General features: G+C 64.0%; 10 protein-coding genes across 15 annotated transcripts; 7 read left to right on the forward strand and 3 right to left on the reverse strand.

The window, feature by feature from the left end:
- The first annotated feature begins 9,549 nt into the window (after window positions 1-9,549).
- Window positions 9,550-12,009, forward strand: MYOG (myogenin). 2 transcript variants are annotated; one of them, XM_054576419.1, is made up of 3 exons: window positions 9,550-10,075; window positions 10,625-10,706; window positions 11,242-12,009. In XM_054576419.1, the coding sequence occupies exons 1-3, from the start codon at window positions 9,605-9,607 to the stop codon at window positions 11,361-11,363; spliced, it is 675 nt and encodes a 224-aa protein (XP_054432394.1). In that variant the 5' UTR covers window positions 9,550-9,604; the 3' UTR covers window positions 11,364-12,009. The 2 variants fall into 2 exon arrangements, with proteins under 2 accessions (XP_054432394.1, XP_054432395.1); XM_054576420.1 differs by having other exon boundaries at window positions 9,576-9,958.
- A 1,627-nt stretch (window positions 12,010-13,636) lies between these two features.
- PPFIA4 (PTPRF interacting protein alpha 4) lies at window positions 13,637-38,888 on the reverse strand. The gene is made up of 30 exons (XM_054576499.1): window positions 38,798-38,888; window positions 32,876-33,498; window positions 31,196-31,297; window positions 30,788-30,952; window positions 30,500-30,574; window positions 30,198-30,287; window positions 29,297-29,488; window positions 29,045-29,191; window positions 28,686-28,820; window positions 28,367-28,450; window positions 28,000-28,131; window positions 27,839-27,901; window positions 27,389-27,480; window positions 26,800-26,896; window positions 25,375-25,583; window positions 24,337-24,577; window positions 23,943-23,978; window positions 23,674-23,807; window positions 23,262-23,428; window positions 23,017-23,101; window positions 22,612-22,693; window positions 22,055-22,255; window positions 21,637-21,699; window positions 21,193-21,219; window positions 19,763-19,938; window positions 18,804-18,901; window positions 18,337-18,512; window positions 16,549-16,617; window positions 15,176-15,317; window positions 13,637-14,774 (listed from the first exon to the last, which is right to left on the reverse strand). The coding sequence occupies exons 2-30, from the start codon at window positions 33,107-33,109 to the stop codon at window positions 14,725-14,727; spliced, it is 3,564 nt and encodes a 1,187-aa protein (XP_054432474.1). The 5' UTR covers window positions 33,110-33,498; window positions 38,798-38,888; the 3' UTR covers window positions 13,637-14,724.
- Window positions 38,889-41,043: 2,155 nt separating this feature from the next.
- TMEM183A (transmembrane protein 183A) lies at window positions 41,044-50,804 on the reverse strand. 2 transcript variants are annotated; one of them, XM_054576502.1, is made up of 8 exons: window positions 50,600-50,804; window positions 50,386-50,475; window positions 49,467-49,634; window positions 47,925-48,084; window positions 46,893-47,073; window positions 44,321-44,401; window positions 43,459-43,614; window positions 41,044-41,797 (listed from the first exon to the last, which is right to left on the reverse strand). In XM_054576502.1, the coding sequence occupies exons 1-8, from the start codon at window positions 50,706-50,708 to the stop codon at window positions 41,612-41,614; spliced, it is 1,131 nt and encodes a 376-aa protein (XP_054432477.1). In that variant the 5' UTR covers window positions 50,709-50,804; the 3' UTR covers window positions 41,044-41,611. The 2 variants fall into 2 exon arrangements, with proteins under 2 accessions (XP_054432477.1, XP_054432476.1); XM_054576501.1 differs by having other exon boundaries at window positions 47,937-48,084; window positions 50,600-50,778.
- A 263-nt stretch (window positions 50,805-51,067) lies between these two features.
- LOC129072857 (alpha-1,6-mannosyl-glycoprotein 4-beta-N-acetylglucosaminyltransferase-like) lies at window positions 51,068-57,690 on the forward strand. Its single transcript, XM_054576421.1, has 4 exons — window positions 51,068-51,267; window positions 53,192-53,373; window positions 54,320-54,476; window positions 56,588-57,690. Exons 2-4 carry the CDS (start codon window positions 53,269-53,271, stop codon window positions 57,682-57,684), a joined length of 1,359 nt encoding a protein of 452 aa, XP_054432396.1. The 5' UTR covers window positions 51,068-51,267; window positions 53,192-53,268; the 3' UTR covers window positions 57,685-57,690.
- Window positions 57,691-63,031: 5,341 nt separating this feature from the next.
- Window positions 63,032-64,154, forward strand: LOC129072910 (alpha-1,3-mannosyl-glycoprotein 4-beta-N-acetylglucosaminyltransferase-like protein MGAT4E). The gene has a single exon (XM_054576490.1). The coding sequence runs from the start codon at window positions 63,276-63,278 to the stop codon at window positions 64,152-64,154; it is 879 nt and encodes a 292-aa protein (XP_054432465.1). The 5' UTR covers window positions 63,032-63,275.
- A 1,377-nt stretch (window positions 64,155-65,531) lies between these two features.
- Window positions 65,532-70,358, forward strand: LOC129072921 (NADH-cytochrome b5 reductase 1). 2 transcript variants are annotated; one of them, XM_054576503.1, is made up of 9 exons: window positions 65,532-65,637; window positions 65,816-65,965; window positions 66,083-66,155; window positions 66,648-66,754; window positions 66,963-67,092; window positions 67,734-67,817; window positions 68,646-68,731; window positions 69,161-69,260; window positions 69,556-70,358. In XM_054576503.1, exons 1-9 carry the CDS (start codon window positions 65,623-65,625, stop codon window positions 69,726-69,728), a joined length of 918 nt encoding a protein of 305 aa, XP_054432478.1. In that variant the 5' UTR covers window positions 65,532-65,622; the 3' UTR covers window positions 69,729-70,358. The 2 variants fall into 2 exon arrangements, with proteins under 2 accessions (XP_054432478.1, XP_054432479.1); XM_054576504.1 differs by lacking the exon at window positions 67,734-67,817.
- A 2,136-nt stretch (window positions 70,359-72,494) lies between these two features.
- ADIPOR1 (adiponectin receptor 1) lies at window positions 72,495-84,011 on the forward strand. 2 transcript variants are annotated; one of them, XM_054576505.1, is made up of 8 exons: window positions 72,495-72,614; window positions 77,753-77,984; window positions 78,726-78,842; window positions 79,867-80,038; window positions 80,470-80,656; window positions 81,455-81,642; window positions 82,696-82,889; window positions 83,170-84,011. In XM_054576505.1, exons 2-8 carry the CDS (start codon window positions 77,844-77,846, stop codon window positions 83,296-83,298), a joined length of 1,128 nt encoding a protein of 375 aa, XP_054432480.1. In that variant the 5' UTR covers window positions 72,495-72,614; window positions 77,753-77,843; the 3' UTR covers window positions 83,299-84,011. The 2 variants fall into 2 exon arrangements, with proteins under 2 accessions (XP_054432480.1, XP_054432481.1); XM_054576506.1 differs by lacking the exon at window positions 78,726-78,842.
- A 3,091-nt stretch (window positions 84,012-87,102) lies between these two features.
- On the forward strand, window positions 87,103-100,799 carry KLHL12 (kelch like family member 12). 2 transcript variants are annotated; one of them, XM_054576507.1, is made up of 12 exons: window positions 87,103-87,244; window positions 88,726-88,946; window positions 91,199-91,352; window positions 92,398-92,615; window positions 94,981-95,130; window positions 95,385-95,499; window positions 95,903-96,009; window positions 96,690-96,885; window positions 97,308-97,466; window positions 97,784-97,882; window positions 98,814-99,000; window positions 99,177-100,799. In XM_054576507.1, exons 2-12 carry the CDS (start codon window positions 88,752-88,754, stop codon window positions 99,301-99,303), a joined length of 1,707 nt encoding a protein of 568 aa, XP_054432482.1. In that variant the 5' UTR covers window positions 87,103-87,244; window positions 88,726-88,751; the 3' UTR covers window positions 99,304-100,799. The 2 variants fall into 2 exon arrangements, with proteins under 2 accessions (XP_054432482.1, XP_054432483.1); XM_054576508.1 differs by lacking the exon at window positions 87,103-87,244 and having other exon boundaries at window positions 88,613-88,946.
- A 1,797-nt stretch (window positions 100,800-102,596) lies between these two features.
- RABIF (RAB interacting factor) lies at window positions 102,597-104,254 on the forward strand. The gene is made up of 2 exons (XM_054576422.1): window positions 102,597-102,735; window positions 103,472-104,254. Exons 1-2 carry the CDS (start codon window positions 102,610-102,612, stop codon window positions 103,715-103,717), a joined length of 372 nt encoding a protein of 123 aa, XP_054432397.1. The 5' UTR covers window positions 102,597-102,609; the 3' UTR covers window positions 103,718-104,254.
- A 9,961-nt stretch (window positions 104,255-114,215) lies between these two features.
- On the reverse strand, window positions 114,216-116,273 carry LOC129072911 (alpha-1,3-mannosyl-glycoprotein 4-beta-N-acetylglucosaminyltransferase-like protein MGAT4E). Its single transcript, XM_054576491.1, has 2 exons — window positions 116,174-116,273; window positions 114,216-115,354 (listed from the first exon to the last, which is right to left on the reverse strand). The coding sequence occupies exons 1-2, from the start codon at window positions 116,271-116,273 to the stop codon at window positions 114,216-114,218; spliced, it is 1,239 nt and encodes a 412-aa protein (XP_054432466.1).
- Between the last annotated feature and the right edge of the window lie 8,587 nt (window positions 116,274-124,860).

Consider the following 124,860-nt stretch of genomic DNA (forward strand, 5'->3'; position numbering starts at 1 on the left):
TCCCTTCTCGCATCCCTGCTCAAGAAGGCCCGGCGTTCTCGCCAGGGAAGGGGATGGCGCGACTCTCGTGCGGGGCTGTGGGGGGGGAATGGGCTGAGAGAGCAGCGGCTCCCTGCGCACAGCTGGTCCCTGTCCTCCCCGTCGCTCCCCGTGAAGAAGAGCCGGCTGAGGGGCACAGGGCGTGTGTGGCATGTCCTGTCATGTGCTGAAGACGTCCTCCGCCCAGTTGCCTCTCTGTGTCCCTACGCCTGTCTGCAGGGGGAGGTGGCAGCTGCTTCTGTCCCCGGCTTGGGCCCTGACCCAGCCAGAAGCCTGGCACAGCTGTCGGAATGGCCCGAATGCCTGGGGTTTAGGGCTGGGCCCAGGACAGCCGGGCCGGGTGGGGGAGGGGCACCAGCCCGGAGCCTGCGGTCTGTGTCATGTCCGCTGTCCCCTGGCTTCCCAAGCCCTTCAGGTCAGCCTGCCCCCGGGAGGGGGGACAGGAGGAGTTCCCCCTCATCGTCCCCGCCCCCCGCTGTCCTGCCCTCTGGTGCCTCCTCCCTGTGGCTGAACGCCCCCACCCCCCACCCACGTGCTGCCAGCTGTCACAGCCCCTGAGCCGGGCACCCCGCCTGCCTGACACGCATGCATCGCCCGCATGCACACTCCGGCCCCCGAGCCTCCACCTGTTCCCCTCGGTCTGAGCAGCAGGCCCGTGTGTCCCCATCTGTCGTCCCCGATCCAGGACTCGGTGCGGAGACTCAACCTCAAAACCCCCCACTTCCACCTGCCGGGACGGGTGGGGGCGGCCGAGGGGAGGGCCTGAAGCAGCCTCCGCCCCCCCCATTGGAGAGAGCGGAGAGCCCACTCTTCCCGGAAGGACGCGGGCACCTTCCGCAGCGTTCTCTCGCCGCGTGTCCCTCGCTCACGGCCAGTGCCTGCCTGCAGGGCCGCTCCGTGCGTGGCGCAAGCTCGCACACAAAACTGCGGCCACACTGGCGACACTGGCTTTTTGTGACACAAGCAACGCGGGGGCAGAGGGGAGGAGCCCCGCCGCAGCACGCCGCCTGGGAGCAAGGGCTGTGGAGACGCTGCAGGCGCGGGCCGGTCCTCGACGCCGGTCCTGCGGGCGGCCACCGTGAAACGCCACAGGGGCGGGGGCTTCGGCAGCGGAGACTCCAGTTCTCTCGGCTCTGGAGGCCAAGCCCAAGGCCAGGGCCCCGCACCGCCGCGTGCTGGGGGGGGGGGTGCTCCTGCTGGGCTGCAGGCGGCCCCTCCCCGCTCCGCTCGCAGGCCTGTCCTCACCGGGCCCCGAGGACACGGAGGGCATGGCTCTGCGGCGTCTGTCGTTAAAAGGGCGCAGACCCCATAAGGAGGGCCCCGCCACAGCCACCTCACCTCACCCTCGTTCCCTCCCGAAGGCCCCCCTCCACATGCCGGCACGCGGGCGGGTGGGGCTGCGACGTGGGCCTCGGGGGCAGCGTGGACGTCGGTCCGCGGAAGGCAGCCGCCGGAGGGGCTCGCTGTCGTCCTGGGGGCTGAGCGCGGCGGCGGAGGCGCGGGGGACTGAGGCAGAGTGCGCGTTTTGGGGGAGTGGGGACGAGAGGGAAGACAGGTCCCAGGGATTCTCCCCGCGCCACGGCTGCCGGCTCGCTGCGCTCTGGAGACTCGGAGAAGCTCGGCCGCTGAGCCCCCTTCTGCGGCGCCAGCCCATCCCTCAGGTTCTCTGTGCATGGCCCCTCCACCTGCCTTCACCGCGGCAAGGGCCTGAGGAGGGAGCGCACTTCCTCGGTGTCATTTCCTACATGGGATGGAGAGTCGGGGGAGGAAGAGCAGAAGGGAAGAGCTTTAGGTCCCAACGCAGAGGAGACAGAATTCCTGCCAGAGCAGAGGGGGCCGGGGAAGGAGGGAGATGGGACCCAGGAAGCTGGTGCTTTGCGCTCAGCGCTGGGGCCTCGCGGGACAGATGGCACGGGGTATTTATAACCAGGAACAGGCAGGGCTGAGGCTCGTTGCGCGCCGGGGCTGGGCGGGTGTGGCGGGGTGGGGACGGGGCCTGCTCAGGGACCCCGGGCGCTGGTTGCGGGGGAGGGGCGGGGTCTGTGTCGACGGGCTGCGCCCGCGCCCCTGGCAGCCGCTGCCGTGGCTCAGCCACAGCCCCTCAGGTAGTGACAGCTGACTGGGTACCAGGCACCAGGCTCAGTGTATTGTTCTCCCATTTGCAAAACGGGAAACTGAGGCTCGGAGCCTCACAGCTGCGAGTGGGGAAGCCCTGGGCCTGGCCCCTGGCTCATGTCGATGGGAGGAGAGGCCGGGTCCCGACACCCCCCACCGGCACGTCAGCCCCGAGCCACGGACAGCGGGACCCTGAGCTTGACGGGGCGGGGAGGCGCGGAGGCAGGGCCCAGAGAGGGTGCGCACACGCGGCGTGAGCGTGCGTTGGGGCGCGTGAGGGTGAGCGGGCGCTGTGCGTGCGGGCACCCAGGCGCCCTCCCGGTGCAGGCAGGGCGAGGGCTGGCGCACAGCGGGGCTTCGAGCTTCTTCAGCGAGGGCTTCCTGGCCCCGCGGTCGGGCGGGCAGGCTGCCGCTGCCCACAGCGTGGGGAAGGGGAGGTTCGGGATGGACGTCCGAGGTCAAGTCAAGCCCTTGGTTGCAACCTCAAGGCCAGGAGCCAAGTCGCAGCCAGGACGGCCAGAGGGAGCCGGACCGTCAGGAGCGAGGCGGTGCGGGTGCCGCGGACAGTGCCAGTGCCCGCCCGCAGGCTCCAGGCCCGGCTCCAGGCCGGCTCCAGGCCGGCCGGCCTGCACACGGCGGGTCGCTCCGCACTTCACGGCTCCGGAAGCGAGCAGAGCGCCCGGCGGCTCTCCAGCTCCTCGGCAGCACCAGCCCTTGGGGAGGCCCGCGAGAGCCTCCTGCTCCCCTGGGCTGCCCCTCATTTCCTCAACGAGGGCGAAGATGTCGAAAGGACCAGGATCCCCACAGTCACACCATAAGGACCTGCAACGTCCAGGTCGCCCGGATGGGGAGGGGCCCTCGCCCTCGCCCCGGCGCCCTTGCCTGGGCGAGATGCCCCGCCTGCCCGCTCAGCTCATCAGTGAGTGTCCAGGACACGCCACCAGAGGCACTCGCTGAGCCCGACTGTATACCCGTCCTGGAGAGGGGCTGGGTCCCCTGCTCAGGAGTCCACGGCCCGAGTGCCAGGAGCAACTGTCCTGGAGAAGCTTCCCCGACCCTGAGTCGGCCCAGCTGTTCCGATCCTGCGTCCACCTTCTGTTCGTGATGTGAGCAAAGTTCTTAACCATGACTCCCAGGCTAAAAACCTGAGCGAAGACACCCACCTCGCAAACCGCTTCACGTGTGGGAGGCGCCTGTCACAGCGCCCTGTGCGCAGGCAGGTCCCACGGGACGGCTGGCGGTGGGGCCACACTGTCCCCAGGCGCAGTCCTGCCTGGGCCCAGGACCCTTCCTCGGGCCATCCCCCCCAGGGGGGCTCCGGGTGGGAGGCGCCCGCTTCTGGGTCCAGGGCTCCAAGAGCACGTTGCTGCTTGCCCGGACCGGGAGGTGCGAGGACCTCACTAGCCCACAGTCACTTTGGGAAACGTGATCACAGCCAGGGAAGATGAGGAACCGGCAGGAGACTGCAGCCAGGCCCAGCGTAGCTGAGAGGAGCCGGCGCGGGGGCCCAGCCCTGCCCCCGGCCCTGTTCCCCAGGCCACGACTCCCGCCGGCAGGCGCAGAGGGCTGAGGGCAGGCTCGCTGTGTCCGCGCTGGGGGGCGGGGGTGGGGACCCCACGCGGGAGGACGTGAGCGTGGCAGCCGGGCACGGTCCCTGGGCCGCGGGAGCTCCTGCAAGGGCGTGAGACGCCTGCAGGGCGGAGCCCCTGGGCCTGGAGCAGGTGCCCCAGCACCAGCCCTGCCACGGGGGGCCTTCGCTGACCCATCGCCCCACGGAGAAGGGAGGGCAGAACACCAGGCACCGGGGCCCTGAGGGCGGAGCGCCGTGTCCCCACAGCCCACCCTGCGGGAACGCAGCAGAGGACCTGCCCGGACTCCCAGGAACCTTTGTTTCCTTGTCTCTCCTCCACGCGCTGGAGAGGGGCAGGGGCCGGGTGGGGCCCCCGGGACCGACAGGCACCAGAGGTTGTCGGGAGGGGCCGGGAGCAAAGTCGAGAGTGACTGAGTGGAGGGCGGCATCAGTCAGTCACCAAGAGCGGGGACAGCAGGGTGGGCTCCACGTCAGCCACACGCGACCTCTGGAGCCCGCGAGATGTGGACGCGGGGCGTCTGCCGCAGCTTTGGACGCGTGACCCGCAGCCCGGGGCGGGGGTGAGCGGGAGCCGCAGGCACAGACCATTGCAGAGCGGCCGACACCTGCCAAGCGCCCGTACCCATGGCGCCTGGGCCCCAGGTGGGAGGACGGGTTGCCAGGGAGACGGCAGAGAAGAGGCCTAAGCCTGGAGGACCCTCTTCAAGGGCAGACAGAGGGACGCCCGTGAGGAGGACGAAGAGGAGAGGGCAGGAGGCATGACCAGAACGCCCCGAGAAGCGGCAGGAGACCGGGGGGACACGCCCGAGTGGCCGGCACCATCGATCGGTTCAGGCCGTCGAGAGGGATCGCGCCGAGACCGTCGACTGTCGCCGGAGCGGCCACCTGCCGAGGGCGGCTGGCGTCCCAGGGAAGGGGACAGCCAATGCGTAGATCAGGGAGTAAGTGTAGAGTCCTCGTCCCGAGACCCGGTGGCCGAGCTTGGAGAAGGGAGGGACTTGGACGCGAGAGGCTCCGCCTGTTTCCGAGCTGGGGGACGGGACGGCCTGCAGAGACGGGGAGAGGAAGGCGGGGCAGAGCCCGTCCAGTAAACTGGCGACGGCGCGCGAGTTACCATCGGCTGGGAAGACGCCAACATCATCCCCGTTTTAAAGACAGAAAAATAAAGCCCAGAGGGGAGGAGACTCGCCTCAGCCACGCAGCTGGGGCCGCGGCCGCGGTGGCACACACAGCCGCCCGGCTCTGCCCCCCCAGAAGGGCCCCTGGGTACCAGTCCAGAGCCCGGGCCCGCAGGGAGGGTCCCACGGCGCGGGGGGCGATGGCTGTGGGAGAGGCCCCGGGAAGACAAGACAGAGCCAGAGACAAGCACAGGCATCTCCACCCAGGCAGCAGCTGCTCCCAGCTATGTCACGACTTGTCAAAGAGCAGAAATAGAAGCCGTCCAGGGAGGGGAAAGGGGTGGGCGGCCTGCCCCAGCTTGTGGGCCCACAGGAGGGCGGGAGGGGCCGGAAGGGAGAGGGCGGGAGGGGCGGGGCGGGGGCGTCCAGCGGTGAGCAGGGCAGGTAGATGCCAGGCAGGTCTAGAATGGGGACAGAGAGCCCCCCGGTGGCCTTTCTGAGGGACTGGCTGTGGGGGCAGATGCAGAGACGGGAAAGGACAGGGTCCTCGCTGACCCCGGCTGACCCCCGCTGACCCCTGAGGCCCTCCGACCTGGCCCCGGCCCCACGCACAAGCTCGCCGGCAGAGTCGGACAGGAAGGCCACCGCGCAAGGGGCCGCGTGGGTCACTCAGCACAGCCGAGGTGCGAAGGGGGGCCCGCAAACCGGAGAGGAGAACGGGCTTCCGCGCCCTGACCCCTGACCCGGGGCTCCCGCCTCTGCTGCCCAAACTTCCTCCCAGCGTCCGTCTCAGCCCCCGAGGAGCCACTCCGGAGAGATCGCCACCCATGTCCCCAGAGGCCCAGGGCCGCTCTGCCCACACTCCCCGCGGAGCCCGTGGCCACCGGTCCCTCCCCAGACCCCCACCCCCTCAGGACCACGCCCCTCCTTCCTCGGAGGCCGGAGATTCCCGGTGGGTGAGCCTGGCCCTGAGGCGGATTCCAGGCAGGGGCGACTTCCCAGCGGTCATCTGGAAACAATGTGCGGCCTCCCTGCCCTCACCCGGCTGCCCGCCCGCGCCCCGGCTCCCACGGGCCTCCAGACCCTCTTCCTAGTCGGGCCTCCGGCCCCCCCAGCCCCGCCCCCCCAGCCCCAGGGCGTCTGTCTTCTCTGCGTCTCTCCGCTGCCCCTTCCCTGATGTGTCCCTGGACTCTCCACTCGATGCCCAGAGCACCTCGAACTGCGGCCGCCTCCTGCCCGGGCCGAGCCCGCCTGGGAAGTGTGTGCTCGCTGTGGACTCTGGGCCCGGCCTGCCGGCCGGCCTCGACCACAGGGCAGGAGAGGAGGCGCCTGACTCAGCCCCGAGGCCTCCGCGCAGGCGCCAGCCGCCAACACCCCGCGCCCTCCTGACCTCAGCTCTCCGTGCGCCCTCGCGAGGCCTTTCCTGTTCTGGGCCTCAGTTGCCCCATTTGTCGGAGGGAGGGTGGACCCTGACCTCAGGGAGCCTCCCAGCCCAGACCCTCTGACTGATCTGTCCCCACTGTGGTTCTGGCCTCCAGGGTCTGGGGAGGCTTTTCCTCCCACCCCGGCAGGGCCCAGGCTCAGGAACAAAAGCCCAGGCCCATTTGCAGAAGCCAGACCCCCTCCCGCTTCCCAGCGTGGGAGGCTCCTGAAGGGAACCTGCTCGGAAGCCCCGGAAGATGCCGGGAGTCGGACCGGCCGGGGGAGGAGCGGAGCGGAGCTGCACAGGGGACTTCCGAGACCATGCAAACGAGGTCGGCCCCACATGCAAAGCGGCAGCCACGCGGACACAGCCCTTCCTGGAGGGCCGGCGTGGGAGCGGAGGCCTGGGGCCGGCGCAGGGGGTGAGGGCCTGGCGCCCGCTGTCAGGCCCAGCTGACGGGTCTCCGCTGCCGGGAGCACAAAGCCCACTCTGTGGCGGCCCCAATGTGTCCCTGTCTGTCAGAGGGCCGCTCGCCGGGCGGGGGTGTGGGGGCGGCCCTGGCCTCTCGGTGGCTGCTCCCCAGCTCGCCCCTGAGAGCACCAAGGCGGGTCAAGGGGCAGGCCCCGTCAGGGCGCTGAGGTCGCGGGCACCGCGCTGCCCTGTCTCCTGAGTCCGTGAGGGCCTGTGCCCCCGAGCGGGGCCCTGACATGGTCCCCAGGCCAGACGGACCCCCGCCACGGATGGAGCCGCTGCAAGGCAGGCTCGCGAGGCCATCCCGGCCCTGGCGCCTGAGCCCAGCAGGTTGGAGGGAGGCCGCACCCCTGCCCAGCGCCAGGCCACCCTTCCTGGTGGCCAGCGGCCAGTGGCCGCGGCGGTGCCGCCGCATCCCTCTGCTGGGCGAGACGCCTGCCCTGCCGTCCTCCCTCACCGGCTCACGCCCTGGCACGGCACTCACCCGCGCCGCACCCGGCGGGCCAGGCCAGTTTCTGATGGAAAAAGTGGAGGTGTAAGGGCCTGGCCTGCACGGGGCGGGCCCCAGCCCCCCAGCCCCTCAGCCCCCCAGCCCCGCTGCCCCTTCCCTGAGGCCTCGAGCACGGCCCTGCGCAGGGTGCTTCCCCGCGCCTGCGCCCACCTGCCTCCGCAAGCGCCCACCTGCGCCCGCTCACCTGTGCCGGCTAGAGCCCCGTCCTCTCCCGCCGAATCCTTCACCTGCCTCTGAGCGGCCTCTGGGCCGGCTCCTCGCTCCCAAGGCGGCCATTCCGTCCCACGGGTGCCCCCGAGGGGTCCCGTCTCGCAGGCCTGTCCTGAGCCCCGACTGCTCCTCTCGCCCTTCGGACCCCGGGTGTGCTCCCCGGCCCCCACAGGCTTCCACAGACTCCGGGCCCCGCTGTGTGAGGTGCCGCGCTCCCTGCAGGGTTAAGACACCTCCCTCGCCCCGTGGTTCAACACTCACGCTGGTGTCCGGGGCGACGTCTAGACAGGAAGACCTGAAAACCGTCACGAAACAAGGCCATTTCTCCTGTGCCCATTTTTAGAGGATGTAGGTACACTGTTTGCAGGCCAGGGCCATTGGGTCCCACAGTTTCTGTGTTTCCATAGGAACGTCATCAGCTCCCCCATTCTCAGGGCCCATAGGGTTAGAGTGTAAACCAAGGCAGTTTTCTCTTTCTTCTTTTCTGTTTGGTGGGGGTGTTTTAGACACACAGGGTCTTCCCCAGTCCAGCGGGTTGGGCAGAGCCCCCGCGGGCACCTCCTATCTCACCGGGCGGGCAGGGGGCGGCGCCTGGAGCCAACTGCAGCCCCAACGTGCCGGCCTCCTCACTGCGGGTCCCGCCCAGGGCCGGGCGTTTCCCGGGTTCCCCGAGGCGAGGGGAGGCCGGGGACTGGGTCCTCCCAGCTCCCCACCTGGACCTCCCCTCCCGCGGACGTGTCCCCGGAGCCCCCCCGGTTTCCTGTCCCCCGTTGCCCTCTCCGCGGCCCGGACTGGCAGCAGCAGTCCCATCTGCCCCAGGGAGGGATAGGGCTCAGTCCCCTGGGTCCTGGCGACGACCCTGGGACGCAGGCACCGAGGGAATGGGCAGGCGGCAGTTCAGGGCCGAGGAGGCCGCCCTGGGGCCAGAGCCGGGCTCACGGGGCAGCGGCCGGGAAGGGCAGTCCGGCGCGGGGCCTGGGTGGCACCAGGTGACCGCCAGGGCCCGCGAGGGCAGAGCCCCTGCAGGTCTGAGTCGGGTCTTGTCCTCTCCTGGCCCTGGCGCCTGCCCGCTGCCCGGGGCTGGGCCCTCCCGGGCCCCGAGGCCTCTGCTGGGAGGGGACCACAGACTGCGGGGGCCGCCTGGTCCCTCCTGCACCCGACGCCTGAGACCACAGCCGCGCGCAGGGCTGATGGCTCGACGCGAAGATGCAGACCCACGCCAGGTGCTCAAGGAGAGCGGGGTTCACACTAGGTCAAGGGGTTCTGCCCCGCCCCCGCCGCCCCACGCAAGGAGTCCGGGGAAGCCTAGTGTCCGACTGGGGCAGAAACGGGCTTGAGGAGCCGACTCGGGAGGACCCGGAGGGAGAGAGGGAAGAGACGTAGGGGCGACCAGGCCGGACTCTCCCGGGCGTCGGCCGCTCTGCCCTGACCCGGGTGCTGGAGGCTTCCACTGACCCTGTCAGAGGAGAAATCCAGGACCCCAAATTCCTCTTGCCTCAGTTTATCCCCAGGCCCAGGAGCCCCGAGGGGCATACGGTGCCTGAGCCGTGGCAGACAGCGAGCGGAAGCCACCTGTCCCCCACGTTTCGCCCCCTCGCCCCCCACGCGGAGTCCCCCGCCTGCCCGCCGGGTAAGTCTGCTCGGAGCGCTGCCAGGGAGCCGAGGGACGGGTTACGGACGTAAGACCCCTTCCAGCCTAAACCCGCCCTTTCTGCCCCCACCCCTGCTTCTCTGGGGCCAGCGGAGACACAGCAGGCCGGCCCCCCGCCAGGAGTAATTGAAAGGAGCAGATGAGAATGTGTGCCCCCCACCTCCCTGCCTGCCCCACGGGGGCTGCTGAGAAATGAAAACTAGTCAAATTACACCCGACGGGCTCCCTCCCGGGCACAGGAGCCGCTGGCCGCGGGCGGGCAGCCTGGGTGGGTGGGTGGAGGCCGGGGCGGGGGTGGGGGCTCACGTCTAATCCACTGTGAACGTCTTGATGTGCAGCAACAGCTTAGAGGGGGCTCAGGTTTCTGTGGCGTTGGCTATATTTATCTCTGGTTCCATGCCAGCGGGGAGGGTTTAAATGGCACCCAGCAGTTGGCGTGAGGGGCTGGTGGCAGGAACAAGCCTCTTCCGACCCCATGGAGCTGTATGAGACGCCCCCCTACTTCTACCAGGAGCCCCACTTCTACGATGGGGAGAACTACCTGCCCGTCCACCTCCAGGGCTTTGAGCCAGCGGGCTACGAGCGGACCGAGCTCAGCCTGAGCCCCGAGGCCCGGGGGCCCCTCGAGGACAAGGGGCTGGGAACCCCCGAGCACTGCCCGGGCCAGTGCCTGCCGTGGGCGTGCAAGGTGTGCAAGAGGAAGTCCGTGTCCGTGGACCGGCGGCGGGCAGCCACGCTGCGGGAGAAGCGCAGGCTCAAGAAGGTGAATGAGGCCTTCGAGGCCCTGAAGAGGAGCACCTTGCTGAACCCCAGCCAGCGGCTGCCCAAGGTGGAGATCCTGCGCAGCGCCATCCAGTACATCGAGCGCCTGCAGGCCCTGCTCAGCTCCCTCAGCCAGGAGGAGCAGGGGCTGCGCTTCCGCGGCGGGGGCGGGCCCCAGGCGGGGGTAAGTGGCTGCCGGCGCCCGGCGGGCGGGGGCGGGGGCAGAGCCCGCGGCCCCCGCGGGCGGCTCCTCCGGCCGTCCCCTGTGAGAGCTGGGCTGTCCAGCAGCCCGTGTCCCCGCGTCCTTCCCGGGCAGGACAGAGGCAGAGGGAGGAGACGCAGAGACGGGTGGGGGGCAGAGGATGGAAGGAGGGGTCAGGGAGCAAGTCCAGGCTGGGCCGGCTGGCCGGGAGCCGGGAGGCGGCCCCAGAGCAGGGCCGAGCACACAGGGAGGACAGTGCTGCCCTGCCCGCGCGGCCCGGCCCCCGCCGCCGCTCAGAGAGGCCCTGGCTGAGCCGACGCCCCGCGCCAGGGGCCACCCCGGATGGGAGCCAGGAAAGGCCTGGAAGCCGGGGCGCAGGTGCCAGGCGGGGGCCGGGAAGGGGCTCGTCGTGACGATCCCGGGTGGGCTGGCGCGGGCTGGACCCCCTCGGCACAGGGGCTTCTGCCCGCGCGGCCCGGCAGAGGGCGCCGCCGGACGCTGCGCCTGACCTTGGGCCCCGGCCTCCCGCAGGTGGCCGGTGAGGGCCGCTCGCACAGCGCCTCCTGCAGCCCCGAGTGGGGCAGCGCCCTGGAGCTCGGCCCCAACCCAGGGGGTAAGTGAGGAGGGACCGGGTCGGCCGGGTTCCAACCCCTCAGCCCGTGTCCCGCCAGGTGGCTGCTCGCACCCCACTCCCTGCCCCGGGCGCCTTCCCTCGGCCCCTGCAGGGCCCCACCGCCCCCAGGGCCCCGGTCGCGGGCTGGGAAGCCCGTTGCCTCCCTGAAGCCCTGGCAGCTACAGAGGCCCGGGCCTCTACTGCTCGCGGCTGGTGCGGGCGGCTGGTAGCTGCCGTCCACATGGAGGGGCGGGCCCTGCCCCGGGGTCCCTGGGAGTCGCTGCGTCAGTGCCGCCCACTGGCCAGCAGGGACAGACACCTCTCCCGGGCCCCGCCCCCCCGCCCCCCCCCCGCCCCTGCCCCCCACAGTGGGAAGAGCTGCTTCCAGGCCCAGCCCCGGAGCCAGTGGGCAGAGTCGCCCCCGCCACTCGCATGCCCTCGGGAACCGCAGGAGGACCCTGAGCATTGCCCGCTCGACTGCCCGGGGTCTTGAGACGCTGTGTGCGCCCGGTACCACTCCGCCTTCTCCCCGCAGACCACCTGCTTGCAGCGGACCCTGCCGACGCCCACGACCTGCACGCGCTCACCTCCGTCGTGGACAGCGTCGGCATGGAGGGCGTCTCCGCGGCCTTCCCAGACGGAGCCATGCCCCGCTGAGGTCGTCCGCCGGGCCGGCGTCCGTGGCCACCGGCTGGCCACTGGCGCCCCACGGCCGCAGCGGGTCCCTGCGGAGGCCAGCTGGCCCCTCCTCACCCGCGCACCGTCTGCCCGCCCCCCCAGAGAGGGAGCGGGCGGCTCACTCCGCTGACCACTCAGGGCTCAGGCCGTCCCGGTTCCAGGGAGGTGACGCAGGGGACCAGAGTGCCCCGTGTGTGCCCTGGCTCGGGGGCACACTCAGGAGCTCCCCTCCGATCGCAGCTCAGCCTCCCACCCCGTCCCCAGCCCCCAACCACCGTTTGAGAGACAAAGACACAGCCCCAGCCCGCACGATGGCACCTCCTGCTCGGTCTCCTTCGGAGGCAGTGGCCGGGCTGGGCCTGCCCTGAGTTGGGAGAAGGGAGAGGGACAGTCCTCTGTCCCCAAGTCCCTGGGGGGCCAAGCTTCTGCAGCGAATCCTGGGAATCTTCCAGTGGTTTTATGTTTTGTTTGTTTTGTGTGTTGTTTGTGAAGCTGCCATCTGACCAAGGTGTCCTGTGCCACGTTGCCAGGGACAGGCAGGGGGAGGGGACGGGGACTTTCAGGGGTGATTTCTTTTGTTAACTAAGCAGTGTGTGGGTTTGCTATTGTTTTGTAATTTTTTTTTTTTTTTTTTTTTTTGCTAACTTATTTGGATTTCCTTTTTTAAAAAATGAATAAAGACTGGGTGCTGGAAGTCTGTGCCAGTGCCCGTGCCTCCTGCCCCGCCCTTCAGCCCAGACTGCCCCGGGGCGGGCCTGGGGCCTGGCGCCCCTGTTGCTGGGGGTCACTGGGCCCTGCTCTTCCCACGACACAGGAGGCCAGGCCGGGTCCACAGGCCAGGCGACGTCCCGTGTCCACAGAGGTGCCTGTGGGACAGGCAGGGAGCCCCGCTGAGTGTGCGCCGCCCTCTAGCTCAGGACGCTGCGGGTCCACTTAGCCTCGGCCCCCCCAGGCCTCCAACTCGTTAACTGAGCAGGCGCCAGGGCTCAGCCCACAGCCCGAGGGCAGGGGCGCGGATGAAACGGGGAGGGGGGGCCTCCCTGGGAGCCTGTAAGGGAGAGGAAGCGGGCTGCTGTTGCCCAGCCGGGGTTGGGAGGGAGAGCAAAGGCCCTAGACTGAGGTTCCACAGGCGCGTTGATGGTGGGCGGGGGGTGGGGGGCACCCGGGGCCACGGTGTCACTGGACCCTGAACATCTCCTCAGAACATCCTTACTTCCAATGGCTTCTGGCTACGTTTGTCTGATTTATTGCAAATTTTAAGTTTTGGAATCGTCACCGAAGTGCAGGGTTCAGAGTGCGGTCCGCCCCGGCCCCCAGCGCTTCGGAGCCCTGGCCGGGCGGAACCTAGAGTCACTCCGGGGACCTGGGCCTGGCGGGGCATCGCCCACAGCTGCCTCCTGACTCGCTCCCAAGGAGTGGGCTCAACATGGGGTCCCCAAGAAACTGCCTAAGGAGAAGGGGAAGTGGCCTCCAAGCGGCTCAGATCCCTGGGGAGCGTCTTGTCTCCCCTCCTGGGAAGGGTCACAGGAACAGTGGGGCTGCCCCGGACCCTCGGCCTCCCTGACGCAGGCCCTGCACCTCGCATCTCCCCGGGAGCCACGGCCCGCTGCCCCCAGCTGTCCCCGGCGGGGGCTCGCACTGCCCAAGGATGCCCCCCCCAACTAAGGAGCTGGTAGGCTCTGGGGTTGCTAGGTGTATTTTTAAGGCTCTTCCTCTTCAGTTATCAAGCCCACCGGCAACTGAGGTTCACGCTCATGTTCTGCCGAGAAGGAACCGTCCTCGGCAGCAAATGGCCCTCGGGGCGGGGGGTCCCCAGGGTCAGGCGTGGCCACCACCTGCTGGGCTGCTTCTCGGCTGCTGCGCCCTTCAGCTCCGCCAGGGGGAGAGGCTGCGAGGGATGGACGGCAAAGTCTGCCCAGCCTCGCGGCTGCTGCCCGAGCCCAGGGGCTTCCCTGAAGTGCAGGGAGCGGAGCCTTCACAGCCCGACAGACGAGGGTTAATGAACGAGTGGCAGTTCTTTAGGGAAATTAGTTTAAGTTCCTGGGGAGGCACCTGCAATAAGCCAAACGGGGTCGATCACTCCCTCTGCACCCCCGCAGCTCCAGGACCCAGCCCCCCACCCTCAGGCCCACGGTTACCAACCACCAGTGCCCACAATGCTGGCCCTTGCTCCCCGGGGTCCACCAGCCCCCGGGGCTGCGGAGGAAGCCGGACCCCGCAGGTGCGCTCGAGCTGACGAAAGCCCGGAGCCGTTTGTGAGCTGTCATAAAACCAGGGCGTTTACTGCAGCTGCACACGCACGCACACACACGCACACGCACAGCCTGCTCCTGCGGCCAGTGCACGAGGGGCAGGGACCCAAGACACAGGGCGGGGGCGGGGCCCCGCTGCTGGCGGCTCCGCAGATGCACAGACGGGGGTGATGGGGAGAAGCTGGCGGGACCCGGGAGCCTCTGGGGGAGGCGGTGCCTGTGCGTCCGCCCGGAGCCCCGAGAGGCGGCCCTGGGACGGGCCGTACAGGTCGGCCTCCGCCGGCGCCTGGGCCGGACGCACTGACGAGGGGGGGGCCTCACATCGTGCCCTCCTGCCTCTCCCCAGACCCAGGTCGTGGTCCGTGTACATTCAGCCCACGGGGAGGCCCGCTGTCCTGGGGCTGGGACACAGTGGAACGGCCCAGGGGGACGGCGGAGGGCAGGACGCAGGAGCGGGGCTGGCAGTGCCTGGGGGTGAGCTCGTCCGGCCCCACGGCTGCGGCCCACTGACCCCACGCCTGACTGCCCTCTGGGGGCGAGGCTGCCGCAGATCCTCGGCTCTCCGCTGGCCAGCCGCACCCACCGGGACCCTCGGCCCAAAGCTCAGGCCCACGCCTGGCCCACCCCTGGCCAGGCCCCTGCCGTCCCCGAACCCCTGAGGAGGCCCTGGGCGCAGAAGCCGCGGTGTCAGGCCATCGGGCTCAGCCAGGACGGGGTCAGGAACCAGGCCAGGCAGCCTGGGCTCCGCAGAGTCCGAGGGCCCTTCCCTTGGCAAGGCCGCCCCTGGCCCGCATCGCCGTCCCGCAGAGGACGAGGACCAGGACCAGGACCAGGCAGGGTCAAGGAGTCACACCAGCCAGGGGGTTGTCCTCTGCCTCTGGCAGGATCTGCCCGTCGCCAGGAGACGCAGCCACATCCACGGAGACGGACAAAGGACGCGGGCGGCGCTGTGGCGTGGGCTGCCGGGGCGTGCACGCGTCTGCTCCGAGGTCCAGGGCAGCTGGCGTCGCTTGGGGTCTGGGAGCCGTGGGAGGAGGTGTCGGGCAGGAGGGTCCGGGCGGGCGAGCCCGTGGGGCCTGGGGCCGTGGCTAGTCCCGGAAGGCGGAGAGCATGTGTCCATAGAGATAGTGGGAGTGCGCTGCGAGAGAGAGGGGCAGGCGCTGGGGGCAAGCAGCGGAGACCGGGCCGCAGGCACGGCAGGGGACGAGCGGGGAGGGCCAGGCCGGCGGAGCGGAGCCTGCCCAGGGCTGGCCGCCAGCCAGGCGGGCGCGGGAGGCCGTGCGCCAGGCCCGGCCCGCTCACCCCGCACCACAGGCACAGCGGCCAGGGCAGGGCGGGAGGGGTCAGCAGGAGCAGGTCCGCACCGTGGGCATCTCCGGTGTCTGAGCCCCGGCCATGCCGGCTGGGAGGGGTCGGCGGGCAGCCGGGGGACACACAGGGCAGCGGTCCGTGTGAGCGCTTGTGCTGGGTGGCCAGAGCCATGGCCACAGCAGGCTCAGTGCGGTGCTGGAGCGGGCCAGGCGGCCGCTCGCCACTCACCTTCGGGCGTGACCTTCCTCGGGGGGCCTGGCGGAGGCTGCAGGGGCCCCAGGGGGGGCGCGCCGAGTGCGCCGCTGGGGGGGTCCCGTGGCCGGAAGCGCTTCCTCCAGGAGGGTGCGCGGCGGAACACCCGGTCCTCCCCCTGCAGGGCCAGACATTGGAGGCGCCGCCTGCAGTGCCATCCCCGCTGGGGCGGGGCGGAGCCCCCCTGCCAGCCCTCCGGGAAGAAGGGGACACGGCTCTGGCCCCTCACTTCCACGTCCGTGACGTGAGTCAGGCTGCCGTGGACGGCGGCCTTGCGCCAGAGCGGCCCCTCTGGGGATTTGCCGCGGCCCTGCAGTGGGGCTGCCTGCCTGCAGCCCCGCCCCCGCAGCCGGGCCGGGGACCCCTGTGGCTTTTCGCGTCCTCCTCGCTGGTCACCGCAGGAAGTGGTCACCAGGCGGCCTCACGCTCACCCCTCCCTTCTCAGGCCTCTGGGGCCAGAAGACCTGGCTTCCCCGCCACCCTGACCCTCCTGTGTCCCCGTCTGTGAAAGGGGAGAAACAACCCACCCCGCCCCCGCTCGCCTGCCTGATGGGCCCCGAGAGACACGGGGGGATGGGCGGGCAGGCCCCTGAAGGGCCGGCGGGCGGGCGCTTCGTGGGCGCAGGCACCTCCCCTCCTGCTCCAGGCCCAGGAGCGTTTGTCTCACAGGCGCTTAGGAGGCTGCTTCCTCACGCCCCCGCCCCCACACCCGCTTCAACGTCCACCCCCCGCGGGACAGAGGCCGCCCTCACTGTTGTGCTGACCAGTGCAGCCCAGCCCCTGCCCGGCCCCGGACACTGCAGGCTCTCGCTGAGCACCGTGGGCGGCACTGGCTTCCTACGCAGGCGCCCCGTCCCCGGGTTTACCAGGAGTTCCCCCGATCGCATCTGTCCCCCCGGGGTCCTGCCCCGACCCGAGCCCACAGCCTCGCTTGGCCCGAGGAAGGGGCGAGCAGACCTGCCCTCAGGGACCCCAGCGTCACTCTGCCTGCCAACGGCCACCGCGGTGGGGCGGCTGGGACCCGGACGGGGCGTGCTGCCCACAGCACGGACAGGCGGGTCTATCAGGGAGGGAAGAGGCCCTGTCCCCAGGAGCCGGCCTCTGGGGGACCCGGCCCAGGGCTGGGGACTGGAAGACGCAGGGGAGGGCGCGGGGTGGCCTGTGGCCCCCTTTCCAGGGCCGAGTTCTCCCGCCCAGGCGCTGGGCCCCGCCTCCCCCAGGCCCCCCGCCAGCCTCCGCCCCAGGAAAGAACTGACCCCGGCTGTCCGACTTCTATCCAATGAACCGACAGCAACCAAACCCCAGGGCCCCTGCTTCACGGGGGGGGGGGCGGGGGGGGGGGCACTCACGTCATCCAGCTTCCGGTCTGTGCCCAAGGCCAGCAGGTTGCTGAACTCTCTCTCCATCACCTGGCGGGCCTGTGGGGCACAGGAAGGAGAGGGAGAGATGAGGGGCTACAGCCAGTGAGCTCAGTGCCTCCTGTTGGCCACCTGCTTCCCGGGGATCCAAGGACAAGTTTCAGGGTCCTCTTACAAGTCAGCTTAGGGAACTGCGACTTTTTAAAAAGGACACACGGACAGGAAAAACCCACATTTTGTCCTTAAGCGAAAACCATGCCGGGGCGTGGGGGGGGCGGGTGTGGCGTCAATGACCGTGTAGGCCACGGGTAACGGGGATCTAACTTATTCAGCTCAGGAAACATTCACAAGGCTCCTCATCTAGGACAACCCGAGAGGTGGCACGCCTGGCGGCGGGGGTGGGGGTGGCCCAGGGGCCGACTGGCACAAGACGTCTTCGCTGCGACTCCCAGGGGTTTCCCTCGGGAGAGTCTGGAAGTGCCAGCAATAAGCAAGGTTTCAAAAATGCCACTGGGTATATGCCCCACTTTCTAATGAAGGGCTCCCGGTGGCTCAGATCCCACCTCCCGAGCGCCCGGCCACCAAGGGTCAGGAGAGTCAGCAGGGCTGGGCCCGGCGGGCCCTGCCCGTCTACAGGTGAGCCCCGCCCGCAGCAGGGCGGGCGCGGGACAGGAAACCCGGGCGGGGCGCTCGCCCAGCCCGTCGAGCCCGTCGAGCGGCACCCTTCCACGCGCCGGGGGCAGGGGCGAATCCCCAGCACCAGAAGGCGCGCTCCTCCGGGCAGGGGCCGGCGAGGGCCGCACTCCGCCAGGAAACATCGCCAGAGCGGCAGGGGTGGGCAGCCGCGGAAATGATGCGCCTCAGGGACCGAGGGGCCGGAGGGCCTTCCGGACGTGCTGGCCAAGCGCCGACACCGCCCCGGAGGCCAGCCCGCCACCCAGAACTCCGCGACCACAGAGCCCTCCCCTCACACAAGCCGAACGCATCTGCTCCTGGAATAGCTCGCGCGGCTCTGGGACTGAATTTCAAGAGACCCGACAGCTGCACCCAGGCCAGCCGAGGGCGGCCGAAGTGACCAGGGCAGAAGGCGCCCCCGTGGGGGAGGCTAAGCCACCGAGAGTCCGCACAGACAAAGGGGGCTTGGGCCACAGGCAACCGCCCAGAGTTCATGGGTCCCAGAGATGAGCAGGGGTGAGCATATCGTCCCTCCGAAACCCGGAAGACTGGGACCGGGGCGTTTTAGGACGAATAAAATCAGGAAGAATTTTGACAGCAGGCGGGACCTCCAGGCTCCATGAGCCAAGGCCGAGCAGAGACCGGCCCGAGGGTTTGCCGTGCTCCTGGGCGGCGGCACCAGACCAACAAGGACGTGTAATTCACGGAGCCGCTCATGGGAGACGGAGCCCGGCTCTGGGCGGCCCCTGGCCCACTGGGCTCCTTCAGCTGGGGGCCCGGGCCCAGGGCCCCAGCGTGGGAGACGGAGGAGTCGCGGCCCCCAGACCGCTGGGCGAGGAGCCGGGTCAGGAGTCAGACAGGCAGGCTGAGAAGACGGGCAGGGAGCCCCCGCCACAGGGACGGGTGGGGTGGGGAGGGGAGGGGAGGGGAGGAGCGGAGGGCGCTGTGCGTGCGAAGCGCCTGTCCCCTGGGGCTTGGTGACAGGGACCAGCCGGAGGCGTGACCCCTGGGGACAGGCCCCGGGAGCCCCCCGAGGCCCGTGCCCGCGGGAGGACGGGCGCGCGGGGCGGGGCGGGGCGGGGCGGGCCCGGCCGCGCTGCCCACCTGGGTGTTCTGCGTGGGGATCTGCAGCAGCAGGGCCAGCGCGCTGTGGTCGAAGTTCTCGTCCAGGGCCAGCAGCGCGCCGTGCACGCCGCTCTCCTGCAGGCTCCCCGCGTAGTCCCGCAGCCCGATGGACTGCACCCAGCGAACCACCTGCTCGTTGGTCCAGACCAGCACATCTGGAAGCGGGGAGAGGAGCAGAGGAGCCGGGCTCCCGGGCCTCCAGGGCAGAGGGCAGCTCCCAGCCCAGGGCCCGCGGACCCTGCCCCAGGCTGCAGGGGCCTCTCCTTCCCACCTTTGGGGCCTCTTTCCTGTCCATCCCCCAGGGGGTGCCACTGTCTGGCGGGGGTGACAGCTGGCTGGGCAGGGCCCTTTCTTCTCCACCACCAGAGGGCAGCAACCCCCAGGCACGGCCACGTGCCCCTCAGTCCCAGAGCCCCCAGCCCCTCCCCTCTCGGCGGACAGCTCACCCTTGATCTCGTGCTGGCTCTCCTCTCGCCGCCTCTCCAGCTCCTTCCGGTCGTAATTGAGTCTCTTCAGGCACATGATGCCGTACTGCAGGCTGGTTCTGCAGGCACAGAGCCCAGCAGAGCCTCAGAGGCCCGGTTCCGCCCGTCCGGCCCAGCCCCACCCCCGCACGCGCCTCCCCTGCCCGCGACCCACCAAAGCCACTTCCTCTGCCTGCCAAGCCCGCCCTCGCAGCCAGTGTGGGCCTGCAGGGAGAGGAAGGCTCTGGAACGGAGCGAGTACGGCCCGATGGCCCACCGGTCCCAGGAAACGCACGAACAAGACACCCCTCGGGCTCCCATTCCACTCGACTCCTCACAGCAGCCTAGAGATGCCGCAGGCCTTCCCGCCCTGGGCTCCCTGTGGTCACTCCCTGCCACTTGCTGCAGGTGGGGGGCGGGGGCGCCCCTGCCCACAGGCCTCAGGCCCTGCGCGCTGAGCCTAAATACTGGCAGCTGAATTCATCACTTGAAAACCCCCACGCAAAACACATCATCAGCCAAGCTCTGCCCGCAGGCTGCCCTTCGGGGGCCTCCAGAGCAGACGCCTTTGAACAGAAGCTGTTTTCAGCAAAGAGGGCGACATCCTGCAGAAAGGATGTGAGTTGGAGGCCGGGAGGCTCAGGTCGGGGCGGTCGGCGGGCGAGGGCCCAGGGAGACCCCCTCCTCCAGCTGCGGGGGACTGGCGGCCCAACGCAGACACGGGGCGTCCGGGTCTCAGGGCAAAGCCAGGGGATCCAGCAGCCCAGTGACAAGAATGAGGTTCAGCCCTGGGGGGACCTCCAAGAGAGCGGCGCCGAAGCGAGTGGCTTTGCGTGTCTTCAGGGCGGAAGGGAACGCGCGTGGCTTTTGCAGACGGGCCGTTCCCACCCAGAACAGGCGCGGAGAGGGACGGAGCCCAGGGCGCCGGCCTGACCGCTCACCGGTGGAAGCTGTCCACCATCTTCAGGTGCACCCGCAGGTCCCTCTTGGTCAGGTGGTCCAGCATGCGCGCGTCCACCAGGCACTCCATGAAGTGGCTGCGGTACTGGGGCAGGCCCAGGCTGGGCAGCCAGTCGTTGCCGACCCACTCGTGGTTCATGTCGCCGTAGGCCAGCGTCTGCGGAGGGAGCCGGGCCGGGCTGCGGCGTGGCCACCCAGGCGCCCGGCTGCTCCCCTCCCCCCAGGGCTGGGAGTGGCGGGCGGGGGTTCAAATAAAAGCTCTTGGGTCCCGAAATGGTACTGATTATCTGCTAGTGACAGAAGCCACCACACAGCAGGGGAGGGAGGCCTCCTGTGCCCGGAGCGCGCGTGTCTGCCTGCAGGCAGCCCACCCGCAGGCTCCGCAGCCTCCGCCCGCCCAAGGCTCGGGGAGCCGCCGGGACAGTCCGGGGCGGGGTCTGCGCTGCCCCGCCGAGCCCCACTGGCAGGCGCTGTGCGGGACTTTGTGTCACTCGCTCGAAAAAGCCGTGACAGGTCACGAAATCCAGCCCTGGGGAGAAAGGACTTGAAGTTTCACAATCACCTACGTATACTCCTCTGAGCCAGGGATTTTCAACCCTCTTCATCTCAAGGCACACGGAACCTACTAGAATTCTGGGGCACACCAAAACGTGTCCTTTTGGCTGATAGGACAAAAACACTTTAATACAGCTTCGATTCGCTCACGCTGGACGGCCGCTGTTGCACTGGCTGCTGTCGCTTTTGAAATCGACACTCTACCAAAAACGAAGCCAGTGCCCTGACCAGGCAGCCAGGTATTGCACGTTTTAAACCTTCCAGGGATGTGTCAGCTGACAACCGCCGCTCTAAGGAACACGCCGTCAGCTTTTCTTGCTTTGGAGGTTCCACGCACAATTCTGACAGTGCCCCTGGGGCTCTGGCCCCTGGGCTGCCGTGGCCTGGGGGGACCTACGCGGCCAGTCTGCCCGCGAGGACACTCCCTGCTCTTCACGGCGCTCGCCTGACCCAGCACCCCAGGCTTGGCTGGCTGTTGTCTGCCTGTGTCTCCCTCGAACGTCAGCCCGTGAGGACTCAGTTGGCTCGTGTCTGTGTCCAGAGAGGCTGCAGAGGCCAGCGGCCCCGCAGCCGCCCAGCGACTACCTGCTTGCGAAGTGAGTGAACAACAGGCCTTTGCTCAGCTCGCCAGGGCTCCTGTGGCGGGCAGGGGGAGGAGGAGGAGCCCTCCTACCCACGTTGCATTATTCCTGAAGGACTCCAACTGGGGGGACGAGGTAGGCTTGAGGGGGGCGGGCCCTCCAAAGCTCTGCGCCCACCACCCCGAGAAGCTAGGATGGTAGCTGAGGGGAGACAAGGGGGAGGCTCCCAGGCAGGAGCACCGGCTGGGGACACGGCCCGGACGTGGGGGTCTTACCTGAGCCCAGCTGCCCTCCTGGCTGTCCTAGCAGGCACCGGGCAGCGTGAGGGGAAGGGGGCCGAGTCAAGGCCGGGCAGCGTGCACCGCCGGCCCATTGGGAGGGGTGGGGCCGGGGCGAGGGAGTTGGCCAGGCTGAGAGGCGAACGGAGGCTGCTGCGCGCACGTGCTTCCGGTGGCGGCACGACCCCGCCCCGCCCCTGCCCGGGTCCAGTGCGAGGCAGGGCCCTCCCGGCCGGCACAGCTGCAGGCCCGCAGCCCGGCAGGGGCGCGGCCGCGGAGTGGACCACACACCGGTCGCATCGCTCCCTCCCCACCAGCCCTCCATTCGGGAACACACGCGGCCGCGCCTCGGGCATGCCAGCCTCCCACTGGGTCACCTTCCCGCCGCCCTCCCGCCGCCCTTGGGGGTCGTGGGCCCTGCCCCGGGCCCGGCCGACTCACTGTTTTAGTGGATGTTGCCAGAGTTTCCATCTCTTCATGGGTGACCCAGACGTTCCCAGAGGACTGCGGGCAGAGAGGAAACCTAGCTGGGCCTGCACGCGGGTCCCCCCGTGTCCCTTCAGGCTGGGCTCCCCCGGGACACGGACAGAGCTCCCTTCCCGAGCCCGCCCCCAGGCCCGGCCCAGCACGCTGCTCCCTCGGCCCCGGTAACCGCCCTGAGACCCGGCCCGCGCGGTGCGGGGGACAGGGCCTGGGCCGGCAGGGACCCCAGAATCAGCGATACCCCCGGGGCCGAGCAGGTGGAGCCCTTTGAGGGGCCGGAGGGGAGGGGAGGACCCCGCTGCCGTCTCCCCCAAGACCAACGGGCGACGCTGCCGAGCTGCTGCAGGGCCCGTGACGCTGCCCGGGAGGCACTTACGGTCCTGGAGGTGGGCGGGGCCGAGGGGCTGGTCAGCGATACCATCTCCTGGATGGCCAGCCGCAGCTTGAGCCGGTGCAGGGCGTTGCTGATGCCGATCTCGCGCTGGATCTCCGTGTCCGACAGCGCTGACATGATGGCGCCGCTCTTGACGTTGGCCCGGCAGGCCGCCACGTACCAGGCCGGCATGCCCACCCAGAGCTGCGGGCACAGCACGCGCCTCTCAGCCCTCCCCGGCGGGGGCGGCACCCGGGCCGGCCGGCCCCGCCTCAGCCTCGGGAGGGCAAGCGCCCGTGCCCCGCCTCCAGTGGGACCTCGGAGGCCCGGGCGGGGGGGCCTTGCCGGCTCTGCGGCGCCTACAGGAAGCGCGACCCCCGCTCAGCGACCTGGCCACCGGTATCCAGCGTCTGGCACGGGAACCGTGGGGAGCAGCCAAATGGGGGAGCGGGGCCAGCACCAGGCCACACGCACGCTGGGCTGGGCAAAGGTCGCTGCGGAAGCCCTGCCTCAGCAGCCGCCCCCGCGCCCGGGCCCCAGCGGCCCTCCGCCAAGGTTACCTCCAGCCAGGAGACCACCGTGGGGCCGTCCCACTGAGCGAAGGGTGTCCCTCGCCTGCGGGCGTCTTCCAGCAGCTGGTGCCTGGCGGAAGGGGGACAGGCTCAGCAGCCCCTGTGTCTCTGCACCGAGCCGACCCTCAGGCGCCCCGGGCTGCACTCGGGGTGGCCTGCCCTGTGCCCCTGGGCTGCCACGGCTGCTCTGTGCCAGGAGCCGCGTCACCCAAGCCCCAGCCCCCAGTCTCCTTGCTCAGGGCCCCCGCAGGACCGGCCCCCCGCTCCGGCTGGGCCCGCATGGCCTGGGCCGTCTCGGTCCAGACAGGGCCTGGCCGGGCTCTGGCCGCTGAGCTCAGTCCCCTCGCAGCCCAGGGGACGGGCAGTGGCCCCAGCCGGGCCTGTGGCTCTTACTTCTTCTGCAGCCGCCAGTCCTTCTCCGCCTGGGCCCCCAGCTTGGCCGTCCCCGGGGGCTCGAGCTCAGAGTCAATCAGTATAACTGCAAGGGAAGTGACAGCGGGTTGGCCAGGCCCCCGGCTCGTCCCCCTCGGCCTGGGCCAGGGCCGCGGAGGGGCCGGCAGGAGGCTCCTTGGCGCACGCAGCTCGGGGCCGGCGGGACGCCCACGATCCCTGGAGCTTCCGTGAGGAGGGGCGGAGACCTTGGCCCGTGGCTCCGTCCCGGCTCGGCTGGATCAGCCGGCCCTTGTCCTTCTTCCCAAACAGGCGGCCGATGGACGACTTGATGCCCCTGCGCTTGGCGCCCTTGTGCAAGGAGTCCTGGCTGCTGCTGCTGCTGCTGGGGTTGCTGCCCGGCTCCTCCACCGCGCTGCGGGCGCCGGCGGGGCGGGGGCGAGAGACGGGCTCAAATCACAGCGGGCGGGCAGGGGTCCGCCCCGGGAAGAACTCACAGGAAGTGTCAGAGTGGGGGCGGGGGTGGGGGGGGTCCAAGCAGGTTACAAGGGAGACGTGGGACTGTCCTTCCCTGACGGTGGTTCAAGGAGAAGCGAGATGCCGAGACACCTGGGCAGGTGCGGCGGCCTTGGGGGCGGACCGGTGGGGCTGCCCCCTTACCTCTTGCCTTCCTCCTGGCTCAGGGCTGGGTGGCCTAGCTTCTCAAGCCGCAGCATCCTGGGTGAGGAAGGAGGAGAAGTCTCACATTTTATGGTGGCTTTATCCTCTCGGTTCTGTTCCCGAGACACTGGTGACTGAACAGACAGCGGACCCATCAGGGGATAGAGGGAGAGAGCTGGGGGCACAGTGGGGAGGCCCGGGGCCGGGGAAGAGCGGGGCAGGGCCGGGAGGACCGACCGCAGGGAGGGCCTGCATCAGGCCACGCTCACCTGCAGCTTCCTCCTGTGCTTCCTGAGGTCACTGGGCTGGAAGAGAGAGTGCAGCCGGGCTCAGATGCCCCTCTGGGTGCCCGAGTGCACCCCGCGGGGAGCCCCAGGTCCCCGAAGGAGAACCTAGGGTTCGGTGCCTCGTGCGGCCGAGACAACATCGCAGCAGAAAAACGCTGGCCCGGGAAAAGGAGTCAGGGCCCCCCGCCCCGAGGTGGTGTGGGCGGCGGGGGCTTCCGAGGCGCCCTGTGGTCGTCCGGGGAGGCCCCTCCCCGACCCGGCCAGGTGAGCTGGCGGCCCCTGTGCGCACTGCGGGAGGAAGGCGTGGAGCCCGCGCCCGTCCCCAGAGCGGAGCCCCGAGTGGGCCGGGCCGCTCCCCTGCTGCCCCAAGACTCACCAGAGTCATGACCCCCATCCGGTCCAGGCCCTGGGCAGCACTGCGGGAGGGGCCTGTACGAGCGGGGCGGCCGACAGCTGCGGGGGCCCCGCTGGCCAGCGACAGGGCCGTCAGGGAGGTGGGGAGGGGGCCGCGCCCGTGCAGCTGCGGCCGGTCGAGGGCCTCCATGCTGCCGCTCGTCACGCGTGTCTCCAGCTCCTCGGCGCGGAGCTCCGTGGACTCCTTCTCCTCCTGGATCATCCTGGGAGGCGGCAGAACCCGGCCATCAGCCCCGGCCGCGCCAGCGGGAGGCGAGGGTTTCTGGCATCACGCGGGACACCCCACGGCCACTTAGAAACGCTCTTCTGCCCGCCCGCCCGCCTGCCAACGCTCCCCAGGCACCGGGGCAGGAGGCAGCTCAGCGAGTGGAGCCCAGCCCCCCGGTCAGCAACCACAACCTGCGCTCTCCACGGGGCGGCCTCGAGGCTCGGCTCTCTGGCCTCAGTTTCCCAACACGGGGAGCACTCTGCACCCCAACACAAGGCCTTGCTCTGGCGCTGACCCCTGATGGCAGGTCCCCCATTCAGAGGCCAATCAGAACAGCGGCGGCGGCAGGTGAGGGGGCGCAGGCCCCTGCAGCTCCAACTCCGTCTCGCTCTGATGGGCCACCCGTCACGAACGCGGGTCGGCTCCCCACAGAGGCCGGCCAGAGCCCACCTTGGTGACTTCCTGTTTGACGCTGCACTGGGCCGGGGCCGGGGCCGGGGGCCGGGCCCGTCTGAACCCTGGCTCTGCCTCTCACTGCGCTGCTGTACGCAGACCAGGTGACCACGCAGGTCGGCCCCTTCGTCTGGGGAGTGGAGGCGATGCTGCCTCCCCAGGGCCCGTGGGGAGGCTGGCGACGGCCTCGGGGAGCCACTGCAGGAGCTCCTGGCCCCGAGGGTCCTGGCTCTTGGGCCCAGGGCGGGGCCTGCACCTGGGGGTCCCAATATGGCGGCGCTCTACGGGGCGCGCGGGAAAACCAGTGGGCCGCGCACGCGCCCAGCCCACGGGCCTCGCCTGATCTCCTCGTTGATCGCGTCCAGCTGCTCCTGCAGCATCAGGGCCAGCGTCTGTGCGTCGGAGCGGCTGCCGGGGGAGACGACGTCCACGGGGCCCCCCAGGCCCCCAGGCCCGTCCTCGCCCACGTCGGGGACCTCGGGGTCGCTGTCAAAGGCGGGGGTGGCCGTGGGGGCCAGCACGCCGGGCAGCGGGCACGGCTCCCAGTCCTTAGCAGAGAAAGAAGGGGTGGGGGGTGGCGCTCAGACACGCCACCCCGCACAGCAGGGGCGGCCCCTGGGAGCGCCGGGAGCGCGGCGTCTCGGGCGCCCCCCCTCCGGCCACGGGCGCAGAATCGGCGTTTTGACCCGAGCCCCGGGCGGCCTGTCCGCGCGTCAGCATCTAGGGCGCGGGACCTCTCTGTTTACACTCCTGGGCTGTGCCGAGGAGCTGGACGGGCGCCGGAGACAGACGCGCCCCCACACACTGGCTGTGCAGCCCCCGGGGGGCGGTCTGAGCGCCCTGTGCCTCAGCCCCCTCATCGGCACGCGGGGCAGTCACAGCACCTACAGGCGGCTGAGAGGGTCACGGCGCTTGGCACAGCGTCCGGCACAAAGTCTTACGGACAACCAGGGCTGTCTCGTGCCCACATCTGCACATGGCAGCACCCACTGGTCAATCTGAGGAGAGGCAGCTCCTCGGAAATCACCTGCGCGCCTCCCTGGTGGACAGAGGCCCGTGGAGGGGGCACGGGACGGAGCTGGGACGGCCCGCGGAGCAGGGAGAAAAGGAAGGGCCGGGCAGAGGGGTGCAGCGCGGCAGCCGCGGCTCGTGAGCAGCAGGCGGCGCCAGGGAGACAGCGAGGGGCCTCGGGCTGGGCCTCCCCTCCGGCTACAGGCTCGCCCTTCTCCACCTGCACCTCCTGGCGCCAGGGCGTGGGGGGCCCAGGCGGGGGCAGAGCAGGCCGACACCACGGGGCCGGCAGCGCCCAACCTAACCCTCGGGGCTCCCGGGCAGACCCTGCGGGAACTCACAGCAGCTTCTCAGGAGCCTCCAGGTGCCACCCTGAGGCCCAGGCACCCCGCATCTGCCTGTCCCCCCACAAACCACAGCTTTGCTCCAGGAAGCGTGCCGATGCCATCCCGCCCCCAGGCCCCGCCCCGACCACACGCCGCACACCCAGGCACACGTGCCCACGCTTCCGTGGGGCCGCAGGGCCAGGAGGCTGGGGGGACACAGCTGTGGCAGCTGCCGGGGCCCCCCCAGGGCTGCAGCTGCCGCTGACATGGGGGGTGCAGGGCGAAAATGTGCACCGCACACCAGCTGGCTGTGAAACCAGAGCCAGGCACGCGGCCGGACAGACCCCGAGTCCCCGGGAGGCCCCGCCCCCCCGCCCCTCACCTTGGCGGGCCCCTCCCCCCAGCGCCCCTCCCCCCCGCCCCTCACCTTGGCGGGCCCTTCCCGCAGTGAGCGGCGGCGTCGCAGGCCCGGGGCGGCTGTGCCCCGTGAGAACCGCAGGTCCACTGCGCTGCCTGTGTGCGACCTTGCATGGGGGCCGGGAGGGAAGGTGGGGGTTGTGGGCCCACCCAGCACAAGGAACGCTCCCTCCCCAACTCCGGGAACGTTTTCGGCAGATGGACACCCCAGACGTGTGACTGACAGGAAGGGGGCTCTTGGGGCCTCTTTGCAGCCCCTCCTGCTGCCTCTCCTCCCGTGGCCTGCCGCCTGGGCCCACACAGCAGCCTGGGGAGGGCGTCGTGGGAGAACCAGAGGGCCAGTGCCAGGGGCGGGGGTGCTGGGGGCCGGGGGGCCCAGGGCGGGCCCTCTGCTGGAAGCAGGATGCGCGGGCCGTGTCCACAGTCTCGGGAAGCGGTGCCCTGCGTGCGCTCTGAGCCGCCCGTGGACGCTCCAAGCCTACGGCCCTGCCCTCGACAGGAGGCGCCCCGTGGCCCCGGGTGGTCTTTTCTGGGAGGGAGGCTCCCCCCTTGGGGTCCATCGGGGCCCCCCCAGTGCGCCCAGTGCCCGTGCACGGTACCTGGCCTGGACGCCGTCTGCACACGGCCCCCCGCGGCCCTTCAGCTGGTCCACCTCCTGGCGCAGCTTCTCCACCTCCTCGCGCAGGCGGCCCTGGGCCCAGGCGGCGGGGGAGGGGGACAGGGAGGGCGGCAGAGTTGGGGAGAAGCAGCAGAGTGCCTCGAAAAGGGCCCGGGCCAGGCCCACAGGTCACACCCGAGACAGGCCCGACAGCCGAGAGAGCAGAGGGCACTGGGCAGGCGGGGTCCACCCGGGAGGGGCTCCGGGAGCGGGCCTGCAGCGCCTGCACCCCAGCCTCAGAGACACTGCGAGGCAGCCCGGTGGCCGACCCCCCGGGATCGCCACGTCCTCTGCGGGGCCTGGCCGGGCCCTGCGCCCCCACCGCTGCCCACTCCGCGCCCACGCGGGGCTGCAGCTGCCTCCGTGCACGAGGGGGCGAGGCACTGGGTACCTTGTGGTGCTGCTGCTCCTCGACCTGCCGCTGGGAGCTCTCCAGCTCCTGCATCAGAGAGTTCTGGGGGAGGGCGGCCGTGAGCCAGCGCCCCCTCCGGGACACCGCCCCCCCCCCGCCCCCCCAACCCTCCCACGCCACCCCGCCCTGCCCCGCAGCACCTTCTCCCCCAGGGCCGCCATGCGCTCCTCGAGGTGCAGCTGCAGGCGCTCGCTGGACTCGCTCAGCAGCCGGTGCACGGTGTCCGACAGCCGCTTGTTGTGGTCCTCATTCATCTTCTCCCGCTGGCGCACCTGCGCGGCCGGCCCGCGTCGCACCAGGGCACCCAGGCCGCCCCACTGCCCGCCCCGGCACCGGTCCGCCCGGCCCACGGCCCCACGGTCGCCCCCGGCGCCCTCGCTCCGACCGCCTGCGCGGGCCCCTCTACGGCGCGGGCCCCGGCCAGGGCCTGGCGCCCACCTGCTTCCTCCCTGCCCCGGCCACAGACCACCCCAGGAGCTGGGCTGGGCAGGGCAGGAGGGCCCTCACCCTTGCCAGCTCCTGGTTCTTCTCCTCCAGCTGGCCCTCCAGCTGCCGCAGGTGCTCCTCGATGTTGCCGTGCCGCTCCTCGGCCTGGGGGCAGGGATGGATCAGTGGCAGAGCAGACTGGGTCCTGGGTCTCCGGGGACAGCTAGGCTGCAGGTGCCACCCCCAGGGCCCGGAAGCTGCCACACAAGCAGAGGCCCTGGGGCCAGAGGCTCATGGTATGGGCTTCCTTCTCCCCATGGGTCGGGGGTCCGTGGGCGAGGCCTGCCGTCATGAGCAGGAAGCAGTGGGTTCATGCAGACCCCCGGGCCCCACTGCTCGCCTTGCTGAGGGCTGCGATCCGCTGCGCCAGCTCAGCCTCCACCTCCGGCAGCGTCTCCGCCCTCCGCAGCGTCTGCTGCAGCTTCTGCTCCGCCACCTCCAGCAGCTCCTGCAGGTGCCGCGCCTTCTCCTCGCACTGGTGGGAGCAGCAGGAACCCAGTCGGGGGGGAGCCCTGCAGCCCCCCGGCCTCGGCAGAGGCACGGGCAGGACAGGAACAAGAAACCACCCTGGTTCTTGGCTGCCCCAGGTGACCTGCAGAACCCCAGGGGCTCCTGGGCCGCCAAGGGGAGGCTCCCTGAGGACGGAGGCTCCGGGGTCAGCCGAGCGTGAGGCCTCCGCGCCCCACCAGGAGCAGGTACCTGGCGGTGCAGGGACTCCTTGTTGGCCAGCTCATTCTCCAGTTTGTCGTTGAGGTCGTGGATGGATGTGGCCTCGCGCTGAGCAGCCAAGTAGCGCCTCTCCAGCGTGGTGATGCGCTCCTCCATGTCCTCCTTCTGGGCCAGGGCCTGGGCGGGCGAGCAGGGGGCACGTGGGAAGGCCCCCAGCCTCTCGGCAGCCCCCTCGCCGCGCGCGGGCCGCACTCAGCGCGATGGGCGGGGGGCCCGGCTTACCTCCCGCAGGTCCCGCTGGTGCTTGCTGCTCCGCTCCTCCGACTTGAGGAGGTCCCGGCGGGCGGTGCCCAGGTCCCCCTCCAGCTCGGCCACCGCCGCTGTCAGAGTGGCCAGCCGCTCCCGGGCCTGGCCCAGCTCCAAGCTCTGCTTCTCCAGCAGCTCCTGCAGCTCCTCCAGCCGAACCGCGTCGTCCTTGTGGACGGCGAGCCGTCGGTCCGTCATCGGAGCCCAAGGCACCCCCCTCCCCACTCCGCTCCCGGGGGGAGGAGGGGAGGACGGCTCTGCCCCAGCTCCTGAGCACACCCCAGGCACGTCTGACTCCCGCCAGACAATGACCAGCACCCCCGCTCTCCTGTGTATCTCTTCAAAAGCAACAGTTTCCACGCCCGGCGGGCGCCCTGCGGTCCAAACGGGCGCCCGTTCGATCCCCAGTCAGGGCACCTGCCTGGGCTGCAGGCCAGGTCCCCCGTGGGGGGCGTGGGAGAGGCAACCACGCGTTCATGTTTCCCTCTCTTTCTCCCTGCCTTCCCCTCTCTCTAAAAATGAATAAATAAAATGTCTTATAAAAAAAGCAAGACTTTCTAGCGGGACCGGCTATCTCGGCGTCTTGTAGCCTGGAGAGGGGATGACAGACGAGCAAGGGCTCAGCAAGAACAGGGGTCTGGCTCGGAGCAGACACACAGGCAGACGGGCAAGCTCATCCCGTGCCCTGCGAGCGCGGGACAGCCGAACGGAGACCTGCACGTTTCTCTGGGGGGGGCGGGGGGGGCGACGAACGAGAAGGGGGATTTGGAGAAGGCCCCACATGCAATTCCAGCAGCCGCTCTACTGAACAGGGCAGGGCAGGCCCCCCCCTGTCTGGGGACGACGTGCCCCGCGCTGCGCGGCCCCCACGGCCCACCTGCCACAGGCGTCGCAGGCCCAGCTCCGCAGCCCCTTCCTCTTCGGCGGCTCCATCCCGAAGCCCCGCCCCCTGCCGCAGGGTGGACACCTGTCGGGCACAGCCCCAGCACAGCGGGTCAGAGACAGGAGGGCCTGCTGTGCGTTCCGGACCTTCCGGGTCCCCCGCCTCCCCTCAGCCGGCAGCCTCCGGCCGAGGCGGCAGGACAGGGGGGAGGCCTGGTGGGGAGCCGAGCAGGGCCAAGGGGCCAGCCGGCCTGGGCTCCCGCCTCCCGTGCAGCAGGAGGGTGGGCCGGTATTTACCTGCTGGTGGGCGCCTGCCAGCTGCTCCTCCAAGGTGGAGACTCGCTCCAGCGCCGCCCGGAGCCGCTCCCGCACCTGCCAAGGTAAGAAGGTGAAGGGCGGAGGAAGAGGCAGAGACCCCCTGGACGCAGGCGGGGCAGCCAAGGCTCGGCCCGGAGCACACTTCCTGGGGGAGCCTAAGAAGGGCACCTGGGCCCCGGGCAGCGGCAGGGGAGCCGGCAGCGGAGCCAGAAGGCGGCTGCCCTACCCTGTGGGGGCCGGCGTCGCCGCGCTGGCAGCAGCGGGTACCTTCTCATCCAGGGCCTTGTGGTGCTCAAACAGCGACTTGAGGGCCTTCAGCACCTCCACCTCGCTGGAGACGCCCGACGGCGACTGGGCCTGGCGCTTCACCACCGTCACCCGCAGGGACCGCTCGTGGCGGGAGACCAGGCACTCCAGGTGCTCCAGGAGCAGCTGCGGGGCCGGGAGGCGGGGGCCGCGTGAGCGCAGGGACACACCGGGGCAGCCGTGCGTGCTGTTACCGTGGTGAAACGCTTGCACGTGCGGAGCGGCTGCTGTCCCAAGCGGACTCCGCCCCGCGCCTGCGGCCCTGGCTCCTCCCTGCAGGCGGCAGCCTCGCGCGGAGCGCGGCGCTGTCCGTCGGCCGCCCCGGCCGCGAGGCAGGGTGTGCCCCCGCGCGCAGGCCGCCCCGCTCACCCTCGTGTTGTTCCGCTCCGCTTTCAGCTCCGATATCTCCTCCTCTCGCTCCAGAAGCTGCTCCCGACACAGGCTCAGCTCCCGGGTTAAGGTGGCAAATTCCTGGAAACCCCACAGCAGCCCCTCGGTGCCTGGGCGCCTCGGACCCCGCCCCCGGATCACTGCCTTTCCCCCCGGGCCCCGGCCTGGGGGCCCAGCGTCTCGCACCCCGGCAGGCCCAGCCCTGCTGCTGGCTCACTCCTCTGCTCTCACGCGGTCACCCACACGCCGCGCCGGACACGGGACTCGACGGCAAGCGTGACCCTGCTGCCAGCGGACAGGCGCTCTCTCCTCGCCTCCCCCCACACCCCGCGCTGCCTGGCTCCCCAGCAAAGGCGGCCTCCCGCCTGCCTCCCCGGCTCGGGCCCCTGGACACGAAGCACAGCGCTGGCCGAGCGTTTCCAGCTTCTGTCTCACAGTCCCCGGCCATGCACCCTGAGGCCTAGTCGACCGGAGTCACCCGCAGGCTCCACACCTCTGCTCCGTGGGCCTGTTGCCCCGGAGAGCCCAGCCCTCTGTCACCACCGGAGGGGACCACACGCCCGCAGGGCCTCCGTGGCCCCCCCAAGAGCCATGTGGAACGGTGGAGGAAGCATCCACCTCAGGCCAGGCCTGCGCTGGTCGCCAGGACACAGTGACCAGAAAGGCAGGACCCCGGCCCTCACCGAGCTCCCGGGTGGGGCTGGGGCGCAGCCTCTGCTCCGCCCCGCACGCTCTGTGACCTCGGGCGGGCCACCCAACCTCCTTGAGCCGCCTCCCTCTGGCCTGTCAGGCACTGGCCCAGCTGAGTGTTGCTACAGGACCCAGCAAGACGAGGGGAAGCGCTCGGCACCGGCCACCAAGCGGCAACCTGGCGGCGCGTCCTGTCGAGCAGCCCGGGCCCTCGTTCACTGCTCTTCTCCAGGCGCTCGCACCGCCGGCCTCCGCCCTGGCCCGCGCGCTCCGGGGGCGGGGATGGGCCGCCTGCCACCGCGGCTCGGCTCCAGGGCCCCATCGTCCCCTGACAGCGCGGCACCCGGCCCGGAGCCCACGCCGGCCCCGCACGGGGTCAGGCCTGCCGCTGCGCCTCAAGCCGCCTGGCTCCTCGCAGCCCGGCCAGCCTGGGCGGCCCCACCGGGGGCGGCCACGAGCCGCTCGCTGACCTTGGGCGTTGGTGCCGTCCAGGGTGAGGCCGGCAGGGCGGCAACGGCACCGGCAGCAGAGCGGCGAGGGCCCGGGGGCTCCGCAGGCGCCAAGCACGCAGAGGGCACGACACGTGCTGGCGCAGCCGGCGGGGGCACTGCTGCCCCAGGAGCGGAGCAGGCGTGTGGCTCTGGCCTACGCTTTCCTACGGGACGCCTCTGGGTTTCTCATCCGAGCCGTAGGAGGGGGCACCCGCCACCTCCGAGAACAGCAGCCAGTCTGGGGCGCCACCTGCTGGCTTCATGGGCTCACTGCAGCCGGCCGCCCCCGCTGGTAACCTTCCCGCATTTCTCCAGGCGCCCGACAGCGCCCGGGGGCACCCGGCAGGGGCTGAGGGGCAGGGCCGCCTCGTGGACTCCATCTGCTGATGCAGCTGAGACGCCCTGAGCTGGGGGCCCCAGGACGCCGGGCGCAGCAGGGCTGGGGCAGGACCGGGAGGCGCGCCCGGGCAGGCCTCACCTGGGGGAGGGCGGAGTTCAGGTGGCGCTGCAGCTGGTCGCGCTCGTGCAGGGCGTCCTGCAGCCGGCCCTGCGTGGCCGCCAAGGTCTCCTGACTCTCGCGAAGGGACTCCAGCAGCTTCTCCCGCTCGTCCAGCATGTTCACCATCAGCTGCTCGAAGTTGGCGTCCGCGTCGGCGCCGTGGGGGGGGCCCAGGGGGTCTCCCTCATTGATCGTGGGCATCACCTCACACATGGTGGGGGTGGGCAGGGCCGTCTCCCGTGGGGGACGGGAGGGGTCACAGGACTGGCACCTCCCGGGGGCCCTGGCACGCGGGTCTCAGGGTGGGCAGTGCCGGGCGAACGTGTGGGCGGGCTTCTTCCATGGCATCAGTTGCTTTTGCTCGGAACGGGGCCAGGTGCCCGAAGCACCCCTGTGGAACGGAGCCTGAGGACCTGGCTTAACCGGTCAGGCCTGGGGCTGGGCGCCCTCTGTCCACAGGCAGGCGGGCAGCAGCCGAGTGTGGCCATGGCAGGCGGCGGGGGGAGGGTGCTGGAAGTGGGCCCTTTGCTTAGACGGAGCACCAGAGCCCAGCCGAGGCCCAGCTGGGTCCAGCGACATCCATGGTTCCGGCGGGCAGTGGTCTGCGGGAGAAGAGACTACGGTGAGGCCCAGCGGAGTGGAGAAAGGCGTCCAGGCAGCGGAGGGAAGGAGGGGAGGCGTCGGCCCCTCTCGGCTTGCTCGGTCCCCGAGGAATGCTCTGCCCACCCACAGCCTCTGCCCCTGCTCCCGCACCTCAGCTGTCAGAGTGCAGATGCAGTGGAGTGGCTTCCCCACTCACGTGGCTCCCTGGCCAAATATAGAAATGATTCAGTTGGCGGCAGGCTGCCCAGAGCCCTCCTGAGGCCTGGGGTGGGAGAGAGCGAGGGGAGGAAACAGGGTCTCTGACCCCTCTCCCCCAGCTTCTGCCCCACGCTCTGGCCGAGGCAGGCACAGAAGGGGCGACAGGGCTCCAAGTGGCCCTGGGTCCCACCCAGGGGGCGCTGCCCGGACCACTGGTGCATCACGGCTCCTTGGAGCAGCCCGGGCTGGACTGAGGCTCGACACTCGCGGAGGAGGCTCTGGGTCAGGTCGCCCCCACTCCGAACCCGGCACGCAGCAGGCGCTCCCTCGGCATTCACGGCTGGGTGATCGAGCGAACCCAGGGTGGATGTGGGGCCGGGCCGTCCCTCTCCTGGGGCACGGCTAAGAGGTGGGGGCCCTGCTCAAGGCTTGGCACCTTCTCCCTCCACAGAACAGCCCATTGCTGGTGTTGCCGGAAGGCACAAGCTAGCCCGGTTGGCACGTGCACAGCGGCCCCAGCTTTGCTGTGAGCCTGGCACAGACATGCCCAGAGGTCAGGGCACAGGAGGCGGGACGAGGAGGGCAGCGTGCAGCCGGGACTTCTCTGCCTGCAGTGGCTTCCAACCTCCCCCCGGGTCCGGGCACAGAGAGCCGTCTTCAGGGCCTGTCCCGTGAGATGACGGTACGGCGCCCCGCTCCGCGAGGCCCCGAGACCAGCACCTTCCTCCCTCTCCCCCTCCCCACGTGGGAGACACAGGGACAGCTTCTCCTCCATCCCTCGGGAGCAGCCAGGAGAGGACCGGGTGCACGGGGAGCCAGCGTGTGGCCCTAAGTCGACACTGGGCTGAACCCAGCAGGAGAAGCCAAGAGGGGCCAGGCCTCTTCCCTCCGTGCTCCCCGGCTGCCCCCCAAAGCGCTGACGACGTGGGCAGACACGGGGGCAGCTGCGGGGAGTGGGCCTGGGCCAGAGAGAGGCTGGGGAGCCACGTGAGAACCTCAGGGCTCGCTGAGCAGCCACGCCCGGAGGGCCCAGCGGTTATGGCAGGCGTGCGGGTGCCCGCGCACAGGCACACGGGAGCAGACAGACTAGGACATACACACACATGGCCACACACGTGCTCCCAGACACACTCGATCCCAGGGGGTCCTGTCCCCAAGCCGACTGTCACCGCGGAGGCAGAAAGCAGCTCCCTGGCCTGCACCTGTCCCTCCCCGTCGCTCCCCTGCCCCCCAGCACAGTGGGAGCCAGAGCTGCCGTCTCGCTGATGCCAACAGCCATTCCTCCCACCCCCCCACCTCCCACTGTGCCCGCGACCCTGCACCCTGCAGGCTCCATCTGTGAGGCCGAAAGGCCACAGGGCACCCCACACCTCTCCAAGCTCCGCACAGAGAAGCCCGCATTCCCTCCCCTCTCCCACACCTGCCCCAAGAAGAAATGAGGGAACAGAGGAGGAGACCAGGCTGGGGAAGGGGCCCTGCGTGGCAGAAAGCGTGCCAAGGAGCTCAGGGACGCTGACCCCGGCAGCCCGCAGTGAGCGTCAAGGAACCCAGGGCTGGCCTTGGGCCGGCCACCATCTGCCGAGGCCGCTGCTGTGAGACAAAACCCATGACCTGCTTTGCCCACCTTAGAGGGACAAACTCAAGGATAAGCAGAGCCTGGAAATGCAGAGAGCACTGGCTGCAGGGGAGTCGGGACCCCCAGCGGCGGGCGAGGGTGGACCTGCCGGTGGGGTTTTGTAGCTCCTTACAGGAAAGGGCTGGGAAGTCCTCAGCCCGCCCACTGTGACATGCTGACTGGTCCAGTTTGGCCTCCTCCAAATCCTCCTGGTCATCCTGGCAAATGAGAAGTGCCACCAGCCCCTCCCCAGCCTCCTTCCACACCAAGTGCCAGCCAGCAACTCCGCTTCCCCCAGGGACGCGCCATCACGTCGAGCCAGGTCTCCCGCGGAGGGCACCGCGTGGCCCCAGGTGGGTCCTCCTTCTGGCTCCCGGGCCGTCCTCACACAGCACGGTCATCCCTGGGCCTAACACGGCCCCTCAGCTCCTGCACGTCCCATCGGCACCTCACGCAGGTCCTGATTCGGAGCGAAAGCTACCCGCCCCCAAAGCAAGCATTTGGGGGGGTTGTGGGGGAAACAGCAGAAGAGGCTCCAGGTGAGCGAGGGCGCGTGTGTGAGGTGGGAGGGGTTGGGGGAAACCAGGCCTGTGGCTCATGACCAAGGGGCACGACAACTCTGAGCCCCTAGGGCTCCCCAAACTTAACCCCGTCTTTTCCTAACAAACAGGAGGGATGGGTACTTGGGTCTGATGCTCTGGCAGGTCACACACACAGGCTGGCGCCCTGCTGTCCCCCCAGATGGCACGCCCGCCACTGCGAGGGAGCGCGGCCAGGCCGTGCTGAGGCCACAGGGCCAGCACCTCCTGCCGGCCGGTGCCCGAGCCCCAGCGCCCACGAGCCGGGCCAGGAGGGAGCCTCAGGGCGGGAGCCCCTCTGAGCAAACAGAAAGAAGAAGGTCATCCACCTGCTGCGCCACTATGCTGAACTCCTAAAATCCTGGTACACGGTGGATGTTCGGGTCACTGATCTATACCTGCACCATATCCGTACATTAACGTATTGCTCAGAGTGAAAGGCCTAAACCCGTACAGCAAGCTTCCTGGGACACTTGGGATTTTCACTGGACCTGCTGCCGCAGACGCTAACTCCCCTGCTGAGAGGGAGCACCACTGTCCTGGGTCCCCAGAGGACCCTCTGCTCCAGGGTGAAAGTTCTGGTTGCAAGGACGCCCCACCTCTCTGAGTGCAGGGGGTCGCAAGGCGGGCCCCTTTGGTGCAACGCAAGGACGATGCGCTGAGCAGATTTCCACGAACACCACACTGAGCTAGGCCTTATTAGGGACACAAAAGGCCTGTAAAAGGTGACCCCAACCCTCAGGAAGTCCACGTCTGCTTGAGGGAGCACAGCTACACAAGTAATGGCTGGACAGCTACCCCGGCCGAGGCGCACAGGACCAAACATCCAGCGCCTGGTACAGCCTGGGGGTGGCCTGGGGCCTGCGGGGCCTGACCCGGTGCATTCACGCCTCCTCTCGCTCAGAGCGAGGCAGCTCCAGCCAGGCCTGCCTGGCCCTGGAGCCCACTTCACCTGGGGGAGCAGGCGCTCCTCGAAGAAGGCGATGCCATGAGTCCCCGGGGGGAAGGTGACATGGCGGCCAGGTGGGTTCCTCGGGCTCTGCCAGCTCTGGGGCTACACCATCCCAGGCCCGGGGAGCGGCCCTTCAGAGCTGGCCTCCAAGTGCGTTTCCGCTGACAGCCACCCAGAGGGCCGTGCCTGCTCCAGTGAGCCAGTGCCCGGCCTTCCAGGGCTAATTTTAGGCCAGGGAGCCAGCGGGCCGGGGGCACCGAGGTGGCTTCCTGTGGCCGCGGAGCTCCACTGCCCCCCCCCCCCACAGGGCTCCTGGGGCTCCACCTGGGTCCTGGGGCAGCTGTCCGGCCCGTCCTCCCCGCTCCACACCAAACCCTCCGCTCAGCACACACACCACTCAGCTCCTCAGCCGGCACCGTGTTCCCACAGAGACCCACCTGGGAGCCTGAGCCCCGCCTGGAGCAGCCCCGGCAGAATGTGCTCCCCGCTGTCTGATCGCTCCTCTGGGCCCAGGCCCCACAGCCTGGCCCCTCGGCGCCACCCCAGCTCCCTCACCAGCCCGCAGAGGCCCCAAAAGGGCCACAGCAGCCCTGACGACCCTCTCCAGCTCTGACACTGGAGCCGCCGGCCCCTCGGACCCTTGCCCGCCAGCTGCCAGGCCACCCGCGCTGCGGCGCTGACATCTCTCAGGGGCAAGCGTGCCGTCCACACCCACTGCCCCCGCACCCCGGTCGCCCCGACGGGGCTCCCGCGGCGCCTGGCGTGGAACATTCCAGCCCCAGTGACCACTGTGCTGGGCGCCGTCCCGTTCGTCCCAGGACCACGCAGCCCCAGCAGCCTCCTCCTCAGGCCTCAGGAGAAAGTCCTAGAAAACAGCCGCGGGAACCTTCCTAACGGCGCCCCTCGCTGGGGCAGCATGTCCCCGGGGCTCAGCAACGGGGGGCTGTCGACAGGGTGCCCGTCCAGCCGTCCCCGGCCTCACGTCACCTTCAGAAGGCCCAGCACCGGGCGCGGTGCCTGGCCTACAGGAGGTGCCCAATGACTGCCGAAAGCCGAAAAGTACTGAGCACCAGCTCCATCGTCTCCGGAAGGCGGAGGAGTCCCTGACGCCCGGCTCCCGAAGGGCCCTTCAGCTCCCTCCAGGGCAGCGGATCCCCACCCGAGCTCTGCCTCCGCGAACTGCAGCCGAGCCGCAGCCCCCACGCCGCGGCCCCGCTGACGCCGCCGCCCGGACGCCCCACTCGGAGGGGGCATCGGCCCCTGCTAGCCGCTCGCTCGCCACCCCATCCTTCTCAGAGACAAGCCGCCCCCACCGCGTCCCCACACCCGGGTCGCTCTCGGGCCCCCGCCCCAAAGGCGCAGGGCCTGCCCTGGAAACGCGCCGCGCGGTGGAAGGCCAGCCGCGCACCCGGCCCTCGCGGCCCTTTCCCGGCGGCGCCACCCTCGCCCCCGCAGCGGCGGCCCTGCGCGGCCCCGCGGGACGGCCCCGCAGGCTCCGCCCGCACCCGACAGCGGGAGGACGAGGAGCAGCAACACTGAGAAGCATGAGGCGGGGAGGAGGGACCCTCACCCCAGGAGCCCGAAGTCTGCGGCCCCCCGGCGCCGCCGGAATCCCGGGAGCGGAGCTGGCCCAGCCGCCGAGAGGCGCTTCTTCCCGACTCGCCCGGGACCGGGACCGGGGCCGGGGCTGGGACTGGGGCCGGGGCAGGGGCGGCACGGCCCGCTCGGCCCCCTCCTCCGAGGCCGCCCCGCGCACACCGGGCATCGCCTCCACGCCCGCCCCAAGGGCACGGGGCTGCCGCGGCCCCGAGGGACGCAGAGGGGCGGAACCTCTGCCTGCGGGGACAGGGACGAGGGGCTGATGCAAAAGGCGCGCCAGACACCCCTGCCGAAACGGCGTGGAGGCTGCAGGGGGGAAACGGACATCCACCCCCAGCCGGACTCTGGACGCCCACCTGCCCGCAGTCCGCGAAGACCAAACGCCGGCAGAGCAGCTCCGCACGGAGCAGCCGGCACTGCGGAGACCCCGCGCGTCCCCAGCCAGCGGCCGGGCAGCTGAAGCCTCCAGGGCAGGCGCCCCGCCTCCTCGCTCGAGGCCACGCCCCTCCCAGACACGCCCCGCCCCCACGTGACCAGAGGCCGCCGCTGCCTTCGGGCTCAGAGCCCCGCCCCCTCCGCGGAAAGGCCTGGTCCCACCCCCAAAGGCGGGGCGACCAGAGAGCGGCTGGGAAGCTGCGCGCGCAGCCTCCGCTTGGCCCGCAGCCACCCTCCCAGGCGGCCCTCCCTTTGAAGCCCTAGTCCCAAATCTAGCCGCCTGCTCCCTCCGTCGGCCGGTCCTGGCCTCGAGGCCAGTGGTTTGTCCCCTCACTCCCGCTCCCCCGAGCCCATTTATGACTTTTCCTTTGGTCACATCCATTTTTCAGTGGAGACACTTGAAAGCCAGATACATTCCCCTCGTGTGCACTTAAGTGATCTGTCGCTTGCCTCCACTCAAGCCCCTGGCGGAGGCCACACTGTTACTATGAAATGAGACACCTCGCCGACTCAGGCGCACAGCTCCCAGCAACACCTCCGCCCCGCCCCAGCCCCGCCCAGGCCGCGCGTGCGCACTGCACTGCGGTGGTGAGACCCCCGCAGGGACGCGCGTTTGCGGGGTTGCGGCACTGGCTGCGGCTGAGCTCAGTTGTACACGCAACCTGTCTTTTTATATTTTCTCTATCTTTGGTAGAAGGTGGGAAAATGTAACTATCATTATTTGAAGGGTGAGAAATGAAGCTGAATTTGTTTTGTCTGACCATCAAAGCAAAATCAAAGTTAAGTAATTTGTAATCAAATTACAAAACAGGTTTTACAAAAGTAGTACAGAAGGTCCCAACTCCTCCCGGTGGCTTGAGTGGGGGAGGTCTCATCAAAAGGAAGCTTCACATCCTGATACACTTCACATCATCAATAAAACCGGAATCATCTAGGAAAGGCAACTCACCCCCCGGAGAGGGAAAGCCGAAGGCAGGACGCACTTCACCAAGTGTCGGTATCGCCCGGAGGGAACAGCAGAGGCGATGCCTGGTATTTTACCCACCGTGACGCCGCGAAGCCTGACACAGAACTCCAAAGCTGAGTCAGAACGCAATGACTAAGCCAAATGCATTTTTGGGGAGAGTACTTTTGTTTTTGTTGTTTTTTCCTAAGCGGCGCGGGGGGCGGGGGGGGGGCAGCAATGCACCAGCACAGCCCCTTCTGCTCCAGGGAACTAGGGGTCTGTACTTCTCTCCTCCTACCTCGGAGGTAACTTTTTTTTTTTTGAGATTTTGTTCGTTTATTTATTTTTTGAGCAAGGGGAAGGGCGGGATAAAGAGAGGGAGAGAAACATCAGTTGGTCACCTCCCCCAGGTGCTTGCCCTGACCAGCAGTCAAACTAGTGAACCCCCGCTTAGCGGGGCGACAGGCCACCAACGAGGCCACACCAGTCAGGGCAGAGGCAACTTTTGACCGTGGACAAGGTTTGCAAGGTGCTCACTGTCTTTGGGTTTTGCTTGTTGTTATCACTTCAGTGCCGAAATTCTGTTTCTCATGGACCCAGATTCAGTTTCTGAGTGAAGAGCTTCAGTTCCGCCCTCAGTGCGGGGTGAGGAGAGCTGTCAGCAGGGGTATCAGCAGATGCTCCCTAAAAACAGTCCTTAAATAGCAGGGGCAGAGCATGGTAACAAAGAATCCACACACCAATTTAGCAGGATGGTAGCAGCTGCCCCCAAAAAGCGACTGCGGTCGAAGAGCATCATCCGAACGCCCACCTTGCGGCAATGCCCAGCTGTCCGGCTTCTTTGGGGTGTGAGAGGGGGCAGGAGGAAGCAGCAGGGTTATCCTGTCGGCAAAAACAAAGCAAAGCAAAGCACCCCGGCCCCCGTGCTCTCTGCTCCAGGCGCCCCAGTCCAGCAAGTCCTCTGACACCACCATCTCCGCAGCAGCCACAGGCCGGGCGGCAGCCCGAGGACAGCAGCCGCACGCTGACGGGGAGGCTGACCTTGCAGCGGGAGAGCAGGGCCCCGGGGCCTCCCTTCCTTCCACCACAGGGCGAGGGCAGGACCCCCAGCGCACAGGACTGTGGAGACCAGAGATGCCACGCAAAGGTCCCACACAGGACCAGAGGCCCAGTTGTGACCATCACTGCCCTCAGCCTCATGCAAAAACAAACCTAGACCCAAAATTGACAAAAGAATATTTATGTAATAAATGCCCAAAAATTACTTTTAAAGAAAGATACACAAGTCAATCTTATAAGATTCTGAAAACCCTGTCACCTGTTTTATTTCTGGAGAATGGGAAAGGGAAAAAATATTCACTTGAATTTGAGGGGCAGCTAAATTGAAAGCAACAGTAGCAACAATTCTATGCCTCTAAGTTTCCTCTGATCCGTAGGGAATGCTGAAGCTTCCTTGATTGGAGATTCAAGAGTCTAATTTTTTCCCAGAGCAAGACCATTGGGATAAAAGAATAAAGAACAACAAACTCAATAGCACCAAGTGGGGTTGAACACAGAAAATAGGGCCTCGTTTCTCCTTTCAAATGAAAGTTTTACATTAAAGTATGTTCAGAAGTCATAGTTGTGTTTCATCTTATGTCCAGAGAACATGGGGCGCAACCTTTGCCCTTCCCCCAACAGGAGCATGTGCATCCCAACCAGAGCACCCACCCAGCCGCCCCTTCACCCAGGCCTCTGATGACCAAGGGGGTGGGCTCCTCAGCCGGCCTGCGGGGACAGGGCGCAGCGCCTACGCTCGGAGGGAGAACGGGTACTGAGGGTGCCACCAGTCGAAGAGTCGAACGCTGTGCACCGGGTCCAAGATGACTTGCACACCCTGCTCGCTGCGCAGCTTCCGACCACCGCGGACGGGGGAGTCTTGGAACACCAGCCTCACGCGATGATGCCGCATGTCCGTGCTCACATTGATCGTGAACTAGAGGGAAAAGCAAATTCCATTAAATCCCACACCCCAGTGAACAACCTCGCTTCCTTCCAGCCCACGCTAAAACGAGACAGTCAAGACAAAATTTGCACTGGCAAGACCACAAGATAATCTCTAAATCATACCAACACCTTTGCAAAAACATAAAAAATTAAAGGTGATTTTATAAGTTCTTAGCTTTATATATTTAAACGACGCTAAAGAACACCTCTCAAATGGCTGACTAAACGGGGACATGCACACAGTAAACCACCACAGCCGACTTTAAATACGGGGTTAGAGCCGTAAGGAACGACGGGAAGGGGTTTTGATGAGATACTGTGGAGGGAGTTGGGCAAGATGCATGAAACACAGACCCGACCCCAGCCCCTTTTTTCATAAAATGCAGCACAACATCTCTAATACATTCGTGCATGTGCACGCCCCGTGGGGAACGGTATGAGCCTGAGTAGGTGGAGCCTGAGTGGTGTGGAACCAGGTCACCCGCGTGGCCTGGCGGAGAGGAAGGGCGGGGGCAGTGCCCACACCCCCGTCAGCAGGCGTGGGAGAACAGGCGCGAGGGTGAACTGCGGCTGCCGGCTACCGGACGTCTAAGTCACCTTCTCTCAGTCCATGTGGCATTATTTAAATTCTTTACATGATGAAGGTATTATTTATTTTACCATTAAAACAAGAATAAAGCTATTTTCAATGTGGAAGGAGAGACCCCCATGTTCTCTGAACATAAGCCTAAAATACAGAGAAGACATATTACATAAACTCTACAGGTGCCAATCCAGTTAAAAAATTAAAAAACATGCCCTGGCTGGTGTGGCTCAGTGGACTGAGCACCGGCCTGTGAGACAGAGGGTGGCCGGTTCAATTCCCAGTCAGGGCACAAGCCTAGGTTGCGGGCCAGGTCCCCAGTTGGGGGCGTGCGAGAGGCAATCACACATGGATGTTTCTCTCCCTTTCTCTGTCCCTTCCCCTCTCTCAAAATATTAAAGAAATAAGTAAATCTTTAAAAAAAAATTTAAAAACCTAAAACATACGCCAGAGGCGTATTTGTTGTTTACTTATCTCATTCTTAGCTTAGTCTTAAGGGGTCAGAGCACACCCCTAGGACAGAGATGGTCACCCTACACTTTAGTATTGCATGTATTACACTGGCTGGGTAGCTCAGGGGGTCAGCGAGGAGCCCCAATATGCCGAGGGAGCAGCTCCATCGCTGGTCAGAGAATGTGCAAGAATCGACCCAAGAATGCAACACTGAGTGGAACAACACATCAACGTCTCTCTCTCTCAGATCAATTTTAAAGATGCTTTGAAACGTGCATGGCACGCATGACACCGCATGTGCCCTCGAGGTCCCGACAGGCAGGGCTCCGGACAGCCTCATCCCCGCCCCGAGCGGGACGATGCTTCTCAGACATCACGGGTCACTCCACAGGAGGGGCAGAAACGCTCCCTTCACTGCAGAGAAGGGAGGCAAAATACTCTGAGACACGAACGACTCCTCCGCGAGTCTCCGTTCCAGAGCCGCAAGTCTGCCCGCAGGCTTGCCACAGCCTTCGCCAAAGGCTGCCTCTTTGGTGGTGAGGTTTAGACTCCTCTGAGACCCAGGTACCATCGGGTCTGTGCAGGAGCTGCGGAGCCACCCTGCCCCCACTTACCAGGGTGAATATCATCCCCATGACGATGGGGATGAAGATGAAGTTGAGGGTGGTGACCTGCAGGAGGCAGCAGTCCTGGTCAGGGTTGGTGTGGACGTCCTCGTACTGCACAGGGGGCTGCAGCGCCCCAGTGCACTTGCTCTTTAGTCTAGGGGACTGAGGGGACAGAGAGTTCACCTCGGGCTCAGCGGACACCACGAGACCCATTTTCACGTCACCGTTTTATGGACATGCTGGTTCCCAGAGCTCGAGGAATCCTGCCCTCGGACAGGAGGGGCCCCCAGCGGGCAGCGGGGCGGCAGAGGTCAGGCTGCGTTCGCAGGGCCCGCCCTGGCCCCTGCGGGAGAGGGGAGCCTACGCTGCCAGGGGCCCTGTGGCGTTGGAGACGCAAGGACCCTCTCCCACGCTTTTCTCTCCCCTCCCATTTCACACAGACGTGCACGCGAACAATCGCACGCACGTCCGGACGGGACTGCACGGCCTTGGCAAGTGGCAGCGACGCTGCGCCGTCCTCGGCGTCAAAGGAGACGCACGCGTACGACCGTGATGCCGCGATCCCATCCGGGAAAGCCCAGGAAAGGCACACAAATTCCGCATGATGTAACATCCACAGCACAGCCAAACTGAACTGCCCCCAAAGTATCTCGGGCGGCTCTGTGTTCACGGCCCCCGGCCCCACTGAGGGGCCCTCTCTGCACCGAGCTGTGGCGCCCGGCGGCCTTCATCCAGGACCGCTCCTCCCTCACTTCTCTTCAAGGCATCACTGCAAGTTTTGACCCTGAGTTAAAGCAACTTTACCCTGAGTTAAATTTATTAGAACAACATAGCATCTGAAAAATAAAGGCGAGCTCCAACTGCATACCTGTTTTTTGAACTTGAAGTTGAATTCCCACATTGGCTCCTGTCTGTTCCCAACGATCTTTCTGCACCAGAAAAGTAAGCACTGTGAGAAAATAAAAATAATATAAACCGAAACTAAATAAGAGAAAAGAAAAAAGTCAGAAGGAGATAACAAAGAGTAAGCAGTAGAACCCTTTCTGTTTGCCGCCTCCGAAGCCAGCGCAGTCCAATGCTGCGAGTCCACTCTGGCCCCAGGGCAGACCCCCGATCTGACACCGGCGCCACGTGGAGAGGCTCCCAGGGCTCTTCGGTGAGGGTAAGAGGGACCGAGGGAAGTCAGCCCCCAAGGCTGTGAAGGCAACCCCTCCTGTTCTCATCTTTAGAGACGAAACATGGCCTCTAGGAACCGGGGCAGTCTCTGGTTCCGCAGGCCACTCCTCTCCATTGAAACAGAAGGAGCCGCCAGGCAGGATGGCACAAAGGCCGGCAGAGAGGGCCGCCCTGTAGTAAGGAGGGGCGAGCCGCTCAGGACCCTCTGGGAACAGACGCTGCTGCGGACCCTACGGAGCTGGCTGAACTCAGCGCACCCCTCAGTGAAAGGCAGGCTACAGCGAAGGGTAAGCACAAGAAGTCAAGTACCTCCCGGGGGCAAGGGGTGGGTCGTCCGCCGTGCCAGCCGTCCTGCCCTTCAGACGTGCCCTGCACGTCCTGATGTTCCATCAAAAATGATGGGCTCGGCTTTAAGGGGCAAACACTCCTGCTGCCATGGCAACGGCTCCAGTGTCCCACACAAGCTATGCTACAAAGAGAGAGAGGGGGAGAATCGCACACGAGGCTGCAGTCCCGGACCCGGGGCCGCTCCTTGGGGTGCGCCGGCGCCTCCCAGAAGGCCATGCACCTTGGCGTACAAGTCGCAAGGCCGTGCGTGGGACAGCTGCCCCTGCAGGTCCCTCCTCTCCTCAGGTGACCTCTGACAACAGGCGCACAAGCAGCAGCCAGGTGGGCCAGGCTCATGATCGGGATTCACCCTTAGCTATCGTGCCGCGCCGGCTTTTGGGGGCCCCCTATGAAAATCGCTGTGCGGTAGTTAGTGGGAGCAGGCACAGGTCCCTGAGGCCTGGGCACTGGAGCCGCTACGATGTGTCAGCACGAGTCTGCCTGGCGCCGACCGCTGCCAGCAGCCCGCCTGCGCCCACCAGGCCGGCTCGGGGCGGCGCCCCATCCGGCCCTCTGACACGGCCACCGTCCCCGCGGGCGGACGCTGGACACGTGACCCGACGCACTGCCCGCTCGCGTGGCGAGGAGCAACGGCCGCCGGGGGAAACCCTACGCCGGCCCTTGCCCAGCAGCGGGCGCGACCCGACGCTGAGCTCGGCCCACGGCCCTGACCACCAGCGTCGGCGACCCTGGGAGGGGCCGGGACAAACCGCCTCAAGACGGGCGGCGCCCTCGGGTCAGCAGGCGTCAGGTCACGTGTCCCTGCACTGGGCCCACGCGAGCGCAGAGGGGTCGCTGCGACATCCGAAGCTTGAAAGCACGTCAGAAAGAAGCCAAGTGCTGAGGGAGACCCTATTCTGTGTGGACAGGGAGTCATAAAACCGCCCGCGGGCTCCGAGGGTAGAAAGGTGTGAGCTCGGCGCAGGGAGAGGGAGCGAGAACGCAACCTGCCCGAGTCGTCCCAGCGGCCGCGCGAGCCCGGCTGGGCACAGGCGCCCCCCGAGGGTCTCACTAGGGAGGAGACGGAGGAGAACGGGCCAATGGCTAAGAGACCTACGTGCGGACCAGGCGCCAGCAACGTGACCACGACGCGTGAGTGCAAACTGCTGGGGAAACGCCAGCGCACGCGGAGCCTGGACACGGGAGGGCTCAGAGCGCCAGGGTCTCCAGCTGGGACCCTCCGGGCCTCCGCCACCACCTGCCGCAGGGCCCGACAGCAGCGGGCGTGCAGCCGACGCTGAGGGAGCACGGTCTGCGCCCGGACCTCGACGGGGTCCCCGAGAAGGGGGAGCCCAAATGTCCAGGTCACACAGAAAGAGAAAACTGGTATACTGTTCATGACTTATCTTGCATCATGACTTAAAGCACTTCTTAAGGATTTTAGTTCTTAAGGATTGAAGAAAAGCACGTCTTCAGCCCCAGCTGGTGTGCTCAGTGGACTGAGCGCCGGCCTGCACACCAAAGGGTGGCCAGTTCGACCCCCAGTGAGGGCCCAGGCCTGGGCTGCGGGCCGGGTCCCCAGTGGGGGAGCGCACGAGAGACAACCACGCATCAATGTCTCTCTCTCCCCGCCCCCCCAAAAATAAGTAAATAAAATCTTTTTGAAAACATCGTAGCTCAGACCTACCATTTGAGTTGTGTTTTTCCTAGCTCAAACCATCCCCGCCACCTAACACGGTACAAGGCCCACTGCACAAAAATAAATTAAAAAGGAAGAGAATAAGGAATGTGGCAAAAAGCACAAGGCAGCCAGGCTCGCACAGCAGGGACGTCCTGGAGGAGAGCAGGCCTGAGCCCGGGAGAGCGCCCGGCGCCCCGGGCAGGAGGCCCCCCCGAGCCCAGCACCCCGCTCACTCACCCTGGAGTTGCTCACTCACCCTGGAGTTCCGCAGCGCGCTGGACGCGCCCTCTGGGACGGCCGGGCTCCGGGAGACGCGAGCCGCGAAGGGCTCGTACATGTGATACAAGGAGCGGATCACGCGGGCCCGGAGGCAGCGCAGCTTCTCCATGGACTCCGGGCGCAGGCGCAGGGGCAGGGAGGCGTCCAGCGTGTAGTGCCTGCAACACGACACAGGGCTCCCACCAGCGTGTGGCCCGTCTCCTGCTCCAGGCCAGCCTCCTAAGGCTCCGCGGCTCTGTGTGCTGTCACCGACCAGCGGTCAGCTTGTCCCCAGCGCTCACTCACGCAAACCGCATCTCCTCCACTTCTCCGCTACGTCTGCTTCCTTGCTCTGCGAAGCCCAATTCACATATACCTGACAATCCTGTGCTTCTCGGTCCTTCTTAAAATTTGTAATCCTCAGTATTTCGCTATAAAGAGGGCGAGTCTTTGCCTTGACAAACAGACTTCAGACCGTGTCCCGGGGAAGAGTCACCAGGTTCTCCTGTCACGTGTCTCAGCAAGGCCTCTACTCCCTTCCTGCCACGTCACCGCTGCCAGGTCATCCTCTCCGCTACACGTCTGTACCCCTCCCGCCCGTCACGTCACCCGCCCTCTCCTCGCCAGTACGACCGCACACGTAGGGCGGCCTAAGTATGAAAACTACACGATATTCCAGGTGAGTAGGAAGTCTAAGAACTAACCCCGCTGGAAAGGCAGAGAGAGGGCATCTGCAGCTTTTGAAAACCGTAGCTAGAGTAACCCCGAGGAAAAGCCAAAGACCAGTCTTCTGAAACCTGAAACAAGGCTTTCTGCTGCGAATGGACACCGGATAAGGGCAGCGGACTATCACAGGGAAGACACCTGGCTGAATTAATACTATTAATTTTAAATTAGACACGGGCCCAAGGAGTCCAAAGTCAGGCTCACGCCGGGCACGGAGTCGAGAGACTGCAAAGTCTGCCATCCTGGGAGCACAAACAGCAAAAGATCAGCCACACAAACAAGAGCAAGCTCCCTGTGGCCGCACCTTCGGTACAACCTGGTCCAAAAGGCAGCCGTGCAAGTGACAGTCCAGGCCTTCTTACAGATCAGGGAGAAGCTCGCAACGTCCTCAGGGCGGATGTAGGAGGCCAGCAGCAGCCAAATATCCATGGGGTACTCCTCTCCGCCAGCCCCATCCAGGTCTCCTGAAACAGGAAAGGGCACTGCGACCTCTGACCTCCTGCTACGCGCGTGTCGAAAGAGTCCCAAGCACCGTGACTCTCCCCAGGCTTGCACCACTAGGAGAAAGGCTTCCCACAGGCCCACGGTAGCCTCTCAAACCCATCGCTTCCTGCTTATTCGAGCTGCGGAAACTTTGGCTTGCTGTTGCCCAAGTGAATCAATCTTGTTTCCTAAAGCTTTTATCGAACACATTTATATGTTATTTTGAAGTTTCCGAAGTACCTTTGCATACATTAAGTCATTAATGCTAATAATTCTTCAACAGAAATAAGGAAAATATCACCGTGCACATTTCACTAACAAGAAAGCAGACCCTTGCCGCCCAGGTTTTCTGACACCAGAGTCCAGCTCTGCCCTTGATTTTCCTCTCCACCCCCACCCACCAAACGTGTTCTTCAGTTCAGTCATTTAAGAAACAAAACCGATTTTAAGACGGTATGAGGAAAACCTCAAAGTGCAAACCGAATTAAAAACCAGGTAAGTTACAGTGTTATTTTCATTACTCAACAGGCACCTGCAAACCTGTTCCTTTTTCTCCAGTTCTTCCTGGCTGTGTTGCCAGGCTGACCTATGGGCGCCGCCACATGCACTTGGTATTCAGGGGCACCGTTTTAACGCGCCCCACCTCCGCCAACAGACCTCATTAGTGTCAGTTCTCTCAGCTCTGAGGTCAGGAAACGCCACAGGTCCAAGTGAAAACTCACACTCCATTCAGAAACCTAAATCGGGCTAATTTTAACTCTAACCTTTAACTCAGACCTTGCCATATAGTAATGCAAAAACTAGCTTTCTTTCCTCTCTTTCCAGGTCAAAAAGCCCCTACACCACCTGCCCAAAGCTGCCCCTGCTTTTCTGGTACCTGCTTCCTGCAGTTCTGGGACTCAGTCAGGTTCCTGTCACGTCACAGACCAACGCCTCTAAAAACAACATCCTGCTTCCTGGGCCCTGTCCTGTTCTAATCATTTACGGCTCAGGCTACAGGCTTGGGCCCGCCTCACCCCACACTACACCTCCCTGGGCAAGAGAAGCCAAGTTTCCGTCACTGAGACGACCCACCGGGACCTTCACAAAGCAGGGCGCTGCTGAAGATGTTGCCCTTACAGTCCAAATTCAGTAATTGCTGAAGACCTATATGCTAAGCGCAACTACTGAGAAATTCCACAGTGTAGGAAGTGAAGTTAGCAAAGCGAAGTTCTGCAGGAGCTCCAACCCTGCCCCCTACCGCGACCCAAACTCTGATTCCCCACCACTGTCCCCGCTGGGGCAACGGAGGAAGTGGCAGCTTCCAGCTGTCACCACACACAGGACACAGGACCGGCCAAGCAGCAGAGAGCGAGCCCTGCACCTCTGTGCCTCCTGGTTTTCTTTTTCCTGGAGACGGGCCTCTCCTGGGTGCTCCCCTCCAGGGTGTCCCTCTCGTCGCTGCTGTCGGTGACGTCGCAAGGCTCGCCAGCCCCCGAAAGAGCTTCCACTGCAGGGACCTGAGAGGCTTCCAAGCCACAGAGAGATTTTACTGGAAGGAAGTAAGAGAAGAGTGAGAAGGCAGAGTCCCATCCAGAAATGCAAACAGTTTAGACAGGGTATCAGCATCCCTGAGGGGAAAAAAGGATTAAAAAAAAAAAAAGCATGAGCGTCTGCTAAAGCAAGCGGAGACTCTAAAAGGAAAAAAAACTGAGTATCTTAAAGACAAAAAACTGGAGAGTCACGGGCAAACTGACTCCTGCAAAGTGCCAAATTCCCACGAAGAAAAAGGGACCGCATTAGGCGCCCACCACAAGCGCCGCCGAAGGGGAGGGAACGCTGTCCTCATCTGCACGGATTCCGAGGACCAGCGCTTGAGAGGCACTGAGTCCAATTTAACCACGCTGCTGGGTAGGACGGTGACAGTGGGTGTCCTAAACACAAGTCCCGGGGATACGTGAGGAAAAAGCTCGTAAGTAAGAGAAGCATGGATGGAGGAGGGGACTTCAAGGCTCGCGCACGAGAAGCAAACGGCAGAGCACGGGCAGGGCACGCGTGACCCGCAGGGAAAACCAGCAGCCAACATGCGGTGGGCGCCGCGGCGCACGCAAAGGCAGGCGGTCCTGCTGCAGAAATCGCTGGCGCCCCCGGCCACCCCGCGCCCTCCTCGAAGCGCACAGAGCGACCTCGGAGTGGGAAACGCGTCCACGGGCGGTGCCCGAAGGACTGCAGGGGAAAAGCGGACGGGGCCCCAGGCACAGCCTCCGCGTGGACGAGCCGGGCACAGGCTCGGCGGAGCCTACCTTCCTGCTGAACGGCGTTGGCGACGGCTTTCTTGACCCGCCCAGACCTCACGACGGCCGGGTCCGAGTTGGCATAGTCCGCCACGGTCACTGAAACCAGCAGCAACCCTCAGGGGGCGGCCTTGTCCCGGCGGCGCCCCCGCCCGCCCCCTGAGCCCCCAGGCCCGGCCGCCGCCCGCCGCCCGCCGCCCCGCCGCCCCGGCCCCGCACCTACCGCGTCCAGAGCAGGCATCGTGGGCCCGGAACTTGAGTCGCTTCCCTCGCTTGGGCATGGCGGCCGTGTCGGGGCGAGGCCGGCCTAGCGGGCCGGGACCGCGGGCCATGTCTCGGGCCGCAGGGCCGGCTCCGGGAGCCGCTGGCCAGCTCCGCCCGGCTCCGTGGCCATCCCACCCCGCAGCTCGCGCCTCTCGCGATGACTCAGTCCTGAGCCCCGCGTCGCGTCGACGGCTCCGTCCCCTTCGGCCGCCAGTCACCGCCTGGCGTAGGGACACGTCATCATCGAGCGCCCGGCGCCCGCCTGCTCCTGGGTTGCGCGAGCGGAGCGGGTTTCGGGGCGTGCGGGTCCCCGCTGTTCGTCCCGCCTGTGAGGGGTTTGCTGTCTCGGGCCGGCGCCCACGCCGCGTGGGTCGCAGCTGGGTGTCCGCGGGGTCCTGTCCTCACAGCCCCGCGCCGCTGGGCTTCGTTCGCAGAGTTCATGCATCTCCCGTCGGGCTCTCCTCCGTCGGTAGCAGCCGCCTGTCCCACCCAGGGCCGCCCGGGGATCGTGGTGGGACGTCGGGACTGGAAAGGCAGACGTCCGACCAGATGGCGGGGGAAGATTTTGAGGGAAAAGCGTGTCCGGGGTACGTGGGACCCGGACGCTGCCCCAGGAGCCTGAAAGCGGTAAGTTGGCGGGGCTAAGGCTTCCTGTTCGCCGGGCGCCGCGCGTGGTGGCTCTCTTGTCGTTGACTCGGTGTTTTATTTACGTTGAACCCGTCGCGTACTTATTGTTGGGAAAATGTCAGTAAAGCTGTTTTTATTCGGAGAAAAACGTGGCCCGGTGCGGCCCGCGCCTTTGGATCCTGGTCGGAATCCAGGCAGCTGCCGCGGGACCTCTCCCGCTCCTGGGGCCCCTCCGCCAGCGGCGGGCGGGCGGGGAGCGCGGCCACCGCGGTAGAGAGGACTATAGTCGTCAGGGACGTGCCCCCGAGAGCCCTCCGGCTTCTGGCCTCAGGATGCACTTCGGCCCCATCGCAGCACACACCCTCTCCCCGGACACTTTCTGCTTGACTTCGGGGGTCCGGAACACTCAGGATGTGCGGGGTTTAGGCGCCGTGTGCCCAGCAAACAGCGCCCTCGGACGGAAGAACAGCTCCCGTCGCGGTGGGGACTTACGAGGTCACGCGAAAACCTTTGCCCGCTTATGAACATCGTTAGTCGGCTTGCCGCGTCCTCGGAAGCTCTGGGGCGTGGAAGGTCCTGGGAGGCGTGGGAGGGGCGGCCTCCTGCTTGTGACTCGGCCCATTCGTCGATCCTTCGTAGTAACCGCCTGCGTTAGGGTCTCCGGGACACAGCGTGTTTAGCGAACAGACTTACTGCGGGTCGGCTTCCCGGCCTTGCGCTGCGCGAAGGCCTGGGACGCGGGGCGGCCACGCCTGGGGGCGGAGAAAGCGCTGTCCCAGCTCCAGCGGAGAGCGGCCAGCAGGTGCGCCCATCGTGGTGGGGCTGAGAGAAAGGGGCCGAAAGGGTGTGTGACGAAATAGGGGTGGAAGTCTTCCCAAATTTTTAAAAGATTTTATTTATTTTTAGAGAGAGGGGAAGGGAGGGAGAAAGAGAGAGAAACAACGTGTGGCTGCCCTCTCTCGTGCCCCCACTGCTGGGCACCTGGCCGGCAGCCCAGGCACGTGCCGGCCCGGGAATCGAACTGGCGTCCCTTTGGTTCACAGGCTGGCACTCAGTCCACTGAGCCCCACCAGTGAGGGCGAAATCTTCCTAAATTTGATGACTATAGACTTCCAAGAAGCTCAACAAACTGCAAATAAAATGAACTCAAAAAGACCCACACTAAGACACATTATAATCAAACTTTCAAAAGGCAGAACCTTGAAAGCAGGGAGAGAGCGGAGCCCTCCCGTACGGGGGATCCTCAGTAAGATCTCCAAGACAAAAGAAGTTGAAAACATATGCCCATACCAGACCTGCCGACAATTACTTATAGTAGCTTCATTCATAATTGCCAAAAACTGGGAAGAAACCAAGGTGTCCATCAGCAGAATGGATAAATGAACTGTGATACATTCATGTAATGGAATAGTGTTTAGCACTAAAAAGAAATAACCTATCAAGCTATAAAAAGACATGGTAGCACCGTATATGCACATTACTAAGTAAAATAAGCCAATAGTGAAAAGCTACCCAGTATACAATTCCAACCATGTGACATTCTGGAAAAGGCAAAACCAGAGGCAGTAAAAAAAGACCAAGGGTTGGGGTGGGAGGAACAAATAGGCAAGCAGCTCAGAGGATATTTAGGGCAGTGAAGATACACGTATCACACTGATGGCTACGTGGCCTGCCCAGACCCATAGAATGCACCACATCAAGAGCGAACCCCAGCCGGGCTGGCGTGACTCAGTCGATGAGGCATCACCCCACGAAGCGAGAAGTCGCCAGTTCGGTCCCTGGTCAGGCTGTGTGCAAGAAACAAGTAATCGATGCTTCTGGCACATCGATGCTTTCGCCCGCTCTTCCTCCTCCCCTTCCCCTCTCTAAAAAAAATAAATAAAGTCTTTTTTCAAAACCGTCCAATGAAAACTCCTCTCCGCAGTGTGGCAGTGCAGCTCTCCTAGAGCACGCCCTCGGGCCTCCGACGCAGCGGCACCTGCACCGGCACCGGCTGGCACCATGAGGGAGTCGCTGTGGGTGCTGGTCGTCCTGGCGGCGGTGGTGCTCTCGGTCGTCGTATTCATCACAGAGAACCCCTTCGACCCTTCAAGCTTCCTGTCCACGGTGAGGGCCAGAAGCTGGGGGTGGGGCAAAGACGAAGCCCAGGGCTGAACAAAAGCAGACCTCAGCTAAGTGTCTGTTAGTGTGAAACTCACTAACCGCCCGGGCTGGGGAGCTCTGTCGGTTCGGGCATCTTCCCGATGCACCAAGGCTGTGGATTCGATCCCTGATCAGGGCAGGAACGAGAAGGAGTCCGTGGGTGCTTCAATAAGTGGGACAAGAGATCTCTCCCCCTCACCCTGCCTCCCTCCCTAAAGAAAATTAATAAGTTTGAAAAATTGTCACTGACATCATAGTGAAAGGAAGATAATAAAGCCTGAGAACTCAATGTCTTTTTCTTTGACGGGGCAGCAAGGGATGTGGCACTCTGGAAGAGAGAGACTTCGGGGAAGAAATGACACTTGTTTCCTATGGTTTCAAAGTTACACATTTTATCCCCATTTTATATTGTAGGATCCCGAACCTCAGCAAAGTTAAGTCATTTCTTCAAGCCAAGAAAAATTGTAGGGGGTTGAGAAAATTCCACCAGAACCCATAAAAGGCAAAGGAAGGGAGAATGGTGAATGAGTTTGGAGGGTGAAGTGCCACCAAGGGGGAGGGTCCAGAAACATCCCGGTCTCGCTCACATGCGCCCTTCCTGGGATTCAGAGACTCGTCCGACGAGCAGAGAGGCGACTGGTGGGGCGGGGAACGGCCGGGGCGGCAGCCCTCCATTCCCTCCTCGTGGCCCTGAGAGCTAGCGGAGCCCCGCTCCCTTCAGCCCGGCCCATCGCCCATGTAAGGGCCCGCAGCGCAGAACTTTTCCAGAAGGTAAGGAAGAAACTGAATTGAGCCTTGAGCACCCTGCCCCGTAGCCTGGCGATGTTTTATTACGTGATGCAAAGGGGAACCCACCCAGCCCCTGTTCCCAAGGGGCACGATTCAGAGCTGAAAATCAGTCTTTCCTCAGGAGGAAAAGGAGCTGGTAGCCTGGCAGAGAGCCCGGATGCAGCTCAACCCTGGCAGAACACACCACCTGGAAACCTTCAAGGAGATGCAGAAAAATTCAGAACCGCTCAAAAATGTGCACTCCCGCATCTTGATTGGAGCCCCTCCTGGGGAAAGAAGTGAGTATGCACAAGGTCTGGACAGTGAAGGGCAGGTCCGGCAGGTGGCAAGCAGGGGCCGAGAGAGCATCGGACACACACACCTGTCCACGCTCCTCAGTGGCTCCCAGGACCCCAAACTCCTCTGGCTTTCCGCCAGCCTCACAGGCGGCTCCTCAGTGTCTTTTGCTGGCGGATCTTCCCTCCCCGCACCCAAGTGCCGGCGAACCCCGGAGCCCCATCCTCGTCTGGGCCGCCTGGGGCCCCTACCCGCTGTCACAGCTCTTGGTGCGTCTGTCACTGACCAGTCTCAGGATCGCAGCTCCAGCGGGGCCCTGCCTGTGGCCCTCACCACCCCCTGCAGCGCCCTCTTCCCCATGGGCACCGAGCTGGCACCTGTGCTGAGGTCTGTGTCTAGGTGATACGTGGCCTTCAGCCTGCAGCTCCGTGAGTTGTCTGGTTCTCCCTGCTCAGCAAGCTTCCCATTGGGAGCAGGGAGAACTGGTCACCCTCCCGAGGCCCAGCTATGACACACGTTTGGTGCCCAGAAGGTGCGGTGGTACTTGATAAGAAAAAATAAACCTTAAGACAGTAAAATTTTCTGGTTGAAATAGTTTAAGAATTCAAAGGACAGGACTAAGCTGTCATGTTTAGAGTTAAGTTCAAGGGGGCTCAGGTGTGTCGGCCTCAGCACTATGAGAAGTGCCCCGGCCAGGGGCTCACTGAGTTAGTGGTGTCCCGATGCGCCAAGGCTGGGGGTTCGATCCCTGGTCACGGCTCATGCGAGCATCAACCAGTGGTGCATAAACGGGTGGAACAACAAATCGATGTTTCTTTCTCTAAAATCAATTTAAAAAGTAAAATAATACAAGAACTCTGAATAAGGAAAAACTAGCTTTTCTGTAAGTCTAAATGTATTTTTCTAAATTAGCAGTACCCGCCCCGCCCCCGCCCCCCCTCGCTAGGCCTCACGGCCCCTGTGCTGCACTGTGCAAAGCCAGCTGGGTGGCTTTCCATTCGGTGCTCTGCCAAGTGTCAGCACAAACTCAGGGTGTGTTTTATCCTTTAAAATGTTTTAGCTCTGTCCGCCGGCCTGGAAATGACCCGCTTAACAAGTGAGCGCTTGTTAAGTAAGTACCGTTTCCCACGGAAAAGAAAATTAAAAAAAGACTGACTCCGGGTCCAGGAGACGCCATAGCAGAACAAGAAAGCCTTTGAAAATAGCCAGTTTCCAAAAGGCTGAGCACCCGACTTCAAAAGGCTCTTTGCCAAAACAGAAGCGCTTGCGCACCAGCAGGTTGACGTCTCAGGGGTCTGATCGACGCCTCTGCGCGTCCCCGCGTCGCCGGCAGGGGGTGCGCGCCGCGCTGCACCCTCGAGGCGGACGCCCTGCCGGCCATGCCCGCTCCTTCCCCGCCGCCGCTGCCGCCGCGGGCCCTTGCCCGTGGTTCGGGCTCCTTCCAGGCCCAGGCCTCACTCGCCGCGGGGGTGCTGCGGGCAGACCGTCCACTTTGCTAAAACGGGGGCTGCCTCTGCCGAGGACGTGGCCGCGGCCTGCCCCCCGGTGGTCACTGGCCCGGAGGTTCTGGGAATGGCCCTTGGACTGGTTGTCCAGGTGACCGTCCCAGGGCTTGTTCCTGCCTTTTGGAGGCTTGCCCTGAGGATTCCTCCGAGGCGCTCGGTCGGAAGGTGCATCTGCGCGTTTGTTTCCCCTCTGTGTCCGCTGAGCTACGAATCCTTCTTAGGCTCCTTCCCCACCCTGTTCCCTTTCACGGTCTTCCAGGAATTCTGCAAATACACGGTCTCTAACGGCCACCTTTCTGATTTTTCAGTGGGATTTGCGGGGGGGGGGGGGGGGAGACCCAAATGCAAATTTTTTTTAGCTTATCATCTTTCTTTCTTCTCCCACAATAGTTTCTGAAAGGTAGCGATTTTTTAAAAACAACCTGTGACCAGATATTCCCTCCTAACATAGTCCATACTTAGGCCTGGGGGAGAGAAAATGTAAAATAACCCCAGGAACTCATCAGGTTGGCACATGGAAAGACTGGAGAGTATCGTAACCTCATCGGTAGCAACTGTTTTCCTCACTTCCATAAGGGGAGAAACACCCTCTTTTCTCCCGCCCCCAGGGCTGCTGACCATAGGGATCTCCGCGGTGCCGCCTCCCCAGGGGAGCAGCCTTGTGGACACTCTGCAGTCCCTCTTCTCTGCCGCCTCCTCGTCTGAGCGGAGACACTTCACTGTTCTGCTACACGTGGCAGGTCCGGACCCCAGGTGGCTTGCTCAAGTGACCCGCAAGCTCTCGGCTGTGTTTAAACCACACATCCGGGCCAGAGACCTCGTCGTGATTGCTTCTCCGCCTGCAAGCCTCCTTCCCTTGAAGGACCTTAAGGAAGCCGCGCGTGACCCTCCCGCCCACGTCGCCTTCCGCTCCCTGCAGAGCGTGGGCCACGCCTTCCTCATGAACTTCGCTGCCCAGCACTCTCCCTACTTCCTGATGGTCGAGGAGGGCGTGAAGTGTGCCCCCGGGTTTGTCACCCAGATAGCCACCACCCTGTCTGCCTGGGAACACCGGCCATGGGTGACGCTGGAGTTCTCCCGGCGGGGGCTCGCCGGGAAGCTCTTTCACGCTGGAGACCTGCCCCGCATCGCTCGCTTCCTCCTCCTCTTCCACCAAGACGTGCCTTTCGATGGGCTCCTCTCCCATTTTCAGGACCTCGTGCAACCCAGGCCGATCCGCTTCCTGCCCGCCCTCTTCCAGCGCGTGGGCGGCCCCCGCTCCTCCCAGGAGGAAGAGGCCGGCTCCCCCAGCAACCCTGCCGCCTCCCTCCACACCAGCCTGGAGGGTGCCAACGGCTCCGTTCCCTCGAGTGCCTACAGCCTGGATGAGAGTTTTTTTTACGCCAAGTTGGCAGAGGCTGGCAGCCACCTGACCGTGGTTTTGGACACGCCTGCCCAAGTGTCCCGAGTTCGCGTGCAGACTGGCTCTGACCTAGGAGACGAGAATCAGCTGAAAGAGGGACAAGTGGAACTGGGCTACGACGCCACGAACTTGGTCAGCGACTGTGACGACTATGTCCTGCTGGGGCTCCTGGTAGACGGCAGCCTGGACAGGCAGGTGCTGTCCCACGAGTCGGGCCGGAAGGTGAAGTGTGTGCGGCTGCTCGTGACAGCCCGCGCGCCCTCCGGGGTGGTGCTGCGGCACATCGGCCTCTGGACCAAGTGAGATTGGCGTCTTGGACGGAGGAGCCACCGGGGTCCAGGGAGGGTTCGGGTTGGAGGGTAGAGTCTGCAGGGGTTAAAAAACAACATTAAAGTGTTGGAACGGGTCAGGTGCCTTTCGTTGTAGGGTCCTGTCGGGACTGTTGGTACGGAAGACGCGACTCGCCGAAAGGCAGGGTGAAGGTAACGTGCTCTGGGTCCCAGAGGTGCTGGCGGGCGGGGGGGCTGGTCGAGCCCTCCCTGGTGTCCCCTGCAGGAGGCCCACCACTCGGACTTTTCCCCGGGGGCCGGAAGACGGTTCCAGAAGTGGCAGGAGCGAGTGTGTAGGACCGGAAGGCCCCCATGCCCCAGGACTAGCCGGGCACGAGAGGAGACGGGGTGGGAGGCGCCCGGCGTGGATGGGCTCACGGAAGGCCGAGCATCCCGGGCGGCAGCGGAGCAACGGGCCTGAGCTCCCTGGGGGCCCCCCATTCCGCGGCGGGGGGCCGTTCGCCACACTCACTGATCCCTTCGCGTCAGGTAGAGGCCCCTTGCCCGTGACCACCCAACACGCCCCGGGGGGGGACCTTTTTAAAGCAGCCTCAAAATTACTGAAAATCGTCTGCTCTGATTTCTGGAAGCTCCTGCCTCCAGCACAGTCTCATCTCTGGGACCAGAAGGCAACATGGGTGTTTCCAATGGGAAAAACTTTGGCTGTTTTACTAACATTTTTTTAGCTCAGTTGGGTTATGAGATCTTCGTTTCCAGAAGTCCGAGCCCTGAGCTCAGCTACTGTGCAGGGTCTGGTTTTCACTAGCTGGGGAATCGTGACCCCAAGGCGGGGAGAGGAGCGAAGGGAAGAATTCGAAGAGGGACATCTGGGAAGGGCTCCAGTCCGAAGCCGGGTGCTGTGTCCACGCGAGCTGTCCTCAGAGTGGACACAGGAGCAGGAGAGTGGAAACCCGGCAGCGGGACCGAGACAAGGACTGGGGTGGGGGGACCGAACAAGCGTGGGAGGGAGCAGCTCTGGGAGCACCGGCCTGGAGATGCCCCCAGTAAGCCGCAACCCGTTGCCCTGTTCCTGACCCTGAGCCGGTTTTCAGGTCCCCGGGCAGTGATGGGAGAGGGGGGCAGGTCCTAGGAGGGAGGACCTTGCGACACACAGGTCCTGCGGTTCCCCAGGGGCCCCTGCAGACACTCGCGTGGGTCACTGCACAACACCCAGACGTTTTGGGAATTTAGACTCCATTTGGGAACGTAGGTTTGGGTCACACCACCAGGGAAGCTACAGAACCCTCTGGGGTGACACCTGCGGGTGACAAGGGTGAGCCCGCTCCAAGGGCACCAGGACTCCCCGCCCGCCTGTCTGAAGCTTTCTGGGGGATGCGCCGATGGGTACGGCGGCTTCAAAGGCTGTGTCGCGCCGGCCCCCAACAGCCCCCTGCAGGTCGGATCCCGTCTTGGCCTGGGACTCGGAGCGGACGCGGCTGGGCCGTGCCGCTGCGCTCCCTGCCGACCAGGGGAAGACACGCCCCGCCGTGGCGGGGGGGCCCCTCCAGTGCTGGTTCCGCCCCCCCCCCACTCCCCTGGGCAGAACGCAGCTGCACGCGCACGGGGGTGCAGCTCATGGGTGGGGAGAGGTCCTGCTCTAATTTTTTAAGAAGAAACATCGGCCTGTTTTTCCGCTGGTAGATGCGGTCATCGTTTGCCGCTCGTACCAGGTATTGAAGCCGCAGCCTTGGCATATTGGGGCGATGCTCCGACCAACTGAGCCACTGAACGAGGCTGGGGCAAATTCCCGTGTGAAAAACGGGGTCACTCCACCGACTCTAAACAAAAAGAGGAACAGATCGTAGTGATTTGAAGAGGGTGGGGCTGTGTCTCGCAGGGGCAGCTGCCTGCTTGCCCTGCACGGCGCAGCGGGAGACCCAGCCCGCTGCGGAGGGGCCCACGGCCCGGACCGAGCGATGAGCCAGACCTCCGGCTCTGGTCCGGAGCGGGCACAGCAGAGCCCCCAGCAGACGACGAGTCGTGGGTTTACGGGGACAGTCGGCCGCCTGCCGTCAAGAGCCTGGCCACCAGGGCCACCGAGGCCAGGGCCCCCCACGGGCAGGAGGGCGGCAAGCTTTGCCGAAACGGCGCCTCCTTCCCGCCACGCGGTGACGGTGACGGAACAGCCGAGGACGGGGCGGGCCCATTGGGGAAGGTGGGCTGGCTTCTGGTTCGAGGGCTCCTCAGGAAGGGCAAGCCAGGTCAGGACTGGGGCGCGGTGCGAAGAGGGTGACCCTGGTTTAAGACTCGTCGTACCCAATACACTCTGTAACCAAAAAGGAATGAAAGTGGAAACAGAGAATTTTATATCCAGAAAACCCCCGTTTGAAAATCGAACAGCATTTCTAAGTAGCTAATAGGTCAAAGAAGAAATCACAGTGGAAATTGGGAATTATTTTGAACTGAATGGTGATACTTATTTACCCCGTACCCGGACAGCCCGTAGATATGGCGCGTCCCCTTCTTCTAGGGGAGGGTCGTTCCGTGCCCGCCCTGGTCAACCGGATTCGTACGGAAGCTGACTTCCAGCTCCTGGGTGGGAGGCGAGACCGGAAAGCTGGCTGCCAAGTCCCGTTCGCACCGGGCCCAGGACGGGTGCTTGAGGTGAGGCCGGGTGGGGAGCAGCCCCATTCAGGGTGAACAATGGTTGCCAAGCAGGGTCTCCTGGGCGGGGGACTGGTGCCTGCCACCTCAGAGGAGCCACTCGGGGCAACACGGAAGTTTCTCTCCTTGACTTCAGAGAAACCCCTGCTCGCTGATGATTTGTGACGTGACATTCTCCGGCAGACAAGACGGCTTCGATGGCCGCGGCTCCACAGACAGGGCCAAATCCTCCACAGCACAGCAACTTCTGGCCGCTCGCAGGTTCCCGTCCTTCCTAGCAGGGAGTGGGGGACACAAGCCTCTCTCTTGGTCCCTCCGACTTGATTCCAAGCCCCTGACCTGTCCCACACAGTCCTGGGGAGGCCCAGGCACAGAAGCACACGAGGGGCTGCCAGGCGAGGCCGGCCAGCTGGCACCCATGCCCGAGCGTTGGGAGCTCGGGGTCGAGCTGGGCGAGCGTGACCAACGCTCCTCACCCCGAATCTCCTTCCTCTCCTGTGGGGCCGCTGCTCCAGCCTCCCCTGGAAACCCTGGCAGGAGGCGAAGGCAGAACCAAACCCCACAACCTTCCCCTCTCCTTAGACGTTGGCGGGGGGGGGGGGATGTCGACGGGGCCGGAGAAGCTAAGGAAGTCCAGCAGCAGAGGCGCCCGGGAGGGAGGGCCAGGGAAGGGAGGGAGGCCCCTGGGCAGCAGGACGACCTCCCGGCCTCTCGCGCAGGAGGCTCTCGGGATCCAGGCCCCGCTTCCTTCCCGCCTCGCGGCCCAGCACCATGCGCCGCCACCCGTGGAAGTGCACCCTCGTGGCTGTGTCCTTCCTCTCCCTGAGCTTCCTCCTCCAGGACAACAAGGAGGAGCCCGCGCAGCCGGTGAGTGCCGCCGCCCCCGCTGCCCCTGCGGGAGGACCGCCTTCCGGCCTTCCCGCCGCCCCGGGAGCGCCCAGCGGAGGGCGTTTCAAGATTCAGCGAAGGGTCAGAATGAGAAACTCCAGCCCTGCCCAGAGCGGCTCCGTCGTGGGCCGCAGCGCCGTCCCGTAACCGAAAGGGTGCGCCATCTGCTCCCAGTCAGGGCACGGCCGCGGGGGCCGGTTTGCTCCCCCAGCGGAGCGCGGAAGGGAGAAGACCCAACCCATGCTGCTTTGTTACTGACGAGCCGGTCTCTCCCGGTCTCTGTCTCTGTCTCTAAAAGATAAAATTTTTTTAATAAGTATTACACCAGTGTTGGATCTGGATAGGATTTCAGTAGCGGAGGGAGGGAGGAGGCACTTAGGTCTGGAGCAAGCCTCGCACAGGCCGTGTCTGGAGGGCCCTGCCGTTCCCCGTCAGGGACAGACCCAACCCTACGGTGCCGCCCCCACGGGCACAAGCGTGCAGCGGAGGAGCCCACGTTCTGGGGCCCATGGCCTCCCCACGAGCCTCCGACCGGCCAGAGCAGAGCCTGAGGGGTGTGGGAGGGCGGGTCGGCCTCGAGCGGAAGGGTTTTCGAGTGGAGGCAGCCGGCGTGCCTTCCAGGGACAGGACAGGCTGGGTCTTCCGCAGCCGCCACGGACCCGGCACAGTGCAGGACAGTCAGGGGCCCTGTGGGCCTGTGATGGCGGAGAAATCAGATGCACTTCGAGGCGCGGCGGGCAGGCTCCTCCTCCGCGCAAGCCTGGGGCCTTCCAGGGCGCTCCACACGGAACGGGAGAGCGCCGCTGCCCCGACCCCAGGGCCCACCGCCCCTCCCGGAGCCACGCGTGTTCTCCCGACGAGGTGGGGACAGCGCCTCACGGAGCCCGGACACTCGGGCTCCCCGGTGACTGGACCTGGGGCTTGTCCTAGAAGGGGGATCTGTCCTCAGGTGTCTCCATGGGAGCTGGGGTGAAGCTCAGGGTTGACACCTGTCCGTCCTCAGCAGGAAGAAAAGAAGAAAATACTGCAGCAGCTGGAGCAGGAACAAATCAGCTCCGAAAGCAAGAACCACATGGAGACCTTCAGGGAGATGCAGAAAGCGTCCCCTGTCCTCCGGCAGGCCACCTACCGAGTCCTGGCAGGGGCCCCGCCCCGGGAGAAGAGTGAGTGCACGGGGAAGGCCAGCCCGGGCGGCGGTGGCACAGGCATCCGGCCGGAAGGTGGGGGGTAGGTGAGGACGGGGCCGAGCTGGCGTCTCAGGGGAGGAGGGAGCCCCGGGGGGGCCGTGCTGGGCACCGGGCGCAAGCTCCAGTCCCTCCTGCCGCCCTGAGCACCTCACATGGAGGGCAGGCTGGTGACCGGGCCCCGAGGGAGCCGAGCTCAGCTGGGTGCCGCCTCGCTGGACTGCCGGCCCCTGGGGCTCCTCGGTCCCTGCAGACCCTCCCGTCCAGTTCTGAGGCCAGGACCAGACTAATCTGCCACACCGGCAAATTTACTTCGGGCTCGCGGCAGCCTCCCACCAGAGTGCGCCTCGGCCTTCGTAAAGGCTGCCCCAAGCCTTGCAAGAGCCGGTTAGGGAGAACCTATTCCCCTCCTCTGGCCAGAGAGTGACCGCTGACCCGACCGCTTCCTCCAGGGCAAAGGGGAGGTGAATCTGTCCCAGGTGTTGGCGTGAAGGGGAGAGGGAGGAAGGTCTCATCACACCTTGAAGTGCTAACAGTGTCCTCTGTCCCCTCGGCCCCAGGGCTGCTGACAGTGGGGGTCTCCTCAGCGCGACGTCCTCAGGGCAGCGGCCTCTCGGACACCCTGCGGTCCCTGTTCCAAGCCTCCTCGGGGCCCGAGCTGACCTGCATCGTGGTGCTGGTCCACCTGTCAGATCCTGACCCTGAGTGGCTCAGCCAAACGGTCGCCAACATCTCCAGCCTCTTCCAACCCCACATTGCGGCCCAGAGGCTGCTCGTGGTCCACGGGCGTCTCGGCGGCTCCCCTGTGCCGGGAGACCCAGGCGGCGCTGGGGCCTCCTCGCCCTGTGCGGCTGCGTATTCCAGGCAGAAAGCGGATCACGCCCTCCTCATGAACTTTGCTCTCAACCTCTCTGAATATTTTCTGATGATGGAAGACCGTGTTCGGTGCACCCCCAGATTTGTCTCTACCATCTACTGGGCACTGTCAGCCTGGAAAGAACGACCCTGGGTGACCCTGGAGTTCTCCAGCCTGGGCCTCTCAGGGAAGGTCTTCCACACCAGCGACCTGGCCCGCCTGGCCGAGCTCCTCCTCCTCTTCCCCAGGGACACGCCCACGCACCTGCTCCTCTCCCAGTTCCGCCTCCTCTTGGCCCAACAGGTTCCGATTCGCTTCGCGTCCTCAGTCTTCCGCCCTGTGCCCAACGATTCGGTGCCTGAGGACGCCTGCTTTCCCGTGGAGAGGGAACCGGTCTTCGGTGAACCAGACAACCCCGTCGCCAGGGTCCTCACCGACATGAGCGCAGTCTCGAATGTCGTTCCCGAATACGCTTACGTCCTGAACAAGGAGAGCTACTCCACCTTCGAGCCCTTAAGAGGCAACTACCTGACAGTGGTTTGGGAGAGGCCACAGAAAGTCACCCGGATAGAGGTGCTGACAGGTTCCGACCCACAGGGGCGGTACCGCCTGCAGCAGGGCCAGGTAGAGCTGGGCTACGACCCCTTGGCGCATTCCGAAGGCTGCGCTCGCTACACCCTGCTCGGGCCGCTGGTGGAAGGGAACTTGGACCAGAGGGTCTTCTACGAAGAGGATGCTGCGGAGCAGCTGAGCTGCATCCGGCTGCTGGTGCTGGCCCCGCAGGACTCCTGGCTCCTCATCCGGCAGATCCGGGTGTGGACGCAGCCGGAGGAGGAGCAGAGCTGGCGGCACCAGGGGAGGCCTGCAAGGGGTGGTCCCGGGCATGCAGCCTCCACGGCCAGCGAGAAATAAAGCGAAAAACTGGCCGCCACCTGTGGACGCTGAGTGGGGTGACACGTCAGTTACTGTCCAGACTGGGGTACTTTAGGGGCTGAAGGGAGGCGCCATTGACAATGACACGGCAGCCACAGGTGCCGGCCAGTCTCCCCAGGCAAGCAGAGCTGCGTGCTCACCCCGCTTCCCATCTCCTAGGCCACGTAAGGTACGTCGTAAGACAGTCGGATGAGGACAAGAGGCGAGACGGTCTCCTTTCGGCTTCCAAGGGCCGGGGAGAGGGAAGGAGCTGTGCACTGCCTTGGTTTCAATCTGCTCACAAGTGTCACACCCTCAGACCTCCCTGTGAAAAAGCTTCTGCCCCTCCTAGAGGGGCAACAGCCACACCATGATCGCAGAGGTGGCCCTGAGGTTGGCTCACCTCCGTGCGTCCGTCTTAGTCTGTTCGGGCTGCTGTAACAGAATTCTGGGAATTGATTTCTCACGGTTTTGGAGGCTGGGGAGTCTAAAACCGAGGCGCTGGCAGAGCGGCGTCCGGCAGGGGCCCAGTTCCTGGCCCACTGAGGGCTGTCTTTTTGCCGTCCTCACCTGACACAGTGGGTGAGGGAGCTCCTACCTATCGTATCGGTAAGGACACTGATGCCATCCACGAGGGCTCTGCCCTCAAGGCCTAATCACGTCCCAAAGGGCGCACCTCCTGATACCGTCAGCCTGGGGGTTAGGATTTCAGCATGAATTTGGGGTGGGAGTGGCACATGCCGACCACAGAACGGCCCAAACCTGCAACGTGCCGAGGCGGAGACCCCGCTGGAGCAGTGTGCTCAGCCGTGCTCCTCTGCGCATATGCTGCCTAGGGCTGCTTCCGCGCTACGAGGACAAAGTTGAGTAGCTGCTAACCAGACCGCAGCTCACGAAGTCTACAGCACCCACTGTCCTTTCCGGGGGCCGCAAACCCCTTCTGGCCCGGTTGTTGCCAGGCCCCGCCCTCCTGGCTCCAGCCCCTTCCGGCCCCCTGCTCCTGTTAGGCCCGCCCCTCTAGCCTCCCCGCCTCTTCCGGCACCAGACGTTCCAGAACCCTATGTTGCCAGGCCCTGCACTCTTTCCGGCACCGCCGCTGTCGGTCAGGCACCGCCCCTTACGGCAGCGACCCCTTCGGCCCCACGTCCCTTCGGCCCCTCTGTTGCCAGACCCTGCACTTCCGGATCCCTGCTCCTATCATGGCCGCCCTCTCCGCCTACCCGCCCTTTTCGGGCCCTAGGGTTTTCGGCCGCACTCCCTGAGAGGCCTCTTAGCGAGGCCCCGCCTCTTTTGGACGCACGCCACTTCCGCTTCCGCTTGTGCCAGCCCCCCCCCCCCAGCTATTCCGGCCCACCCCTCCGGCTCTTTCCTGGCCCCGCCTCCTGCCCGCCCCGCGGCGAACTGTGGGAGCGGTGCGGGGCGGTCCCGTCCGCGGGCGCGGCTGCGGCGGAGGACGCAGCGCTCGGTCATGGGCTTCCAGCCGGTAAGACCCGCGTCCCATGCCCTGCCCCGGGGGACGCCGCTCCATCCGGTTCTGGCCGTTCAGCTATGCACCGCGGGGTCTCACCGCCGCCCCCGCTCTGGGTGCCGGGGTCCCCGCGGGGTGCTGGCCGCTGGGCGCTTCCCCCGCGGGGCGGTCATACAGCCTCCTCTCCCCACAGAGCCCGGGCCTGCTGGCCTCCCTGGGGGCGGGTCTGCTGACTCTGCTCGGCCTGGCTCTGGGCTCCTACTTGGTTCGGCGGTCCCGCCGGCCACGGGTCACTCTCCTGGACCCCGATGAGAAGTACCTGCTGCGACTGATTGACAAGACGGTGAGTTGTGGGGGAAGGGGCGGGGCGGCAGAGGCACCAGGCTCCCGTCCTGCTAGGAAGCGACGGCATTCTCTGTGGTTGGGGCGTCCTGGTGACACGTGGTCCTCCGTCCTGCAGACCGTGAGCCACAACACCAAGAGGTTCCGCTTTGCGCTGCCCACCGCCCAGCACGTTCTGGGGCTGCCTGTGGGTAAGGAAGGGGTGGGCGATCCTCCTCCCAGAGTCTGCTGAGATGCGCTGCTTTGGTCTGTTCTCTCCGCAGTCCGTGCCCCTGCCCACCTGGCTGCATCCTCCAGGCCGCGAGGTGCACTGGGCCATTCTAGGGCGTGGCTTCTGTGCCCCAGCCCACACACCTTTAACACTCAGCAGTTCTCCCTCCCTCCCGCAGGGCACGCTCGTACCTCCCCCTGAGCAAACAGTCCTTTTTTTTACCCGTCGCCAGACCCCCCCCCCGCACTCACCTGCAGCAGCTGCTGCTGCTGCTGAGGTCGCGCAGTAACTGATGAGAGTGTCTCCAATGGGGCACCATTGGGTCCAGCTGGGGGCTCCAAGGGGTGACCCCTCCCTGCTTGGTAGCTCTTTGGAGCGTCCCACCGCAGTGGGAAGCCAGACGTTCTCGTTCTCTCAAACCTCGCTGCACGTCTGCAAGCCACCGACACGTAGTGCTCTGCGTGGTCCCCAGGCAAACACGTCTACCTCTCTGCCCGAATCGATGGCAGCCTGGTCATCAGGCCATACACTCCCGTCACCAGTGACAAGGACCAAGGCTACGTGGATCTTGTCATCAAGGTAGGGGAGTAGGAAGGAGCCCCAGGAGCTCCCTCTTGTACCCTTTCTGGGAAACTTCCGAGTTTTGCTGTGTAGCAGGGGATACGTGTTCTCTGTGGATGTGAAGACAGCATGCGTGTGTCCTGGCCACTGCTTAGGAGGCTCCGTCAGCGGGGGCTCAGAAATCAGTGAGAGTCCAAATAACGTGTTCTCCACTTTGTTTTATCAGGTCTACCGGAAGGGCGTGCACCCCAAATTTCCTGAGGGAGGGAAGATGTCTCAGTACCTGAACAGCCTGAAGATGGGGGACGTGGTGGAATTTCGAGGGCCGAGCGGGCTGCTCACGTACACAGGGAAAGGTAACAGCCTGCCCCAGGCCTCCGGGCCCACAGCCCCCTGGGCTCACGTGCGCGTGGGCGAGGCCCACAGCCGCCCGTCCTGTGCACAGAGCCGTGCCAGTCTAGAGAGGCAGGCGTCTCAGCCCCGCTTGCCACTGGGGCCGGCTCCCCACCCGCTTGAATCCGCCAGCCGCGCCGGCCATGGCGCCAGGCGGGCAGCCCTGGCTCTGGGACTCGCCCCGCCCCGCCCCGCCCCCGCCCGGCTGCGCTGCGTGGGCAGCCGGAGAGAGCTTTCAGCCCTTCCCGGGGGAGCAGCTGGGCCCTTAGCCAGCCCCTGGGGCTGCTCTGCGCACTAGGGAGCGCAGAGCCCCACTGGCCGCGGGCCTGCCGCCTTCCCTAGGGGTGACACTCTGCCAGAGGCAGCTGCTGACTCACGCTGTGGCCCTAAGCTGACTGGTAGTAATGACATGGGACACGCGGTGCAGGCCCCATTGTCCCCTGCGCGTTATCAGAGCTGCTCAACTCGGATGTCCAGCCGGCCCCGGGGTCAGGTTCCACCGCAGCTGCTGCGCTGGCCTGGGACGCGTGTTCAGTCCTCGTTTGTTCCCTTCGCTTCCCATGGTGACTTCACTCTCCCATGCCCTCTGCCCTTGACCTCTCAGGGAACTTTAGCATCCAGCCCAACAAAAAGTCCCCAGCGGAGCCCCGAGTGGTGAAGAGACTGGGCATGATCGCAGGAGGGACAGGTGCGTGTCGCCTCGGGGGCTTCCTCTCCCGCCGTGGCTGGCGTTGCGGTGAGAGCCCCCGCGACCCCCGGAAGGCCCGGGAATCAAGGCCGAGCCGTTTACTGGGATCCCCAGCAATGCCTAGGGCTCCCCGCTGCCTGACAAACAAAATCACCATCGGGTAGAAGCCAAGAAAAAGGGTAACGGACAGAATGAGAACTAAATCGTGTGCATTCTCCCAAGACCGCACCCTGAATGGGTCTTGTAATTTTTAGGCGAGAATAGGGAAACAGCTAGAGATAGGAGAGTCACGAAGACACAAAATTCACACGGGCATTTCTGTCTGCTGGACGCTCTGTGGGCCTCTTTATGTTCGTGTCTGTGAGGCAGGTACTTGCCTTCTCCTTCCACAGAAAATGCAGGTTCAGAGGGGTTAGGTCACGTCCTCAGGCTTCCCACCCCCCTCTCCCTGACTCCAAAGCACACGCACTCACCCTGCCAGTCTGGTGCCCAGGACCCTCACACTGAATCGGCTCCCGTGACATCTGAGTCCTGGCCAACAAGGGACGTTCAGAGGAAGAGTCTTAGGAGAATCCCAACAGCGCGAACTCATGCGATTATCGAGCATGACGGCAGGTCCCCCAGCAGATAGGCATTTCGTGGGTTTGGGGTAAGAGGCGCGCCCACCCAGGAACGTGGGCGCTGAAGGACACACGGGGCGGTGGGGGAGGTCGACGCTGGGCGCGGGCGGGGTGCGGGGTGAGCGGGCAGCGCTCCGACGCGCACGTGGGCGGAGGAGCCGGGACCGGTGGCTGCGGCCGCCACCTCTCACGGGGGCGCCCTGTGCAGGAATCACCCCGATGCTCCAGCTGGTCCGGGCCATCCTGGAAGATCCTGAGGATCCGACCCCGTGCTGCCTGCTTTTCGCCAACCAGGTCGGCTTGTGTTTCTGAGCCCTGGGGCTTGGCGGTGGCGTGGGGGGGCTCTGCGGGCGGCACCGACGGGCGGACGCGGGCCAGGGCCTGTTGTGGCCTCTGCCCACGGTCCCCCCCGTGTGTGGAGGACCCTCTGCTACAATAAGCGGACGAGGCCCAGAGCCACATTCCTTCCCTGGCCTGCAAGGAAAGAACACCACGTTTCGGGGATCCAGTCCTGAGCATAAAAACTTGCTCCTTGGCTTTTCTTTGTTAAACATCCCACCTTATTTTTTTGTGCTCTGTAAATAAAGGCCGCTCCCCTCTTGGGAACAACCTAAAAGTCGCGTCTCTTCCTAGAACTGTAGCCTTCTTTTTCTCTTGTGATTGGAAAGTGACATGTAGGCCTGAGAAGGTTCCTGGAGACTCTGCTTCCCCTTTTCATTTCAGACTGAGCAGGACATAATCTTACGGGAGGACTTGGAGGAGCTGCAGGCCCGGCATCCCAGTCGCTTCAAGCTCTGGTTCACTCTGGATCACCCCCCAGAAGGTACCGCCCCACTGGGGTACCACCCAGTCAGGGCCCTACCCCCGCTGGGCTCTGGTTTCAGTGGAGCCAGCCCTCCCTGGCGCTGCGGGACTCCCAGGTCCGAGTGCAGGGGCGCAGGGGCCTCCCGGCCTCCCCGTCAGGCTCCTGCTCGCCGGGTGGGCTGGGCGGCGGAGACGGCTGTGCTGGGGGACAGGCTGCGCGTAGCCGCCCGGCTCGGCCCCTGCTCACCAGCCTTCCGGCTGGACGTACCTTGCCAGCAAGGGCCTGGAGTGTCAGTTCTCTTCCCGCCCTTCAGGTTGGGCCTACAGCAAGGGCTTTGTGACTGCGGACATGATCCAGGAGCACCTGCCCGCCCCGGGGGACGATGTGCTGCTGCTGCTCTGTGGGCCTCCCCCGATGGTGCAGCTGGCCTGCCACCCCAACCTGGACAAACTGGGCTACTCGCAGAAGATGCGCTTCACCTACTGAGCGTGCCCTGGGGTCCCGGTCCCTGCGGCTCTCCTGGTCCGTACGCACGGGCTGCCGGCCCTAGGTTTCTTTCCTGACAGGACCACGCTTTTGTTCTTCTCTGGAGCCGATGCCTGAATGCTACCTGCAGGAACAGCATCCCTGTAGCCCTGGGAGAGGTCCAAGGCTGAGTCATTCCCTGGAAGGCCCCCCAGGTCACCAGGACACAAGGTCCAGGTCAGGCCATGGGACACGCTCTTCCACGGGTCAGGAAGAAGGAAGCGTGTGTGTTAGGTCCAGCACGAGCGAGCTCCTGGACAGCATCACCCTCTTCTTCGTGCCTGAGATGACGGGAACGGTCTGAGTAATGGTTTTCCTTCCTCCTCGGGGCTTAACCCGCAGCAGGTTGTGTGTGTGAGTGCAAGTTGAGCAGACTTCTAGAGCTGGTCTGACACAGATGGCAGGAGAGGAGGAAGTGGCTTTTTTGCGGATCTCGAGAGAGGAATCTGAAACACGTATTTGTGTGTCTGTCTCTCCCTGCCCAGCCCAGGCTGGAGGGAAGTGGCTCTCCACAGTCTGAGACTTCTGCTTGTGGCAGGAACCTCTGGCTACGTGAATAAACGGGGTGAAGGCCCCAGTGTGACACCTAAAGGCCTCCTGTGTCTAGAGTCCTTGTTCCAAGGCTTTTCGTGCCCGAGAATTTTGGGAGGAAGGATTTCCCAGCACAGAATCCCCAGGTCGGCCAGAGAGCCTTGGAGCAGTTTTGCCGTGTGCTGGACTGTGAGCGGCCACCACGCACAGGCTCATCGTAGCAGCTGTCTCAGCAGAACCAGAAGCTCGCCTTCTCCCGGGGGGGCATTTAAAGTGGGGAAACGGTACGGGTCAGCGGCGGTGCCCTCTGGGCCAGGTACTCCTCAGGTTTTCCTTTGGTTTGGCTACTCTCCTCCCTTCTCTTGACCCTTCACCCTGTTCATCCTTCAAGGAACCTGGCAAATAAACCAAAGTGTTATCTTTCTGGGTGGGAGGGCACCCTCTTCTTTTACGCAGGAACCTGCCATCGCCGGCCCCAGCCAGCCCTGTTGGTGCCTGGACCGAGCTGGCCTCCCCGGCCCCCGCGTCCTGACACCCTTCTCTGCTGCTCTGACAGCGTGGCCCCGTCCGTGCCTTCTCCCTGGCCTGCACCAGCGCAGCTCCCTGAGATCTCTGTTAGTCCCCCTGGGATAGAGCAGTGCATCGGTCTCGGAGGAAGGTCGATGTTGTTTTTCTGCATGTAACTACGTAGTGCTTTCTGGGGGGCCCCTACATGAAGGACTCTGAGGATTCACCCCTCCATAGGGCAGGGTCATTAGGAAGTTGTCACTGGTATTCTATCAGCCATTTCTTGATCAGCTAGTATGTATATACCACTAGCTGTGTGTGCAGTAGGAGACGCTTGCTCCCTTACCTCCGAAAAGGAAAATCTTGCTTCGCGTTGTTGGGCTCAGATAGTAAAGCATCCCAACCGAGAACTCCCACACAAGAGCACGACTCCTTGTTTTGCACAGGTTTCTGTCTCACCCACTCAACATGCAAATGCACTAAAGACCTGCCTTGTGCTAAGCCCTGTGCTCAGCTCAAGATACGATTAGACTCCCGGAGAGCTCATAGTCTGGAGAAAGACAGACACAGGATAAGTAACTACAATACAGCGTGCTTAATACTTGGGTAGTGCGATGCAAGAGACGGGTGGGGAGAGGATGCAGAGGCGGGGGGAGAGACGGACGGTACCAGGTCAGCAGCCATGGATCAGGCACTGTGCCAAGTCCATAAAAGTGTCCGGACGATAATCCTGAGTCTGAGATGAAGGACTGGCCAAAGGCCACACAGCCGGTCCTGCTGGAGACAATCCAAGTCAGCTCTGTGGACAGCGAGTGTTTCTGACGGTTTCATGCAGCGCGCTCGGTTCATAGCTCACATTTATGAAGCATTTGCCGTTTGTCTGGCTTCATAGCAAGAGCCTGATCATCTTACTTGTTCCTGACGAAGACCCAGGGAAGTGGTACCAGTTTTCAAGGGTGGTTGTCATCGGGAGGGAGGGTTCAGCAAGTACTCAAGGTCACAGGCTGGCCCGGCGAGAACCTGGGACCGTGCCTCCCGAGCCCCCGCGTTAGCCAGCGCCGAGATTCAGAACGAATCCCTCGCCTCAGCACTTCGCTTCCTGCGCTTAGAATGACACCAGCACTGCACCACCCTCCGGAGAACCGAGAGCGGGGTCCCTCTGGCCACTTTGTGCGTCGTGGGCTTCGGGGGAGGGATGCGCTGCCGGTCGTCCCCAGACGTGCACGCAGGCCGCAGCGTGGGAGCGCGGGCTGGAGCGGGTAGATCCCCAGCAAGACAAGTAGCAGCAGCTTCGCCGTTTCCTACGAGAAATACCAGGCGGCGACTGAAGCCTAGCCCCGCGACTCGCAGGGGCCGGGCTCCGCAGGCAGTCGTGGGCGGGGCCAAGGGGTGACGTCAGGGGACTAGGAAGTGTTTGGAAGACGGCAGAGCTGGCGCTGGTCGGAGGCGGGGGGCGGGACACGCGCCGGCGCGGGGGGCAGGTGCGCGGTGTGAGGCTCCGCGGCCCGCCGCGGGCGCTCGCACCGGGGTGTGCGACTCGGGGTGTGGCCCGCGCGAGGCCGTGCAGGTGGAGCTCGGGCCTGGAGCCGGCAGGGGCGTGGCTCGGAGGGGCGTGGTCTGGAGCAGCGAGCGTGCGATTGGTCGGCGGGAGCTCCGGCAGCGGGGTCGCAGCGCGGAGGTGACGTACGTGTCGGCGCCCCTTCCGGCGCGGAGGGCATCAACGTCGGGGCCGCTCGGCCGCAGGCCGCCTGCCGCGCTGGGGGATGTAGCGCTGGGTCCGCGGCCCCCAGCTGAGCCTGTCGCCCGACGGTAAGCTTCCGGGGCTTCTGCGGCGAGTGAGTGGGCGGGGGTCGGTGGAGCGCGGGGACCCGGGGCGCCTCGGCCGAGTCCTGCGACGGGCCGTCCCGAGGGTCTGAGACCCCCGGTCCGGAGCCGCCCGCACCTCCCGACTTCTCCGCGGTTCGCATCGTAAACATTTCCGGCCCCTCCCATTGCGCGCCGCCGCGGAGGCGACCTCTTAAGCCACTTAAGGGCGGATAGGTTCCGCGTCCCCCGGCTTCCCCCAGCTGCCAGCCGTCCTGATGAGTGCGCGTCTCCCCAGCCCCGCCGGGGGTGAGACGCCTGGATTCGGGCTCTGGCCCGGGACGGGACGGGCCCACAGCTAAACCAGGCGGCCAGGCCGCCGCGCGGGGCGAATAGGGGGCGGGGGGCGTGCCGGCCAGGGTCGCAGGGCCGCAGGGCCGCCTGCCCCAGCGGGGAATACCTGCCTTGGGTGGCCTGGGAGCCCCAAGGTTCCTCGACCAAGACGGTGCCCACACCTTGATGTTGGAAAGGGGAGCTTAGTGGGCTGTTTACCTTTGATTAAGCTAATCCCCAACGCTGAAATGTGAGCAAAATCTGAACTACTTTGGAGAAAACGAAATCCCACTTCCTCGGAAATCCCGCGTTGGTGTTTGCCGGCTTCTGTCTGAGACGGACGTGCGCCTTCCCTCGGCGTCCCTGCCTCGCAGGCGGTGGGAAACGGACAGGCGCTTGTCGGTGTCGGGGATCGGGCGTGGGCGCGGCAGCAGGAGGCCCGCACGGTCTGTTCCGGGGTCGCCGCAGTGTTTCCCCAGGCGGCGAGGAGGTAGCCCAGCACCCAGCGGGGTCTGGCCTGCCGCCTTAAATCAAACGAGCACTGGAGGGACGTATTGGGGTCAGCTCACTGCTTTGCCCCTTGGTGGGGGCCGGGCCACCCAGGACGGGGCAGCTGCTGTTCCTCGTGTGTTGACAGCGTCTGCACAGCAGCCGGAATCTGGACCAGACGCTGCCGGACAGGTCTGAGCGTTCCCAGCACGCGTTCCTGGCCGCGGGGAGTGGTTGGTACTTGGGGAGCCTGTCCTCAGACCCAGTGAGCCACCTGTGCAGCAGGTGCATCGTGGAGCCAGCGCCTCCGCCATCCGGAGTTGCGGGGTAGACTCTGAAAGCATGGCTGTCAGTGGCCGAGAAATCGTGGGATTCCCAGGGGATGGGGAACGGTCGTCAGCCCGGCAGCGCAGACTCTCGGGCAGGCTGCAGGAGCGCCTCACGCCCACTGCTAATGGATGGAGGGCCCCGCCCGGGAGCGCTCAGGCTTTCAGGCCATTTCTAGTTTCTTTCCTCTGGCCTCACCTCACCTTTCTAAGCATCCTTTATGCAGGAAAAAAACTTCAAAAAGGAGGAAAAACAAGAAAAAGAAAGCACAGGAATTATGTTTCTTTCCAAGCCAGCAGGTGTGTTTTCTCTTTTCCTGGGAGGCCTCCACCTCTGGTAACACCAGGCCCACCTGGCAGTCCTAGTCCCTTGTCCCGTGCCGTCCCCTTGTGATCACGCTGGCGAACTACACTGCCCCCCGTCAGTCCAGAAACTTGATTAGTTCTGGTGGGTTTTTTCCTGGTGCTGGAATTTGTCATCATTACGTTTTGTCTTTAGCTTCCGTTGGTCCCTCCTGCGCCCTTATTGCGCTCAAAGTCGGTTCCGTGGTTGTGCTCAGAACTGCTGGGGCGTGATTATTGTTTATAAGACGTGTCGCTTTCTCGAACTGAAAGGCCCCTGCGTGTGCCCCCTAGACAGCCGGTTCTCGGGGGCGGTCTGCGGGGCATGCACCTGTTCGCTCCCTTTCATCGGGGCTCCTGGGGTGCCCAGAGCGAAGGGCGATCACCATGCTCTGCAAGTAGTGACCGTGCGGCTCCTTGACGTGCTCGACAGCCAGGTACTAAAAACAGGGACTGGCGTGAGACTCCTCCATGTGTCCGTGTGCCGTGTGCCTTTTTATTTAATGGAATTTGAAGCTTGTCTGTCTGGAATCAAAGGACCTCTGGTGGGACCACTTTGGCGAGGGAAGAACTAGCAAAGGACCGTAGCTCTTGGATTCTGCCTCAGCGTCTGCGGCGGCGACTCCGCCCCAGGAGGCCAGGCTGAGGCCCTGTCGCGCAGTTTGGCGATCTTCACGCAGAGGCCTTGGCTGAGGCCCCGTTTCCCCAGAGGTGCTGCGGCCTCCTCTCGCAGCGGGTGTGCGGGGAGCACGAGTCAGTGCCCAGCGACTCCGAGGGCCCGGGGACCCTCGGTGAAACACCTCTCGAAGCCGCGTCTTGGCCTCCAGGGAGGGGTGTGCTGTAGCCTGGGACACCTGGGAACCGGATCGAAGAATCAACGCCTCAAAAACCGTGAGAGAAATAAAGTCTCCCGCCCGCTGACTGGGGAGGAACGGTCCGTTCTCCCCGAGGTCGGTCCCGCCTCCGCGGCCTCCTGCCCTCCGTGGGGCCCCCAGTGAGGAGGCTGGGCGGGGTGAAGAGATCCCATCAAAACTGCGCTCCTAGGACTTTGGCTCAATCATAATTTGCTCCTTCGGGAGTGGTGCGTTGGAGAGGAAGTGCGTTTGCCCCCAAAATACACGAGGGTACAGATGGCTGAAGTGTGCTTGCTCCCCCGGGTCGGCAGGAATCGGCCCCAACAACTTAGGAGTTCACGCTGACTTCACGTCATAGAGGCGGAAACGCCTGCAATCGTCCCCAGGTGTTTGTGAGCGGCCAGCCCTGCCCGACGCTCCGTTTTCAACCCCAGTGCTGCTCCCACCTCCTGCCAGACCTCTGATCCCTCCCTCTTCCTTCCCTGTTCCTGTGAACACCAGAGTGGACAGCAGATTTTGCTCAGGATGACAACGCATCTTGTACAATGAGTGGTGGCTGATGGCGGGTTTGTAGGGTCACTAGGGTGTTACGTTTGGTGACTCTGAGTCCAGGCCACAGCGCGGGGGAGGGGGTAGGAGCTGGTGATAGGGGAGCTGGAGGGAACCGGAAAATTTGCAGAAAACAATTTGGATGGAAGAGGAGGGGACTTGGACGATGGCCAAGAGGCCAAGGCCACCCTCCAAGGGCACTGGGGTGCGGCCCAGAAGCTTTTCAGGCCGAAGGAGTAACAGGAGGCCCGGTTCTGCATCTGATCTCTGACCCTGAGTGCCCAGCTCAAAGTTTGTCTGTGTTATTCTCGTTGCTCCTGGTAAAATAGTTGCACAGTGTTCAAAATAACTGAAGTTGGTGTGCGGCCGTCCCAGCTTTGGGGCGCTCTCCTTCCGCTGCCCCCCTGCGGCAGTGAAGTGGGATCGCTGGCTTTGCCCACACCACACGGTGCCTTACGTAGGCTCCGCAAGCACAGCGCTGAGCTGGTTCAGGGTGGTGGTTGGCAGAGCACCTTGACTGAGGGACGTGTGTCAGTTTGCCACCCAGGCGTGTTGACCCCAGGCCCTGACGTGGTGTTTGGCCTGCGCCTGAAGTCCTGGCCGCGGGGTTTTAGCCTGAAGTGTGTCCCCCTTTTGAGGCTGACTTCCCAGGGTGCCCGAGGCAGTTACGTTTTTCTCTGGCACAATCACTTCTCAGTGAAGCCGTCGACCGGGCAGCACTTCACCTGGAGGAAGAGTGCTCTGTGGTCAGCCTATCGAACAGGACTGCCCGGCGGCCCGGCGTGGACGCCTCCCTCCTGAGGCCTCCAGTTTCCGGTTCTCCGGGGGCTCTGCTGTCGTCGGCCAAGCGGCCTCTGTCTTGTCCGTCTCGCACCATCGGCGCCACGTGAAAGTCGGCTGTGGAGAGAATTCTTGTTCGCTCTCTTGGACTAGATTTGCCTCTTGCTTTCGGCCGCGCTCGCCTTGAGCGCAGCATGACTCCTGGGCCTTGAGGGTCGCCCCTCCTGGCTACGGAAACCCAGGCACCATCCCTGAGGAGAAGCGTGGTTACTCTTGGATTAAAAGGAAAAGGGGGACGCGACGTCAGAGGCGTCGGGGAAGGCGTGTGCGGGGCAGACAGCGCGGGACGCGCCTCCCCCGCGGGAGCAGAGCCAGCTCAGGGCAGCCAGGCCCCCGAGCCGCAGCCACCGCGCGTGGCCGCTGCGGGCACAGGTGTAGCCAGGCCCGGCGGCTGCGGGCACTCGTCCTGGCGGCAGCTGCTGCTCCTGCTGCTCTGAGCAGTGAGCTTCTTATCCCTGGAGGGGGGAGAACGACTCCCTTACAAGGTAGTGGAAACCGTCGGGGCCTCGTCGCTGCTCTGCCTCCTCCCCGAGGCCTGAAGAAGACGCCCCCTGCGACCCAGCGCAGGAGAAGCCTGGAGGTCTTGGGCCTTTCCTTTCCTGGAAGGCTGCGTTCTGGGTTTCTCCGGTTCTCCCAGAGGACCTGCAGGCCCGTCTCTGGTGTCGGGAGACCTGGCCTGAGCGGCGCGTGGGCCGTGCCCTGCGGTGGCTGGCCGAGCGCTCGCTGAACTGGTCGTGTGGCATGTGGGGCGCAAAGGGCGGGGCCGCGCCTCGTCCTCAGCTTCCTGTTTGCTGGCGAGTCACTGGCACCCGCAGGGAAGGCTGCGATGGAGCCCATTTCCCCGTGTTGAACCCGGCGCTCACCCTGAACAGGGCCAGTAGGCCTGGCGGGGAGGCTGACCACTGGCCCCCGGCGGGACGGCTCCCTCTGCTGCTTGCGGGGCCCTCGCGTCAGCGTTCGGAGAGAGAGCCCAGCCGAGCCCAGTGGGCGCTGGGCTCCTTCACAAGCGCGGGAGGTCTGTAGCCGGGGCCAGGTGCCAGCTTTGAGCCAGGTCTTTGCCCAGCAGAACAGCTTTGGGGATGATGGGCTTTGCCTTTCGCCGAGCAGGCTCCACGTCTGGGAGGGAATGGGGGTGGGAGCTGTTTTCCTGTGGGGACAATTTGGTACAAAAACCACAGATGCTTTGAAGGCAAGCAACGAGGGATTCTATTTTGAGCCTTATCTGTAAGATTAGTGCGGTTCTGAGTAAAGGGTAACATCAAAGAGATGGAAGGAGAAAGAGATTGCGTGGTAACAACTAAGGGGCCTTCAGAACTGGAGGCAGCGGGCCCGCGGGAGCTCAGGTCTGGCCCGCTGCAGCGGGCCTGCAGGGGCGCTGAGTCCTCGCCGCCGTGTTCGCGTTTCCCTCCAGGGTCGTCCGTCGCAGGGAGCGCCCCGTCCCCTGGGGTCGAGGCGCCCAGCCTTTCCCAAGCCGGAGCTGCAGGCCTTGAGGGGCCGGCCGGATGTCGTCTCACAAGGGACCCGCGGGGGCCCAGGGCAGCGGGGCCCCCGCCAGCGCCCGGGAGACGGACACGGTGGAGCTGGCGGAGCTGGGGCCCCTGCTGGAGGCGAAGGGCCGGCGGGGCGTCGCCAGCCCCGGCAAGGTGGGTCGTCTCCCCGGGCTGAGTCCCCTCCACGGACGGGCGACCGCGCCCTCCCCGCCTGTAGGGTCCCGGCCCCCTCCCAGAAGAGGAACCAGAGCTCGGGGGTGTCTCGCGGCAGCCCTTCCCGAGCTGGGGGATGGGGGTCCTCCTGCCGGCCTGGGTCTCCCGCTGCTAGTTTCTGCGTGTTCGCTCGTCTTGGTGGCCCCAGCGCGTCCATGAGGCCTGAAACCCCGTGGGCAGGCAGTGCACGTCTGGGGGCACGAAGGGCGCAGTTGGGGTCGGCCTCACGTAACAAGCCCTGCCAAGACGGGAGTCTCTCGGTGTGAGAACTCGACGCGGAACCGGGCCAGGCTGCACCGCCGTCAGGCGCCTTGCCACGCGCCCTGCTGCTCCTCCAGACGTCGGCCGTCGCCCGCACGCGGGCCACCACAGGGAGGACGGGGCGGGAGAAGGCCCGCCCTCTCTGGGGGTGCCTGGTGACCCTGTCGGTTACGTCCGCTGACATCCCCGGGGCCAGAGCGGGCTCTGAGGCACATCCCCACCCGGAGCAGCCCCACGGGCTCTGTTACTGAGGGCGGGAGTGTGTGTCAGGACGGGGGGCGGGGGGCGGGCGCCCCAGGGCCCGTCAGCAGGAGGTGGGGGCTCGGGGAAGGAGCCGTCGCGCGGGCGCAGGGCGCGGGGCCTGGGTGCCCCTCGCTGCGCCGCGACTGCCAGGGTGGGTCTGTGTGGCTCCCGATGCAGGCGGAGGAGGAGCAGGCGGGCCCGGGGCCCCAGGAGGAGGAGGAGGAGGTGCGGGTCCTGACGCTCCCGCTGCAGGCCCACCACGCCATGGAGAAGATGGAGGAGTTCGTGTACAAGGTGCGGCTCCTGCCCCGGGGGCGGGGCTGCGGGGGGCGGGGCGGGGGCTGAAGGGCTTTGTTTTTGCTCTAGTGTGAGAATTAAATCCAGGGAAAGGCTGGAACACTTTCGCTGCCTCATGTGTTAGGCCTCGTTCGAAACACGGGGACCCTTTTGGCAGCCGTGAAAACGTGCGCGTGCGATGCCGGTGCACGGGCTCCTTCGCCAGCACGTTGAACGCGCGTCGATGGCCGTGACGTGTTTCACTAAAACGTATCAGCTAGGCAGCGATGGATAGAAATAACAGTTTGGCATCTGCAGAACTCCTGTGTAAAACTCTCGGTGACTTCCCTTGGTGACGGAGTCCCAGGTCTCGCCTGCTGCGGCTTGTCACCCGCAGTTGTCATTGCGGGAAATGGCGGTTGAGTAAAAGTGAAGGCAGCCTCCCTCTGCTCCCAGGGTCCTGCCCACTGTCCGTGTGTCCCAGGCTGAGATCGCAGCGCCTGGTGCGGACTGGCCGGCTGTACGGAGGGCGGAGCCGGGAGCAGCCAGAGTCTCGGGAGCGGAGGGGAGGGGAGGGGTGGGGAGGGGTGGCTGTGCAAAGCCACGTGTAGCATATGTTTCTTTTTATTCACTGTATTTCCTTAACTTCGAGATTCCAAGCAGCTTCCAGGAGGTCCCGCCTTGTCCCCTTTAGCGTGTCCAGGTGGGCTGACCTGGCACAAGAGCAGAGGCGTCGGCGAAGGGGTCAGGGGTCCGTCAGCACTGCGAGCGCCGCTGCGTGCTGCGTCCCGGGTCTCGGGGTGCAGGCGGGCACCCCTGCCCCGCCCGCCCTCGTCACCCCAGCCGCCCAGGGCCTGCCGGGCGCCCCCCTGCACCCCTTGTCCTCAGGAAGGCAGTGTTCTCTAGGGCCCTGCCTAGCGGGCGTGTGTGCCGGGAGCCTCGGACAGCGGGGCGGGGCGCCAGCCGGGCACGCGGTGTAGGCACCCACGTGTCGGTGGCGGCGCGGCGCCCGCCCTCAGCGCTCAGGGCTCGGCCGTTGCAGGTCTGGGAGGGACGCTGGAGGGTCATCCCCTACGACGTGCTCCCCGACTGGCTGAAGGACAACGACTACCTGCTGCACGGCCACCGGCCGCCCATGCCCTCCTTCCGGGCCTGCTTCCGCAGCATCTTCCGCATCCACACGGAGACCGGCAACATCTGGACCCACCTGCTCGGTGAGTGCTCTGCGTGGGCGCGCGTCCTCTGTCCCCAGTGCACGGGAGGGAAGAGGCGCCGGGGCGTCTGGTGGACTGCAGGCTGGCGTCGCGCCTCTGCTCCGCCGGTCAGCCTGCTGGCCCGGTCGCTGCCCTTGAAGACGGGCTGGGGGAGGGGCTGGACGGGGAGGAGAGAATGGAGAAGAGGACGGCGCGGGGCGCTCCTGTGACCCCGGAGGGCCTGTCCATCGTGGAGACGTCCCTTCCCTTTGACAAAGTCCCACGGTCACGGCACTAGGCCGGGGTCCTTTCAGCGGCCTTTCTGTCTGCGATGGTGGGGCGGGCACCCCCCCCACGCCCGGCGCCCGGCCTGCAGCCCTCGCGGCGAAGCCCGGCCGTGTCTGCCGCCGTTTTACCTGCCGTCACAGTGCACGTTCCTTCTCCTCCTCCAGGTTTTGTGCTGTTTCTCTTTCTGGGGATCCTGACCATGCTCAGGCCAAACATGTACTTCATGGCCCCCCTGCAGGAGAAGGTGGTTTTCGGGATGTTCTTCTTGGGCGCAGTGCTCTGCCTCAGCTTCTCCTGGCTCTTTCACACCGTCTACTGTCACTCAGAGAAAGTCTCCCGGACTTTTTCCAAGTGAGTGAGAGGCCTGTCGTCCGTGGAGCAAGGGCGGCCCCGGGGTCAGGTCCTGTGGTCCGAGTCCAAGCCCCCAGTGACCCTCCCGCCGCCCTGCCGGCCAGAGGAAAGGCTTTCGGCGCTGTGGGTGCAGTGGTGCGGTGAGGCCCTTCTCGTAAATCCTTCGTGGCACGACTCACGCAGCCTCCCCGCAGCCGCAGCCCAGCCGTGGGGGGTGCCTCCACCTGCTCGGCACCCCCTGCGTGAGACTGGGGTGCCAGGGGGCCGCACCCCGAGGCTGAGCGCCCGAGCGAGGCAGGGCGTGCCTGCGGCCGAGGAGCTTATCTCCGCTGCCCACGCGCCGCTGGGGGCCCCGGATGCCCGTCCTCGGGTGCCGCCCGCGGTCCCCAGCCCCGAGCCTGGGCCTGCACGCCGGCTCGTTTTTGTTAGTTGGGTTTGGTGGTCTGTTCTCACCATGTAAAAGTCCGAACAGGGCGGTCCTCCCTAGTGGGGCTCCCGCGTAAGGGCTGTGCTCTTCGAACTCAGCCTGTGAGAACTGGGGCCGCTCAGCCTCCCTGAGCGTGAAGCCGGGAACCAGCGCGCTCTGACCGAGCTCCTGTGTCCAGGGCCCCTGGGGGCCGTGGCTGTCCCCGACTTAGGGAGAGCGAAGGCTCTCGCTGCAAAGGGAGGTGCTCGACCTTGCGGGATTTGCGTCCCGGGTGCAGGTGGGAGACGGGGTGGTTGGAGGGGGGCACAGGCAAAGGACGGGGGCCCGTCACACCTCCCACTGACGCGTCTCGATTTCTGTGGCTCCTCCAGACTGGACTATTCAGGGATCGCCCTCCTGATCATGGGGAGCTTCGTCCCGTGGCTCTACTACTCCTTCTACTGCTCCCCACAGCCCCGGCTCATCTACCTCTCCATCGTCTGCGTCCTGGGCATCTCTGCCATCATCGTGGCGCAGTGGGACCGGTTCGCCACCCCTAAACACCGGCAGACGCGCGCAGGTGGGGAGGGAGGCGGTGGGAGCCTCGTGGGTTGGGGCCTTGACCCCGACGGGCTCGGCCTGGGCCCGAGAGTTGCAGTTTGAGGGCCCCGCTCAGGCCCCAGTCTGTGTGTGGAGCCCTCAGAACAGTGCGGGTGTCTGAAGCGCGATTGTCCCCTAGGTTTCACGCTATTTTAGTAGAATGCTCACGGGACATGTAACGACACCATCGGTCAGTTGGATGCTGTTACCTTTGGTTCGAGAGAGTCAGCAAACGCACCGAGCACAGCCTTTCAGGGACCCGAGTCCCACGTGCCCCGGGGCCTCCTGGAGCTGTTCCCCGAAGCAGCGGGAGGCTTGACCTGAGCGGGGGCAGTCGTTGCCGTTTGGGGGGTGGGACCCAGACTCTCGGGTTTCATGACCGGCAGCCACACCCCGCGCACTCTTGAGATTGCCTAGGGCCTGGCGTGTTGGAGCCTTCAGGTAAAAGAACTGAACGCGCATCAGGCGTTGAGCCGCCGGGGCTCAGCCAGGGCGCCCGCAGAAGCGGAGACGGTGGCCCTGCCCTCCGGCCGAGCGCGGGGGTGCCGGGCTGCTGCGCAGGCGTCCGCCCACGCTCCCTCCTCCAACCTCGTCTGGCCCCGCAGCCACCACGGCTTCTGCCCTGGTGTGTTGGCCTGCTCCGGAGTCAGAGTCTGGGCACTTAGGTCTTTGGTGATGTTCCTGGGAAACCTGTCCCCTCCCCTCCGCCTCGAAGCCGCCTGGAGCTTCGCCATCCGTTCCCGAGTCAGCCACCGGAGGGCTTGGCCTGGCCTTTTTGCCTGGGCTTCTCAACCAACAGTGAAGGGCGTGAGACGTTTGTTCTCGGTGCTCCTTCGAGCGTGACGTCTGTGTGGGCACTTTCGCAGCCCTCTTCCCTTTCCGGAAGAGAGACCCTCTGACCACTCTCCATCTTGTGGCCAGATTTCCTGAACACGCAGTGAGTTAGGCGTAGGCGACTGCAGCCCACGGCGAGGCAGCGGTGTGCTGCACAGCTGCGCGTCCCCGCCGACGGCCTCGTGTCTTCTCTGCGCAGGGGTGTTCCTGGGCCTGGGCTTGAGTGGCGTCGTGCCCACCATGCACTTCACGATCGCCGAGGGCTTCGTCAAGGCCACCACCGTGGGCCAGATGGGCTGGTTCTTCCTCATGGCCGTGATGTACATCACCGGGGCCGGCCTCTACGCCGCACGCATTCCGGAGCGCTTCTTCCCGGGGAAGTTCGACATCTGGGTAAGAGGCGCCTGTGGGCGGGGACCAGGGCCCGCCTGGCAGGTCTGAGTCGCAGGCAGTGACAGGTGGCTCCTGCCGTGTTTGGGGTACGTACACAGGCAGTTGCGGGGGCAGTAACCAATGTGAACGTTGTGTATTCCTGACGTGACTTCTAGAAAATTTCTCTACAACAAATATATCACTTTCACGATAGTAAAATGTTAAGGGGAAACCAGATGAGGCGAGAGATTTCTCCTCCTCGGTCCCGACCCCTCCTAAGGGTCCTCTCTCGCTTCCGCAGTTCCAGTCGCACCAGATTTTCCACGTCCTGGTGGTGGCGGCGGCCTTCATCCACTTCTACGGGGTCTCCAACCTCCAGGAGTTCCGCTACGGCCTGGAAGGCGGCTGCACCGACGACTCCCTCCTCTGAGCCTCCCGGCTGAGGCCAGGAGAGGGCCTTCCCAAGTGCTTTTAAAAATAACTTCTTTGCTGAAGTGAGAGGAGGCGTCTGAGTTGTCTGTTTCTAGAAGAAACCTCTTAGCAAATTCAGTGCCAGCCGGGCTTCAGCCCACCTCCCCCCAACCCCGGGCCGGGGGCAGCCGCTCGAGGGGCGAGGGGTCCCTCGCTGAGGCGGGGGCCGTCGGCCTGGCCATGCCCCTGAGCAGCCCCACTCAGCGAGGCGACGCGGCCCCTCGCGCAGAGCACTCGGCGTTCCCGTTGGGAGGCGGCCCCCCCTCCAGCCACTCTGGGGGAAAACGATGGACTGGGACTCTTCAGAAATTCTGTTTCTAGGAGAAAGTGTCCCCTCCCTTAGCCCATCCTCACTTTGTAACCTGGCTTAGCACAGGCCACCCGTTTTGTAGCACACTTTTCAGAAACGTTTGTGCCCCGGTCCCATCTTCTGGGGCCTGAACCTGCGGGCAGCAGGCGGGACAGTCACCACCTGGGATGCGGCCTGGCCAACCATGGGAGTGTGTCTAGGCTACAGGTGTGTGTTAATTTTTTTCTTGGCAGAGTAATGTAAAATTAAAATGGGGAAAGATATTTAATATTTAATACTAAGCTTTAAAAAGAAATCTGCTATCATTGCTATGTATCTTGATGCAAAGACTATGATGATAATAAAAGGAAGTGTAGAAGACGATGAGCATTCAAAGATGTAACGTGTGTGGTCTCGGCCGTTTGCACAGGTTTAGAACCGGGAAGGTCATCTGGGGTTCTGCCGAGGCCCAGGCCTGAGTCCCGGGCACGGACAGGCTGGCGTGTGCGCGCCCGCACCGGCTCCGCCACAGCCTGTCTCCTCGCTGCACGGAGTTTGACTAGAGGGATCGCTGTGCTGAAGCATCTCTTAACGATCGCTAGGTTCTCCCAGGAGTTGGGACCCATCCCTGCGAGCGTGAGGTCCACTGCAGGTCACTCCAGGCTTCAGCTCCCTCCTCTCAGCAGGTGGCTCTTCCCTGCCTTCCTGGGCCTTTGCCACGTCCAGCCCCGAGGCCTCCTAGCGCACGGCCCGCAGCGCTTCCGAGCCACTGCGCGGTCTCCTCGAGTTACAAAGATGGGTTCCTTCAAGGTAGAGTTTGTACAACTGGGAGAATGATCACTACCGGGTTGGCACCAATGAAAGTTCCAGAACGTTGTGCAGACCGGGAAGTACACTGGTGGGGCCCATGCGCGTGGCTGTGCACAGGCCATGCACACGCGTGTTGCAACCTCCCAACGTTTTGTGAAACACCTTACAGTAGGAGGCATATCTGAAATTCATCTTAAATGACTTCATTTTAAAAAGTGCTGGTTTGACCCACTAAATTGTTTCCTAACTCATTAACGGCTCACAACCCACACTTTGAAAACACTACCCTTGAGAAACAGCTTGTATCAGAAAACTCATTGCAGCCGGATGTCGTAGCAACGCACTGCGATCCAGCCAAGTGTCCAGAACTGTTGGATGGGAGAGAAATCTTGACTTTCTCATACAACGAAGCACTATTGTGAAGTAAAAATTCATTACAGTGACAAGCAACTTCCAGGACATGTGTGGTCTGATTGCATTTATGTAAAGTTCAGAAATTTGCAAAACTAAGGATACTTTGCAAGCATGGTAAGAATTTAAAAAGGAAATATTCAGGAAAAATGATTATCTCAGAAGGGGTAAGAGCAGGAGAGGGAACACACAAGGATAGTTCGGAGCCACAGCTTATGTTCTTTTTAACCAGATGACGACTACCTGGGTGTTCTTTAGGCCAGGAGTATACTTGCATGTAGGTAGTGTATTTAATAAAAAAACTTTAAAGTTTTAAAAAACTTTTAAAAAGTTTTAAGAAAGACGTGAGCACATAGCAGAAGCCACAATCCCTCAAACAAGCTCCGTTTGGCCTGCAGTGGGGGGTGGGGCAGCGGTGCCCTCTGGGGCGGGTGTTTGCTCCGCGCCCTCCTGCCTTGCCCTGCAGGCATCCGAGTGGCAGCCACTCATCCGGTCTGATCGGGGTCTGGTCCAGCCGATCCAGCAGGGTGGGAGGAGGAAAAGCCAAGAATCTGTGTCTGCCCCTTTCCCAGCTAACATTTCTACCTAGAAAGCACCCATTTTCAGTTACAGAACAACTTTGGGAACATTAGTAAGTTCTTAAATTATGGCAAATGGGTAATATCCAAAGAAATTGTTGAACTCGGACAGTTGGCTCTTCCGGGAGCACATACCAAAAATAAAGGATTTTATTTAGGGGAAACATGTAGGAAAGAAATACGAAGGGGGCAGAGACACCTGGGGGAGCCTTTGGACTCTGCCCCACTGGTTCGCAGATTCGACCACGTACTCTGCGGGCCTGACCCAGAGTCTGAGGCAAACTGATTCCTCCACTGGAACCCTTCAGCGGCTCTGACCACCCAGGACCGGCCCCTGGGCATGTCTGTCCTGGGGGAAGGTCTCCGCCTTTTGTTCCTGGACAAGCAGTGGGCACGGCCCAGACAAAGCCTCCTTTACTAAGTTCCTTCTCACGCTGGAAAAAAATGTTTTGATTTAGCATTCACATCCAGAAAACAAGGATTACTTTCAGATTGTACATACTTTTAATTTACGGAAAAGTTCAAAAGGCACAAAGGGGAAAATCTCCCTCCTGCCCTGTCTCCCAAGCCGCCAGTTCCTCCCGCGAAAGACATGTTACCACTTTATTTTGTATCCTTCCAAATGCACTTTATACATATACAAGCAAATATGAGGGTATTTTTCCAACCTTTTTATTCAAATGATAGCGAACTACACGCTCGCTGTTCACAGCCTCACGGTATTCCACGGACGGATGTACTTAACAAAACCAGTTCCCTACTGACAGACACTGACGTTTTCAATGCAACCTACGAACGACCTGCACAAACATCACTGTCCATGTGCAAGAGTAGCTTCGAAGGATAAATTCATCAAAATCGCTGAAAAGGGATGTCGGCGTGCATAATTTTGGTGCACTTTTGCGAACTGCCCCCATAGAACGTGTACCGATCCTGCACTCCCGCCCACGACGTCGGGGGTCCTTTTAGACAAGAGACGACTGGAATGATGGAAACAGTGAAATGAGGCTGCTACTCCCTCGGCCACGGTTTTATTACCGTAAGGCATCAAAGACCCCATGGAGGAAAAGAACCTCGTTCCCCCCGAGCCACTAGGGTAAGTGCACCCAAGTCAAAGAGAAGAGGTGCCACATTCGCAAGCCGAGCGCCGGGAGCGGCGACGTCAGCGCTGGCGGAGCGGGGCACCGAAGACCTGGCGTCCACCTTGCAGGGCCCGCGGGTGCAGACGCACGGCCGGCTGAGCTCAGGCCTCAGCGTCGGCGGGCTCCCACGCTGCGGTCCGCCGAAAGGCCACCGTGGGCGATGGCTACTGGAGCGAGGAGCCTCGTGGCTTTTCTCGACGGCAGCCGGTTCCCGAGTCCCTGGCGGGGAGGACATCCACGCCCTCAGCTTCGAGGATCGGGAACCGCCGGCGTCCTCCGCTCGCGAGGCCGCGTGCGCCCCGGCGACCTTCCCAAATCTGCCGCTGCCGCGTCCCGGGGTGCGCCCCGGCGACCCACCGTCCGCCTCCCCCCACCGTCCGCCTCCCCCCACCGACCTTCCCGAATCTGCCGCTGCCGCGCCCTGGGGCCTGCGATCACGTGACGGCGTCGCATCACGTGGCGCGACCCGAGCGGAAGGGGCGGTCCTCGCACTGAACGTCATCACGTCGCGCGCCCGCGGGGCCGGTGGGGCCGACGGGGTACGACGCGGTACGACTCGCGCGGGGACGGCTCCCGAACCTCGGGTCGGGGCGGCGGCGGCGGCGGCGCCTGGGCTCCCCCGCCTCAGCCGCCTGGGCCGCGCCCCCCTCGTCCCCGCCCCGCGGGCGGGCGCAGGTGAGCCGACGGGAGCGCGGCGCTCGGCGCGCTGTCCGCGTCCGCCGGGCGGGCCTTGCCCGCGTCGCCTTGCTCCAAGCGAACGGCGGAGGGGCCCTCAGTCCCGCCCCCGGGGCCTCCGCCGGCGGCGCCGGGCGTTGTCGGCCCTTCCTTCCCTCCCCGCGCCTGGACTGGAGCCGCTCCGGAACCGGACGCCCGGCCGGAGCCCCGCAGCGGGACCCTGCCGGGTGGTTCGTAGTCCTGGGAGGGGTGCGGGCTGCGTCCGGCGAGGGTGCCGCTCGTCAAAAACGGCGGTTGTGTTCTTGAATCATTTAAGAAAGTTTCGGGTCCCCAGTAAGACCGAGTCTCTAAATAGCCACCCCATTTCACCCCCCCACCCCCCGCGACGTTGTCGTTGAAGGAAAAAAAGTGTGACCGAAGCTGGTCGATAGTCGAGAAAGCACTTCTCGCGTTGGTGTTTGAATACAGGCCCTGTTGTAGTCTTTCATACACAATCTGTCACGCGTGCAACTGGCCTTTGCGAGTGCCTGGCTGCGGCGGAAAGTCAGTCGCGAGTCGGACAGTCTCTGCCCCGGGGAGGCCCTAGTGTCACCGCGGGGAGTCTCCGCAGATGCGGAGTTGCTGGCGGAGACGGACGGCTGAGCGGCGGGGGCCGGCGGCGCTTCCCCGGGGCCTCGGGGCGCAGCCCAGCGGAGCCGCGGGCCGGTGTGGGGGCCGCCCGCGTCCAGGGCCGCTTGGAAGTGTTCGGACGGGCCCTCCGCGCACTTCCTTAGGAAAAGCGTCTTCACTGCTCTAAGCTGGACACGTAGCTTTTCTTGTGTTCGTTTACTGCATTTATTGTATGCATGCCGAGGTAGAAAACACGTAAAGCAGGATCCCCACCCTCGAAATACACACCGTACACACCGGCGCGTTTAGTCCACGGACAGTTAGTCAATGACACTGGCGCCCTGGCCGTAGGCAGTTTCGCCTTTGCCACTTGACCATTTCCAGTCTCGGCCTCAGCAGAGCCTCGGGATGCGCGGCGTCTCCGTGTATCGACGGCGAGCAGCGTCGGTGTCGGGCACTCGGTGCTGCTGCGATTCGAGGTGGGAGATGGTTCTTGGGACCGTTCATGGCCGGGTGATGGCGGCGGTGCCAGGATCGGGTGGTCTCCACCCAGTGTCTGGTTCTGAGGAAGCGCCCTTCGTTTGCAAAACGACTTGAAAATATTCCATTGCTCCCGTCCTTCAAACGTGCTTGCTGCGCGCTGCCGACTGCCCACGGGCCCAGCGGGTCGGGCGGCGGCCCGCGAGCTGGAAGGTCGCCGGCTCCGTTCCGGTCACAGCCCACAGCCGGGTGGGCATGCGCAAGAGGCAACCGGTGGATGTTTCTTTCCCCCTCCTTTCCCTCTTTCTATAAATAAATAGGTAAGTCATAAAACCTTCCAAGAAAGATAAATATTCACCTGTGCTCATTGTTTCTTCCTCTTGAATTGCCAGAATCCTAGGACCCCTTTCGTCGTTTGATGGGAGGCATTATGGCCCCCAAAGACATCATGACAAACACGCATGCCAAGTCCATCCTCAATTCGATGAACTCGCTCAGGAAGAGCAACACCCTGTGCGACGTGACTCTGCGCGTGGAGCAGAAGGACTTCCCCGCCCACCGCATCGTGCTGGCGGCCTGCAGCGACTACTTCTGCGCCATGTTCACCAGCGAGGTGCGGCGCGCGCCCCGCGGTGGGGCCCTCGCCTCGCCAGCGGCCGTAGACGTCCGAGGGGGTGGTGGGCGATGGGCAGGCCCCAGGCACGGTCTGCCCCTTGGCCGCGCCCCAGTGGCGTCACCCCTAAGTTAGGGATAATAGGACCGCGTGCTGGCATTCAGTTACTGTGACAGTCATTTGACAAAATCACACACAAAAAGCTAAGGACAGTGCCTCGCATGTGGTAACACACACACAAACTCAGAGTTGGGTTTTGCTTGTTGTTCTTTTAAATGTTTTTCTCCATCTAGTGTTTAGTATTTTAACGTGCATGCAAGGGGGACATGGGGTTCAGCCCTCACCCCCCTCCGTTTAACAGTACGTGAAGCAGGTGAGCGTTCACCCTGCTGATACGGACCTGAGAGCAGTTTCCAGCAAGAGGAAGAGGACCAAGCGGGGGCTGTGCAGGTGTGGGGAGCCGCGCCCGGAAAGGAGCTGGCTCTGGGGATGCGCAGTCGGCGGGGGGTCCGGAGGAGGTTGGCCTGACTAGAGAGCGAGCCGCGCTCACAGAGCAGGACGGAGGCTGCGCTGGGGACTGGGGACACGCATGCAGCGTAGGGCAAGGCTGGTGAGCGTGTTACGAGCCGCCCTGAGAGCGCGGGCAGCGGCGGGCGCTGGCGGGAGGGTCTCCGCGGCCTGGAGACCGAGAAACAGGCCGAGACCCGCCCTGTTGTCAGCGTATGTTAAGGAGCAGGGCAGGCGGGACTGGCGCCGCTGCCGGGCAGGGCCCGCGCCTGGTCCAGGCCCACGGGGGGGGGGGGGGGGTCATCAGAGGTCTCCCTGCAGCTTGCTCTCAAGATCTCAAGTCTGATTTTTAAGTAAATTACCTTGATTTTTTTACCTTGATCTTGAGAGTTGAGTACACCACCTACATCTATGCCGGAAAAGTGGTAACACTTAAAAAATGTTTTAACCACCAGTTTTCCTGCTGTTCATCCCGTCGCCTCGGTGAGGATGTTGCTGGACTGTGCGAGGCGACGGCCACACCCCGTCCGCTCAGGGCCGCCTGCTGCCGCCTCGCTGTGCAGATGAGGGAGGGAGCGGGGTCCCAGTCAGAGACGCGCCCCGAGCCCCGTGGCTTGTGAATGTGCAGAACGGGGTCTAACCCTCACTTTCCTGGTGGGAGCCCGAAGCGCTTTTCACTGCTGTGCCCTCGGCCTCTGGAGTGCGGTCTTGCCGCCCTTGGTCTGGCGTCAAGACCGGGTACGTGGCCGATGGTGCTCCGAGCCGGCGCCCCGTCCCGCGCCTGGTGGGAGAAGCGTGGAGACCTGGCAGGTGTCCGGCCAGGCCAGGCGGCGGCGACCCTGTGCTGTAACCTCCCAGGCCCTCGTCCTGTGCGGTCCCCCGAGTGTCCTCCAGGGAGCCTCGGGGGTGGCCGTGGGCTGGGCGGGGAGCGCGCTTCCCGTAGCCGCGGGGCGTGACCCGCTGGGGACGAGGCCTTTCCGCACGGTCAGACGTCGGTGCGGACTTCGTAGGAGAAGCCTCTCCTTTTTGTTCTCAGTGATTATTTTATGGTCCTTTTTTTTGAATTGACATTGGTCAAGAAAACGCCAGGTGGTTTCATCTTCCTTTGTACGAGTAATTACGGCTCGTAGCCCCAGGGAGGTAGCCGCCCCCGGGCGCACCACCAGGGGTCCGGCCCCCCCAGATCGGACCCCACCGGTGCCTTGCAGAGCATCGAACAACTCATTTGCATGTAGTCAGTTCGCAGCAGAAGGCCCCTCAGAGGACCTGCGTGTCCGGTTGCTGTCCCCACACGCAGTCTGGGAACAGGGAGGCCTGGAGGGTCTGGAGCCATAACCCACGGGGTCCTCTGCGAGCATGACATCTTGTTAGAATTTTGTGTTTTGCCTTAAAGCTCATGGATACCAGCGGTGTGTCCGTGGAAGTGTCCATTCTGTGCTGTCACCTCTGTGTGTGTTTTTATACGAAAGCAGTGTTTTTATACGAATTCACTGGTAAAATTGATATTTCAGGAAAGTGTCGCCTCACTGTGTGCTGTGGGTTACACACAGTTCCTCCCCCGCTGGAGCAGCTACAAAATCTAAGCGATGTTTCCTTGATACAAATCAAACAAAAGAGATCATAATTTAAAAAATCAACTGTGCATTCAGTTAACATTAACGGCCCTTCAGGCCCTCGTATGTGAGATGCTGCCTTCATCTCGGGGAGTTCTCACCGCTGTGGCTTCACACCTTTTGCACCCTCAGCTCTCGGAGAAGGGGAAGCCGCACGTGGACATCCAGGGTCTGACCGCCTCCACCATGGAGATCCTGCTGGACTTCGTGTACACGGAGACGGTGCACGTGACAGTGGAGAACGTGCAGGAGCTGCTGCCTGCAGCCTGTCTGCTGCAGCTGAAAGGTACAGCTGCCGCTCTCCTTCGCACCCGCGTGGCCCTGGGACGTCTCACGTGAGGGGTATCCACGCAGTCCCGCCGCGTGCGGCCCCCGGCACAGAGACGGGCCTCTCCCGGCGTGAGCACTCGGCTCTCTCGCGGAGATGCTCTCGGCCGGTTGTTCAGGAAAAGGGAGGAGGTGGCAGGTGCATTTTCCTGCACATGTGCCCACAGCAGCCCTGCAGGGAAGGAAAACGAGGAGCCGGTGCTGCTTCCTGCCCACGCAGAGGGGACAAGGGGGCCAGGGCGCTAGAGGGGCCGGGGCGACCATTCGTGGGGGTGCCTCTGTGCCTTTGGCGTTTGAATCATACGAAGTGTGCGTGGCAGCCTTTCACTGACGCACAGAAATGAAAGGGGGAGGTTTTCACAGCACCAGCGAGGGAGCCCTTCCGGCGCCCAGTGGACGTCCTCGGCCTCCGGCGGCAGGTCCGTTGCGTCCCTTGACGCGTGGCTGGAGCAGCGCGTCTGCACCACGGCGCAGCTGCAACGTCACGCTTGCAGCTGACCTTTTCAGGCAGATAGATTGGAGATAGGTATTAGTATCTCCTTTATTTTTTTACCAAAGCCTTCTAGTAAGTTTTAAAAAATGTTTTTAATTTTTCAATTACAGTTGATAATCACCATTCGATTAGTTTCAGGGGTGCAGCATAGCAGTTATATAATTTATGAGGCAAACTTTCACGTGGAGTAGAAATTAGGTACATTATGCTGAGTTATAGTTGGTTTTATAGCTTGACTGTGCGCTTTAGACATTTTGGCTTAATTCTGCCAGCGTCTGTGGAAGCAACACATCTCGCGGAAGCAGAGGCCACTGTAAACGCCTTGCTGGAGGGCACGTGGCACAAAACCCAGAAGTGGGGTGTGAGGTCCGGAGGCACGGAGTCTCTGATCGGATGCCCCGGTGCTGAGCCAGGGCGCCCGTGGTCCCGTGCGGGGTGGTGCGGTCGAGGGCAGAGACCAGCGCGCCTCTGGCCGCGGGTCCTGAGTGGCCGCCGTCTGCGTCTGCCGCAGGCGTGAAGCAGGCCTGCTGTGAGTTCCTGGAGAGCCAGCTGGACCCGTCCAACTGCCTGGGCATCAGGGACTTCGCCGAGACCCACAGCTGCGTGGACCTGATGCAGGCGGCCGAGGTGTTCAGCCAGAAGCATTTCCCGGAGGTGGTGCAGCACGAGGAGTTCATCCTCCTCGGTCAGGGGGAGGTGGAGAAGCTGATCAAGTGCGACGAGATCCAGGTGCGGGCGAGGCTTCGGCCTGCGGCACCTTCGCGCCAGCCGGGGTCCCGCTCCGTGGGAAGAGCAACGGGGGGTTACTGTGCTGCTGTCCCGGCAGCGCATCCTCGGCAAGCGCGCGCTCTGGCCGCCCCGCCCCCTGGCCTGCCTGGAAGCGACGTGCCCGTGCGCTTGCGTGTTTGCGGGGAGGGGTCACCGCCCTCCGGGATGGAGCGCGCGCCCGGTGGTCAGGAATCGCTGCTCTCCGGAGCGGACGGAGCAGGCGCTGGGAGGAAACGGGCTTCTCTGCCCAGTCAGCCGCGAGTGTCACGCAGCCCGTGTGCCGGATCCTGTGGGCCCAGGTCTTGTGTTCAGAGAAGTCACGGAGTGCTGGTCGCGGCGACAGTGACTCCCGTGGAGTCTAACGAGAGCAAGGAGCCTGTTGAGAGCGAGGACGTCACGTGGCAGAGAGGGCGTAAACCTGGGGGTGAAGGAAACCCAAAAGGGAGGGACAAGAGTTGGGGTCCCTTGGGAAGGGAAGAGGTGGGGTGAGCAGGAGCCGGGTCCAGAGTGCCCTGCGGGGGACGAGGGAGTGGGAGGGAGGGCCTAGGACCCGGGGCCCGGCAGCGCTCAGCGCTGCGCCCAGCGAGGCTGCGTCCGCCAGGGCAGCCCTAAGCCGTCCCCGTGCGCCGGCGCAGCTTCGCGAGACGTCCAGCCCAGGGCTGCCGGCTGCCAGGGGCCCGGGCCTTCGCCTCCAGCTGTCCGGGCCTGTCACCCAGCGAGTGGCCGGGCGGTGGGGTGGAAGTCCGCCCGCTGGTTTTGTTTCCCCTGCCGCGAGAAGGGCGGTTCTCCGGGAAGGCTACGAGTGCCTTTTCTTCCCCCCTTGCTCTCCTTGGATAACAGTAGAAAATGAACCCTGAATTCGTGGGTTCCCGGACACTCGTGGGTCCTCAGTTTCAAGGGCTCCCAGCTCTCATCCCCCCAACCTGTTCCACATGCGGTCCTTGGGGTGGCCCTGACGGACATCAGCGTGGGCAGTTCCCGCGCCCGCCTGGATCCAGCCGCTCCTGAGCCAGCCCCGGCGCTGGCCCGGCCCGCCCTCACCGCCGCCGTGCGCCCTCACCGCCGCCGTGCGGGCGGGCGGCGCTTCGCTGCAGAGCAGCACCGTCGGGCGGAACGTCCAGGAGGAGGGGGCCTGTGTCTGCTGTGCGGCCCCGCGGCCCCGGGGCGCCCGAGTGTGGCTGGTGGGACCGGGAAGCTGACCTCCCTTTAACCCAGTTTTGATGAACGCAGATGCAGCCGCCCCAACAAGGCTGCTGGGCGTGCGGCTGCGCCTGCGTCCGCGGCCTCACCCTCCCCTGGCCGACGGCTGCTCGTCCGTCGGAGTCCGCCTTAGACCTCATGTCGGCGGGCGGCCTTCCCTGGCCCACCAGTCGATCTGAGGGGGATTCGCGCTTTTTGGCTTCAGAGCCCCAGTGCTGCTCCGGGGCCACGGGCAACGGCGGGTCTGGAGGGTTGGTCTCTGGTTGAACCGCGATCTCCCGCCCCCGGAGCGCAGCTCGTGTCTGAGCCGTCCACCGCGGTGTGCCTGGCACTGCGCAGGTGTTCGGAGGAGCCGTCGGATGTGTGGGCGTTCCGGAACGTTTCCTATATTCCCAGGCCCCAGGGGAGGTTCACAGGGTGGTGTCTTGCTGTCACATTCTGGAAGGGGTCTGTCAGGGCTCCCTCGGGCTGGCGGGAGGGCTCAGGACTGGCTCTGCGTTTGTCTTCGGAAGGTTTTGGGTGTCATTTCCCCTGCTGCTGCGCCGGGGGAGTAGGACTGGTTTTTAGGGTGCCTCGCCTTCTGTGGTTGGTCACAGGGAAGCTTAGACCTAGATGGTTAGTGCGTGTGCTGTCTCAGGTAGCTCAGGGCCTGACACCCCACGGTGCGGGGACGGGGCCGCCGGGGGCGAGGCGCGCAGCCCTGGCGGTGGTCGGTCCTTAGACGACACTCGGGGGTGAGGGTCACCCCAGAGCCAGCTTTGGATGGGGCTACGGATTCTTCCCCGGCCACCCCCAGGGTTTCAGAAATGGCCGCGAAAAGCTTGAGTGGGGAAAATTCTGAAGTAAAAGCCAGCCTGTGACTGAGGGTTTCTTGGGCACTATTCGTCTTGAATATTTTGCCCAACCTGACTATAATCTTTTTCCTAGCCTTCTCATCTTGGTGAGTTGTATGTGAAAAGATTGTTTTCCCACAAAACCGGCTGTTCCCAGAAGATGGGAAACGGTGGGGGTGGGGACGGGGACTGGGACGGGGACTGGGCAGGGGCAGCAGCAACGGCCACTTTGCAAGCGCGCACGGCGGGGGCCGAGCGGGCCCGCGATGGCTGGCTGAGTCGTGCGTCGGCAGGTGGACTCGGAGGAGCCGGTCTTCGAGGCCGTCGTCAGCTGGGTGAAGCACAACAGGAAGGCGCGCGAAGAGGCCCTGCCCGAGCTGCTGCAGTATGTCCGGATGCCCCTGCTGACGCCCCGGTACATCACCGACGTCATAGACGCCGAGGCGAGTCGTGGGGGACACACGGGCCCCAAACCTTGCACGTACTCGGTCGCTTAGTGTTGTGGCCTCGTTTTTTCTCATCTTTTCTGGAACCCTCCGGCGTAGTCGCTGCCGGCAGCCTCTTGGACCCGCAGGGTTTTAGAAGCCGGTTTCTATGTGAAGAGGTTAATGACCAGCACAACTTAATCGTGAGCGTGCCGTTCACGCTTGGAGAGCCATCGGCGACCGCGGCTCACCCTGCTCTCCGTGTGTTCCAGCCTTTCATCCGCTGCAGCCTCCAGTGCAGGGACCTCGTGGACGAGGCGAAGAAGTTCCATCTGAGGCCGGAGCTGCGAAGTCAAATGCAGGGACCCAGGACCAGGGCTCGTCTAGGTAAGTTGGCATCTTGGCAGGGAACTGCGCCTTGCCGGGCTGCATGGTGTAGGTGGGAAGGGCGTTCCGTAAAAAGCACAGAGACCTTGTTCCAGACTTGTTTTTTATGTTTTGTTAATTATGTTATCGCAGACAAAGCACTTAGCCCCGGAGCTTTTTTCCCTATTTTACATCCCTGTTTGGAGGATTAAATGGGATAAAGCGTGCGAAAGCACTTTGTCACTTGGCAGGTGCGGTTCCAGCGTATTTGGAGTCTGACCTGGGGATTCCTTCTAATGCCATGTAGCATGGGGTGCCCCCCCCACCGGGCGAGGAGAGGAGGAGCCGCCATGGACACTGGACAGCGCGGGGCGGGGCCCTCGCTGGTGCCGAGGACAGCGACATGACCTCCCTTTCTCCTCAGGGGCCAACGAAGTGCTTCTGGTGGTTGGGGGCTTCGGAAGCCAGCAGTCCCCCATCGACGTGGTGGAAAAATACGACCCCAAAACGCAGGAGTGGAGCTTCTTGCCGGTGAGTCAAGGCACAGGCAGCGGCGCGGCAGGAGCGCCTGTCTCAGCCCTGGCGCTCGGGCATGAGGAGCCCGGCCCGGGGACAGAAGCCTGGTGACTGCCCGGCATTGGCCGCAGCGGCGTCACGCACACCGTAGGTCCTCGGGGAACAGTCACTGCCTCCTGGGATGAGACCAGGGAGGCGGCAGTGGCCCGCCTGGCCACCTGCTGCCTCGCTCCCTGCCGCTCCCCCGGCTGTGCTGTTTCCCCGAGCTCAGCGTTAGGTCACACTGAGCACGGAAGTCTGTGCTTGTCTCCCTTGGTTTGCCTCTGCTTCAGTGGTGGACGAACACTATTAATCCCCAGAGAACGTGCAGACTTCCCGTCATCCCTCTGGACTTGGAGGGCCACTGCGTCCTGGCCCTCCGGTCAACAGCGGGGGAGCCTTCCACTTTACGGGTGGGTCTCACTCTGCAGCCCAGAGCCCTGGGGACTAGAAAGGAGTCGGGTACCGGGTACCGGGAAGCTTGGAGTGGGGCGGACGTGCAGAAGGCCTGATGTCCATGCAGCGGGCAGGCAGCTGGAGGCCGCCGAGGATGCAAGAGCGCCTGCTGGCCAGTGAAGGGGCCGCGCTGCCCACAGGAACGGGGAGCAAGGCTCGCCTGACGGGAGTGCTCTGTGTCTTCTCTCGTGACCCCACAGAGCATCACTCGGAAGAGACGTTATGTGGCCTCCGTGTCCTTGCATGACCGGATCTATGTCATTGGTGGCTACGACGGCCGTTCCCGCCTCAGTTCAGTGGAGTGTCTAGACTACACAGCAGATGAGGATGGGGTCTGGTACTCCGTCGCCCCGATGAACGTCCGGCGAGGCCTGGCTGGTGCCACCACCCTGGGAGGTAGGCTGGGGGCGCAGGGCGGCGCTTCGCTGTTGTGGCTGGGTCGGGAGTTGTCCTTCCCTGTCGTCTGGCGGGAGCACGGAGCGGGGGCACCGGTGAGGACTGGCACTCCTTTTGCTGTGGAAATAGCCGCATTGTCAAAGCTGCTTGGTGGACCGAGTCGTGACGTGCCGAGAGGGAAGTCGGCTCTCAGACACCGTGAACGGCGCGGCTCTTGGAGGACTTCGAGGAGTCTACCCCATTCCATTGTTTTTCTGTCTTGACTGTGCCCTCTTACTTACTGATAAAATTTAAGTGACCTATCCCCCAAGAAATACTTTGTTTTTGCTCCCATTTGAAAGACTTGTAAGTAGTTGGTAGAGAGAAGAGTGATGAGAAATCTCTTCTTCTCTGATAGTCTCCGGTTTGTTCATTCTGAGCAGATATGATCTATGTCTCTGGAGGCTTTGACGGGAGTAGGCGTCACACCAGTATGGAGCGCTACGACCCCAACATTGACCAGTGGAGCATGCTGGGAGATATGCAGACAGCCCGGGAGGGCGCCGGGCTGGTGGTGGCTGGCGGCGTCATCTACTGTCTAGGTGCTGGGGGCGAGCAGGGATGGGAGGGGCCATGAGGGTGCCAGCCTTTGTGGGCGGGCGGGAGTCCCATTCTACCAGAATTAAGTTCCTAAGTGGCCTTCAACTAAAACCCTGGTCTATTCCAATATAGCTCCATAAACTGGGATGAGCTTTTCCTGGAGGCAGACATGGGATTCTATGAGATTTCTCTGGATTATTGGAATTCTTGGGGGAGAGCAAGATTGAAGAATCGGTTGGAACACGAGGAGAAAGACGGGGTGGGAGTCAGCCCCTGGGTTTCTCGTTCTGTCTGGAATGGCCTCTGCTTTGTCTTGCAGGAGGCTACGATGGCTTGAATATCTTAAATTCAGTCGAGAAATACGACCCCCATACAGGACACTGGACTAGCGTGACACCGATGGCCACCAAGCGCTCTGGTAAGACCCGTCAGATCTGCGGGATGGGACGGGACGGCCGTCACGCTCTGCTTGTGGTGGCGGCCCTGCCACAGGGCCGGGCCGATCAGGTGCATTTCCTCCAACTCCGACTCAGGAGGCACGAGTCAGGTTCCCTCCTCCTCGCCTCTGGTTCCTCTGGGTCGTAAGAGTGCAGCCAGCTTGAACCTTCTAGCGGAGTGTGCTCTGGAGGGCAGAAACCTCCTTGTTTTACTCACTTTTATGTCCTTGTTCCATTCCCGCATTTTAAAAAAATTTTATGTTTGTTGATTTTTGGAGAGAGAGAAAGAAAACGAGGCTCTGTTGTTCCACTTATTTACACATCCGCTAGTTGATTCCTGTGTGTGCCCGGACCGGGCAGCAAACCCGCCGCTGTGGGTATCTGGACCGCGCCCCACCCGGCTGAACCCCCCGGCCAGGGCCTTCCCTGCGTTGCCACGTCCGGTGCGGCGTTGTGTGTGCAGCACACGCTACGTGGGCGAGTGCTGACACGGCCTGACAGACGCAGGCGCTCCCTGCGGGGGAAGGGTGGGTTCTGGGTCAGAGCGCCTGCTGAGCTGAGCCGTGCCCTCTGGGTAAAACTGCTCCTGAGCCGCAGCCGCAGCCGCAGCCGCAGCGCCTCTCCTCCTCGCCACCTTGGTTGCCTTCTTTTTTCCACTTCCTCCTCTTCTGCTGATGAGAGGGTCGGGGCCTGAATCGATAAAGGTGGAAGCAAGAACCACTTTGATTCTTATTTCAACCCCCACCAGAGGGTTTACAGAGGGGGTAGCCTGAGCCGGACGGACCACGTCGGCCGTCAGGCCCTGGTGCGCATCCCTGGGCTCCCCGGCGATCAGCCAGCCGTCAGCGGGCGGGCGCCCGTCCTGGAGCTCAGAGGCTCAGCAGTGGTGACTCGCTGTGCCTTTTCCCCCAGGTGCGGGAGTAGCCCTGCTGAACGACCACATCTATGTGGCGGGGGGATTCGACGGCACAGCCCACCTGTCTTCCGTTGAAGCGTACAACATCCGCACCGACTCCTGGGCGGCTGTCACCTGCATGACCACCCCACGGTGCTACGTGGGGGCCACGGTGCTTCGGGGCAGGCTTTATGCGATTGCAGGGTGAGGGCTGAAAACCAGGCTGCAGCCACTCGGCATCAGGACAGTGTGATCCAATCGCGGCTCTGGGTGGGCGCACGGTGGGGGTTGGGGGCATGTCTCCATGGCAGCCTCCGTGTGGGACACGCACGGAGAGGGACAGAAAGCTCATTGCCCCTTTCTGCTTCCTCCCCCCTCAGCTACGATGGGAACTCCCTGCTGAGCAGCATCGAGTGCTATGACCCCGTCATCGACAGCTGGGAGGTAGTGACGTCCATGGGGACCCAGCGCTGTGACGCTGGCGTGTGTGTGCTCCGAGAAAAGTGACCCTTGCTGGACACCACACACAGCGAGTGACCAGCCCGGGGGCCAGCTGGCGGGAGAATCAAGATCATTTCCGGAACGTCCGCTTCCCGCTGTACTCAGGGCGATTACAAGGGCCGGTGTCCTGATGCTGGTCCTTATTTGACACACGGCCCCTCACACTGGAACTTGTCCCTGAGTCGGGTGGGGAACGGACGCTCATGGGAAGAGACGCGTCGAGCTGGGTGTGAGAGGCCAGGCCCCTCTCCTGGTCTAGGCAGCACTTCCTGGGGGTTTTCTAGTTTACCATGTGCTTAGGAGGATATACATGTGCCTCGTGTGTGGCTAAGCATGCAGGTGAGTGTGACCGCCTAGATGGGGCAGTATCGGGCCCATGTCGGGTTAGAAGGACACCAGCTTGAGGCAGCTTGATAAAATCCAAACCTTGTTTTCCAGGAAAAAAGACCTTTCCTAGTCTGCAGGCAGCCAGGGGCAGCATAGTTTCCTCTGGAGGGAAGCACAGGGAGGAGCCCTGTCTCAGCCTCGGCACGTGGGTGACTGCGTGACGCTCCTGTGTGGGGCAGGGCTGCGTGTAGGGGCAGGGCTGAGAGGAAGGGGCGTGGAGTGGCACCGTGGGTCTCGAACTCAGTTCCTTCTGGAAGGCTGTTTGAGAAGCCGTTTGTTAGAAAACTGACTCATACAGGTGACCGGCCATACAGGTAGCATGAAATGGTTTTCAGGCTGAGAACCAGTTTTGCTCAGCAACTGAGATGTTTTCCTGAACAGCTTGGTCAGGAACCCAACTATTTGGGGTAGGAGGCGTCCGAGCGCCGGGGTTTGGCCATGACCTGAATTTGGTGACGTGTGAGCGTCCCCTGGAAGGCGGAGGAGGGCGGTTTTCAGAAGGGCCTTCTGATTCCCCACGTCGCTCTGGACTGCGGTGTGGCCTCTCGTGGCACTGGAGCCTGTGCGCGAGAGAACAGCGGGTGCCGGGCGGGCGGAGTCGGAGTCCGTGGGACGGAGGAGGACCTGTGGTCTCGTGGTCGCCGCGCTCCCTGCCAGGGCCCGTGTCTCCCCTGCGGGTTCACCGCCAGTGGGTGGGAGACCTCCCTTGTTGAAGCAGATGCGGTGCTGCTGTTAACGTGTCCGTCCTATTTATTTGGGGGAGGGGGAGGGGTGCAGCCGCTGGAAGTTCAGCGACCTGGTATTGCCCTGTCCTTTTTAGGGTGCACTTCTGCTAAGGGTGGTTTTTACTGCTGTTTGGTACATTTCATCCTTTTCCTACTATAGGGGTCCCTTACCTGGGTCCTTAGAGTGAATTTCGTCCGTCCCAGGACAGAGTATCAAAGGGCAACCCAGCCAGTCCCGTGCCTGCTCGCGGCACTTCTGAGCCGCCACTCACGGCTCCCCCGTGTCACGGAGGGAGACGCGTCCTGTGCGGGTGCTGGGGGTTGGGGACGTGAGAAGCGAAACAACAAGGCACTTTCCCTTTACTTTGAAATTCCATTTTTTTCCTCCCTGAATTTAAGGGACCCAAAGAGTTTGTTTCCTTTGTATTTTTTTAAGAAAATATTAAAAATCATCTGTCTCAAATGCTTTGAGTTTGTGACAAATCAGCACTGGCTGCAGAGAGTTGGGGGCCCCGGCTCTTCAGCCAGTTCACCTCGTGTCACGTGGCATCACTGTTTCTGTGGCGTTAACTGGTGGTGGCCACGTAACGGCCCAAGGGCGCCACCAGGAAAATGTGTGAATCTGCCGGGGTCGCTGGTCCTCGCACACCTGGCGTGTCCCTGAGAACCTAAAGGGGATCGGGAAGAGGCTCCTTTAGCACCCGCTTGCATTCGGGGGTTTTGGTCACCGCAGCCCTTCCACTTGCTTCATGGCCCGCAGAGCAGCTGTGCATAAGGCCTGCGAACTGCCCGGACCCAGGGTTCCCCGAGCAAAGGGAAAGGGAGCCAGAGGGAGGGCCCGCTGCCGGAGGGGGTCTGCCAGCCTCCCCGAAGCAGCCGCAGTGCCGGCTGGCGAAACGCCGGCCACCGAACGGCCCTGGCGCAGCGAGAGCCCCGGGCAGGACCGCGACGCGGCCTCGGGGGCGCGTTTCAGGCCGGACTCCCGGAGCGGCAGCCGGGGGTTGCGCAGAGGACGCGGCGGTGCCCACGCAGAGCGGCCCGGCTCGGTGGTTCCCGCGCTTCGTCCCTCCGTCCGCCCCTCGCTGAGCAGCCTGTCACGCGGTCGCCCAGCCACTGAGGCCGTCGCTTCTCTCGCGTGCGGATTCGCCGTCCTCAGTCCCAGGGCCGCTCCTGCCGTCTGGCCGTCGCGGCGCAGCCTCCATCTCGGCAGGCTCGTGGCGCGGCGGCCTCCCGGCGCCCTCGCCTCCCCTCCCAGCGCACGCGGACGCGGCCGGCTGTCGAGAACCGTCGAGGTGGTTTCCGTTCTGGAGTCACAGGTTCCTGCCCGGCCGCGGCGTCGGCCAAGCGCCGCGCCGCCCTCGCCTGCTCCCTACGCCCCCGCCCCCCCCCCGCGGCCTGCCTTCCCGGCCAGGCCCGGGTCTCCCCTGTGTCCAGTTCCAGGGTCCGCCTGGTGCCCTGCCGTGCGCCCCGCATCCCGTCTTCTGTGAGGGCCGTTCTCAAGGGCCACCCCGGTCGGCACCCGGGGCCGGGTCAGCATGTCATAGCGCCCGAGCGCCGGGCCGACGACGGACCGAGAGAAACGGCCTCGCAGGCAGGTGGCCCGGGGCCTGGGGCTCCGGACCCAGGCTCAGCGGCGCGTGCGGCGGCGCCTCCAACCGAGACCTCCCTCCCTGCGTCTCCCACAGGGACCAGCGGCCGCCCACAGGGAGGTCGTGACAACCCAGGAGCTCCGTGTCTACAGCGCGTCCGCGCCGTGTCGCGCCGCCGGCCGGACAGACGCCGCCAGCGGGGAGCGGGGAGCGGGGAGCAGCCCCTGCGGGAGCCGGGTGTGCCCCGCGTCATGCTGTCACCTCAGGGGCGCCCCTCGCTCCCCGGCCCTGAACTCGGGTCTCGGGAAACGAGGGGCTTACGCTCAACTGGGACGACTCTACAGTCAGGGAGGCGCGGTGACCCGATGACGTGGAGGGGTTTGTCGTCGCCGGGCAGTGACCCCGTCACAAAGCCGGCCGGCACCTGACCCTCCCCGGACGCCGTCTGTGCATGCGCGCGTGCGCGCGCGGTGCAGTCCGGCTTGGGGCAGAGGGCGCCTGCGCAGAAGGCAGTGGCTGCTTGCGAGCCCCGCGCCGGCGCAGTCCGACAAGACCAAACCGCGCCTGCGCGCTCTGAATCCCGGGCCGTGGCAGCAGCGGCGGAGGCGGCGATGGATCCCGCGGCGCCGCCGAGCGAGCTGGTGTCGGCGGAGGGCCGGAACCGGAAGGCGGTGCTGTGCCAGCGCTGCGGCTCGCGGGTGCTGCAGCCGGGGACGGCGCTCTTCTCCCGCCGGCAGGTAGGGCGCGGGGCGGGGCCTCAGGGCCGGGGGCCGGCGTCTCTGCTCCCAATCGGGATCTTAATGCCCCTCCGCGCCGTCCCCAGCGGGAGAAAGTGCAGGCGACGTTGTCGGGTCAACTTGCCGTCGGGAAGTGCGGGTTCGCCCCGATCCCACCACCACGTGCGGGCTCCGCGCTCGGGGCCTCACGGCTGGGAACGGGGCTCCGCGGAGGACCCTCCCCGCCCCCGGGCCCTGGTGCTGCTTGCCCGCTAGACCGCGCGCGCCTGTCCCGCTCGGGTGGTTAGAGCTCCGTCCCCACGCACCAAGGTTGTGGGCTTGACCCCTGGTCAGGGCACAAACAAGAACCGACCAACGAGCGCACCAGGAAGTGGGACAACACATCGATGTTTCTCTCTCTTTCTGCCCCTGCCTGTCTCTAAAATCAATAACTTAAAAAAAAAATAAGTAAATAAAAATACCGTGGGCAATGTGGGAAGTCAGTTCAGAGCGTTTGCTTGAGGAAGGCCCCCTGACCCGGGAGAAGGAGCCCCCTGGCCAGGACCCGGGGCGGAGCCGGCGCGCGGGTCTGCGGGCCGGGCGGCTGGCAGGGCCTCAAGCCGAGGTCAGGGCGAGGCGGGCCGGGCCCCCTGGGCTCCGTGTCTTCTAAGAGTCAGGGCGGCGGCCTGTGACGCCTCGGCTCCCGGAGCGCGGTCCGCTCAGCCCAGCGCCGCGCGCGTGTGTTCTCTCCGCGCAGCTCTTCCTGCCGTCCATGCGGAAGAAGCCCGCCTTGGCCGCCGGCGGCAGCCCCGAGGGCGACCTCCTGCTGGAGCACTGGCTGGTGGACGATATGTTCACCTTCGAGAACGTGGGCTTCACCAAGGACGTGGGCAACATCAAGTTCCTGGTCTGCGCGGACTGTGAGATCGGACCCATCGGCTGGCACTGCCTAGATGACAAGAACAGTTTCTACGTGGCCTTGGAACGGGTTTCCCACGAGTAGCGGAGGGGAGGGGGCCCAGCACCCCCACGTGTAAGAGCCTCCTGTCACCAGAGCCAGTGCTGCCTGGTGGGAGGGCTCTGCTGCTGCCTCTCTGCCCCAATTACAGTGTCGCACGCCCAGGGGGACGTGCGGAGGCTGACGCTCTGCCTGCGCCCTGGGCCTCTTTCCCTTTGCGTCACGCGTTGCCTGAGCTCCCTTTTGCGCAGGTCCGGCCCGGGACGCTTCGCAGGTCTGGTCTCCTCCTTGCGTCCTGCTGGGCTCTCCCTGACCCAGGAGCTCCCGGGCCTCCTGCTCTGGAAGAACGGGCGCGAGCGGTCCTCAGCCTCTTGGCCACGCTGACACACGACCGACGATGCTCTTGATGCTCTCGTTCAAGAAAGCACACAGGTGTCTGAGAGTGACTTCATTGTGTGGCTGACTTTAACGTACTCTTTTTAACACTCCAGCATTTACAAACTTTTGTATTTAAACCACTGATCAGGAGCCCTGTGGACACACCTCCAGTACCAGGTGTGCGGGCCTCTCCTCTGCGGCGGCGGGGAGCTCGCCCGGCTGTCTCCCGGCTGCCCCCCCCGGCTGCCCGGCCACCGCAGAGGCGGGCGTGGGACGCGGGAGGGGCGGGCCTTCGCGCCTCACCTGGGGTTGGTAGGTTTACCTTCCCTGGACGAGTTCGCGCTTCCCTTGTTCTCGGGAGAGACTCCCTTAATGGACACTGGTCGTTTACTGAACCGGCTGGGCCTGCGCCCCACAGAGTTTCAGTTACTTTGGACTCTTGCCACCAACCCAGACCTAGAAGACGAACATTCCGGCAGCCCCGCGGGGGGCGCAAACCTATGGGCCTTTCGGGAGGACTGTCCGTTCCGTTGCTTCTCTTCTGAAATGAATCCCCTCAAGTAACCAGTGTGAGCAGGTTCAGGGCCTCCCCCCACCGCCCCGCCCCCCCCCCCACCCCCACCCCCGGTCCGGGAGACCTGGAACTGCCGTGAGGCCCAGTGCGCTGCGGCCCCTCACCCCTGCTCCCCGCAGCTGCTCCCCTGCTGGCCAGCGTTGCGAGGAGCCCGCCCTCTCCCTCCCCAGCCGGAGCCCCCACGAGCTCCTGCAGAAATGGGAGGTCTGTTCCCAGACCCGCGGCCAAGTGGCTGTGACCACGGCGTCCGTGGAGCAGCCACGAGACTCGCCCTCGGCTCAGAAGGAGCAAAACCGAGCAGATCCCTGTGGGGCGAACGGGCCCCTCCCAGCACAGTAAGGCGAGGCAAACATTTCCTAAAACTAGGCTTTGACTTACTTTTTAAACTGGAAATAGTACACGTTCATTGCAGGTAAATTCAAAAATGGGTATAAACGTTTTTAATCTCATATATGCACCATCCAGAGACTGCCGATAGGAATGTGGTATATATCCTCAGTGTTTTTCTACCTGTGTATATACGGGTTTTTAAAACAAATACGGGCTCCCACTGTACTCTTTTATAACTTGTTTTTTCCATTTATCAGCACGCTGACTTCTGTCCGTAGGTGGCCACCTTAGGACACGGTGTTCGTTGTATTCCGGTGTATTTCTGTATTTATTTAAACAGCCCGCTCTCAGGGTGTCTCCAGTTTCTTAAACCGTGTGCCGTGACGTGCGGCCTCGCGGCTGAGCCGGTGCGCACAGCCCTCGGCGTGGCCTCGGGAGACAGCGCTGGGAGCGGGGCTGCGGGCGGTCACGCTCCCCAGGGACGGCGGCGCTGACTTCCCGCCGAGTGAGGCAGCAGTCGCATCTCTGAGCCTCTCACCCTGGGTATCTTATCGTTAAAAGGACGTTTGCCACTTCAACAGGAGAAAAAATGCTATTTCATTGTTTTGATTTGCATTTGTTATTTCTAATGAAATTTTTAAATACTTATTGGTCATTTGTATTTCTGTTTTTGAGAATTGCCAAACATTGTTGCCCAGTAGCCAAAAATACCAAGTTATTCTGTCTTTTCTGTTTGGTTTGAAAGAAATAAAGGCATTGAACAGTGGGAATTAGGTTCCTGTATGTCCTTGGGAGGAATAATTTGAAAAACCAGAGGCAGCCGGAGACCTGCTGTGCTCGCCTCGTTCCAGTTTGCCCGACACCCCCCAAGGGCAGCTGCGTCCCCCGAGCGGCTGTGGGCCTTCTTCCGCAGCCTCTGCCTCTGCGAGTCCAGCCAGTGGACATCGGGGCGGGGGTCGGCCCCGATACCCAGGGACTCGGGACCCGAGCTCGGTGCTCGGACGTGCCCTGGTGGACCCCGTGTAGCCCCAACCCCAGCCCACTGCACGGAATGTGAGGCCCGTGGAGGTTCTGGTGAAAGCGGCGACGGCAAACCTGGCCCAGAACCCGGACAGAGTGGACCTAAGCGTCAGGGAGCTGCGCAGCACTTGCCTGTCCTCCCTCCTGGCGGCCAGCAGAGGGCGGGAGAGGCCGGCGCCCACGGGGGGGCTCTGCCTGAGGCCTTGCAGCTGCCGGGCCCCAGGGCCAGGATTCCGAAGGTCTGGGGCGAAGAACATCGGAAATAACCTCCGCAGATCCTTGTCAGTCTCTGAGGCAGGACGGTGTACACAGAGCTCACCCTGCCGGCCCAGAGTGGCCTGGGCCTTCCTGCTCTGGTCCTCAGACCTTCGATGCGAGCACGGAACTCGGGCTGTGTCTCTGCTTTCTAAGCGCCAGCGAGTCTTGGGGGCTGCCTGGAAATGTCACCAGGGGACTCGCGGTCAGCGGTGACCCAGGAACGGACCCAGCATGCGTGAGCCCTGCCCGACGCTCCCCCGGGGGCCTGTGCCGAGACGGCGCTGTGCGGGAGCCCCCCCGGCACAGGCCCAGAGGCGGGGCCGCCCGTGGCGCCGCCTGCCCGCGACGGGGGAGCAGCCTCTGTCTCTGTCGCACACGCTCTGTCACGGCAGCTCCGAGTGTGGCGCTCGGCCTGCCCCCGCCCCACAGCTCCTCCACGTCCCCTCAGTGTTCAGTCCCTTGCAGACAAGGCCCTCGCCCTGCGCTGTCTGTCTGTCTCAATCTCTCAAGAGCCCGGCTCCTCCGTCTGCCACCAGCACATCCCCCTTCCCTGTTTGGGTTCCACATAAGTTAAGTGGAAAAAAACCTTCTCGATTGTATTTCTGTCTGCGATTCTCTATTTAAATGTAATGAAAACATTCCATTTTTAAAACATTGTGATGGCTGATGAAAAGTGGATACTTCACAACAGCTTGCGTCTGTGGGGTACTTGGTCCGTCTTGTTTAATTGTCGAATTAATTTGTGTCACATTGTCTCATCTTTTCATTGCGGGCAGGGTCTGCAGGGAAGTGCTCAGTTTCATTTCTGAGACGGGTAATTCACGGCTTCTCTCTCTCTCTTTGTTGGTCTTGCTGGAGGCTGGTCGGTCCTATTGGTCAATTAAAAAATCAGCTCTGGCCCTGGCTGGTGCAGCTCAGTGGATTGAGCTCTGGCCTGGGGACCAGAGAGTCGCCGGTTCGATTCCCAGGGCAGGGCACACGCCTGGGCTGCAGGCCAGGTCCCCAGCAGGGGGTGCATGAAATGCAACCACACGTGGATGTTTCTCTCCTCCTCTAAAATAAATAAATAAAACCTTTTTAAAAAATTTTAAAAAATAAATAATCAGCTCTGTTAAATTGGTTTTCTTTATTGTGTTTCTGTTTCACGTTTACCAATTTCAGTTCTTTTCTTGCTTTTGCTTGGTTCGGGTTCACTTTGCTCTTCCTTCTCTAGAGGCTTGACATGGGTGCTTAGCTCCCCGAGCTGCGACTTCCCTCTTTTCCCATGTGAGCATTTTAGTGCTGCGAGTTTTCCTCTCAGCGCTGCTTTACCTGCATCCCACAGAGTCTGATGGGTCATATTTTCATTTTTATTCAGCTCAACATATGTGTTCATTTCCCATGAGTTCCTCACTAACAGCTTCAGCTGGTCCCAACCATGGAGCATCATCCAGCGAGAAATCTGCAGCACAAAACTTCGCAGACCGTTCTCAACACATTCAATCAGTCACAGCACCTTCTTCACACACAGCATAAATCTTCTTTCTTTTACGTTTTTACTTTTCTTGAAGTAATAACGCATAATATACCAAAAATATTGCTTATTTTCTTCCATCTTCAATATTAAAATACAAAAATTCACCACTTTTGGTAAGTTTTTTAAAACTTCATGCTGATATGACAGTTGCCACAATACAATCTAACAAAATTGTTTTTTTTTTTATTTATTTTAGAGAAGGGAAGGGAGGAAGAGAGAAACATCAACGTGTGGCTGCATCCCATGTGGCCCTGCTGGGGACCCGGTCCTCAGCCCAGGCCCGTGTCCTGACTGGGAATCGAACCGGCGACCCTTTCGTTTGCAGGCTTGTGCTCAGTCCGCTGAGCCCCACCAGCCAGGGCCAACAGAATTGTTTCAAATGAAATTAAAGGCAACTAAACACCACTAGAGCCAGCTTAAAGAAGAAACAAATGGGGGTTTTTGGCCAACTAAATAAATTTTCTGGCCGCCCGAACGAACTTTCTGGCCGCCCGAACGAACTTTCTGGCCGCCCGAACGAACTTTCTGGCCGCCCGAACGAACTTTCTGGCCGCCCGAACGAACTTTCTGGCCGCCGAACGAACTTTCTGGCCACCCGAACGGAATTTTTGGCCCCATGGCCGGAAATGGTTCTGCCACCGAACGAATTTATTGGCCTGCTGTGTTGTTTTTTTTTTTGTTTGTTTGTTTGTTTGTTTGTTTGTTTGTTTGTTTTGGAGGGCTAACTGAATTTTTTGGCCAAATGAATAGACTCTGTGGTTAACTGGGTTTTGGGGCCAGTTTAATATAACCACATAGGTAGGTCGATCATAAAAGGGGGGAAGAATTATTGTGCAAAATTAATGAAAGGAAAGCAGGAATGACTACTCTAGTTTCAGATAAAGTCAACTTCAGAGCAAGAAAATAGCTGGAGGCAGAAAGGGGGGTTGTGAGAGTTTTTCTAGATTTTGTTTGTTTCTAGAGAAGGGAAGCAAGGGAGGAAGGAAGAGAAACATCAACATATGGTTGCCTCTTGCGCACCCCCTGCTGGGGACCTGGCCTGCAACCCGGGCCTCTGCCCGACCGGGAATCTAAACGCGACCCTTTGTTCGCAGACCGGCGCTCAGTCCACTGAGCCGCACCAGCCAGGGCAGGGACGTTATGTTTGGATAAAGGATAGATCCACCAAGAAGTCACGATCCAAACTGCGCACACACCAAACAAACACGGCAAAATACATGAAGCAAAAACTGGGAGAACGGAAAGAAACAGACAGTCCACAGTGATGGTTGCAGACTTAACACTCCTCTCCCAACACCTGTCGACAGAACAATGGGACAGGAATCAGCAATGGGAGGGGAGAACTCAACATCTGTAGCCAATAACATAGAACGGATGTGTATAGAACACGCCGTCTGATAGGAGCAGAACTAGCATTTTCAAGGGCCCTTGGAACATGTGCCAAGTCAGACCACATCCTGAGTTACGAAACAAACATCAACAAATGAAAAAGAATCAAAATTATACAGAGCATGTTATCTGACTACAGTGAAATGAAACTAGAAACCACCCTGGCCCACGTGGCTCAGCAGGTTGGGCATCGTCCCACAGAACAAAAGGGCACCAGTTCCATTCCTGGTCAGGGCACCTGCCTGGGTTGCGGGTTCAGTCTGTGCAAATCCTTTTCTATTTCTGCGTTTCAGTTGCGTTTTTACCTTTCTTGAAATAATAAAGCATAATATGCTGAAAATGTTGCTTATTTCCTTCCATCTTCAATATTAAAATGGCTACACAGAAATTCACTAATTTTGATTTTTTTTTTAAATGCATGCAGACATGATAGCGGTCACAATACAATGTAACAAAATTATTTTGAATGAAGTTCAAGACAACTAAGTGCTACTGGAACCAGCTACGGAAAACCCGAACGGACTTTTTGGCCACCGAACGAAATTTTTTTCTCTGGCCGCCGAACAAACTTTCTGGCCAGGCGAACGCACTTTCAGGCCAGCCAGACTTTTTTGTTGTGTTTTTGTTTGTTTGTTTTCTTGTTTAGTGAATGACTTTTCTGGCCAAACACATTTTCCGGCCAGCTGGCTGAACTTTCTGGCCGCCTGAATTTCGGGGCCAATTCACTATGACCACACAGGCAGGTTGAACGTAAAAGGAGGGGAAAGAATTACTCTGCAAACTCAATGAAAGGAAAGCAGGAATGACTACGCTCGTTCCAGATAAAGTCGACTTCAGAGCAAGAAAACGACCAGAGGCCGAAAGGGACGTTATGTTTGGCTAAAGGATCGACCCCCGAGAAGTCACGATCCAAACTGTGCGCACGCCCAACACACGCTGCAAAATACACGAAGCAAAACCTGGGAGGATGGAAAGACACAGACAGTCCCCAAGGACGGTTGGAGACTTAGCAGAGCAGAGCATTTTCAAGGGCCCTTGAAACATGTGCCAAGACAGACCACACCCTGAGTCACGAAACAAACATCAACAAATCCAAAAGAATTGAAATTAGCCCTGCCTGGGGCGGCTCAGCAGACTGAGCACCGGCCTGCAGACCAAAGAGTGGCCGGTTCGATCCCCAGTCAGGGCCCAGGCCTGGGCTGCGGGCCACATCCCCTAAGGGGACACGCGAGAGGCAGCCACACATAGATGTTTCTCTCCCTCTCTTTCTCTCTCCATTTTCCTCTCCCTAAAAATAAATAAATAAAATATTCAAAAGACTGGAAATTCCACAGAGCATGTTATCTGACTACAGTGAAATGAAACTAGAAACCGCCCAGACCCACGTGGCTCAGCGGGTTGGGCATCGCCCACAAAACGAAAGGTCGCCGGTCCCATACCTGGTCAGGGCACCTGCCTGGGTTGCAGGTTCAGTCTGCACAAATTCTTTTTTTTTTTTTTGGTTGTTGTTGTTTCATTGCATTTTTAGCTTTCTTGAAATAACAAAGTATAAAATGCCAAAAATGTTTATTTCCTTCCATCTTCAAGATTAAAATAGCTACATAAAAATTCACCAATGTTGATAAAGTTATTCTTAAATGCATGCAGACATGACAGCGGTCACAATACAATGTAACAAAATTATTTTGAATGAAGTTCAAGACGACTAAGTGCTACTGGAACGAGCCACGGGAAAAACGCACGGACTTTCTGGCCAGGCGAATGAACTTTCTGGCCAGGCGAACGGACTTTCTGGCCAGGCGAACGAACTTTCTGGCCGCCGAACGAATTTTCTGGCCAGCAAGGCCTTTTTTTTTTTTTTTTTTTTTTTTTTTTTTTTGGTTGTGTTTTGTGTTTTTGTTTGTTTTCTTCTTTAGTGCATGACCTTTCTGGCCAAACACATTTTCCGGCCAGCTGGCTGAACTTTCTGGCCGCCTGATTTTCGGGGCCAATTCACTATGACCACACAGGCAGGTTGAACGTAAAAGGAGGGGAAAGAATTACTCTGCAAACTCAATGAAAGGAAAGCAGGAATGACTACGCTCGTTCCCGATAAAGTCGACTTCAGAGCAAGAAAACGACCAGAGGCTGAAAGGGACGTTATGTTTGGCTAAAGGATCGACCCCCGAGAAGTCACGATCCAAACTGTGCGCACGCCCAACACACGCTGCAAAATACACGAAGCAAAACCTGGGAGGATGGAAAGACACAGACAGTCCCCAAGGACGGTTGGAGACTTAGCTCCCCTCTCTCAACAACGGACCACAGAACAACGGGCCAGAATCAGCAGAGAGAACTCAACAAATACAAACTGTTGATACATAACTCAGCCAATAGGTACTGGATACTTTTAGTAATTCTAGCATTACTTTAAAAAACTAAATTCATAACCTAAACACTCCCCCAAAGGAATCCCCGGGCCTAGGTGGTTTCACTGAAGAATTCCACCGGCGTTCACCCCACCCGGGCTCTTAGCCTGGGGCCCCCGCGCCCCAGGAACCGGGTGCACACACTCTCAGCAGGAGCGGAAGCGCCTGTGCTCCGCGGTCTGCCTTGGCCGGGTGTCTGGCGCGCCTCCCTGGGGACAACAGCCGTTTCGGAAGGTGCTGACAAGAGGTGGGGGCGGGCGCTGAGACTCTGTGACACTCAGGAAATCTGAGGGGTTTGTTGCCTCAGCAACGGGCGACAGGCCAGCGTGGAGCCGAGGCAGCTGCGGGCCTCGTGGTGGAAAACAAGCCACCTGCCCGGGGCCGCCCCGCGCACCCACCGTCCCTCGCACGCAGCGGGCGCCGGGGGAAAGGCCGCCACAGCAGCCCCGGGGCCTCCCCTCAGGGGCCAGGGAGGACGCGGACGTGCCCGCGTCAGGGCTGCTGACGTCCTGCTTTAGAATCTTCCTCTGCAAAGCTGTTCACGGCACCCGGGCTCGTCCGGGACCCAAAGGGCAGGGCCTGGGGGTGGAGCCGGCTTCCGTGGGGAGGCAGGGGACCAGCAGAGCCTGGCCGGTACACGCAGGGAACCGTCTGCACGCCCGGCCTGCTTGGCCGGTTGCCTCCCCCGGGTCACCCGCCCGTCCTGGCTCCCCAGCAGCCGCCGCGGAGGCTGAGTCAGGTGTCCGTGGGCGGAACCAGCGAAATCATTGTTTGGGCAAATGCATGGAGGCCATTGCCTTCTTTCGGGCCCCAAACCAGGAAACACGTGGTGCCCGGGGGGCTGCTCCGCCTCCTTCCTGGCGCAGGACAGACCCCACGAAAGTGTCCATTGTGCCAAGATTGAAACTCTGAGCCTTGGAGGGTGGCTTGGCAGTGCAGGAAGGCGCAGGGCGGGCGATTTCCCTGCACCGTGCTGGGCAGGGGTGGAGGCAGCCGTGGAGCCACAGGCTCTCCAAGAGCCGGGGCGGGGCCTCGGACGGCCGAGAGGCCTCCCCACCGTGTTCTCCCTGTGCGTTCAGAGGTGGACTCAGCGTTCGGGGTGGTGTCCGGCGCCTAAGAGCGATGACCGAGGACCCCGGTCCGAGACCCAGGGGTCAGCAGCGCTGGGCTCCTGCGGGGCCTCCGTCCCGGCTCTGCCGCCAGCGGCATCCGGGCGGCGCCCTCGCAGAGCCTCCCAGCCTGCCTGTGCCCTGGTCTCCTGCAGGACGCCAGGCACGTGGGAGGCGTCCACGCGGTCTTTTTAAAAACCTTGATTACGTCCTGACAGGCCTTCTCTCTGAGTACGGTCCCATTCCAAAGTGCTAGCGTTGGAATTCCGACCTGGCAGTTTTGTGAGTCGTGGGGACAGTTCAGCCCCCTCAAGGGACGCCGAGCTCGAGGGGCCTGGGGGTGCTGCCCTGGAACCTGGGAGCGGGGCCTCGCGTCACACGCGTGGGGGGCCGGAGCTGAGGGCCGGGCCGAGGTGGCGGGGAGGCCGTGCAGGACGAGGCGGCACCTCAGGTCAGGACTCGCGTCAAATCCGGCGGTGGCAGGCGGGGCGTGGGAATCCCTGGCTTCTTTTACTTAACGGAGAGGATTTCATCTTTTATTCATTCACACGAATCGGAAGAAAGGAGTTGGACGTATTTAAGACTTTCAACCTTCTGGGACAAAGCGTCTCAGGGAGAGAGAACCCACCAGGCGCCCCAGTGGGTGAGTCTGGAAATGGCCAGCTCGCCGGGCAGCACATGCGCCCCGGCCTCGGGGCCTGGGCCCTGGACGCGGCCACTGCCTCACGGGGCCAGGACGGGAGGCCAAGCTGCTGCCGGGCTGCCGGGGGTGCGGGCAGGACCGGAGGGAGAGACAGGAGACGCGATCCCAGCATCCCAGGACGCGCGCGAGTGGACACGTGAGTCCAGAGACTGCTGACGGTCCCCGTGGGGTTGGCAGCAGCCGCCCGGGGAGCGGAGGGCGCAGCGCGGGGCCTCGGAACCCGCCCGGGCGGCTGAACCGCGCGGGGACTCACGGCGCAGGCGCCAGGAGCCGGCCGTGTCCCCGGGCGCCGACGCGCGTCCCCTCCGCGGGGCCGAGAGGCTCGAGCGGGAGCCGGAAGTGGGCGCTGCCCTGTCCGGCCGTGGACGGAGAGGCGGGGACCGCCCGCCGCCTCAGGGGCCCGGGAGCTGGGGCTGAGGCGCGCACCGCGATGAGAATGCGACGTCCTAGCTGCAGACTGTGCCCGGCCAGGCTTGTCCGGAGAGGCGGGGACTGGACGGAAAAGTGCAGGGGCCGCGTGCGGCTGTCGGTCCCCGCACCCACCCGCGACCGTCGGAGAGGGCGCCCCCCGGGCGCCCCTCCGCCCGCCACCCCTCCCGCGTCCTGACCGTGGGCGAACTCCGGATGCGCGTCTGCACGCACGACACCCCTGTTTGTGACTGAACTGGGCTAAGCTGCGTGTGCCCAGGGGAAGGCCACTGCCCGCGCCGCTTGCCCGGGCACAAAACGGGGGGGGGGGGGGGCGGGTCTGCGGGCGCCTCCTCCCTCCGCCCCGCCTTCCCCGCGCCCCGTCTCTCAGGCAGGCGGGGGCAAAACGGCTTCCAGGCTTTAATTTTTCCGATCCTTACCGACCTCTCTTCAACGGCGAGCGGCCTCCCTGCGCAGGCCAGCGCGTTCCTCCCAGAGGTAAATGTGCCTGACCAGGAGCCCGCCGGCCTGGCGGGCGCTCACCAGCAGCCTCACGCAGCTCACCCCCAGCCCCAGGCCTTTCCGAGGCACCTCCTGGTCCAGCTGCCCCTCCAGGAAGCGGCCGAGGGTGGCGAAGCTGGTGCAGTGCTGGGGGGTGCCCTCGGGCTCGTAGCCCAGCTCCACCCGCCCGCTCCCCAGGGCGTACGTGCCGTCCACGATGGTGCCCGTCAGCACCTGCACCCGGCTCAGGTTGGCCGGGCGGTTCAGCAGGACAGTCAGGTGGCTGCCCGCGCTGACGTTGCGGGTCCAGAAAAAGGACTCGTCCAGGGTGTAGGCCTGCCAGGGGAAGTGAACGCCCAGAACCTCCATGTCCGTGAAGACGGCGGCGGGCGGGTTGTGGGGGCCGGATGGCGCCCTGCTCGGCGCGGCTCTCACCGCGTGGCCGTGGCCGCCGTTGGCTCTGTAGTAGGAGCCCCGGCGGAAGAAGAGGAAAGGCCTGCACAGGATGGCGTGGTCCTGGGCCAGGAGGGCGCGGAAGTGCGGGAGCAGCCTGTCGAGGGGCTTCTCCTCGGGGAAGAGCAGGAGGAAGTGGGCCAGCAGCGGGAGGTCCCTGCTGCGGAGCAGCTTGCCCAGAAAGCCCAGGTTCGAGAACTCCAGCAGCGCCCACGGGGCCGGGCCCGTGCGGCCCACCTTCTCACGGAGGCGGGTGACGAAGCCGGGGGCGCACACGGCATTGTCCTCCAGCAGCAGGAAGTAGTGAGAGAGCCTCGTGGCGAAGCTCAGGAGGAAGGCGTGGGCCACGTTCTGCCGGGAGAGCGCGTCCCCGCTCCAGGCCCTGTCCGCAGAGTAGGCGTCCGGTGGGGCGTGGATCAGCAGCAGCTGCCCCGCCAAGATCTGCGACCTGAAGAGGCTCGAAATCCGGGCGACGGTCTCCTGGAGCCACGCGCGGTCGGAGTCAGCCAGGTGCACCAGCACCGTCACCCGCTTCTGCTCCGCCCTGGCGGAGGCTCGGAACAGGGAGACCAGCGTGTACAAGAGGGCCCTCCGATCCGGCCCCGGCACCGAGGAAATGCCCACCGTCAGCCACGCTGGGGGGCAGAAGGGGCGCCGGTCAGTGTGCGGTGCTGGGGGCGGTTGGGGCGTCACGTGCTGGCGCCTCCTTGCTTCCCTGTCCTACTTCCCATCGATCTGTCTTTGGTGGAGGGGACGTTTAGGTCCTTGCCAGTCAAGTGGGGCCCTTACTCCAGCGCTGTTGTCCGGACGCTTTCGAGAAACGCAGAACCGGGCCCTGCCTCACAGCGCCATGGACAGAGTCTGCGCTTTAACGGCGTCGGCAGGGCCTGCGCGCACACCTCGGCTTGCAAAGGGCCAGGCTCTGTGAGGCCAGGCCCCCGCGGGTCCCTCTCCGTCTTCTCTGAGCCAGGGCTTCATGGCACGTGGCTGCAGGGCTCAGGAGACCCCTCGTCCCGGCCTCTGGTGCCTGCCCAGCCCCCGTCCCCAGGGCGCTCCCTGGGAGAAGGCGTCTCAGGAGGTGCCGCCCGCTCCCCTCAGGGCCCCGGCTTCCCCGTGGCCGCTCCTGCCCCTGAGCGTGTGGCCTCGAGCCGCCCCGTCACCCCTGAGCTTAGCTGCTGGCCCGCATGGCGGAGGGCGTGGACCCTGAGGCTTGGGGGCCGGTTCTAGGCCAGTGTCCTCGAACCCAGCGCCTGCCCTTCTCTACAGCAAGTGGCCTCGTGTCCCCGCCGTCCTCCTTCCAGACCTGAGGTCGAGTGTCTCGGTGGCAGGGGGGACACGGGGAACTGTCTGGGAGGCTCAGAAGTTCCCGCAGCCCTGCCTTCCCTCCCTGGGCACCTTGCTCCCGGGGCTGTCCCTGCCGCCCTGGGGACCCTGTCCCGCCCCTTGGAACTCACTCTTCCTCCTCCGCTGCACCGTTTTCATGTACTTGGTGGTGAGAGCCTGCCAGTCTTCTGGCCTCGGGTCCCTCCTTCTGCCGTCCCTGCCCTGGGGCATTGACAAAGCAAAACATGAGTTTCCTTTCATGAAAAGAGCAAGGCTGGACCCCGGCCGCTTCCCAGAGGCTTCGCAGGGAAGGAGGTGGAGGGGCCGCTCTGCCCCGTGAGCCCAGCTCTTTCCCAGGCGTCTGGCGAGTGGCCGAAGGGCCCGGGGCGCAGCCGAGTCCACTGCCGTTCTCGCCTGGCACCAACGGGGGGACCGCTCCTTCCGGGGCCAGAGGGCCCAGGGCTGCGCCCTCGCTCCTTCCGGAGCCTCCTGCGCTTGGGCGGACGGCTCGGGCCCCGGGGGGGGGCCCGTCCCCACCCTGCCCACCCAGGAGCCTCGCTCCCCCGGGGAGAGCAGGGGTTGCTACTTGGCCTTTGATAAACGTCATGTGATCGTCTTCGATCGCGCTGGGGACTTTCAACGTGATGAAGAGCCACAGGACCCCGAAGGCCACCAAGGCGATGAGACAGCGTCTGACAGAGCAGTGCATGGTGTCTGGGCCGGACGTGGCTCCTGCAGCGGAAAGCGGCCTGTGGCTGGGCTGCCCCGTCTGGGGGCCCCCACATCCCCGCTGTCCTCGGGAGCCTTCCCTCAGCCCCCCACCCCGTTCTATCCTTCCTTTTTGTCACTCTTCACTTACTGCCCCAGCCTGCCTTGCTACTCTCGCGGGCAGGGGACGGTGGCGGGATGGCTCAGAGCCGTCCTGGCCGCCGGGAGGGGGTCTGCTGTCCTGGGATCTGCACTGGCCTCTCTCAGGCTTTGTGGGGAGAGTCCATGTGCCCAGAGCGTTCCCTCCCGAGGACAGTGAGCACCGGCTTTGGCGATGAGCCTGTTTATCTTAGAAAACAGATGGTCCCCACCCAGCCAGCTTTTTCAAACAAAAGTGAAGCAATTGAAATAGATGAATTCAAAGTGTTGCCAAGTGCTACGGAATTCGGTGCCTTTCTTTACTTTTCACTAAACAGGATCATTAACTTATTCCAACCTGTAACGTTATTCACGGACCTTGATTGGAACGTGACTCCGTTAACCCCGTGTGAGAAAGTCCGCCCGCGAGGGCTGGGCCGCGGGACGGCGCGCCGGCTCGGCCCCAAAGGCACGGGGCCCCCTTCCGCTCGCCCTTCCTCCGGAGAGAACGAGCTGTTCTGTTCCTGGACGATCAGAGGAAAGCCTTCGATCCGCTTGCCGCCAGCTCTCGATACCTGCCCTGCTGTTCAGGACCGAGGAGAGGCAGTCAGGGACGCCCGTGTTCCGGGGCCGGGGCCGGCTCCGCCCGCCCCGTGTGCACCGCCGCCAGCCAGCCGAGGGTGCTGGTGGCGGTTACAGGCCGCTCTTAGCTCTTCAGTAGGAGGCGCACAAACCGTCCTTATGTGGGTAGCGGGGCTTTTCTTGCCTGGATTCCTTGCGCCAGGACCCCTGGCCAGAGGCGACGCAGAGACGCCTCTCTGCTCCAGAACAGAGACACGCGGATGCGGAGCCGGACGGAAAGGCCGTCCTGCGACAGGCGGGCCCTGCCCCCTCGGCGCCTCCCGCGACCTTTCCCGTCTCTCCGGGGCACAGGGCCCTGCAGCCCTCGGCCACCACAGCTCCTGGAAGGGGCCGGAGGCAGACGGGCCGGGGAGGGGGCGCCGCGGGCCAGTCCTCGCGCCAGGCCCGGCCAGAGGCCTGCAGGAGCTCGCGGGCCTCGCCCTCGAGCGGGCGGCCTCTGTGATGTGCTGGGGCTCTTGTGAGCTGCCGCCTGCCCTGCCCACCAGTCACCAGAGGCGCCAGGGGCAGGGCCTGCGGGCGGGGGCTCAGTCACCACTGTGATGCGTTGGGGGCAGCAGCCCAGCCCCTCAGGGAAAGAGATGGGAGCCCGCCGGTCCCCGGGGGGCGGGGGGCAGACCCGGGCCCCTCCCTTTCTCATTCTTCGCCCCTGCGGGGACCCTCTTCCCCTCGGCGGTGTCCACCCCCCCATTCTCCTTCTCTCCAAAGGTCGGCCTGTCCCTCTGCGACCACCCCCAGCAGAGCCCCTTGAGGTGGGGTCCGTATCAGCGAGTGGCTGTTGCCCTCGCGTTCCCGGGCCCTTCCCACGCAGCCCCCGCCCCGCGCCTCTCGACACGGCCGATTTCTGCCTCCTTCTCGGAGCCCCTCCCTCCCTGACGCCCGGCCCCCGCCACCCGGGCTCGCTGCCTCCTCCGCGCCCTCCTGGGCGACCGGGCCCAGTCCGGTGGCTTTGAGGACCGTGTTGAACGCAGTGTGTGAATGCGCGTGTGGACACACTGAGTGCACACACATCACCCCCCCCATTCCCGTGCACCCACGTCCACAGGCTCTGCTGGCTCCCGCTGATCGGCGACCTGAGCTCCAGCCCCGGCCCCGGCCTCAGACCCAGGTTCCTCGACTAGACTGTCCAGCATCTCCGGCATCTCCGCTCCGGCGGGTGGGACGGGTCCGAAGCCTCGCAGAGCGAAACGAGGAGGCCTCACCTTTCCCGCCCCCGAGCTGCCTCCTCTCACGCTCCCCGACCTCAGGGCACGGCGCGGCCACCCCCGGCTCCTCTGTCCCCTCCGTACTCCAGGCCCCTGAGTCCCGTTGCCTTTCCCTCCCAACTGCACCCTGAACGGGCCCTCTCGCGGCGTCACCGCAACAGTGCGGTCCCCTCCGCCGGCACCTCCGGCCTGGACCGGGGCGACCCCCCTTCTCATCGGCCCCTCCCGCCCTTTTTGCCGGCAGCCCCGTCTCCACAGAGGCCTTTCAGAGGTCAGTCAGACGGCGCCCCTTCTGCCGACGAGTCTCCGATGGCTTCCCTTGCAAGAAGGAAAAACCCACATTCCCGACCCTGCCTGACGAGACACCATCTGCCTCTGACGCCATCCCCCAGCCCGGGCTTCTTGGGGAGGGGCCACCCCTTGGACCTACCAGGCTGTTTCTGGGCTCCAGCCTTTGCATACGCATTCCTCTCCACGTTCCTTCCGTAGACCTTCCGATCCCGCCCCCTTCCAGGCATCGACCCTGAGCTCCCGGCTCCTTCTGCCGCCTCCGCCTGGCTCCCTCAGTGACCCCTCCTCTCGCAGCTTCCGTTCCTCAGCATGTGTTTCTGTCGTACTCGCACGCACGTGCCGGGGGTCCGTTTCTGCCCACTGGGCCGGAATGTAAGCGCCGGGACTTTGAGCCGATCTGCCCCGCGGTGCTTTGCGCAGCTCCCGGCCCAGGGAGTGCGCCCCGCGAGCACTGTGCGGTGCTGGCAGCCGAGGGGGCCACCGTCAGCTCGCAGACAAGGGGTGCGGGCTCATGGCTTCGAGCTCAGGTGCCAGACTCTGCCAGCCTGGGCCGGAATCTGCTTCTGCTGACCGGACTGGCCACCTGGCCTCTCTGAACCCAGCTCCTCATCCGGGCCGCCGCCGTGAGGACAGAGGCCACCCACACGGAATCCCGAGACTCGCCCGCACTCAGGTCAGCCCTTCTGTCACACAGGACAACGGCGTTTCCCACTGGGGACCCGCCCTGCCACCTTTCCCTCGTGTTGGGGGCCATCTCCCTTTATTCCTCAACCCCCACCCAAATTTTTACTTTTAGATTCTTAGACAGACGCTCAGCACCTTGAGAACCTTCTCATATCTCAGCATCTGATTCCCACTTGTCTGAGGGTTTTAGAAGAAGCAAAAAATAGAGTGGCGGGGGGAAGCCCGGACCCCCTCCCCGGCCCCCCCTCAGCGCTGTGGTGGGCAGAAGGCCCTCTCGACGCTGCGCCGTCCCGGTGTGGGCTCCGCTGCTGCCGCAAGTCCGGGCTCCCCTTTACGCCAAGGAGCCGGACTTTGCCCAGGGAGGGGCTGGGGCAGGAGCTCGCCCTTCCCCCCACAGGGCCTCCACCCCAGCCCTTCTCCGGAGCCTCTGCGGCCACGCCCCTGCGCACCGTGACCCTTGAGAAGGTCAGCAAGCTCGTCACCCCAGCAGCCTCCCCGGGGAGAACTCCTCACACAGAACACAGTCTGACCTCAAGTGTGTTTGGCTGGCCCGCACATAGTTTTTAAAAAACTAAAATGACGATGGAACATTTAAAAATAAGGAGAACGCTGGCTGGTGTGGCTAGTGCGTCGTGCTCAGGCCTGCGGACCAAAAGGTCGCGGGCTGATTCCTGGTCAGGGCACAGGCCTGGGCTGCAGGCCAGCTCCACAGGTGGGGGCGCATGAGAGCAACCAATCAACGTACCTCTTGCACATCATTGTGTCTCTCCCTCTTTCTTCCTCCCTTCCCCTCTCTCTAAAAATACAGTCTTTAAAATTAGGAGAGCTTGTAAGAAACCTCAACTTTGGCTTCTCTTGAAACACGGCAGCTTGTAGCCACCCTGGCCTGCATCCTGGGCAGCGAAGGCCCCTCAGCTGGACACGCCCTCTGGCTGACTTCGCTCACTGACGTCTGTCCCCTGCAGGCATCTGAGTCTTTGACCTCTGCTCCAAGTCCGGTCTTGGGGGGACTGTGCCAGGTCCTGGTCTCCTACGGGCACCTTCGGGGCATAAGGCGCCAAAAAGATGGGGCACGAAGGGACCCTGGCTGGGAGACCTCTGCTGTGGGCAGGGGTAGGAGGAAGACAGCAGAAGAATGTGGACAAGTGAAGAACAAACAGTGAAAAACAATCAAAAGAGATAAGGGACGTGGACGGATTTTTGTGCCCTAGGTAGACCGTGTTCTGGAGGACTGCCAGGGGGCGGGGCAGTGGCCAAAATGCCAGAGTAGAAGGGTGTGGACGAGAGGGAACTTGCTGCTCCAACTCCATCTTCTTGGAAGCGGCCAAGCAGCAGGCAGACCTCGCCTCTGCGCGGCCTTTTCCCAGCTGAGGGTCCCAAAGTATCAATTGGTTCCAAGCGCAGCTTCGCAGGCGTCAGCCAGCACCCCTGTCCCAGGGCAAGTGTTGTCTTGTGAAACTGTTGGTGCTGGGGATCCGACAAAAACGTGTGGAGCCACCGTCGAGAAGGGACACATTGATGGGCAGGGGCAGCCGGTGGCACGATTCAGGAGGGGGCTCCTGTGTCCCGTCTCCTCTGTCTCGGGGACATCGGCCTGGTGGTGGCCGGAGGCCTGGGGGCCGCCACTCCAGTTCCAGCCCTGATATTACCCGTGTCACTTTGGCTAGTGAACCTTTCTGAGCCTCAGCTTCTCCGTCCGCAAGAGGGTGACAGCACCCGCCGGCTTCCCGGGCCCTGTCCTGCTCCCGATCGTGCAGCCCTTCCGCTTGCCCCTGGCCCGGGGAGAGGAGACAGGGACTGGCATTTAGGGCTTCGTGTCACCCTGTGCTGAGTGGCAGAGGACACAGCGTAGTTTGGTTGAACACTGTGAGCTTCAAGTGAGCCTGGCAGGTCCCCAGTGCTGCACGCAGCTACGATACGGCTTGTGCAGGGAAGACGTTGGTCCTCAGTACGGAGAATTCCAGCCTTTCCAACTCTCCCAGGCCGGGGAGTGTGCCGAGCGGGGCCGCTCAGTGCAGAGGCCTCACGTGGCGGCTGGTGGCGGAGGCAGGGCAATCGGGGAACCGGAGTTTCACGCTGCCTCTCAGCTGCTCAAGGTTGGGGCCTGCAGACTGGCCCAACCTGAATTGGAGGCAACACCCAAGGCCCTGGCACAGGGCGATCTGCCCCTCCCCACGCCCTGGCAGGGCTGGAGAGCCGTGGGAACCTCCCACCTGCCAGGTCCGTGGGAGGCTCCCCGGGAGGCGGCCCACACCCAGGCCCCTGGAGCCCGGAACCCTGGGTCCCCTTGGGCTGAGTCAGCAGAGAAGGGGTCCTGGGATGGGAGAAAAGGAGGAGGGGGGAGGAGGAAATGAACTCAGTTACCAGGTGTCTTCTCTGGACCCAGACCAGCTTCCCAGGGACAGAAGCCCAGAAACGAGACCCTTTGTCCCGGTGTGAGCTGATCTGCACGTCAGCCTGAGTGGCTGGGGTGGGGCAGAAGCCTGGGCACAGAAGCCGCTCACTGGGGACCAGTCCCGCAGCGGAGAAGCAGTGGCTGGTTCCAGGGTCATGAGCAGGGCAGGGCAATGGGGGAGGACGGTCCCTCCCCTACTGGTGCCCCAGTTCCCACGTGCTGATCGCTGCACCATCTCTTCCTGCTTCGCTCGGGAGCCAGAGTCTTCTCCCATCGGCCCCAGACTCCATCCTCAGCCAGTGGGACCGCAGGCACTCAAGGCCACTCCCCGCCCCTTCGACAAATATTTGTGGAGCTTCTACTCGGTGCCTGGTGCCAGGGGTAGAGCCCGCTGTTCCTTCCCTCCAGCAGTTTAAATCTGGGCCAGAGGGCCTGTGCAGGGGAAGGGGGCAGGGAAAGACAAGCCCCGTATTTGAAGTGCAGCGACACAAGTCGCGAGATGTCGTGGGAGGACACAGTAGACAAAGCAGGGAGGCCGAAAAGGCCGCAGCTCCTCGTGAGATCGCAGGGTCTGAGGGTCTCCAACAGCGGACATCTGGCACCAGACATCGCGGGGCACCGAGACTATGGCATTGAACTGGGGTGGACTGAGGCTGAGGGGAGGCCTGAGCACTGGGCAGCCGCGGGGAAAGGAGAGCGAGCAGCCTCCACGGGGCTGGGCGGGGAGGCGGTGTCAGAGGGCCGGCGCACCAGGAAGGCGCAGGCCGGAGGTCCGGGCGGAAGGGAGCCCCGGAAAGCAGCGGGAGGCCGCAGGGGGACGCGTGCGGGGGAGGGGGAGGGCCCTACACGTGCGCTACGTGCTGTGCGAGCGCCTCCTCCCCCGCCCGGGCGGTTGGAGGCCGGGCCCGCCCCCAACCATCCCGGACCCAGGTCCCAGCGGAGGGGGTGCTGCGCGGCGGGCCTGCCCCCATCCACCCCGGGGCCCCGTCCCGAGCGGTGCACAAGGCCCGGAAACTGGGCTGTTGCCATCCATCCTGGAGCCCCGTCCCGGGCAGTGCGCAAGGGCTGGGGCGGGGGGAAGAAGTCGCCCCTCAAGTCTGGAACCCTAAACGACCGAAAGGCACGCAGAGAGCGCCCCTCACGGGCTGGCGGACCTGGGGGCGCAGGCCGGGGGTGGGTCGGATAGGCTGCGGCGCAGCGCGCCGGATGAGGACGAAGACCCCTAGGAGTGTGTCCAGAGGATCCGGGCTGCGCGGATGGGGCGGTTGGGGGGCGGTGGGGCGGGGTGTCGGGAGTAAGGAGGGGCTCCTGGAGACGTGGCACTCGGAGAGGCGCTGGTTCCTCCCGGGCCGCCCGGACTCCAGCCCCGCTTTCCGCCAGGGGCCCGAACCCGACACGGCCCGGGCCTCGCGCACAGCAGTCCGGGAGCCCTAACCCGGGAGCAGGCGGCTGGGGCGGCCGCTCCGGCCTCAGGGGCATCCCGCGGCCCAGGCCAGACAATGCGGCCGGGCCCCGCCCCCGAGGCCGTGCGGCCAATCGGCGCCCGTGGCCGGGCTCTTTAAAAAAAGAAGGGCCGGCCCGGCCGTGTCAGCTGGAAGATCCCTCCGCCATGTAAACATGCATCATAAAGGGCGGAGGCGACGCCGGACGGAGCCTTCCCCACCGGGGCCGCTCTCGCGCGGGCGCCCGCCCCCTACGTCACCGGTCTGCCGCACCTGGGAGCCGCGCAGCCTCCGCGCCCCGCCCCCCGTTCCCCCCCGCCCCCGGCCCCGCCGGAAACGAAGGCCGCCGGGCGCTCGGAGGGGTTCCGTGGGGCACCCCAGTTAGGGAACCCCCCTGACCCGCGGCGCCCGCACCTTCTCTGCAGGCCGGGCCGATCATGCCCGACGGGAACGCGGGCCCCAGCAAGACCTACGGCGGCACAGCCCGCCCGCCACCCGGGGCGGCAGGGCGACTCTTCTGGTCGATGTTTCGTTAAGGGCCAACTGCCCAACAAAGCTCCACAATTTCGCAGCCAACGCCCCTGTGCCCACCGCACCCGCCAGACGCCCTGCTCTACCTCGCCCCGGGGACCGTCGCCATCGCGGCGCGGCCCGCAGAGCTCCGGGGGCTGTGTCCTCCGAGGGCCGCTGGACCCTTGGGGCCTGGGCTGTCCGGCAGGGAGCGCAGGCCCAGGCCCCCGCGGCCCTCGCCGCCAGGCCTTCGTGGTTCGGCTGCGTCCCGAGCGAAAGCGGTCTTTTTCGTATGAAGTCCTTCCCTTTGAATTCCTCGCTCCCCTTGTCTGGGGCAGGACACTACGTACCCCTTCCTTTCCCCCAAAAGTGCCCAGAGGGGTCGGTGCCTCACAGTCACCGAACCGCTCGTGGCTCCGCGCCTGTTCGGCGAAACGGGGACAGCAAAGCTCCCACTGATGAGCTGATACATGGACGTGAGCAGAGCCTTCCGCCCACACCGTGAGCATCAGACGAGCCACAGCCATTTATTTAAACCCAAGTGCCGGCTGGAAACTCCCGGACGGACGCCTCCGGTTCTCACGACCCGTCCAGCCTGCGGGTGGGCTCCACGTTGCTGAAGACCCTCCGGGTCGACGCGTTCGGGAGGGCATGCCGTGTCCCTGCCCGGGCTTCCCATTCCTCCAGCCTCATGCCCGGCAGCGCCGATGGCCGCAGCCCCAGGCCGGACCCCAGGCGCCTGGGGCACCCGGAGGCCTCACTGACCCTCCCCGACTGACCGCCAGGCCGTCACCTCCTGCATTTGC

The sequence above is a fragment of the Pteronotus mesoamericanus genome, unplaced genomic scaffold (genome assembly GCF_021234165.1).
Source record: "Pteronotus mesoamericanus isolate MK-2021 breed Mesoamerican mustached bat unplaced genomic scaffold, CSHL_Meso_final contig_347, whole genome shotgun sequence".
Classification (NCBI taxonomy): Eukaryota; Metazoa; Chordata; class Mammalia; order Chiroptera; family Mormoopidae; genus Pteronotus; species Pteronotus mesoamericanus.

Excerpts from the sequence above, each read along its gene's own strand:
- MYOG (XM_054576419.1), top strand. The coding sequence starts at position 9,605 with ATGGAGCTGTATGAGACGCCCCCCTACTTCTACCAGGAGCCCCACTTC. Across the intron at positions 10,076-10,624 it reads GGGGCGGGCCCCAGGCGGGG|GTGGCCGGTGAGGGCCGCTC; the intron begins GTAAGTGGCTGC and ends GGCCTCCCGCAG. Across the intron at positions 10,707-11,241 it reads GCTCGGCCCCAACCCAGGGG|ACCACCTGCTTGCAGCGGAC; the intron begins GTAAGTGAGGAG and ends TTCTCCCCGCAG.
- PPFIA4 (XM_054576499.1), bottom strand. The coding sequence starts at position 33,109 with ATGTGTGAGGTGATGCCCACGATCAATGAGGGAGACCCCCTGGGCCCC. Across the intron at positions 23,102-23,261 it reads GGACGGAGCCACGGGCCAAG|TTATACTGATTGACTCTGAG; the intron begins GTCTCCGCCCCT and ends CTTCCCTTGCAG. Across the intron at positions 21,700-22,054 it reads CCCCGCCCACCTCCAGGACC|TCCTCTGGGAACGTCTGGGT; the intron begins GTAAGTGCCTCC and ends CTCTGCCCGCAG.
- TMEM183A (XM_054576502.1), bottom strand. The coding sequence starts at position 50,708 with ATGGCCCGCGGTCCCGGCCCGCTAGGCCGGCCTCGCCCCGACACGGCC. Across the intron at positions 50,476-50,599 it reads CGATGCCTGCTCTGGACGCG|TGACCGTGGCGGACTATGCC; the intron begins GTAGGTGCGGGG and ends TGCTGGTTTCAG. Across the intron at positions 43,615-44,320 it reads ACTTCAAGTTCAAAAAACAG|TCCCCTAGACTAAAGAGCAA; the intron begins GTATGCAGTTGG and ends CTGTCCCCTCAG.
- LOC129072857 (XM_054576421.1), top strand. The coding sequence starts at position 53,269 with ATGAGGGAGTCGCTGTGGGTGCTGGTCGTCCTGGCGGCGGTGGTGCTC. Across the intron at positions 53,374-54,319 it reads CTTCAAGCTTCCTGTCCACG|GAGGAAAAGGAGCTGGTAGC; the intron begins GTGAGGGCCAGA and ends GTCTTTCCTCAG. Across the intron at positions 54,477-56,587 it reads AGCCCCTCCTGGGGAAAGAA|GGCTGCTGACCATAGGGATC; the intron begins GTGAGTATGCAC and ends TCCCGCCCCCAG.
- LOC129072910 (XM_054576490.1), top strand. The coding sequence starts at position 63,276 with ATGAACTTTGCTCTCAACCTCTCTGAATATTTTCTGATGATGGAAGAC.
- LOC129072921 (XM_054576503.1), top strand. Across the intron at positions 65,966-66,082 it reads TGCGACTGATTGACAAGACG|ACCGTGAGCCACAACACCAA; the intron begins GTGAGTTGTGGG and ends TCCGTCCTGCAG. Across the intron at positions 69,261-69,555 it reads TCTGGATCACCCCCCAGAAG|GTTGGGCCTACAGCAAGGGC; the intron begins GTACCGCCCCAC and ends CCCGCCCTTCAG.
- ADIPOR1 (XM_054576505.1), top strand. The coding sequence starts at position 77,844 with ATGTCGTCTCACAAGGGACCCGCGGGGGCCCAGGGCAGCGGGGCCCCC. Across the intron at positions 77,985-78,725 it reads GCGTCGCCAGCCCCGGCAAG|GCGGAGGAGGAGCAGGCGGG; the intron begins GTGGGTCGTCTC and ends CTCCCGATGCAG. Across the intron at positions 82,890-83,169 it reads CGGGGAAGTTCGACATCTGG|TTCCAGTCGCACCAGATTTT; the intron begins GTAAGAGGCGCC and ends TCGCTTCCGCAG.
- KLHL12 (XM_054576507.1), top strand. The coding sequence starts at position 88,752 with ATGGGAGGCATTATGGCCCCCAAAGACATCATGACAAACACGCATGCC. Across the intron at positions 95,131-95,384 it reads CCGACGTCATAGACGCCGAG|CCTTTCATCCGCTGCAGCCT; the intron begins GCGAGTCGTGGG and ends CGTGTGTTCCAG. Across the intron at positions 99,001-99,176 it reads AGGCTTTATGCGATTGCAGG|CTACGATGGGAACTCCCTGC; the intron begins GTGAGGGCTGAA and ends CTCCCCCCTCAG.
- RABIF (XM_054576422.1), top strand. The coding sequence starts at position 102,610 with ATGGATCCCGCGGCGCCGCCGAGCGAGCTGGTGTCGGCGGAGGGCCGG. Across the intron at positions 102,736-103,471 it reads CGCTCTTCTCCCGCCGGCAG|CTCTTCCTGCCGTCCATGCG; the intron begins GTAGGGCGCGGG and ends CTCTCCGCGCAG.
- LOC129072911 (XM_054576491.1), bottom strand. The coding sequence starts at position 116,273 with ATGCCCCAGGGCAGGGACGGCAGAAGGAGGGACCCGAGGCCAGAAGAC. Across the intron at positions 115,355-116,173 it reads GGTGCAGCGGAGGAGGAAGA|CGTGGCTGACGGTGGGCATT; the intron begins GTGAGTTCCAAG and ends TCTGCCCCCCAG.